At 32.5% G+C, this 134129-nt stretch overlaps 4 protein-coding genes and 1 long non-coding RNA gene across 6 annotated transcripts; 3 read left to right on the top strand and 2 right to left on the bottom strand.

Moving 5' to 3' along the window:
* The first annotated feature begins 6297 nt into the window (after positions 1–6297).
* On the top strand, positions 6298–7220 carry LOC134276659 (ras-related protein Rap1-like). The gene is made up of 3 exons (XM_062758930.1): positions 6298–6439; positions 6571–6744; positions 6874–7220. The coding sequence occupies exons 1-3, from the start codon at positions 6298–6300 to the stop codon at positions 7218–7220; spliced, it is 663 nt and encodes a 220-aa protein (XP_062614914.1).
* Positions 7221–35694: 28474 nt separating this feature from the next.
* LOC134276655 (exosome complex component RRP42-like) lies at positions 35695–41473 on the bottom strand. The gene is given in 11 exon segments (XM_062758926.1): positions 35695–35969; positions 36178–36272; positions 36274–36326; positions 38554–38650; positions 38869–38927; positions 39040–39160; positions 39266–39336; positions 39450–39615; positions 39832–39926; positions 41083–41184; positions 41350–41473. Coding segments are annotated over 10 exon segments (873 nt in total). The 5' UTR covers positions 41407–41473; the 3' UTR covers positions 35695–35969; positions 36178–36220.
* A 243-nt stretch (positions 41474–41716) lies between these two features.
* LOC134276670 (palmitoyltransferase ZDHHC3-like) lies at positions 41717–55891 on the top strand. Its single transcript, XM_062758944.1, has 7 exons — positions 41717–41840; positions 44477–44825; positions 45188–45312; positions 46477–46573; positions 46855–46936; positions 48977–49107; positions 53556–55891. Exons 1-7 carry the CDS (start codon positions 41818–41820, stop codon positions 53709–53711), a joined length of 963 nt encoding a protein of 320 aa, XP_062614928.1. The 5' UTR covers positions 41717–41817; the 3' UTR covers positions 53712–55891.
* Positions 55892–62196: 6305 nt separating this feature from the next.
* LOC134276668 (probable G-protein coupled receptor CG31760) lies at positions 62197–111362 on the bottom strand. The gene is made up of 14 exons (XM_062758942.1): positions 111195–111362; positions 108639–109335; positions 77398–77581; positions 72583–72706; positions 72168–72317; positions 71857–72057; positions 71471–71539; positions 71045–71154; positions 69939–70084; positions 69617–69685; positions 68071–68209; positions 67375–67486; positions 65563–65766; positions 62197–62735 (listed from the first exon to the last, which is right to left on the bottom strand). Exons 2-14 carry the CDS (start codon positions 109285–109287, stop codon positions 62526–62528), a joined length of 2367 nt encoding a protein of 788 aa, XP_062614926.1. The 5' UTR covers positions 109288–109335; positions 111195–111362; the 3' UTR covers positions 62197–62525.
* LOC134276669 (uncharacterized) lies at positions 88108–90931 on the top strand. Of its 2 annotated transcripts, none has more exons than XR_009994095.1 (3): positions 88108–88224; positions 88660–88768; positions 90245–90931. It is a non-coding gene; the product is annotated as an uncharacterized LOC134276669 (long non-coding RNA). The 2 variants fall into 2 exon arrangements; XR_009994094.1 differs by having other exon boundaries at positions 88108–88168; positions 90245–90930.
* Positions 111363–134129: the final 22767 nt, after the last annotated feature.

Genomic DNA, 134129 nt, shown 5'->3' with positions numbered 1-134129 from the left:
CATAAGGAAAAATTCTTTTATTTTTTTCTGAGTAATTTACTTGTATACTGTCTCAATGGACATCGTCAGAGTCTTCTACAAAATTAAGTGAAATCGTTAATTTCAGATGATTCTATCGCTAGTAATAAACAATGAAGAAAGACTCTTTTTTTCTTTTCTTTTTTTTTTTTTATATTTTCATTTCACCGTAACTTTAAAAGAATGATGTTTTATGAACAATAATTTAAATTTAAATTTTTCTTTAGTCGTTCAAACACAGTTAAAGTTCTAGCAAAACAAAAACCCAAAAAGTGGCCATGCTATGTTTTATGTGAGCATTCCTGTCTTGATATTTGCCTCGATATTGCCTCGGTCTCACCCATAGGTCGACAACTTTCATTTCAAAGTGCCGAGCGCTTGACAAAAGAAAAAAAATTATCGACCAAGGTCAGTCTTGGCCAGGCCTGGGGGTCATAAAACTTAGACGAGCTCGCTTTTGATCTCAGTCTCACTTTTTCCAAAGGAATTAATAATGGAAAAGTGAGACTGAGATCAAAAGTGAGCTCGTCTAAGTTTTTTGGCCCCCAGGCCAGAGCTCACGACCTTCCGAACACGGAACGAGCACTTTACCAAACCAGCTTCTGTGACGGTTACGTATATTTTAAACGAATTTTAATGAGCCTAATTTGCCAATGATTCATTTATTTAGTTAGATATTTTCTTTAAGCTTTGAGCCTTAATATTTCTATTAATTATTATTGTCATTTAAAATTAATTTCTCTTTCTTTAACATTAATAATATTATAATAAGCTTATATAAGTATATAAAAGCTTACAAGGCAAAATCTCATATGCACATGTAAAAGCTGATAAGTTATACAAACTCAAATAAAAGAAAAACAAGGGGAAAACTTTTTTAGAAGTAAAAATCGAAGTTTTTAAAAGCTTTTGGGAGTTAAATTTGTTAAATGATTGACTATACCATTACAATTAACTGAAATCTATTTTCAGTTGTTGTTTAGTGCTCAGTTGTAACAAACATCCTTATAATCACCCTCGCTCGCGTACTGTAAGTACACAGCTCATTGAGCTAGGTCACAAAATTCCTTTATGGAATTCTCGTACCAATGATCCTTCTTGATATAAAGTTTAATTGTTTTGTTTTAACACGTTTGTTATTCATTGAACAAACATTGAATTACCGTGTATTTTCCTATTTTATAAAAAATTCTCATTCACTGAAAGAAATGCATCAACATATTCACGATGTTATGGTATTTTTGTTAAAAAGTTACTAGTGTATCATTTATTTTTCTTTGGACATAGGTTTCACAATGTATTCAGTTTGTTCTGGTTTAGTCTGTTTCGTTATAAGAGCTAAATTTTGAAATGGGAAATTGTTGTTCCACATTGTATTCTGATACTAGACTGTCTTATTTGATTTGACATGAAGGCAGACTAGGGTCATGAACATAAAGGTAACACGGTTTGTAACGCTGAAATGTTACAATGTTACATTTTTTTTACAAAACATTATTTAATACCATTTCACTGTTTCATGCTCTTGACTTGTTTTTATATTCCTATGAAGTAGAATTTATATAAAAACTCTAATGAAATCTCTAAGGCTTTCAATTCCATTTTTGATATTTAGCCGATTTATCGATTGATAAAATGTGTATTCATATTTAAACTCAATAAATCACAGTGATTTAAAATTGAAAGGAAATACAGGGTCTACCACGTGCATATCCACATCATACTTGGATATTTTACTGAATATCTATGCTAATATGGAATTAAATGAACAACAACACTTAACACATTGTATCTGGGAACGACTTCATATATATACACTTACTCAAAAGTTAAGGACCAGCACTCTTTTGCGAAAATCTTTAAACATTTCATAAAAACTCAAACGTATCCAATTAAATATTATAATTTTCGTTTTAAAATCTTAGTAGATCTAAACTTTTCTTAGTTAATGCATGTTTCGAAATTATCTGATAATTAATTAGTTTTATGCAATTGATAATTTTCCAAAGAAAGGAATTCAAGTCAAAAAATGTAGAATTTAAAGTTTCACTTTAATTTGTTGTTGACAAAAAATGCTGACAATTAGCATGTTTAACTTTATTGGCATTTGAAGAGTCATCAATGTTCAACATTTTATAAGCATGGATATTTAATAATGTGTATATCCACCACGACTTTTGTACAGTTCTTTCACACGCCTTCTCCTACTGTGGACAAGTCGTCGTAGACGGTTTTGGGGGAACTGTCTCCATTCCTGAATTAAAGAGTCTTTCAATTCTTGTACGTTTTCATATCTTGGGGTCCTCTGATTAATTTTACGACCAAGATAATCCCAAACATGTTCAATTGGATTCATATCTGGGGACATGGCGGGCCAAGGCAGGGTTTCAATGGCTTCTTGGCGAAGATAGTCTTGAATTATTCGGGCTCTATGAGGTCTAGCGTTGTCATCCATTAGTACAGGTCGACTTGCAAATGAGTACTAGTGATCATCGAAATGAGGCACAACTAATGGGCTTAGTATGTTGTCCCTGTACTTTTTAGTAGTAAAGGTGCCATCAATAATGTGCAGTTCCAGTTTAAATTGCAAAGAGAAGCATCCCCATACTGTTATATCGCCTCCATCAAAGGCCTTCGTTCCCAATACATGTTGTTATTTGAATGCAGAATTTGGATGTCTCCATACCCGAACCCTGCCGTCTACCGGGTGAAGCAAGAACCGGCTTTCGTCTGACCAATGTATTCTCTGCCATGATCGAATGTTCCACCTCCTATGCTGTTTTGCCCATTGTAATCTTGCTTCTTTGTGTCTCTGGGATAAGAGTGGACGTTTAATTGGCCGACATGATCGCATCCATTCTTTGTTTAGCCTCCTGTTAACCGTGCTTCTACTGATTCGAGCTTGGGTGTTCCACTTGCTTCTCAGTGTGTTTGCTGTGTCAAAAGAACTCCGTTTAGCAAGACGTTTTAGAAGTCTATCTTCTCTTTCTGTGGTCTTTCGGGGTCTTCCAGATCTTGTAGCTTCATCCACACACCCAGTTCTTCTCCAGCGCTGTACCAGACGCAAAATAACAGTGTGACTGACATTAAAGTGATCACCAACCCTCCTGTACGTCATTCCAGTTCTAACCATTTCAATAGCCTGCCAACGTTCAGCATCCGATAGATTCCGACGAGGCATGGTTGCACAAAACTTGTAACTTTGTCTCCCTATCGGTAAAGCTCATGCGAACATTGATGTGAATACAATTGAAAACTGGATTGTTCGAACACGCATTGATAGCCTTGAAGAAACCGGTTTTACAAATATTTAAACAGAGCTATCCAGGTAGCACAAAAACAAATGATAAATAAGCGTATGATTGACCAGTAAATCTGAATTTATTCAATCAAAATATTTTTTTTTACTTTCAATTATCACATAAAAGTCAGTGGTCCTTAACTTTTGAGTAAGTGTATATTTTTCCATCGCCACTTCTCAACATTTATGGAGTTTTGTTCAACAATAACCTGCACATGGTGTTTATCTCTGATTCGATACTCCAATGCATGTTCTAATTATATCAAATTAAAACAGTAACAGGCTATTACCAAAGAAATTGATGTTACACGAGTCAAGCTATTTCGATAACAGTCAGCATTTCGAAAAATTGAATTGTCATCATAATGAACACTTATTTGCAAATAAAACTTACAAGCATTATTAGATCGCATCTAGAATGCCATATTTCCGACCTATTTTATGCCTTTGTTTTTATACGATTTTGACGCATTATAATTCCGTTTACCTGATCATAACAGAGTGCTCACCGTGCGTATGATCCATTGACATGGATGCGTACCCCTTCTAGTGGTTGTAGTATTAACCGTACTAACTTTGGCTTCTCCAGTTAACAAATAATTTCATTCCACAGTACTTGTAATACATTGAGTGTATACTGGAGTACATACCGAAATTTTTTTTTTTTTAACTAGGTTTAAGTAACCATACTGAAAAGTTACCGTTGTCGTATTTACGTGTAAAAATACAGATATATTTAAAAGTATTTTTGAGAACACCTAATATAATATAGTTTATTAACCTTGCATAGTGCAACATTGTATAGATGTATATCACGCTTACCAATGCAGTTTGTCACTTACTTCCCATATTTTGAATAATATGATAACATTAATTTTATGAAATTACACCGGTAAACAAAGTATTTTAATCACCTTTTGTTTTATGAATAATAAAAGAAAATATATATGAATTCATTAAAATTGAAAACAAATAAGGAAAAATATGTCTCATGTGAGTACGGTTTCCCGACCTCTTTGCGGGTGTACAATAACTTTGAGGCCGAACAGCAGTGGAGGGAAATAGGAGTGGATTAACACTGTCTGATGTGTGTTTTTGCTGGTCATTGACATACATAGCAAAAGCAGTACAGTTGCTTAATTTAAAAAAGTCTGTCTTGTTGTGTTTTGCTGGTCATTGACATAAATAGCAAAAGCGGTACAGTTGTTTAGTTAGTTTGTCTCGCTCCCTGATCTCAAACTCATTTGATTTCCTTCATCCGATGAAACTTTCTTCTTCTTTTTTTTTTGACTCGCTTTAAAAATTGGTCGTATACTCAGATCAAGCTGTTAAGTAGCGATTTAAACCATGAGGTGTTATTGAAAAAATATTACTGTCCAATTCTTGTCCCCCGCTTTCGCAAAAGCGAGGGAACATTAAATCTCATCCATCTGTCAGTCTGTAAGTCTGTCATTCCGTCCCAAAAAATTAACCTTGGTCATACCTTTTTATTGAGAAGAAATATGACTTTCATACTACAGAGCAGCAATGGGGAAGGCACCAAATACACGATGAACATTTCAATTTATTCATGTCACTTGCCAATATTATTTCCTATGTTATTATTATGACAAATGTACTAACTGTATTAACTTTACTAACACTGGGAATACTGGTAATTTGTTAGAACTCATTTTGATCCTTTTGTGTGAAACAATAAATCATATTTAAATGAAATAAATAAGAGGTGTTTCATCAGTGATTTTGAGCCATATAATGAGGTTTTACATTACATGTTTACTGAATACGAAGCAGGCATGTAAAAAATATTTGCCTTGAAACATGCAATAGGACAAATTGTATGATTAGTTTTATCGGTATATGTCTCAGACGGGCATAACTGTATTTGTCAGGGAAAAAAAACGAGTAACTAAATAATGACTACTCTTATAGTCTGAAACGCATGAATATTGGGGTCATAATGTTTTTAACAGGGTGAAACAAAGGGGATATTATATGTTTATTTTCAATTTTTGGATCTTTTTAAAAATATAGGATAAAATGAACTTGTCACCCTAAGGAAATGATCTAAAACTAGAGTTACTGTGAGCAATGAGCTCACTAAATGATACCCCCCGCCTCCCATATGAATATATTGGCAGTATCCATGTTTTGCTCTGGAAAATCCAAAATATATGTCAGATCAAAAAGTAAAATAGGAGGTGCACAATGGCAATATGTAATAAAGATTCTGTGAAAGTTTCATTAAATTTCCTTCAGTGGTATGAGAGGAGTTGCGGATAAGAGATGGGTACCCAAAAGCGTAACAGACGGACGGACGGACGGACAGACGGAAGGACGGACGGACAGACGGACGGACGGACGGACAGACGTACAGACGGACGGAAATACCGATTACTATATACCCTCCCGCTTTTCAAGCGGGGGGTATAAATATTATGCATAAAAAGAATATTTTCTTAATCATCATTTTTTCATTGGAAGAAATTTGTTTTCACCGAATCTTCATACGTCACTATACACTTTCTACGACCTATATTAAGATAATGAGTTTTTATTTCACATTTTATTTGATAGAATCTTCAAAGCAGAGTAAAATTTACTCATATTTGTATACATGAGCTAGAAGAACAAGATATTGATAATATGTATGAAGTATATTTTTAGCCCTAAACGTTGCATTATAGATAAAACGTTTACTTGTTTAATAGCAGATCTATCTAAATGTTTACGTAATTATTTATAACCAATCAGATCCTTCAATTCTTACTTGATAGATTGTCTTTTACTGTTTCCTGTCTATGATACGTTAACATTGCTTAACCACTTGTATTTCTTATCCGTAAAAGGTAATCTACGTAGGATGTAAATTAACATGTAACTTTGAATGACATTAGAAAATTTATTTCAAATGAGATATAAATGAAAATTTTTAAAATCCAAAACATTATTGTAAAATTCCTCTTGATTGAAATAAAATGAGGCAACTACGTATTGTATTTCTTGGAGCAGAGCGGGTAGGGAAAACGAGTATTATTAAACAATTCCTGTACGGATCTTTCCAAGAAGCAACCGAGCCAACTCTTGAAAACTGTTACAACGAAACTGTTTGCCTCCCTAGTAAGTATAGATAATGCTTTGAATAATTTTCTCATAGAAAATGAAATTATTTTAAAGTTTTTTTTAGTTTTGTGTTCCCAATTTGATATTTAAAAAATCATATTTTTTCATCGTCTTTATAATTTCTGCAGACGGCTTATTTCAACAAGTTCAAATCATCGATACTTCAGGCAGCAATGAGTTTCCCGCCATGCAAGACCTTAATATTAGGAATGGAGACGATTTTGTCGTGGTGTATGCAGTAGATGACCCCCAGTCATTTCATCAGGCCCACTCACTTATTAAAAAAGTCAAAGACATTAAAGGTAAAAATTAATATATCTGATCGAATTAAACTGTGACAAACAAAAAATTGTTTTCTTATTTCATGCTAATGAAACAGTTATTTTTTAGTCAGTACAAATTTTGACTTAATTATTTTATGAACATTTCAGGAAAAGACTTCAGCAGGATAATTCTTGTGGGAAACAAGATAGACAAAACGAATTCTAGAAAAGTAACTACTGAAGAAGTTCTGAAGAAATCAGTAACCGAGGAAATGCTCTGCTTTACTGAAACAAGTGCTAAACTGAACTGTAACATTAGATGCCTTTTCCAAATTATTTTAAGGAACTACGTGAAGTCAGATGATTTATATTTTAAGAAGAAAACCAGAAAAATATCGAAATGTAAAGTTAAGAGCTTTTCGGGTTCCTGTGTTAAAGCTAGGAAAACCTCAGTGCAAAGTCTTGTATACTCACTTTATACCAAAAATAATTATATAAATGTTTGTCCAGCTTAATGTTATTTAGATGTAATTTTTTCGGTAGATAAAATTATTTTTATGAAATATAATACAAATAATTTGTAAATTTGCATACAACTTAAACACTTAGATAAAAGTTTATTACTTGCACTTTTTTGATTGTTTTTATGTTAAATTTTTCATTATTCAGAAGTGTTTTCCTTGTGACAAAACCTTTCTTTGGGTACCACCAAATTTCACGCCTTGACCTTGGAGTTTAACCCATTTTTAAAAAATCCTTTGCTGTCACTTTTGAAAAGTTAGTACTAAGGATATTTCATAGTTTATCCCTTGTGATGCATGTAGGACCTTCCTTTTGATACCAACATTTTTGACTTTTTATGCCCCCCTTCGAAGAAGGGAGAGCATATTGCTTTGCTGCTGTATGTCGGTCGGTCGGTCTGTCGGTCCACTTAGTTTCCGTTCATTTTCTTTACAACCGTTGCACATATTGAAATGAAATTTGGTATACAGATATATCAGATTAATATCTAGGTCAAGTTCTGTTTTGGGTACGATCGCGCCATTTTTTACAGAGTCATGCCCCTTGGACTTTGATAAATTCCAATTATTTGCAGTTTCCGTTCATTTTCTTAGCAAGGTTGCACTTACTAAAATGAAATTTAGTATTCAGATTTAACAGATGACTATCTAGGTCAAGTTCTGTTTTGGGTACAATCGCATCATTTTTGACAGAGTTTTGCCCGTTGGACTTGAAAAAATTCCAATTATTTGCAGTTTCCGTTCATTTCCTTCACAGCTGTTGCAAATACTTATGGAATGCCATATACGACAGGCAACTGCTTACTGCCAACTGCTGACTGCTTACTGCCAACTGTCAGCTGCTTACTGCTAACTGCCACACATATTTGAATAAATTTTATATTTGTATTGATATTTATATGAATTTTCACAAAAAGGGGAAAAAAAGGCACGGATCCACGATATTTTTTCCAAGGGGGTCACCTGGTAAAATTGAATTGAATGAAATGACCAATATGTTTTATCTTATGTATATTCAAAATATGCGGTTGATAAAGTACATTGTTAATTTTTTTTTATTTGTTTTCCCATTTGAAATAAGTAATAAAATGACTATTTTCTGCTTTTAATCTTTAAAGAAGCCCCCCCCCCCTTCCCCCGGGGACAACAAAACCTTTGAAGAGAGAATATTAATAAAAAAGATTTGTCGTTTCGCAGAGAAAGATGTTTTGAAAATAAATTTCCGTTTTCCTATAGTTAAAAATTTCCTCAAATTAAGGATGTATATCTCTGTGTGTTATAATGCAGGCACGTAGCATCGTTTTTGAAAGTGGGGGGGGGGGGGGGGGGGGGCTGGCCCCCCAAAAAAATTTTTTTTTTTTAAAACCAAAAAAAAAAAAAAAAAAAAAAAAAAAAAATAGCCCAAACTCGAAAATCCTATTTCTTAAGGGGGGGGGGGGGGGGGGGGGGGGTTAGGTAGCTTACTTTATTTTAAGGCCAACTACCTTTCACTTACATTTTTTTCCACACAATACTACATATCCTTGATATCATTATACTATGGTAAGAAGTGGGGTGGGGCAACCATCCTTTCAATATACAGTAACGGTAATGTTGGGGGAAAAAAGTGGGGGGGGCAGGCCCCCCCTGCTCCCCCCCCCCTGTTGCTACGTCCCTGTAATGTTTCACATGCATAGAGCGGGGGGGGGGGCATTTAAAAATTGTTCAGTAATACGTTAAATAAACTAAACGAACTATCGGTATAACTGACCTTGGACCCTCCACTTAGAAAACGCCGATCAAACATTTATATCTGTTTGTTTGTACAAATAAAATATGTTTTACATGCATAGATCTAGAGAGAGGGGTCCAGAACACCCATCTGAAATTTGTAAAGTTATTTAATGCACAAACTAAACCAACTAAAAGTTATTTAATTATAAAATAAATCAACTAAAAGGGACCTTAGAACCCCCCCCTCCCCAACCGAAAATGTGGATTCGTGTTAAGTTGTTATGAAAAATGTCATACCCATGAAGGTATGACGCATAAGAACCCCCTCTCCCCGGCCGAAATAAATTTTCACATTTAGGAAAGCTATTTACGTATTTTTTCTTGTCAAGAAATTTCTGGGTTGGATTTTTTTTTACCAGAGTAACCCCTTTGGAAAAAATGTCCTATAGATCCGTGCCTTTTTTTTAAATTTACATAAATATCAATATGAAAATAAAATTTATTCAAATGTGTGTGGCAGTTGGCAGTAAGCAGCTGACAGTTGGCAGTAAGCAGTCAGCAGTTGGCAGTAAGCAGTTGGCTGTCGTATATGGCATTCCATAAATACTAGTACTGAAATGAAATCTAGTATAAAGAATTATCAGATGAATATCTAGGTTAAGTTCTGTTCTGGATACGATCGCACCATTTTTGACAAAGTTAAGCCCTTTTGGACTTAGAAAAATTCCAATTTTGAGGGAGGGGGGCTTAAGTGTTTTTCAAACATCTCTTGTTTAAATTTCGTAGCAAAATTAAACACATCTTGGTTTGTATGAATTCTGATGTCGATTATAAGTTGATGTATATTGTGTTAATATTCATTAATTGACTGAATTTACAATTAATTAACAATATGTATATAATTTACACAACCCACTATTCATATGGAGCAATAATTTCATTAAACTTAATAATTTATATATTTGTGTTAATGATTAATTTCCTTTTATTGATAAAAAAAAAAAAATTCCACGATTAAGGCGTACGTGATATGGAAGATGTAATTCTATTGTTAATTAAGGTGTTCCGTTTCCAACGGAAGACCTGCTACTGATTCTGTTGGTAAAGATTATTATTCTTTTTTTCTTCTTCTTCCTACATGTAGACGCCAACTTTGAGGCCTCATATCTCGCTAATTTCTCAAAGGATTTCGCTCAAATTTTCAGAGAACTGTTTAATAAAGGTTAAATTAGATATCATGCATTGTGTAAAATTTTGACAACATCGAACGTGAATGTATACATGTATGTAACTTCATCTTTGCATATAATTTTTGCTAGTTTAAAGCGGTTCCTTGGTGTAGTGGTATGTCTCTCGCTTTGACTTCCGGTTTAGTTTTTGCAGAGTGAGCACGAGGAAATTTCGCTTGCGGAAAATTACCTATAGTGTTATCTGTAAGTGGTGAACCCCTACCATTTGTCTTTTGACAGAAGGTGGACTGTATATATGTTCGTATTTTGTGTGTATATATTTTTCAATTTCATTAGTTTTTGAACATTTCGTGTAAAACAAGTGAAGGATGGCAGCCACGTCCAGTGGCGGCCATCTTGGCGGATCAAACAATATTTCTGTATCCAGCAAGTACAGTAGAGAACATTCCTTAATTGTAGATGTCAAGGATAATTCTCTGATTAAACCTACAGATATAATCAAATTTGTACATGACAAATGTGGAATTGGAACTTTGTATGCTTGTGTACCCAAATCTGGGAATCTCTACTAAATCACGTTAGATGGGAATGCACCAACACAGTATTTACTAGTACTTGAAGGTGTCAAAGTGGGCGACAAAATATTTGAATGTCATGAGGTCGTACAAAGTTCAATTGTGGTCAGTTTCTTGCACATCCCAGCATATATTGAGGATGAAGAAATTGAACAAACATTGAGGTCACTGAACGTTGAAATATTATCATCAGTTAATCGTAGATATTATCCAGGGACAAAAATAGCAGACGGAAAACGTTATGTACGAGTTAATTTGCTGTCACACATGACCTCTTTTCCTTATACGGTGAGGTTTAGAAAGGAATACTACAGGTGTATACACAATGGATACCCCCGTACTATTGTTATTGTGATTTAAATTCAAGCCACGTGGTTTAGGTTGACCTATAATTCAAAGGATATACACCCATTCTCAATATAAGGGCACAAATGCCTCTCTGATTTTTTTAAAAAATGAAGTTCAAGAAAACAATTTTTCTATCAATTACCTTTGAAAGAAAGTATCTGAAGATTTTGTTTCCAGATTTTTTTTCATCAAATTATAATACATGGAATAATGACAAGACGATAAAGCAGAGGGTGATTTTATTCAGAAATGTAGCTTGAAATGTACGTTACTCTTTCTTCAATGTCCAAAAAGATATATATAAAAAAATGTAGTCATTAAAATCACAATTGGAATAGCTCATCTTAACTCCAGCACATCCTACCAACTCTGTCAGCAACATATTTTCTCAGCATACGAACGTGCGTTTGATTTTTCCTTTCAAAAAACAATGGTTACTTTTTGATCCAGATGTATAAAAACATTTTTTAAATACATGCTTTAAATTCTTCTCTCTGTTTTGTTTAGAGCGATCAGTTTTGGAATCTTGTCATTTTCTATAGATACTGGAACCTAACTTGTACATGTAGTAAAATTCTATTTTGTAGTTACTGTCTTTTTTAACATATATCCATGCCGATTTAGAAAACTACGTAATTGTAACGTACATTTCAAGATATATTCCTGTTCAATAAAAAGCTTAAAATTCATCTAAAAATTCATCGTTTTGTTTCAGTTTATTAAAAAAAGATTCTCTATGTAATCACATTGTGTTATATGTCGCAATCACAACTATAAAGACACGATTGCCTCAGAATATGAGTAGGTAACGTACATTTCAAGCTTTTAATAATATGTAAATTAATAATAAGAAAATTTTGAAAAAAAAGCAATTATTGACATAAAAATCATTTAATGAAGCGTTTTAAGGCAGTAATATAAGAAATCATAATGTAACAAACAAGGTTATTTGTCATCTACTACATGAATGTCACGTCACTTCGGTAACGTTCATTTCACATATTATTGGAGAGTCTCCACCACCTCAGTTCATTACCATTCTTTTGTGCTGTTTCGCTGAAATTGACACCGATCGTAGCTTAGTTACATCTACCTGTGTGCAAGGGTACAGACAAAAAATGTAAGAGTCAGACGTATTTTGCTATGATCTAACAAATGCTCGTGTTTGGCCATTGAAACTTAACATAAATCTATTCCGAATATATCCATCGACAGTTTGTTAACAATTTCATTTAGTATGTTGCAACATCGTTTTTCAAAACAAAAACATACGTGCTATTCAGCAGATCTGGAAAAATATAACCCAAAATGCAATGATTCAAACAAAACTGAGTATTGTGTGCCTTTCAGTATTTGAAATGTACGTGACCGTCTTGTGTTCTGGGTTTAGGTCTATTTGTTTCTTTTTTTTCTATTTTTTGTTTCTTTTTTTTTACCAATTATAAGCCTATGCATATCTTGTTTTAAATTATCAACAACAATTAAATTAATATTGACGAAAAGTCGCATATTAAAAGTTAACAAACTGCAAAAAGGTTGCCAAAGGTGAATTTAAGGCACTTTGAAATAAATTTTCTAGCATGTGGTAACAGTCTAAAACATTTGCGAGGATTAGGGGTGCATTTACTTGGATTTATGTGGCCAGTTGTCAAATGGATTGTAACGATAATTTTGTTTCGCTCGTGTAAACGCAATTCATTGACTAAATTAAAAAAAATGTAGGTTAGAAATACGCAAAATGTACGTTACCATACGTAACGTACATTTCAAATATAAAAATCAATTCTCTTCCACAAGCGTACGTTAGACACGCAATATATTGATACTATTTGAATTTGCATATCATAAGAAATGCATCATACAGGTTTCGTATTCAGAAAATATATACCAGGTATCAAAATTATATTACATATAATTGACCTTAATATATTTTTTTTCCTCAGCAGAAAAGTTTCTTTTCATTAATTTTGGGATTTAGCCGACCTACAACCTTTGAAACTTTCCTTTGTGTACATATTCGAGTGTATGAAAGTATGAGAATACATGAAAATTCGTGCGAGATTCACTTAATTCGAATTTCATGGTAACGTACATTTCAGTCACGTACATTTCAAATGATCACTTTTCATGTAAAAAATAATTTTTAATTGTGTTAAGCAAAACGTCTTTGCCAGTTTACAGGATACAAGGGGTTGCTTATTCAGAGTCGTCTCATATTTTCTACTTAATATATATTCTTAATGGAAGAATATAGGTAACGTACATTTCTTTCTTATCTCTACGATTGAAAATGTCTTTCATTCCGTAAACATATTTATAAAAGTTGCTCAAATTGTTCAATTTCATGTTACATTATCTAAGTAGGAGTAATTAATCTATTGAAATTTCAAATTTAGCCCATCAGTAAATAAAGGAGAACAAAACTATCAGGTGTATAATCTTTGTGTTTGCTTGTAATGTGGTTGAAATAGAATTAAGCGACAGGGACATTGCACAATAAAAATTATTTATAATCACAAAGAAAATGTATTTATTGTTATGAAAAGAAATATATATGATACAAGGTTTAAATTATCAGAAAATTTTTACTTAAGAATCAAAACTATATATTACACAGAGGGGATTAAGAATAATATTTGCCTCGGCGACAGTAACGTACATTTCAAATAGGCTACTATATTTGAATTTGCAACTCCTTAAATACCATTTCAGATCGATAATTATATGAATTCTTATTCATTGTTATATGACTATTTATAATGTTGATTTAGAAATTACATCAGAGGTATTTCTTTTAAATGAAAATGAGGCGACATCATTTGAGCCCTTATATTGAGAATGGGTGTATAGTGTAGAACCGGTTTTATAAACAACATTGGCAGCAAACAGGAAATTGTTATAGACTGTTTCTTTTGAAAAAAATGTCCTGCGAAATATGTGTTTCAAGACCTTTCTGAAAGACTTTCACGATTTTCAACAGAAAAGGGTGGCTAATGGGGGAGGGGTTAAAATAACAATATATCTTATCACAATTTACGGCGAAAATTATAACTCACTAGCGGCCGATACGCTATTAAAAAAATGTGTAATATCATCTACACTGACAAACCTTTGTTTGCCTTAAATGGTTATTGTTATTAATGCGCACAAAGGATCTTACCACCAGCAACTGACCAATCGTTGAATTGCAACGTTTATGCCAAAAACTTGTTTACATTTTATTTCGAACACGTGTCTCAGGACAATCTATGTTCGTGTCAATGAAGCGCAAACTAAAAAAAATGTTCTTATGAACAGAATACAAAGATTAGAAACTAAAAAAGATGTTACTGGCATTTTTAATATTTTGTTAACTAGCAAAAATATGTTTAATAAAATGTAGTTTGTGTCAAGTTCAATTCAATTCAAAAGAACACCAGCGCTTCAAGGGTATTGAAAACGAGCAGCATCTCATGTTTTTAAAGGGACAATTTTTTTTTACATAACTATACCCGTGATCTCGTGTTGACGCAAATCGCTTTGCAGTATGGCTTTGAGAAACCTAGACTTCCACCGTTTAATTAACAAAATTAATGAATTGTTTGTCATTGTGAGCATGGAAATAATAGAATTTAAAAAAAAATATGCTTTTCATTTACGAGATGGATGGAAAAATGGTCTTTGTGTCGTTCCGATCGCCATACAATCTTCCTTTTCTTTCAAGCGTAGAATTCCTGCAGTATTTGTAGTAACCCATAATGCAATTCTCATTCAGCTGATTGGTCAGTTAAAGTCATGTTGGTGCCTCATTTGCTAATCTGACGCCAAAAAATATAGTCCCTGTTCTCATGCAAAAACAATTGTTCAAAGAGAAATTTTAATTCATGAGAGTCACTACAGAAAATGTATCATAGAGAATACTTATTTAAGTTTGAATGAATTCAAGAGAGATCAGTTGAAGTACATTTCTACAGAATTATAGGGTGGTGAAAACTGAAACGCAACATAACTTTTCTGTTTACCATGTCTCCACGTGCTAGTCACTTCCTAGCCACATTTCCGTGAATAATTTACCCTATCTCGCTGTAGTCTCGCTAACTCTCGCCAGAGCCACTGTCAGAGTTACTCTAAACTCATCGGGTTCAATAATTTGCAGAACACCGAAAAATATAAGGTTCCGAATATATTAGTAGGGGTGGGACAGGTTAAAGTGTGTTTGCTGTGCTATTCGTGTGACCATTTATTCAGGTCATGTCCTCAATTTTGTTTGCTTCAAGTGTACACAGCAAGGACATTATGCAAGAGTCTGCAAAACTGCCATTATGCGATAAATGTGGGGGATGGGAACACAATTGTCATTGTGACAATGATTCAGAGGATGACGATAACGACGAATGCCAAAGATCAGAGACAGAGGTCAATGAAGAGGATGAAAGCAGTGAACAAATAAACATTGACTCTGAAAGGGCACAAGACGGGATTCATGTTGATGACGAAACAGAGGAGAGACCAGAAAAAGGAGAAGAGAACAATAAAGAGAATGAAATTGAACAACCGGGCCAGAATGAAAAAAATGGAGGATAATGGGGATATAGAAATAGACTCAAGATTCTGTCCCAGCTGATGTCCCTGTTGATGGCAGTCAAACAGAAGAAGAGGAAACGGGAGACAATTCGGAGTCCGACACGGAAATCGTGGTGAACACGGCCAATGGGAAAAAGAAAAGGAAAAAGCAAAATAATGCCCTGTTCACACGAGTTTAATTCGCAGTAAATTAATGCGAAGTAAACTAATGCGAATCAAATTAATGCGAATTAAATTGCGTTCACACGACAGCTAATGCGAAGTAAACTAATGCGAATTAAAAATTTTTCTTCTACAGTCAGGCGTCAGTAAGTCTATTATGACGTCATTTGTAAATCACGTCATGAATGCAGAGCCATTCTTTGATACATCATGTAGTGGCTACAGGTATTCATTGATTTTATTGATTAACATACTTTCCCTCAATTTTTGAACCAAATATAGCACAAATACCTATATATAGCCACCAACACGTGTCCTGTGACTTAATTCTGGCCTTAGACATGCGTCAAAATTTAATTCGAATTAGCTTCGCTTAGCGTTCACACGGCGCTAATGCGAAGTAATTTAATGCACAGTAAATTAATTCGAAATAAATTAATTCGCATTAAATTCTCCGTGTGAACGCTAAGCGAAGCTAATTCGCAGTAAACTTACGTTTAATTCGAATTAAACTCTCCGTGTGAACAGGGCATAAGAAGAAGAGTAAAGCAAAGAAAAATAAATAGCAATGGAGTCTATTGGAGATGATACTTCCTTTCTTTTTCATTCTAATGGTTTTGATCACCTCCTGGAACTGTAATGGGTTACGAAATATAGATAAAATGAAAAATGTTGTCAAATTATTTGAAAAAAAAAAAAATTCGACATTATTGCATTGCAAGAAACTCATTGGGACGATGACTTAGTTCAAAACTACAAACATATATGGAACGGAAAAATTATTTACAGTAATTTTGTTACGCCAGCAAGAGGTGTTGCTTTTTTTTAATAAAGAATAATATCAATTCGTATGTAGATTTTCTTCAAAGTTTTAATAGAAGATTTTTACATGTTAGATATAAAGAAAATGATGAAATTTTTGACATCATCAATATATATGCACCAAATGATATTAAAGAAAGGACGATGTTTTTTCAAAGAATTTTGAAAGTTATCCCTGTTACACAAAATCTTATGATTATGGGAGATTTTAATAAAACACTTAGCGAAGCTGATAGATGTGGAAAAACAAATCATAAATATGACCAGAGTTATAAAGCATTAATAGAAATAATGAATAAATTTCATGTTATTGATATATGGAGAAAAAGAAACGAAAGAGAACTTGTATTTTCATGGAAACGTATTATTGAAGAGAATCTTGTACAAAGCAGAATTGATTATATATTTTCTCTCTAACGATCTACGTATTTTTTTAAAGAATATTATGTATTCAAATACATCTTTTAGTGATCATTCAATGGTAGTTTTATACTTTAGTACTGATGTGTGTGAAAGAGGCCCAGGTGTATGGATACATAATAATTCCTTATTGTCGGATAATACATACAAAAAATAATAGAGATCATTGAACAGGAAAAGTGTTGTCAGTTATATAATAATTCATTATTAGTGTGGTGGGATAATCTAAAATATAAGAGAAAGAAATTTGCACAATGTTATAGCAAAACGAAAATAAAAGAAAAGAACAGAGAATTTTATAGAATTCAAAATGCTTTACAGAGAATGTCCCAAAATATTGCAAATGGTAGTAACACTGATATAGAAAAATATGAAGCATTAAAAATGGATTTGGTAGAATTAGAAAATGAAAAATGTAGAGGAGCTATTTTGAGGTCTAAAGCTCAATGGGCAAATGAGTCAGATAGATGCACAAAGTATTTTTTGATGAATTTCGAAAAAGAAGAGACAAGAGTCTAATACAGTTAAAGAATTGATTGATGAGGAGGGGATAATTAAGAATGACACTGATTCTATTTTAGATTTACAGTATCAATTTTATTTTAAACTATATTCTTCAATAACAATTGAAAGTAAGGACAAGCTTTTATCTTTTGTTGACAAAAAACTTAATGAAACAGATGTTGACATGTGTGAACAGGCTATTGACTGTGATGAAATAGATAAGGCTGTAAAAGGAATGTCAAATAACAAAAGTCCAGGTTCATATGGGTTAACTGTTGAATTTTACAAAATGTTTTTACCACAACTGTTGCCTACTTTATATAAAATTTATCAAGAGATAGAAATGCAAGGCCATTTGTCACATTCTATGAAGATGGGTATTATTACACTGATATATAAGAAAAAAGGTGACAAACGATGTTTAAAAAATTTGGAGACCAATTAGCCTACTTAATGTTGACTATAAGATAATAGCGAGAGTGATGGCCAATAGGTTAAAATTTGTATTGCCAAACATTGTATCGGAAAATCAAACTTGTTGTGTTATTAAGGTCTTCCGTTTCCAACGGAAGACCTTCTACTGATTCTGAAGATTAAGATTATTCTTATTATTCTTTTTTTTGTTTTCTTCCTAGACGCCAACTTTGAGGCCTCATATCTCACTCAATTCTCAATGGATTTTGCTCAAATTTTCAGACATTATAGACGGTAATAAACTCTATCAGAATGCTGTCGATAATTTCAAAAAGTCACTTCCGGTTTTGAGTTATTTCCCTTTAAACGAAAAATTATAGGCTTTCATTTCCAGACAAAGGCTCAGAGACCACTAGAGCTGGAGCAGAAATTTTACTGGTTTTAGATAACAGAAGGATTGAAGTTGTGCACATCTGTTTTTGTTTTTCGATTTCTCTATTCAAAATGGCGTTATACAGGGGTCAAAAAATAGAACGCCTAAAAGAGCGAAAATTTACACATGTTTTCCTTTTTATCTTGAAAACTAAAAATATTTTGTTAAGACATGTTGAACAAAAGTTGTGAATAAATGCAAGGGCTTTCATATCATACTATTCAAAAGGGGCTGGCCTCTATGATTAGGGATTTAGGGAGCTTGAAATTTTTTGCTTTATAACTCAAAAACGGTAAATGTTTCGATTTGGATTATACGAACAAAATTGTTCTTTGACACCTTTTTAATCTGATGAAAATGTTTTGTGTTCGATTATACCGGGGGTATTGCGTAATACGTAGTTGAAAGCAGGCCAGGTAAACAGGTAGCGTTTTTCATTCGGAAAGGAAATCAGACCTCTTCATGTGTATAATTTACACAAACTTCCTATCAGTAATAAACCCTATGGTATTTAATGTTAATTTTCTTCTAAATAGGGCTTTATACGTGCTTTACGGTTCACTATTAAATTATTTATAACGATTAGTCATTCTTTTTTATTTATTATCAATTAGTTTTACAGTGAACACGTCTTCATAAACGGAATATATTAAATCTATCTTTCTACATTGATTATTATAACAATTATAAGTTATTTTAACTTTATGCATCGAATAATTCACGATCATTAGTTGTATACATTTGGCGATCTCCAAGATCGCCTAGATGTTTGTAACAGTTATGTAATCCAACACCCGAATCCCACGCTGTCGATCGAGGTCACTAGTGTACCAGCCACCTGTCGTAAACAATGCAAGTGTCTGTGATCGTGTTTAAAATCCATTGTGTACAAAGACCTATCAATTTATAGAAAATCATGTTTTTAATTTATCGAATCAATAAGAATACTTCACCGATCTTTCATTTAATCGTAATTCGAAACACTGGTGCATAAATCATTTTGAATTGTGATCGCTTTCTTTGGCCTGTTCACGCAAAAATTATTTCTCTATTCCGTGTTAATGTATTTTATTTAAATTGTAATTGAAAAGGGGCTTCGGCAAATAATTATAATTAGTGATGGAAGTCTTGTGATACGTAATGTACTATTATGTACGTTTTATTTTTACCATCACACGTTAAAAAAATACTTTAAAATATACTATTATTCACGTATTTTAAAAAACAGTTTACATCCAGCTTTGTCGCTTTGTGTCTAAAATTTTGTAGCCGAGTCCTCATTTACAAGCACGTGTCCGCAGATAGCAGCGGGTATGTCGATTTGAATATCAGTTGTGTACTCCGATAGTTACAAATGGAAAGTTGGGTTTGAAATCATCATGATCATGTCGACTCCTTTCATATCATTCAATTTCACTCTATTTCAGCTTGTTTTAATCAATCGTAATCGCTTGTGCATTTATTCATTTCAAGTTTTATGCTTTTTGATACCGGTAGCCGAAAAAAAACACGAGCTAGGTTTACACCATTTTTCCCTGTATTTATCGAAGTGGTAATTGTTTTATGAATCTTAAACTACATGAACGCATGCATGATAATTGTAAGTGGAGTTAAGGTTTCTAATTTACAGGGGGAAATCCAACATGAAATTAAGCACTTTTGAGTTTGCAGTTATTTGCTACTAGACTTAAAATGATATTGTACAGAATGGTATACTATTTCGTCCAATAAACAGAATATTTTATATGCCTGTACATGTACAATGTCAGTACGAATTTAATTGATGCAAAGCATCAAATTGGCTGCAAAGCAAAAAAATTCTTTCACATGCAGGAAAGCACGTCTAGATATTCAAAGTTGAAATAGTTTTTCAATTCTATCTCAGGCTGTTTTCAAAGGAAAATAAAAAATAATTTTACCGCATTTGCTCATAAATAGATTTATCGATGTTAAAAAAAATCATGTTCATTGATGTATAAGAAGAATTTATTGTCATCAAAATGAAGGTGTAGGCCTGTCCGAGCCTCGATACCCTGGATCTTGATTACGTGATAATGCTCATGGTTTCTGCAGAGCAGGTTATGCTGCAAACCGCAGTGCAAAATTTAAAAAAAAATATCTTCATGATCTTTGTGTCAATTGTAGATGTAGAGCAAATTCAAAACAATTTTTACTAGAAGTTGAAAAACTCCTCATTTTTTTTTTATTCACCATGCACTTTAACCACATCATCATTATCCGGAAAATCAAGAGATTTCTTTTCAAATCTTACACACTCTCAGGCTGGGGAGTATCTGATGTAAACTCTTTTTATGTGACCATAAATTATCGATGATCATGAGATATTAATGACAATGAAATTGAAATATATTTCAACATTTAATATTAAGTTTAAAGGTACTTGGACACAGATTTGAAGTTAATATTTTCTCATTTTTTCTGTATAATATCACGAAATCACGCATTCTCAATTTATAGTCTCAATTCGCTTTAAATAATGTACCGCGTTTTAAGTAATATAATATTTCAAATAAATTTTATTTTCTGCCACTCATATGAACCATTGTTGGTTGTTGATTCAAATGCAACAATTGTTTGTTGTAGTTTGAATGACTGTCTTAGGAGAAAATCACATTTTATAGCAGAAATCGATATTTACGTTACTGTCGCCGATCATCGTGTAGTTTTTATTTTAAACCAAAAAGAAGTTTTAAATCATTTACATATCTTTTTCTTAGTAAGATTGTCCTACATTTGAGTTATATTTTCTGAATATCACACCCTTCACACATAAGCGTGTCACAATTTTTTAAAAGTTTTAATATATTTATCAAATTTTGATGTCACCGCAGAATTATTACTTTTCTATTTGGAAATTCAAAAGGACTGGAAGGATTGATAAACTGACTCAATAGGATTAAGTTGTAACTTTTTAACATCATGAACACCTCTTCTATTGCATGGAATGGTAAAAAGGACACTCTTTATCTGTATCTATGAACAATAGCCCCCCTTTTCTTATAAGTCCAATGGTTAAAAAATTCAACGATATTTACGTGTTAGTATTTATTCACAAATTAAGTAAGAGAACTACACTGTTCCCTATGGGTCAAATTGCCTTACACTCAAGCACTAGAATATGCCTTTAATTAACAGTGGAATAATTGAACAATGGCATTAAAAGTTACGATAAATCTCAGAAAGATATTTACGTTACCGATATTTACGTGACCCATATTTACGTTACCATGTTTTAAAGTAAATAAGTATTAATTTCCAAAGCTGTTTGAACAGATTTGCGAGTGAATCTTTAAGATGTAAATACTATGAACATGAAGAAATATACACTGTTTCTTAAAATGTCATATTTTTCTGTAACAAGAGTGCAGAAATGCAAACTGAAGTGCACATGCAAAGGTGAACATTTTTCACTCAATATCTTGTGCATCCGTGTGCTTTGAAAATTGAACTGACATAATATTATTCACAAGTAGAATTGTGGTTTAATGATTGAATCTTTCCATTTTGAGCAATTGGTTAATATTGCATATATATAGTTTCAAGTGTAATGCACGTTATCATTCGGAACGTAAATCTGAAACAAAACTTTCTTCAAGTCTGTATTTTGCTGTTTGTTTGAAATGATAGTGTATCGTCAACTTAAAAAAATGGTTATATACACCTGAATTGTATACCAAGCTTAACATTTTGAAGGAAAAAAAAATCATTTTTGTAGGAAATGTAATTCCAGAAAATAGACGCTGCGTTGCATGCAGTGTGTGTGTGTGTGTGGGGGGGGGGGGGTTCTACATCGGGTAAAAAAAGAGGGTGTTTGGTGTCAAGAAACTGGTTGAAAATGAATCCATTTCCATTTTTGTTGCTTTGCAAGAAATACAAATATTAACATGTATAAAATTGTGCACCTAATTTTCCCATTGGAATTGCTTAGACATATAACGTATGCATCTATGCTTTAATGGTACTGAAAATTCAATTTACGTTATATGAACATAGAATGTATATTGCTCTATAGAGCACATGTGATATGCAACTTAATTATTGACAAACCTTTTAAGGGTGATGGGCGATCTTTGTTTAATCTGTGAGATTTGACGATAAGTTTTCACAAACAATTAAACATTTCAGACATGTAGCAACAGAGGGGGGGGGAGCAGCCCCCCCCCCCCCCCCCCCCCCCACTTTTTTCTCCAACCTTACTTCAACTATAGTAAATGTTCAGTGAAAGGCTTATGGCTTATTGCCCCCCACCCCCTCTAATAGTGATGTACGGAAAATGTAGTGTAATAACTGGTACTGAAAGTAGTTGGCACTGAAAAAAGTTCGCCTCCCCTCCCCCTCTAGGATTTTCGACTTTGTGCAAGTTTTCTCACCCCTCCCTTTTTTTTGCCGTGTCAACTTTTCAGGTAAGTAAAAAAATTCTCGGGCGGCCCCCCCCCCACTTTAAAAAACGATGCTACGTGGCTGCCTTTGAAATAATCAACAGATTAAATGGTGGAAGTGGGGGGTTATGAATTACATGAGTCCTCTATAGATAAATCATAACTTGAATTTTCAACCCTTTGTAAAGAGCGTATATATAGATAAGAAAATTCATAAAATTCAATAATTTGAAATAATATAATCATTTTTCCCCGAATATACTTTTATTTTTGTATGATATCTATGTGCGATATTTACGTGATATTTAACAAACACTTCGTAATCAGGTAATGGCGAAATATTTAACCTTTTTATATTCTAAATAATGTGCGTTTCTCTGAGCAGATTAATAAGAATCAATTAATGTAGCATTTTAGGGAATATTGTCATTATTAAGCTTATCATCGGATGTGATAAAACTTGCTAAAATAAAAAGAAAATAATTTCATTTAAATGAAAATTACATCCGTTTTATTTTTACTAATAATTGAATCAAAGATTCTACACCCCTTTTACAAATGTGCTTAAACGGTTTCATAAATGTTTATAGTTAACAAAATTTGATGTGTATTATATTGATTTTGTATTTTTAAAAAAATTCTTTCGTTTCCAAATATGGCTTTTCAACATCACATAAATATCTTGGTTAAAAATTTGCCCTCCAGCCGCTTTTATTTCGAAGGAGGCCAACAAAACAAAGCATGAAGTATGTAAATCAAACTGCGATTTTTAATAAATATACACTCTCATGTTTCAAATGACGTATAAAAGTGTTAATTTCAGTTCACTAAATTTTTTGACTTTTCCCAAGATCGAATTGGTACTATAAATTGAGAATGCGTGATTTATATATTTTAATAGTATTTCACACAAAAATTAATTAAAAATCTCATTTCATTTAAAAGTTATTAAAACTTTAATTTTTTTGGCGGGTTTGATTGACACATCCTTGCGCTTTCACAAATTTTAACTTTATTCTTAATCCTTAGGAAAAGTGGCAATTTTGATGTGTTTTAATGAGAAATATTAAAACTTTTATCAAGAAAAATAATTTTATTCAGAGAAGAAATGTTAGAAAGCAAAACACCTTCACAAGTATCGACATTCCGAACTAAGAGATGCGTACAGAGTTTAGCAAATCGAGCACACTCGTGTTATGTACACAGTTTTTGTAAACAGGGCTCGAGTTCTGTTATTGTTTATATTTAGAATTCACCGGGTGCGTTCAATCGTCACAGTCTGCTTACCACAACTGCACGGACTGACAATATATTGTGTGTTTGTTTTGCTTTCGAACGTGTCTACTCTGAATTTTCTGGATTATAGTATTAATATTTTTTATTTATACAAAACGAGATTGCCACTTTTCCTAAGGATTAAGAATAAAGTTAAATTTGTGAGAGTGCAAGGATATGTCAATCAAACCCGCCGAAAAATTTGAAATTTCAATATCTTTTAAACGAAATAAGATTTTTAATTAATTTTTGTGTGAAATGCTATTAAAATATATAAGTCGTAATATTATAGAGAAAATAATAACTTCAAATCTGTGTCCAAGTACCTTTAAGCAAGTTTTTAATATATTTTACGTATGATTTTTCCTTGTTATAATTTACGAATTATTTTATTGAAGTAATAAAAAAAACGTCTCATTTCCCCATGTGCACTCTCTAACTCAATCACATAAAGATTGGCCGCTATCGCAGCCGATAATAATTACATGTTTTATATGTATGGACTTTTACATAGAAGAGCGGCTAAACATATACATCCAGAGCTTTCAGAATACGATTTTACAAAATTAGAAAATTCGTTATTGCCTATTTATCATAAAATATAAATTAAATTCTCCTTAATTATTGAATTCCTATGTATTTAACTAGGTACTTAAATTATCGATACGCTCTGATATTTGGTTGTATAATGATTACAATGTATATAAACGTCCATCTGGTCAGTCATTGTTGCTTGACGACGTCTTGTTTTCTCCTCTCACATTGGTAGCGCGTATGAACAGCGGTATGAACACAAGCTTGTAAACAAAATAAACGGCAATTCACAAAAAAGGAAAACCAGAAGAAAAAAAGTGTCTGTGTAGGTGAAAAACACAACTCATTAATTTGTTTTTGAACGACCCCGTACGTTTTTTTCTTTCTCCCATGCATTTCGACTATACGGAAAAAAGATCACTAGAACCTTTGGATATATTAAAAGAAAGGTGTTGGACCTTCAAACGGCACTGTATCCGAAGAGCTATTATACAGCCTATCAAATATATCACGGCGTCAATAAAAGAATTATTTAGATATTTCAAAAAATATCTAAATAATTCATTCTAAGAAAAGCCACGCAGCTGTATACAGACATTCCAAAATAATGTTTCATTGACCGACAGGTTGTTAAATTCCTCTCATCACTATAAGTACCCCATCCCTTGAAATGAATACAATGTCTTCCTTCTAAGCAGAGAATGACAGTCGGTTGATTTGTTTTTGTACATGCATATATACATGTAGTTTAGGGGTTGAATTCCGAGACTGAAAGTTACGACCTATTTTTATGTAAACCAATAATCATACATGACACGTAATGCCCTGCCATGAATATGGTCAAGGCATTTGGTGTTTGTCGGACGTCTTCCATCCTTCCTACTTTCTGTCCTTCCTTCTCTCCTTCTGTCACACTTTGCCTTTAGCTCAGTTCAAAGCTCAGTTTCAAACAAACTATCCAAGATATTTTTATCAATCTTTATATACTGACAGAAATTAATTAGAGTTATGCAATTGCATTAAGATTTTTTTAAACTTGACTTTATATACATGTATATACCTCACTTTTCTTAAATTAGTGTTTAGCTCAGTTTTAAACATACCATTCAAAATGGTGTTATCAAACTTCACATGTTGATGCATACTGATGAGAGCTATTTAATGGCATTACCATTTTTGAACTTGGCCTTTCTTTTGACCTTGACCTAACTCTTTTTATCTCAATTTTAGCTCTAACGAGAGTTAGTTATTGCTTAGCACAAGGTCATTTGGAAAGATCAAGGTCACACGTACTAGTATTCCTTTACAGTCTTTTTCCTAGCGAAACATTGTAAGTTGCTTCTCTTACAAGGTTTTTTACTTGTATATCTTTAGTATGTGGCTTTTGACCTCGACTCAAGGTTACGTCTTCTAGTCCGTAGCTCCAACGGAAGACCTATTCGTTGCTTTGCAACGAGCTCGGCTCTAGTTGGTAAAGATATTGCTGATACGCTGATTAGTATAAGAGATATTATAGATATGGTGTGAAATGGATAACTTAGAAGGATATGTAATTAAAATAGATCAAGAAAAGGCTTTTGACAGAGTAAGTCATGTTTATTTACTCGATGTTTTGAAAGTTTTTGGATTTGGACCAATTTTTAGAAAATGGATTAGTATATTTTATACAGATATTTACAGCAGTGTGAAGAGTAATGGATTTTTAACCAAATATTTTCTGATTAAAAACTCTATGAGAAAAGGTTGTCCTATTTCTGCATTATTGTATGTATTGTCATCAGAACCTTTAAGTTGTTTTATAAAAAGTAATGCAAGCATTGTAGGAATTCCTATACCAATGTCTAATGAACGTGCATTGATGTTTCAACATGGTGATGACACAACTCTGGCAACGTGTGAGATGAAATCTATTTTTGAAATTTTGAAAATGTTTGATTTATATGGAAAAGCTTCTGGTGCAAAAATTAACAAACAAAAATCTGAAATAATGGGTATTGGAACTGCAAAGTTATTAGAGCATGAAAAAGATTTACTATGTATTTCAGAAACAAATGTGATGAAAATTTTAGGCATATATTTTGGAAAGAGCAAACAGGAATGTGAAAACCTAAATTGGAGAGATAAAGTGCAGAAAATAAAACAATTATTAAATTTTTGGAGATTAAGAAAGTTAACAATTCAAGGAAGAGCAGTAGTTATAAATACATTATTTATGTCAAAATTGTGGTATTTTTTGAGTGTAATATCAATGCCTAAATGGGCTATAGAAAGTATTCAAAGGGAATGTACAAATTTTTTATGGAATTATGGTAAACATTTAGTCTCCTACAAAACAATAATTGGAGAAAAAAGAGAAGGTAGTTTGAATGTTATTGATATATATGTTAAAATGTTAGCCTTCAGACTGAAGACTTTAGCAAAATATATATGCAATGAAAAATACTTTTTATGGAAGTTAACAGGTAGATATTTTTTGTCAAAAATTTGTAGTTTGAGAGCCGGGTTTGAATTATTTTTATTAAGATTTGATAAGAAAGATCTTCAGTTTCTCCCTCAGTGTTATGAGGAGATGATGGATGCATGGTATGCAATAGAAGATAGTATAGAATACAAGAAAGATAATAATGATATTTATGATTATTGTTTATTTTGTAATCCACAAATTGTTACAAATAGTAAGATGTTGAAATGGGATCATTTTATAAGATCAGGTATTTCGCATGTAAAAGACATTACTTATGAGGTTATACCTGGTTTTCTACCTGTTTCTTGTATTATAGAAATTATTCAAGAGGAGAATCCTGATATAGATGTCAAAACTATCAAAAAAAATTATATATGTTTGAAATCAGTTATTCCAGATGAATGGAGAAAATATGTTTGTGAAACTGAATATACAAGAAATAATTTTGTGCCTGATTTTTGTATCAAATTCAAAGATTAAAATATTGTATTCAATTCCTGTACTGTACGGATATTTTATAGATTACTTATTGCAAAGCTCTTTTTACACCCTGTTTCAAATCAATTCTGGTGTAATAAATTTCAAATGGTTGATCAAAATGACATAAAACAAAGATGGTTGATTTTATGGGAACCATTTAAACCGCCAGACATTATTGAAATAGACTTTAAAGTCTATCATAATATTATTTTTACGAATGAAAAATTATTTAAAATTGGGAAGATAGAGTCTAAAGTTTGAGCTGTTTGTGAATCAGGTACTGAGGATATGTTTCATCTTTTTTTAGAATGTAAAGAACTCCAAGATTTTAAGAAGAATTTTGTTATTTATCATCTAGAAAAGTTCTTGAAAGACTGTGAAAATAGTGTATATAATACCTTGAATTTTGAAAATATATTTCTAAATGGTTTTACAATGAAACTCAAGTTAATTTTTTCTTTCTGAATTTTTTTCTTTCAATGTGTAGAATTTCAATCTACAAAAGAAGACAAATATATTCACAAATTGGCAAACTTATTGATGTTACAAAATTGTGCAAATATATATTAAGACATTATATTTCATATTATTTTCATTATTTGTGCATTGATGAAAACAGAAAACGAATATTTTATAAAAAGTTTTTGAACAGAAATCATATTGTGAAAGCATACTTTTATTTATTTTTTTAAACAAACTTATGTGATTTTTATTTCCCATTTTAATATTGTTGTAACTTAATTGTTATAAGTGTATACAAATGAATATGAATATATCAATAAAAGAGAAAAAAAAGTCTCTCGCTTCACATGTGAGAGAACCCCGGTTCGCATCCCGGGCGATCTAATTTTTTTTTCGAAATACTTTTTTTTTAACCAAATGATAGTATTCATGTGAAATGAAAAATTTATGAGGTCTGGCTTGTACAAACTCAAAATCATCATTACAGTGTGATAAATATTCCCTATAAAAAAAAATCTTCTATACACATAATAAAGAATAAATAATCAAACCTTTATATCCATTGGCATATTTTATTTGCTTCAGTATACATGTATACATTTAATAATTATACAAATTCAGTCAAGGGGTATCCGCCCCCCCCCCCCCCCCCCCCCCCCGTCCCCCAACTGCGCATGGTTTACTTTTTCCCTAAGCGGGGGACAGAAATTCTCTGAATTAGCTTGTTTCATATATTGCTTGTTTCCCCCGTATACACAAAACTAACTATTAAGCCAACTGACTTTCATTTTTTAAAAAAATCTTTAGTAAAGTCTAAATATTTCTTCACTTTCGAAGTGGATAGCAGCATTTCTATCCATGTCCAACTTCGAATTCTAACATACGTTAATTAGCTAAATAATTTTAAATAATTTTTTTAGAATACTTAAACGATGTTCAATGGAAATAATCATTTAAGCCATCCATGATTGACCATTCATTTGATTAATGACAATATTTATTACATAAATGAGCACCTAGTTGCTTCTTGGCTTCGTGGTTTAAGTGACAAATAAGTGTTCCTAATTTTTTCATAACTATACGAAAGTTCTAGGAACATAAAATTGTATGAAATATGGAGATAACAAAGAGTATTCAATCTCAAAAGTCCATTGATACAATACAAATCTGGAGACGGGATCAGGCGCCACGGAGGAGCACTTACTAGCTTCCCTCGCCGACCGGTTACACCTGCCGCACGCTCCCTTCCACGATCGGGCAAAATCCGCATACTGTCCAATGTGTGTACAGAGCATTTAAATTTGTTCTAGTAACAATTAGCATAAAAACAGTCGGTCTGCATTCAATCATTGACATATTTTATTGCTTACAATATATACAATTAAGAACAAGCTAATTCAGAGAATCTGTGTCCCCCGCTTAGGGAAAAAGTAAACCATGCGCAGTTCGGGGGGAGGGGGGATGGAGTCGGATCCCCCTGACTGAATTTGTAGAATTATTAAATGTATACAATAATGTATACTGAAGCAAATAAAATATGCCAATATGGATATAAAGATTTGATTGCTTACTAGTATTATTTATTAAGTGTATAGAAGATTCTTTTTATATGGAATATTTATCACACTGTAATGATGATTTTATGAGTTTGTACAAGCAAGACTTCATAAATTTTTCATTTCATATGCTGAATACTATCATTTATTTAAAAAAAGTATTTTGGAAAAAAAAAAGAAAATGGATCGTCCATGACTCGAACCCGAGACCTCTGAAGCGAGAGACATACCACTAGACCACGGTACCGCTTTTAACTAGCTGAAATTATTTATGCAAACACGAAGTCACATACATGTATATTCACGTTCGATATTGTCAAAATTTTACACAATGCATGGTGTCTAATTTAGCCTTTATTAAACAGTTCTTATTAGATGTAATAAGAATATAAAGTCCGCCGAGAACCAGTATTATACGTAATAACTCTCCTCATGCCCCTGTGCATAAAATAGCGACATGTAATACAATAATACAATAAATAAACTAATAAAACAAACGGGGTGGGACACTTTGAGAGGGGTGAGAGAGGCCCTAGGGAGTTTTGGTATAAAATTACATTGCAAAAGCTCAAAATCTTCTTGAAATATCGCCCGGAAAGGATAGTGTTACACACAGACAGAATGTATAAATTTACGACCTTGAACTTTGACCTTTTGACCTCAAAATCAATAGGGGTCTTCATTAGGCCACAGGGAGTTGTTGTGTAAAATTTAATTGCAAAAGCTCAAAGGGTTCTCGAGATATTGCGCGGAAAGGAAAGTGTTATAACAGACAGAATTTGCGAATTTATGACCTTGACCTTTTGATCTCAAAATCAATAGGGTTCTTCTTTAGTCCATAGGGAGTTGCTATGCAAAATTTCATTGCGAAAGCTGAAAGGGTTCTCGAGATATCGCGTGGAAACGAAAGCGTTACAGACAGACAGAAATACCCCCCACTTTTCAAGCGGGGGACAATAAACCCCAAGCTATATATATTACTAGTATTCATAAATATATTGAAAGGAAAAAGAAACGCATAAAAATACAATATGAGAAAATTTTTTGACTATGTGGCCGAAAATTATGAAAATTGGTCAGATGTGTATTTTTGTCCCCCGCTTGAAAAGTGGGGGATATTAATTTGGGTCTGTCCGTCCGTCCGTTCGTCTTTCTGTCTGTCTGTAACGCTTTCGTTTCCACACGATATCCCGAGAACCCTTTGAGCTTTTGCAAGGAAATTTTGCACAGCAACTCCCTATGGACTAAAGAAGATTGCTATAGATTTTGAGGTCAAAAGGTCAAAGGTCAAGGTCATAAATTCGCAAATTCTGTCTGTTATAACACTTTTGTTTCCGCGCGATATCTCGAGAACCCTTTGAGCTTTTGCAATGAAATTTTACATAGCAACTCCCTGTGACCTAGGGAAGACTTCTGTAGATTTTGAGGTCAAAAGGTCAAAGTTCAAGGTCGTAAATTTGTACATTCTGTCTGTTTGTATCACTATCCTTTCCGGGCGATATTTCAAGAAGATTTAGAGCTTTTGCAATGTAATTTTATACCAAAACTCCCTAGGGCCTCTCTCACCCCTCTCAAAGTGTCCCGCCCCGTTTGTTTTATTATAGTATTTATTGTATTACATGTCGCTATTTTTAGCACAGGGGCATGAGGAGAGTTATTACGTATTAAAACAGGTTTTCGGCGGACTTTATATTCTTATTACATCTATTAGAACTGTTTAATAAAGGTTAACGAACGAGGGCGCTTTTGATTGGCATTCGGCAGGAATCTGGGCGTAATTGAAAAGTGAAAATTTTATCGACGTGTCACATGAAATTTCAAACATTTTTTTTATTTATCGGGTTCCTGTGCAACAGGAAAGGAAAATATTTTCCCGAAATTGAGCTTTGGTTTGCTAAAAAATAACTTGAAAATTGGCCAGATCAGACATTCTGTACAAAATGGTACCTTTTTAAACAAGTTTTTCTAAAATTTTTCTATCTCTGGGTCTTCTCTCCATGATTTTGTAACGTTATTTGTGTGTATTTTAATTCAAAGAAACGAATACACTTTTTTTAAAAAATGGAGAGAAGACCCAGAGACCACGAAAAATGAACTTTTCCCCAAAAAATCCAAGTGGGTGAAAGTGGTGCTTCTTTGTCCTTTTAAAAGCATCAGTATATGAGTAGCGGTGATAGCTCAGTTAGTTGGACTACTTGTTCAGTGCACTGTAGGTGAAAAGTTTTTGGTTCGAGCATGGCATCGGGCGTTAATATTTTTTCATGCAAACAACCATTTATTTTGTCAGTTTCGTTTTATATACTGATGTATTAAAATTTTGAATTAGATAAATTTTGGTTCAGTTTGGTTCTCGAGCGAAATCAATTCTAATCTTTTATTCTATGATGTACACGTACACGTATCATGCATCTATGCATTAAATATTTTAGGTGTTTATTTTTGTTAAACATTACTATGTTATAGTATCCCCCAGGAAAACGGGCATAAATGTTTCAATTTCACAAGGTCTTTCAAACTAAATGAAAAAAAACTTATGGATGTGTTTGTAAAATCTGACCAGCTATGTTCAGCCAACCAAATCATGGACATTTAAACCATAAATGATTCGTACAAATGATTCCTGCAGATCACACGCCAAATGCGCCCATCTTCTTAGACACCATGCATTGTGTAAAATTTTGACAATATCGAACGTGAATATATACATATATGGACTTCATGTTTGCATATAATTTACGCAAGTTTAAAGCGGTTCCGTGGTGTAGTGGTATGTCTCTCGCTTGACATGTGAGAGGACCAGGGTTCGAGTCCTGGACGATCCATTTCCTCTTTTTCCGTAATACTTTTTTTTTATCTAAATGATAGTATTCAGTATGTGAAATGAAAAATTTATGAGGTCTGGCTTGTACAAACTCATAAAATCATCATTACAGTGTGATAAATATTCCGTATAAAAAGAATCTTCTATAAACGTAATAAAGAATAAGCAATCAAATCTTTATATCCATAATGGCATATTTTATTTGCTTCAGTATACATGTATACATTTAATAATTCTACAAATTCAGTCAGGGGGGTCCGACCCCCCCCCCCCTCCCCCTTCCCCCGAACTGCGCATGGTTTACTTTTTCCCTAAGCGGGGACAACAAATTCTCTGAATTAGCTTGTTGTTACTTTGCACTAAAATCACTGGTCAAAACTACTCAACCATGAAATGTATGGCGTCACGTAGGGAAAGTGAAAAAAAAGGCAAAAACACGTGCATATTGATGATGACAATTTTGTGGTTACATTTTATAGTGACAAGCGATGCATTAGAGTAATAGACATCGTTTTTGCATATTTGCAGTCAGTATAAATTTCTTGCAATCATGGTATGGCTGACGGAAGTAACATTGGGTCCAGTAATTGAATTGCGAAAGTGAATAAAAAGGCAACGCCATGTTGCTGTGCAGTTTGTTTTAAATTTTTCAACCAAAAAAGTTTTTTTTTCGGTTGTCAGAGAGTAACTTAAGGACGTTCGATCCTGAGATTTTGAGCGTAATTTGGTCAGGTCCTTTATTTATAAAATTCTGCATCATTTTTAAGTTCTAACATTAAATCTGAATTCTACAGTGCAAATTTAACTATATTCAATGAAAAAACAGCGATTAAATTCCATTCAAGAAGAATTAAGATAGGGACTATATTTTGTGGCGGAAGATTTTTTAGACGAAAATGATCAGTTTTTCCATTTTGAACTATAAATTAATTTACAGTGTGATAAATCTGTTAATTTTGGATTCCTATTTTTCCATCCTGGTTGCACAAAAAGCTGTTTTTTGCAGTTAAATGTGTTACGCTGGTTCTGAAATATCTATTAAATTATTTCTTATTAATTCTATCAACAAAGTGTGACAAATATCGTAAATATATTCTGAAAATCCGGGAAAAAATTTAGCCAATTTTAACGTAAAATTGATACTTTTTTAGTAATATGAAAATTTAAATCATATACCCCTGCTTTTAATGTTCTTTTCTAAATATTCAAGATAAATTTGGCCTATTTGCGTAAAATCAGAAAAAAGTTTAAGACTTTAAAATAATTTTCTTGCTTATTAAATTTTCAATACCAGAAAAATAACTTTTTATTAGTGCATGAAGGTCAAATAATTGATTACGCGAAGCAATTTAAACTTTTTCTTAATCACAATTTTTAAGTGTCTTTTTTTTTTAAACAAACTTAGAGTTCATTTTGTTTCATGCTTTAATTGGATAAAAATATTGGAGGGAAAACGTCAAAAATATAATTTTTATCTGAATTTTAATTAAGCTATGTATGTAAAGACTAAAAATATACTTGGCAAAAAAAGTTTAAGACTTTAAATATCAGGATCGAACGTCGTTAAAAAGTTTCCAACCAACCATGGCGATGACGTTGGCGCGTAACAACGTCACATCAAGATAAGGGTTTTCATCATGCTACCTCGGTTATTGTCAAGGCATTATCACTGAAACCGATATTTATACAGTAGACTATCATAACCATATTTTCCACCCTAAAATTGACAGAAACTCTCTGCTCTAATTTGGTCCGCAAGCTTGGCAACTTAAAGGCGATTTTACTCCTACAAGCGCACGTACGCATCGTATGCGTAATGTTTTAGCATGCTCACACTGGAAAAATGTACGTGTTTGTCGAGACTTTCTTACAAACATTCACGTGTACTAAACCAGCTGGATTCTGTAAATTCTATCCTAAATCGAAAATTCGTGGGATTCGTTGGGCGGGGGGGGGGGGGGGGGTGTTGGCTTTGGTATAATACAGCTACTCACATCCATTAAGACTATTGTCGGAAGGGTTGAATAATAATCCTATGAGAAAGATAAATGCTCTGGTAAACTCAATGCACAGGAAAATCAAGGCTGTTACCGATGTGCAAGGGAGATGATGAGAATTTTTATTTTAATTTTCGGGGGGTATCGACATATCAATTTCAATAACTCAGGAATTATCTCTCAAAGTCACACAAGATTTTGGTAACTTGTTGATTAAAAATAAATTAAAATGTTTGATAACAATATAGGAAAACATTTTCGAAATAATAGTTTTCATTTAATTTAAAAGTTTACTATTCGTCTCTTTTTCCTTTCAGTATACATTTTTCAGATTAACAAGTGATTGTCTATATAAAGTGAAAGGTAACATTTATATTTAAGAAAATGTTAAAAATTTTTTCAATTATGCCATAACACACTGAAGAATCAGATACAATCACACAGGTACATGCATTTAGTTATAATTATGTTTGAAGCACAGTCACATACATGTACATCTTAGAAATGTCAAGAAATTAACCTCTTAAAGATTATTCCTCCTACATGTCTAAGGATCATGATTCTCAAACTTGGTGAGAGCTAATTGCTTTGTGTGTAATTAAATAAGTTAAAGGCTAAAATTTAAGTAGGGATTTGTATATACTTATCAGCTGAAAAGATCAAGAGATCGTGCAAATAAAGCGCATGTTTTCTATATCATGACAATTTCTCTATACTACAAAGTAGGATCTTTTTTATGCTTTTAATCTTATTCATTGTGCGGTTTTTTAGAATATGGGCCATAACTCAAGCCTTCCAGTTCCTTTATCAAGATTATCCTCTCTTTTCCTGGATAAAAGGAATAGATTTTTAAAATCAAATTTGTATACCTGAGCCAGAGAATAATGATTGTTTGCATATAAATGGTGTATATTTACAGCACAAAATGTAGCATTACAGATAAAATCTTGAATCGTCTACAGGTAGATATAAATTAATGCTTTTAAAAAAAAATACACGTGTCTCATCTTTTGTAAAACATTTAATCCCTTTATTTTAGATACCAAATCTTGTAAGTTGATGCATCTTGGGGCCTTAAAACATTTACTCTTGTTTATCAAATCAATTGTTAAATATTAATGCTATTTGCAGAAGATAAGGGTATATTGCGCCATAATTAAGGGAAGCTGATGATTGAAAAGATGAAGTTATCACATTTACAGATGCTGAGCTAAATATATACCAGTATATAATAACATGAGGAATGAAGTTATCAAATAAGTAATGAAAGATGTCAAATATTATATGCCCTGGCCAAACTTTTTCAAAATATCATAAGAAAATGGAATATTGGATTATTTTCAATTTATTCCATGATAAAATAATAAAAATAACAATTGATATAACATATTATTGCATCAACAAGCCCCTTCATTTACACAATTTGATGTTATACTACTTATATACACATGCATTATATAATATGCACTTATTATTGTCATGATTTGCCTGTTTCATCATATTCCACTTTCTGACTGCATTCTGAATAAGCAGCACACTTGTGTCCTTGAAAAGCTTTCTCCACCGTAGACCTTGAAGATCACTTTGTTAATGTTCAAAATCACTGTTACCTACATTGTATATTATAAACATATACATTTATTTATACCTGTACACCGTTAAATATATCAATACTGGTATTTTTTTTATGAAGGTAAGCTTTCACTTCCAAAATGGTTGACTGTATTAAAGTGTACTCAAATAAATGTTTTCTTGATATACATGTATGTTTTTACTTCGTAGAAAAATATTAAAAGTAAAAAAACAAATTACTGTTACCTGTGATGTTATATATCATCTCTATTCATACTTTTTCAGGCTTCTATTTCAGAAATCCAACAGGTTTTCTCTTGGAGCCCTGTCTTTCCTTCTTCTAAAAGTGATTCCATCAAGCTTTTATTTAGGAGTTCACCAACTCTTTTTCCTGTCTAAAATTCAAATCAAAAGACATACTGTAAATATAGGTTGTTAAGGAATAATGACTCTCTGCTCTAAATTTCACAAAATTTATTCAAACTTCCAAACACTGATTTTCATCAAGAGATATAGAATCAGATTCAAATGAAAAATATGAAGCACTGCTTTTTTTTCAGAAATAATTTTTATGTCAATTCATAATGAGAAGAAATTTAAATACAGAGAGAGAATAGGAACAGTAATAATTTATTATCACATGAAAAAATTAAAAAATATGAGATGTAAGATGTATACCAAAATAATATCTAGTGTCACACCTATCAAAATTATTGATATTTAATTTTAAAAAAATATAATCAAGTGCTGCTTTCTAAGTCAAAATATAACAATGTTATATGTGGTGGACTGGTTGGAAGAGAGAATACATTTGTGAGCAAAAGTTGTCTGTCTTATACTTTTTCTATTGAATAAAATATTATACCGCCTGTCCAATAAAAATTATATATTTGGTACTTGATACATTACTTAATGTTTAGAAATGATTTTATTAAATCTGTAAGGATTTTAAAACTGGATAGAATTTTTTTTTTGTCAAACAATTAAAAAATGTAAAAAAGTATTGACAAACAAAGTAGAAATTAATGCTTCCTTCATATGTTAGGTTTGCTTGAATTGACTACTTTTAGGCAGGGACCTATATACTAACAGGATAGGCAACTCCTTCATCGCCATGTTTATTTACCGGAAACATCACGCACAACACTACAAGTTTTTCAATTTACATTTATTCCCAGTAAACAGGATGTTTTCTGATTATTATCATTTATTCCTTTTATGTATTGGAATTGATTTATCAATAAGTTTTAAAACATAATAATAATATATAATTTAAGTATAGAGAAAACAAACTCCGAAATCGGCGATTTCTTGGAAATATGGCCGATCAGGGCATGTGCTGATTTTGAAGGATTCGTAATCACTGCTAGCATAAGGAATATAATCATTGCTAAAATCAAATCTTGAATAATTTTTTGATAGATTATTTAAGTTTTGATACGAAATATTTGATAGCATTAGAAATATAATTAATTAAAGTTGACTTACGAAATCCCGAGAGTTCAAGATATCCCAAGACTTGCAAGGGTTGCCTATCCTGTTAGTATATAGGTCCCTGTTTTAAGTTATTATAATTTAATTCTGGTTGTAATGCTGTATTTGATTAGATAAAAAATTTACTTCATAACGTATAAAATGGGTTGCCTACGTCACAATGACTTACGTCAAAAACGTATCAATCCGCCTGACGTTACATTCAAATTTTGTACAAACTGAAGTCATTTTGTCAGAACAATCATCTTTTTTTCTTACATCAAATGAATGAAAATTAAATTATAAGCAACGAATTTAATAGCTACCCATTTTATACGGTATAAACTGGGTTGGAACAGTTTACGCTTTTTTATAAACCACTTCGTGATTTATAAAGCGTAAACTGCCCCAACCCAGTTTATACCGTATAAAATGGGTAGCTATTAAATTTATTCCTTAAATCAAACTATAGTATTCAACTTAAAAAGTATATTGAGCAATATTAATTTTTTGATTAAAAATTATCTTCCTTATCAGATAGTGATTTCCTCTTAAGTCTATTTATTTTTGGCATATGTCTGGGAAAATATGCTTTATATCAATCCTTTTTTTTTTGTAAATTTTGCAATAGTACACTTTGCCAAAAAAACCCACAAATATTTGCTGGATAAACCTTTCAATTAATACGTTTTTGATAAAAATATTCTGGTTCCTAAGAGGCCTGTTCAACAGAGCAAACATTCGCAAGTAAACGCTTGTGTATACCTCCAATAGAAGTGTTCGCGAGCGCTTGTTCTGTTGAACAGGCCTCTGACTTTACAATTATCTAAGTTTCTTTTTTTTTTTAATGATACTTACAGTGTACATATGCATTATATTATGGAAGCAAAAGTCTCTGACTAGACTTTAAGTCTACTACTTTTTACTTGTAAGGACCTTGACTTGAAACCTTAGTAGCATATGACAAAAAAAATTGCCATATTTCCATTTCCTGAAAAAGTAGCTTTGGCAAGACTAGAAAAATCATCATTTCAGGACTTGGTACCTTCAGTAAACAACACAATGAGGTAATCATGGTTCAAGATGGCCGACTGACTTTTATTTTCCATTTCCTTTCTTTATTTATAGATATACCTGTATTATCATTACCTGCATCATATCCTCCACACTGGCGGGGTCTAGACTTCCACTCCCGTCTTTCCTCAGTCCTGTCACTGTCCCCTTCTCTGTCACACCCATTGTTAATCTACACGTAAATAGCGGGCAGAAATTTTCAATTAATATACTTAAAGGCTATATATATTTTTGGGTTAAATACTTTAATCTTGAAAAAGGTATTACAGAAAGATGGAATAAATGACAAACAAGCATAAGGACTGACAGACACAGACACAACAATATCAATACCTGTGTTTTGGCAAAGGGAGGGGACAAAAATAGAGAGATCATGAAAAGAATCCATACCTGGCTAAACAACAAGCTTCTTCCTTTAGACTGGCATCAACGATATGCGAGTGTCCAATCTGTAAACATCAATTTGACCTTTAATCAACAACTTATTAAACATCTGTTCAGCAACATATTGCAGTTGTCAAACAAAGCAGGTGCATGTTCAAGTATTCAATCTGAATTTACCTTACAAACTGTGACAATGCATGGAGATGATTGGATTTCAACCCTCTGTACATCATAAGGATCATCAGAAATATCCAGTTCCACCAGACCTTCATCTCTACTGACTGTCACTTTGGGAATTCTGGGGGAAAAAATAAACATTAAGAGGTAATTTTCGCAATTTTAATTAATATAGCTTAAATTTTAAAGAGGATTTGGATCAATGCTTCAAATTTAATATCTTTACTTTGTGTTGTAAAGGGCTGCCTTTACTGCAACTGATGCAACATCAAACAAGTTTCCTCCACATTCTAGCAACTGAAAGGATAGAAATTGCTTTACTATCAAACATGATAAGATATAAAACTTGTCATATTTGTATAAATAGGAAACACTACAAAACTGATTATGAGTAATTATAATGAACTTACAAGAACATCAACATATAAAACCCAGCACTGCTCCTCGGGAATGATGCACAATGCTTCCAAATCAAAGCAGCTAGGACAATCATAGGTTCTGGTCAGAATGTTCCCAATTTCCGCTGCCAATTCCTCGCCCCCTCTTCCTTCAAACACAGGGGTGGCATTAGCTGAACTGAAAAAACATTTGGAATATACAATGAACGTGTATATCCTGTTTCAAAAGAAACATCCATTGTTTGAAAATAATTTATAATTGCTTGTATAATTCTAAGCATATGTGTGAGAAAAGATATCTTAGAGTTCCTGATTTTTTTTTATTTATTGCTTTTTTAACATTTTGGTTAATGGTATTGGCTGCTTTTCCCCTCCCAAGAGGTCACAGTCTTACCAGTCAACAAAAAACTCCAGCCTCCCTTTATTTGGTTTATCTGGTGAAGGTTTATCAAGTTCAGCTTTAACTCCAGCAAGAATATCCGTATTTGCCTAAAATATAGTTTTATGAATGTAGTTTTTGCATGTCTCCTTATTCTAAATATAAGAATCCCTTTTTTGTTTTCTCTTCCCATGAACGATTTTGAATCTTTGATGCACTTTGAAATATTTCAACAGACAATTTACACAGACATTAATTGACATAAAAATTATTCCAGTCCAGTCCAATACGAAAATTTGTAATATTACGAAAAAACGTAAGATTACGAGAAAGCGTAATATTACAAGTTATCGTAATATAAAACTTATATTACAATTTTTCGTAATGTAGTTAAATTACGAATACGCGTAATATAGCAGATTGTAAGAGACTATATTACGAGTTTTCGTAATCCAAGACAAATTCAAGCATTGCAAGGAATTGAATGGTGGGTAGCAAAGTATGACGTCAGTAATATATCAGATTCCACGGCTACTGATAGCACGCGGTCAGTTTGGTCAGTTACGCCTCTCAGAAAGCATGGAAATTCAAGAAGAAAGTACCGCCAACGATGGGTGAGTGGACAATTTCTTTTATTATTCTTTTGTAGGAATTTTCCCAAGGATAAGACCAATTTTCCAGTAAATTTCAATATTCGCTTAAGCATGTCGCATTGGTCTATATCACCCGAACTCCCTACTTTTTTTGCGAAGTCTATCCTAAAAATCACACCCTCGTCTCATGATTCAACTGTTCGTACAATTCTTATTGAAATACACAGAATTCAAATGTCAGTAAGAGTCGTACAAGTTATCGCCTGTGGCATCTCGTAGTAAACGTCATACTTTGCTACCCGCCACTCAGTTTCTTGCAATGCTTGAATTTGTCTTGGATTACGAAAACTCGTAATATAGTCTCTTACATCTGCTATATTACGCGTATTCGTAATTTAACTACATTACGAAAAATTGTAATATAATTTTTATATTACGATAACTTGTAATATTACGCTTTCTCGTAATCTTACGTTTTTTCGTAATATTACGAATTTTCGTATTGGACTGGACTGTATTCTTTACCAATTCTTCATGTAAATTAAACAGTTTAAAAGGAACATAATAAAGTCAGCTTATATAATCTGTAATTCAATTCATAATGTTTTTTCATGTTTTACATAAAATTTCACTATATAGGATTTAATAAAACATTTACTATATAGAACCATACCAGCCTGACACGTGCAGATCCTGTTGTATTGGAGAGCAGTCCAGTTTCTAATTCAATGTGTCTGTAATCTTCACATCCCCTCCCATCTTCTCGACAGTTGTCCTTTCACACAAAGAAACCATTAAAAAATATAAGCTATGTAGATGTACATGTAGATAAATCTAGTGATTGTAACAGTCCTGTGAACTGTACATAGGACATAGTCCTTGAACATTTATGTATGCTTATTTACAAAACAACTACTAAAAGCGCATATACAATAATTACTTGTACGCCGTGTATAATATATATTTTCTCAGCATCGCTCAAGTCAATCTCTGCCATCTCGATTTTAACAAAATGTTTTTGAGAACTCGTGTTTCTCTGCAATATTTCAACAGGAAGTGTTAAATACGTCATCAAATTTTGTATATAAAGAATCGGTTTCAAATTAAGAGATTTTTGTTCCCGTTTAATTTTGGCAATGATAAGCATGAATTTAATAGCATATTGCAAGATAAGATGACAATTATAAAAAGAATTTAAAATAACTTAACTTATATTTTTAAAATAGGCCACAGAAATATTTGAAATTTTCATGCAGTGTGGTTAATTTTCCATTTTTATCCGAACAAAATATTGTGGATTCTTTGTAATTTTTATCGAAGGAGATGGTGGAAATGAAATATTGTGTTGATCCCAAACCTTGTTGCTAAACATCATTTAGATTATTTGGTTCATATATCAAAGACGATTATGAATGACGAAGATCAGTACAAGTAAGTGCAATTTTCTTACTTACTATTTGCTGCAAACAGATCAACGTATCAAAGCAAATGTCAGAATTTTCTCGAATCTGTAGGGCCTATCCGACAAGGCGACGGATCTATTACTCGAAGACTCTTAAACATTTTCCAAGCATTTCTTGGAACACAAAGATTAAATTTAAAAAAAAATCAGTAGACATGTCAGTTTCATGTTTCTGCTTAATAAAAAAAAGATAAAATTTAACAAAAATGCAAATAGTTTTTAGATATAACAACTGATAACATTTCGAAATATTCTGATATTCAGTCCATTTGGACATATGAGTGGCATATCAGCAGCTGATCAGCACTGTTCTTTATAAAATATACTCACAAGTGCTTGTGTTTCTTCTACATATATACCTAATTATGTTCCCCAAACGGAGTTTGGGAACATATTGTTTTTACTCGGTTTCTTATTATTATTATTTTTCTTCTCGGGAAAATTTTGTCCGCGAATGATCTTGTAAAGTACACATCCGATTAAGGGGAAACCTTTTTAGGGTAAGTAGGCATGTTACGTAGATTTGCGTGGTAACGAAGGTCATGTGTGTGTGTGGGTGCTTGCAAGAGCGCGCACGTGCAACACGTGAAATGACCAATATACTTGAAATTGCCGTAACTTTTACATTTTTCGATGTAATGCTTTGTTATTTAGAATATGTAGACATATTATAAATGTAGATAAGATGACATTGTCAACATGCCATTTTGTGTGCACGTGCTTGCAAGAGCGCGCACGAGAAACACGTGAAATGACCGATTTAATTGATATAGACGTAAATCTTCACTGTTTTGATGAAATGCTTTGAAACTCATAATATAAGGATATAGTAGTAGCATAGACAATATGACATGGGCAAAATAGCAAGATCTCACGCGCATGCACGTGCGCTTCGCTCTGATTGGCTGAAACTAAAGTCTCAATATCTTTCTTGGTTTTTGATGAAATCCTTTGAAATTTTGAACATAGCCATGCATTAGGATATCCTACAACATGATATATAGCAATTATCAAGAAAACACGTGCATGCACGTGTGCTGCAATCTGATTGGCTGAAACTTTAAATAGCTGTAACTCCCTTGGTTTTCAACCAAACAGGATGGGATTTGGAACATAGATAGATATAATAGACTTCTACAAGAAGGTATGGTCAACATGCACATCCATACACGTGCGTGTACGTGCGCTGCAATCTGATTGGCTGAAACTTTAAATAGCTATAACTCCTTTAATTTTCAAACAAACAGGATGAGATTTGGAACATTGATAGATATAATGGACTTCTACAAGAAGGTATGATCACCATGCACATCAAAACACGTGCGTGAACGTACGCTGCAATCTGATTGGCTGAAACTTTAATCAACTAGAACTCCCTTGGTTTTCAACAAAACGGGGTGGGATTTTTCACATAGATAGATGTAATTGACTTCTACAAGAGTATATTACCATGCTCATGTATGCACGTGCGTGCACGTGAAATGAAAAAACCAAAAATACACTTGAATGAGCCTATTTTTTAATACTTTTGATTAAATACTTTAATATTTAGTATATTAATATTTAAAGTATATAGATAGTGTAGACAAGATGATATGGTCATTACGCACGTACATTCATATGCGCACGCGTGCAATGCTAAAATTTGAATGAACTTGGTACCCTTCTGGGTAAACGTTGTTAAAGTCTCAAATGCATAAAGTTTGTCTTATTAAATGAAGCTAACAGGGAATATGGCACCAAAAGGGAGATGGGGAGCGTTTGGGGAACATCTGTAACGGTCCCCGTTACAATTAGCACTAGTTATCTTATAGTTATAGACCTATGCAAAATGGGAGTCTTGATAATGGCAACTGCGAAATCCAGTCAAAGGCTTTAAGCGCCCCCTAATAAAACCGTCCAGGTCAAAGCGTCCCATGATTTTGGTCAAGCATCCCCTGATTTTGGTCAAAGCGCCCCTTATAGAATTTTACAGTAAAATCCCCCCAAACCGCCACCAAATATTGGTCAAAGCGTCCCCTGATTTTAGTCAGTGTGCCCCGGCCCTGATTTTGGTCAAAGCGCCCCCTTACATTTTTTTTCTTAGAAAAAATCGTCTGGGAACCGTCCGTAAGCAATGGTCAAAACGTCCCCTATTTTGGTCAAAGTGTCCCCAGGTTTTGGTCAAGGCGCCCCCTAATATATTTTTACAAACATGTTACGGAATAAAACTGTTTTGTATTTATAATATTATCATTGTTTGGCAGTTACCTGAAAAAATTCTATAGGGGCGCTTTGACCAAAACTATTTGATGCTTTGACCATTTCTTGGGGACAGTAAGGATTTGTTTAAATAAAGATATTTTTTCTATAAAAATATGTTAGGGGCGCTTTGACCAAAATCAGGGGGCGCTTTGACTAAAATCAGGGGACACTTTGACCAATATTTGGGGGCGGTATTTTTTCTATAAAAATATTTTAGGGGGCGCTTTGACCAAAATCAGGGGACTGCTTTGACAAAAATTAGGGGATGCTTTGACAGGGATTTTTATTAGGGAGCGCTTTGACTGGCTCCCGCAACTGCTCATTTTTTTCAAATTGATCAATATTTTTTTCTTTTTTTTAGTAGGCCTGATGAAGAGGAACAAAAAGGACCTATCATTAAGACGCTGAAGTCACGACACAAAGGTCCAGTGGAAGATGGAGTGACCACTATAGATTTGGGGCCCTTATGTAGAAAGCTGGGTCTGGCATGGCTTATGACCAGCCCACATTTGTGGTGTGTTAAGGACATTTGTGGATGGGTGTGTGCCATTTTCACCTGGCTGCTCGTCCTTTATGCACTTTATGTTGTCAACTTTGTCATGCTGCTCCACAATCCTAATACAACCTGGAGTTTGGTTAATGGCATCATATTCCAATTTTTTTCCTTTTTGGCTGTTGCTTCTCATCTGAGATGTATGTTAACAGATCCTGTAAGTCTTTTTTTATTCTTTAGATAAGAAATGCCAATTTTACTTCTTTTTTTTAAACATTGCAGAACATTTATTTTTTGATGATTTTAATTAAGGTTACATAACAAATCAATGTACATGTGCTGGGAAAAAAATTGATGTAGACATATGAGTACAGATAAACAGATAAATGCTTCCTTGCATCCATTAAAAAAAATCTTAGTTACATCAGGCTTGATTAAGATGTAAACATGTCTTCTAGAATATGTAAAATGCATGTATATGAAGTATAGCCTGCAGTTGTTTTTGTTAATTCAATGGCATTTTAATTTTACTCTCATCTTTTGTATGAGATATAATTATTGGAAAATTTGTGTTGTTAGGGTGCCGTGCCAAAAGGAAATGCAACTCAAGAAAATATAAAGAGGATGGGTTTAGCTGATGGGCAGGTTGTATTTAAGTGTCCCAAATGTGTCTCCATAAAACCAGACAGAGCTCATCATTGCAGGTGAGTTTAATATTATAAGCAAAGAAAAAAGGAACAAAATTCATTGCATGATGGAAAATAATGTACATTAGGCCATAATAAAAATATTTCGGGCAAGTGAAACTATCAATGTACTTGTCTGATACCCCGCCTTGATTTTTTTTATTTCTGTTTTTTTAATCTTATATAAGTTTATAAACAACACAATAAATTAAACACTTGATTTCCGCCAAAAATGGGACATTGTTTTGACATTCAAAAGATGATAATTGCTGTAATACATGCATATATATATTTTAAACAAGGGTGATTTATTCAGAAAGATTGGTGACAATGTGAAGTTAATTGAACCTTTACTATATGACTTTCATAGTTTACAAAAATACATTATCTGTCTGACAACTTACATACGTTACAATCTTATTATAAAATAGATATTACAGAATAGTTTATTAACTCACTTTCAGAATATGAAAAAACAGCAGTTATTCTCCGTGTACGATGTATCTTGATTCAAAACATGGCAACTCTTCTTTTTAGCATGACCTCAATTTTTTAGCCCAGGAAAAAAATTAAATTTTCAGGGGGAAAAATAATAAGAAAATGATATTCCTGCAGTACTCTGTGTGTTTTCAGGATAGTAAATGAAAGGAAAGTGGTTTATATATTTACAAAATGTAGCATCACCGTCATATCACATTTTTTTTCCGGCAGTTAACTTCCAAATGGAAATTAATTTGTCACTCTTTAATATTTATGACAACAAACTGAGATACAGTTACTGGTATTTTCTTCTTTAAAAATTTTGGGCAACCAAGTTTAGCATTTGGACAAGTCAAAATTGTAGTTGACTGTTCACTTGCCCGAAGGACAAGTGAATATAAAAGTTAATGTCTATCCCTGCATGATGGAAAATAATGTACATTATAGCTATGTCACATAGTGAAAAGAAAATGAATTTTACTTAATGTTCATCTTACTGGTATAATGATATATACTGTATATTTAGTACCCCATATCTGAAATTCATTTGCATTGGATTTGCAAATATACCGGTAAGTACGTGATCAGTTAGTCATTAAGACTGAACAGAGCTTTCCATAAGCGATAATTAAGTGTCAGTAGTATTGGAATCTGTGTGCATACTTTTAAGCAGATTACATTAACTTATTCCTCAATTTTCAGTGTATGCCAAAGATGTGTGAAGAAGATGGATCATCACTGTCCCTGGGTCAATAACTGTGTCGGGGAAAGCAACCAAAAATTCTTTGTTTTATTCACAGTGAGTTTTTAAAAAAAAATTAGTATATCTTTTACTTTATTTTCAAAGTGCAGAAATTTGTACTTTACCTTTCCACGATGCATGAGAGAACATGTTGAAAAAAAGGAGACTTGTTGGCAATTGTATTGCAGTGCTTTATTCTAAATATTATCGAGATATAAATTTGGGAACCTGGACTATAGAGAATTGATAATCAACATAAGAGAAGAGAACCCTCATCCCCACCCTTTCAACCAAAAAATTATTTGTGTAAAAAGGTGTTTGTTTTTTTTTCTTTTCAGATGTATATATGTATTATATCATGTCATGCCCTGTATATGTCCATTCACCATTTTATAACCTGTGTTGGAAGAGAGTGGAAAAGTAAGTAGAAAACATACTTCATATAATTAATTACATTTTTAGCTCACCTGAGCCGAAGGCTCAAGTGAGCTTTTCTGATCAAAATTTGTCCGTTGTCTGTCGTTGTCATTGTCGTAGTCGTTGTCGTAAACTTTTCACATTTTCATCTTCTTCTCAAGAACCACTGGGCCAATTTCAACCAAACTTGCTACAAAGTATCCTTGGGTAAAGGGGATTCAAATTTGTTCAAATGAAGGGCCACGCCATTTTCCAAGGGGAGATAATTATGAATTAGAGAAAAATTAATGGCATTTTTAAAAAAATCTTCTTCACAAGAACCACTGGGCCAGGAAAGATGAAACTCATGTGGAATCATCCCCAGGTAGTGTAGATTCAAGTTTGTTCAAATCATGACCCCTGGGGCTAGGGTGGGGCCAAAATAGCCGACCAAAGTTTTACATATAGGAAAAATCTTTAAAAATCTTTTTCTCAAGAACCACTGGGACAGGAAAGATGAAACTCATGTGGAATCATCCTCAGGTAGTGTAGATTCAAGTTTATTCAAATCATGACCCCCGGGGGTAGGGTGGGGCCAAAATGGCCGATCAAAGTTTTACATAGGAATATATAGGAAAAATCTTTAAAAATCTTCTTCTCAAAAACCACTGGGCCAGGAAAGATGAAACTCATGTGGAATCATCCCCAGGTAGTGTAGATTCAAATTTGTTCAAATCATGACCCCTGGGGCTAGGGTGGGGGGCCAGGAAAGATGAAACTCATGTGGAATCATCCCCAGGTAGTGTAGATTCAAGTTTGTTCAAATCATTACCCCTGCGGCTAGGGTGGGGCCAAAATGGCCGACCAAAGTTTTACCTAGGAATATTATATAGGAAAAATCTTTAAAAATCTTCTTCTCAACAACCACTGGGCCAGGAAAGATGAAACTCATGTGGAATCATCCCCAGGTAGTGTAGATTCAAATTTGTTCAAATCATGACCCCGGGGCTAGGGTGGGGCCAAAATGGCCGACCAAAGTTTTACATAGGAATATATAGGAAAAATCTTTAAAAAATCTTTTTCTCAAGAACCACTGGGACAGGAAAGATGAAACTCATGTGAAATCATCCTCAGGTAGTGTAGATTCAAGTTTGTTCAAATCATGACCCCTGGGGCTAGGGTGGGGCCAAAATGGCCAACCAAAGTTTTACATAGGAATATATAGGAAAAATCTTTAAAAATCTTCTTCTCAAGAACCACTGGGCCAGGAAAGATGAAACTCATGTGGAATCATCCCCAGGTAGTGTAGATTCAAGTTTATTCAAATCATGACCCCCGGGGCTTGGTGGGGCCAAAATGGCCGACCAGAGTTTTACACAGGAATATTATATAGGAAAAATCTTTAAAAATCTTTTTCTCAAGAACCACTGGGCCAGGAAAGATGAAACTCACGTGGAATCATCCCCAGGTAGTGTAGATTCAAATTTGTTCAAATCATGACCCCGGGGCTAGGGTTGGGCCAAAATGGCCGACCAAAGTTTTACATAGGAATATATAGGAAAAATCTTTTAAAAATCTTTTTCTCAAGAACCACGGGGCCAGGAAAGATGAAACCCATGTGGAATCATCCTCAGGTAGTGTAGATTCAATTTTGTTCAAATCATGACCCCTGGGGCTAGGGTGGGGCCAAAATGGCCGACCAAAGTTTTACATAGGGATATATAGGTAAGGGAAACCTTTTAAAATCTTCTTTTCAAGTACTTCAAAGCCATGATCACTGATATTTTTCTATTTAAATGGAATCATCCTCTGGTAGTGTAGATTCTAGTTTGTTAAAAATTTTTAAGCCACCTGAGTAAACTTTCAGTTCTGATCTGATATGTGCTTTCTTCTAGCCGATGTGCTCAGTCCGTCTGTGGCCCCTGGGCCTCTTGTTAATCATTTTTAAATTGAAATTTAGGTGTAGAATTGAAGTTGAGAATAGCAGAAATGTATTTAATTCAGGAGACAAAGTAGGAGACATAAAAGTGACTTGAGAAAATATATATTTTTTTTAATTTTCAGCATGCTCAGGAGTTTCACCACCAGCTACAACAGTTTTTCTTATATTCCTCATTTTTGAAGCTCTGCTGTTTGGAATCTTCACAGCCATAATGTGTGGTACACAGGTGTCAGCCATTTGTTCGGATGAAACGGTAAGATTCCTAAAACTGGTTGTAACAAATGTATACTTGTAAAACATCATCTTACAATTGCATCTTTCCATTGAATGATTTCACTTGAAAGAATTTGAAAGTGGTGCCTGTTCCAAAAATCGTGAACTTCTTGGCCTCTGTATCATAAATTCTAGTCTTAGGGTGGTATTTAGTATTTTTTACTGAATACATGTATTGTTCATATAGGGGAAAATGCAGGAATGTTTTTCATCACATATAGGGGTGTTGTTGAAACTAACATGATTAAAAAAAGTTACTGAATACTAGACATTTTATTGACCTCTGACATCATATTTGTCTTACTTTAGGGCAACATATTTGTCTTGCTTTAGGGCAACATATCTTCATCTAGTATCCGTTTATTTTCAGTTTTATTTTGAACATTTATGGATTCTTAAAGGTTTGTGATAAACTCAGGTAACCATAAATGCCCATGGGCCTCTTATTATTTTTTTGGGGGGGGGATAGATGTCAAAATAAATTCTTATAGTCTTAGGTCTAAGTTTTTGGATGAGACTGATCATTTTTGACTGATTCAATTTAATTTTGAGTTTTATCACGCCTGCTAATCGATCAATTGCACAACCAGCAGTTGTGTATAACAATCAAAAGAGATCGATTTCCGGTTGTGCATTAGATGCGAATAATTCCAGTACACAGGTAGTAAATGGACCCGATTACAATATTTGATATTTTTATTAAAATATAAGAATGTGATTCCATGAGTAATTTATTTTTCTTTAATTTTACACTCTCATAAGACATAAATTGCAATGATTGTCGATTAGTGACGATATTTGATTTGAAGCAAGGGCTGGTAGAGCGAAAACGCTTATTGAAAATAGTATTCGCCGACTAAAATTCGTTTTCATCTCAACTAACCTTGAAAATTCAATGTCCACCATGAGTATGCTACAAGTGCATCCTATCCACCAAAATTGGGACTTCGATATTGTATAATTTGACAAATATTCGTAGAAAATAACATTGCTTATGCATGCGATAATTCAGTTGTGAGAGATCTCGGGTTATAAAAAGTTACGAAAGTATTACGCAATCTCCATAATACACCTCTTATACTATTATATTTTTGGTAATTATAAAATTTTAAATATTGGCTATAATATGAAGACGTTGCAGTGGCAGATCCAGCAATTTTTGAAAAAAGGGGGGTGTCCAGGTGTCCAACACTTATGCATATAGGCACTTCAAACCTGGCAACACTGAGTTTTCAACAGTTCTATGGGGGACTTTGACAAGCCAAAAACAAACAAACAAACAAATAAAACAAAAACACAAACAAGCAAGCAGTAGATATACATGTAGCTATAATTCGCTGGGATCTTCCAATGGTTTCCAAGTGAAACCTTGCATAGGACGTGTTGGTAGTCCACCCAGGGCTGGGATTGTGACGGTACTCGGAGGAAAGCATATTAAAAAACTTATTTATAGCGATCAGAAAACAGAGATTGAACAACATGTACAGTGTATTTATTTTATTCGAAATCTTTTTTTCAAAATATTAGACGTAATTAAATATCCATGTTACATAACTCTCTCTGCAAAAATTAAGGTGGGGGGGGGGGGGTCAAATACAAACCTTCTATATCCGCCAATGATGTTCAGTCATTTTTGCAATCACATTTAGACTTTTTCAGCAGCAGCGGCCGATCTCTTTTATAAGGAATGAAACGTTATTTTTCAATAGTTCTGTAAACTAATCTTAATTTTAAAAACTTGCTTTAAACTGAGCGTTTATGGTTGTTGTTTCAATTTCATTGTCATTTCTAATTGGATAATTAATAATATATGGTTATATAGAAAGAGTTTGTACAATAGGTACTCCCCAACCAGGGAGTGTTCAAGATATGAAAGGAAATCATCATGATTATCCGGATAATAATGAAGTGGTAAAAGTTGCAAGGTGAATAAAAAGTTTTTCAACAACACTGTAGTAAAAATTGTTTTGAATGTGCTACAGATGTGACAGCAAAGATTTTTTTTTTTTTTTACATTTTTTCCATCATACTACGCGCCTTGAGTAGCCTATTCTGCAGAAACCATGGGTATTATCACGTGTCAGACAAAGATCCATGCTGGGTTTCAGCATGTGGTTCATCTTGAGAGGTCTACATCTTCATTCATACATTCTTATCTTTCATCATTGACTTTTTTTTGTTGATTCATTGATGACTCATTGATGGTTTTGAAATTAAGAAAGTACTAGTAATTTTTGAAATTATAAACTTTGCGACCGATTTGATGCTTTGCATCAATTTTATTTGTAATGTTTAATAGTGGTATTTTTTATTGAACGATTATTTTTTTTTTAAAAAGTTTTCCCCTATGGTATACATGATGAATAAATGTAATTAATATTATTTGTGAGAAAAAAAAGTGTCCAACAAGTTTTGGGGGTGAATATAGGGGGGGGGGGGGGTGTCCTGTTTCACAAGCACCTGTAATGTGGTGTTTAATCTTATTTTTCCATCTCGAAATTTAATTCAGGATACCGAGATTCAAAACACCAGAAATACTTACCCCATGGCAAACACATATCATCGAGAGCCTGCCTCTTATTTTTTCAAAACATACTTTTTACTACAAAATATATATGAAATGAAAGTATGAAAAATTCGGTCTTTCCCTCCACTTTTGTTGCAGTACCGTCAAATAAAGGTAAGGTATGTTTGAGTTAAAACAATTTCGTACTGAAAGAAGTCGATATATATATATGTTGGGTTTTTTTTTTTTGTTTTTTTTTTTTTGCATACGGAATAGCCATATTAAAGATGCATTGGATAATTCACACAAAATTTATCATCTAAATAATACACACATAATTTTTTTTGTAATTATATTGATTGTAACTGAAACTTTAATCCCATCCCCTAACAGATCTACTTCAACAGTTTACTTATCTTATATATCTTTTTTTTTCTCACAAATTCAACTTATTTGCAAGAAAATCCTATAATTTTATTTTTTAAATTTTGCAAAACTACTTTATAATTATATACTGTTTAATCTTATTCATACAGTTTGAAACTTTTTGTCCTTCATCTCATGCATAACCCGAGATCTCTTTCACAACTGAATTATTGCATGCATAAGCAATGTTATTTTCTACGAATATTTGCCAAATTATACACATATCGAAGTCCCAATTTTGGTGGATAGGATGCACTTGTAGCATACTCATGGTGGACATTGAATTTTCCAGGTTAGTTGAGATTAAAACGAATTTTAGTCGGTGAATACTATTTTCCATTTATTTTCGCTTTATTGCTTCAAAACAAATATCGTCGCTAATCGACAATCACTGCATTTTATGAGAGTGTAAAATTAAAGAAAAATAAATTGCTCATGGAATCACATTCTTATATTTTAATAAAAATTTTATTGCCTGGGGGGGTCCATTTACTACCTGTGTACTAAATTATTATCAAATGCACAACCGGAAATCGATCTTTTTGATTGTTATACACAACTGCTGGTTGTGCAATTGATCGATTAGCAGGCGTGTTTATGATAGACAATGAATTGTATAGGAGTTCACAGGAATTAGGATTTAATTTTCTACCTTTATGACAAATATATCGTTTGCCAAAATTCAAAAAGAGTAATATTTTTACTATTAATTTATAGATAATTTAAACACTAGAAGAAGATTTATTGAATTTCACTTGGTGAACTAAAAACGATCAATTTTCACTAATCCAAAAAAGATTTTTATCCTTGTTCATGGGAAGTGTGTAAATATTGTATTCATCAAATTTCATTGCTTTTTCCCTGCAGCCTGTGTGTTAAGAAATTGTTTCAAGGACATGACCCATTATATTGTAGTGCAAACAAGTTACTTAATGTTATTCTGCAGTATTTTACCTCAGCATTTTAGCTCTAGTGAAAGAATACTTTAGAATTCCTAAATACAAGGGAGGAATAATTATTGCATAATCTTACGAGAAATACAAAATAAAATTACTTGCCTTCATCATTATGGTTCTAAAATCCATGTAAGATCTCTTGATGAACTGTCCACTCACTAATGATTGTTCTCAAGATTTGAAGTTAAGGAGCCATTCCTGAAGATAAGTACTCACATAAATTAAGAACACACGGATAGTAATATGTTGAGATGGCAGTTTTTAAAAACTATATGGAAATATACACTGCAGTACAAATCTGCAGCTTAAAAAAAACAAGCTTGTCTATAATTTCTTTCAAGTATTGACTTGACCTTTCCTATTAAGGTCAGATTTATTGATCATTTTGAAATATCCTTCAGCAAATTTTCTTCTTGATGGACATATTGATGCAATTATGGACACATGGGTTTTATCTGAGATTTGCTAATATTTCAGTTTACCCCCATTTAACATCACTAGACATAGCTGTTAATGCCTTTTATCACTTTTTCTTTCCAGGGAATTGAAAGTATAAAAAACGAGGCATCTCATCAGAAAAAAGGCTATTGGCTAAGCCTGAAGGCCACTTTTGGACACCCCTTTACATGGAAATGGTTTTCTCCCTTTAGCACACCCAAGTTTGCATATTCCACACCTCACCTGCACTGTGTTTAACTCAAGGAGGGGGCATATCAAATTGATCAAGATAATCTACAAAAATATGTTTTCTATGTCCTATTTTATTTTTTATATTTTTGTATTTTTTATTGTTATGGTTATATTTATGTTGCCATATTAGATGTATACCTATATACCACATTGACTCTAAATGAAATATTCCAGAATAATCTTGTTTTTATGTAAATTATCACCCAGAACTTTACTTTTTCATTTTGAATGCTGATGCAGTATTTGTATGCTACATATTATTTTTAAATTCTGTAAGGTTTTTATGCAGGTTGAGACAGAGGGACATGAAATCGTAGATACAGTTTTACAGTAGCAAAAAAAAAATTGTGCCTGATTACTGTGAAATCATTATTATTCATGGTGGGTCAGTTTCACAGGATTTAATGGTCATCCTTATACCTTGTACTCACAAAATTACACCCCCATGAATAAACATAAAATAAAAATCTTTTGAATATACAAGTTAACCAAGGAATTACATTCCCACAAAGAAGTAAAATTATGTTCCTGACTGACCCCCATGTACATGTATTAAATTATTTCACAGTAGTTAAAAAAATCTCATTTTAACCATATTGATGCAGTATTAAATATGATATGCACATTTAGTTACTTTTTCTTTACAACAAACGTTTTATAATCACCATGATATAATCAACAAAGGTGGCTACAATTTTTTCTGTCAGTTAAGGATATCTGCTCCTCAGCCAGGAACAGGAACTCTTAATACTCAATTTGAACAAGTCTCAAAATATTGTTGGAATTGATTTTTTTTTGTACAACAATTTTTTGTTACTTATGTCTTAAACTGATTCTAATGTTATTTGAAGTCTGAAAACCTGTCTTATAAAACATAGATAATTGAACCCCATAAAAGTACACCCCTCCCTTACGAAGTTCCTTTAATTTTACCTTAGGAAACAAAAGTTTATTGCCATGAAATTAGAAGTGCTCTGTGATATGTCACTGAATGTCAAAATTTAATACTATTTGTATGTGAATATTACAATTGAAGTTAAAAGAACAAATACTGGACAAGTGTATGAAGTATTGAGATTTTCTTTTACAGTAAAACATGGTAATTAAATAGCAAAGTTTATACATTTTTAATAATTGACACTTAAAGTGAAGTGTTTTCTTTCACTGTAGCTTTATTACTTGTTATGAACTTAAAGAATTTAAAAGCTATATTACTAGAGTTATCCTTGGCATTTCATTATATCAAAGCGTGTTTTAGTGAAGTTTTATAAATGCTAAAACACAGTGGTTTATAAGATTTCAATTAGAAAAATTCATAACTGGTGCTTTTATTACTTTTCTTGAAAAAAAAAATGAGATTTTGTTATTTTCCCTGTAAATAATTAAATCAATTTTACTTAAAATATGAATTCAAATAGTATGTAGAATGTATTTGATCTTTGAATATTTTGCATTGAAAATTGAAAGAAAAATGGGGGCAAAATGTTTAAACTGCTAAAGTATATTTTAAAAGCACTGGTCTTGCTCATTAAGTTTATTAATTCAAGTAGTGCTTTTCTTCAAGTACTGGTTACTGATCTTGATACGCACACACATTTAGCTCTGTATGATATGTATTACTATATTCCATATTTACATGTACTTAATCAATTTTACTTAACAATGGAAGGACAAAAGAAGTGATATATGAGGAACATAGCAGATCTATGCAGATCAACACTATCCAATGTTAAATCAAGTTACACTTTTTCGAAATCTGATGTTGTGATGAGTTGTATAATGAACACATTTCCTTTGTAATATACCAAAAGCACATTGTAGGTTTAAAATGTCGTAGTTAAGTGTAATGTGATCTGGGTTGGATTTTTTACTAATACTTGGTTTTCTTTATTAACATAAGTTGATATTAATTCTATGTTTTGTTTGCTTAACTGGATTAATGGTGTTTTGAGGAGAATAAAGAAAAAAATATAAACTGATCTGAGCTAGAGACTATCAAATATAAATACAGATATAATAATGTATAAAATCATTTGTTTATTGTGTTGCACACATCTTACGTAAGAAGTAATGTGTGTCTCGAATGGTTCCTTTTATATAGAAAAAAACTGCTGTCTCTGTTGATACGTTGAAGTTGATGTGATGATGTATTGTTAATTTATTGAATATAAATAAGGACTATTTAACAGCTTGAATTTTCTTTTTAATGTTCTTATGAGGGTAGATGTTTGGAAAGTGACAATAAAAAAGTATGGAAATCAAGTTCAAAAGAGCATTTAAATGGTAAATGTTCAGAAAGTTTTGGGCTCGTTTTTTGGACGTGACTGACAGAAATGGGTAGCAACTATTTCTTTGCCAAGCGCTCAGCACATTGAAGTTAATGTTATGGGTCAATTGGATGAGACCTTAAAACTGAGATGCTGTATGACAGCAGGTTTTGGCACGATAAAAATCTTTCACTGCTCACACCGGCTCTTAAAAACGTACAATCAATCAAATCAATTTTAAAACAATTACAAATCGGAAACAGAGTGAACATGGACGTTTATAAACACCAGAGGTGAAATCAGGTGCCATTGAGAAGTAAACATATCCTGTTAACCAGTCACACCCACCTTTTGCTCCATGTGATTGTGCAAATGGTAATGGAAAATGCTATGTGTAAAATCGGCCTAACAATTAGTATGAAAAACATCAATCAGCGTATGACTAAATGATGGCTTGTATTTGCTGCCAAAGTCATCATGACGACCATAGAACCTGGCAAATGATGACTTTTAACGAGATTTTTGATATTCTTTTATTTTTTTACTTGTTTGTCAATAACTTGCTTCGTTTTAGAAATTATTCTTACATACAATGTAGAGCATGCTCTTGCGTATCGAATCAACGTGGAGACATAAACCCAATATAGAGGTGATAAAGATATCTTGCTACATTCACGTACCTAGTATGGGAAGTTAGAGTCATCACACCATCTGTCTTGCTGTCTGACAAAAACTTAAGTGGAATGTATTGTGTCCCACAGTTGTGGTCCTGTTCATAAAACTTCAAACAATAGTAAACTTCAAAATTACACTAATGGGATTTTGATAAACGTATATGCCTTATAGTTAAGGCTGTATTAAAAATGAAAAAAAATATGTGATATTGTTTCTGAGCTTAACTCCATGGTACACATTTACACTAAATTGCAACAGGACATAAAATTCCAGTTATTGACTAAAAGTACCAATAGCTCTTTCAAAATGCTACATATACTCCTTTCCCAGGTTTAGTTTGAGGTTAAGAAAACTTACTTTAAATGTATATTGAAAACATTTAGCTAAATACATGGAATTCAAAACTTGTACAACTAAGAAAAAATGTTCAATAGCCTAATGCATCTTTTTTACTCTTTGCAGTATTAAAAACCATTGTCAGTAGAGACATATGGTTTGAGAAATGTCGGCTCCGACACAGCTTTTAAATAAGATTAGATCGTTTGAATTCCTAAATAAATGAAAATATATTTTATAAATTACGAAACTTCATAAAAATCCTGACAAAGATACATTGTGAGTTTTTCCGTAAAGTATCACAAATGTATAAACAGTAGGGAAGAAGAAACTTCCGCAGTACTGTGCAACAATGTATTCGAGAAGTGATGTAAATCAGATATGGATACTTAAAAATTCATATAGAAGAACTTCAAGAATTTTTTTTTTACAAAAATCAACAGTATAAAACTTAAGATTTTTCAACTTTATATACAACCATTCCCACAATAAAATAAAGTCCTTACTTTTTGACATCACTCTCAGCTACCTTTTCAATAACAAGAGGCCCACGGGCCTTATAGGTCACCTGAGTATCATGTAACAACTTTCGAACAATTGAATTTGGTTCTGTTTTAAACCAGAGGCCATGAAATTTACAATTTTGAAAGAGGCCCCATTGCTTATCATAATTATAAACTTAGCATGCTTACTCTATTTACTTAATACTCAGAGGTAGATCAGAGTAAAAAAAAGAGAAAATGCACTTCCACTTTATAACCAGTTCTGCACCCCACCCCAAAGGAACCACTGACCCTGGAGCCATGAAATTCAAAATTTTGGAAGAGGCACTCTTGCTCATCATAACTATGTACTAGTTAGTTTATTCAATATCCAGGAGCAGAGAAGAAGATTTTCAAAGAATTAATGCATTTTCACTATATAATCAACAGAGCCCCGCCCTAACACCAGAACCCCTGACCCTGGGGCCATAAAATTAACAGTTTTGGAAGAGGTACTCTTGCTCATCACAACTATGTACTTAGTTAGTTTGTTTAATACCCTGGAGCACAGAGGAAGATTTTCAAAGAATTAATGCATTTCACTGTATAATCAATAGAGCCCCTACTCTTACACCAGAACCCCTGACCCTTGGGCCATAAAATTAACAATTTTGGAAGAGGCACTCTTGCTCATCATAACTATGTACTTAGTTAGTTTGTTTAAATCCCAGGAGTAGAGAAGAAGATTTTCAAAGAATTAATGCATTTTCATTATATAATCAATAGAGCCCCGCCCTAACACCAGAACCCCTGACCCTGGGGCCATGCTTTTGGAAAAATTCATATATAACACTTACTTCAAAGAATTTTTTTTATAATCAAAATCAACACCAGTATAAAACTTTTGGTAAGATTTTTCTTCAAACAGTTTATATACATTAATTTTAGTGGTTTTGGCCATTCTCCACAATAAAATAAATTTTTGTCCATAGATGCTGTATATCAAATTTGGTTAAAATTGGTTAATGGTTTCAGAGAAAAAGCTCAAATGTTAACACACGGCTTCTTTTTCAATAAAAATAGAATGCATATATTTTAGCAAAATTATTTTGTTGAAAAACTTGCAGGTTGTACACACAAGTACTCTGAAGTTGATATCAAAGAGATATTCTGATTAACAATATCTACATAATATCCGAATTTATTCAAAATCTTATGCATATACGTGAACATTGGAAAACTCTTGCTGCAATTAACAATAGTTCTTTCAAATTCTATTCATTTGTCGACATATATCCCCGTGCGCTTGAAGTTAAAGATACCACAGAGTCTGATATTTCTCTTTAATATTTCGATATTTTACAAGAAAAAGACGTCAATGGTAATCTAACAACAAAGCTTTATGAGAAACATGGATGATTTTTACTTTCCAATAAGTTTTTCAACTTATTTTACTTATGCATCACCTGCATACAGGGTTTATATCTTTCATTTTATTCGATGATCACGACTACGGTTTGCCTATGAAAAATTTCGTAAACGAGGTAAATTATTGACATAGAAGTTGATGAAACAAGAATATAAACAGTTTCGTTTAAAGTCATCATTTCGTAAGTTCTATGGTCGACACAATATCCTTTACAGCGAATACAATTTACCAATAAGGCAAATGCTGACTGGACTTTTTCATTCGAATTCTACTTGTTAGGCCATTATTTACACACTAACTTGTCCATGAATTTCCCGGCCGTTATTTCCCGATCTTGACAAGGAGCACACGGCGGGTGTGACCTGTCGGCATGGGATGTTCACTCCTCCCTGGCCTCTGATCCAACCTCTGATGTTTTAGAGGTCCGTGTTGTTTTGCTCCTACTTTGTGTTGTTTAATGGACTTTTGAGCTTAAATACTGTTCGTATATTTCCATATATTCCATCTACTATATTTCAAACTTTTCTCATTCCTTTGGTGTGACGCAGCATTGGTTCATTTATGGATATGTATGTAGAGGTGAATGATCCTTTTGTGGACTTGTTTATGTCGGTGAAATGAAGCGCACATGCATATGTAATATCTTTATATATCATATCTTGTACCATACATGTACCTCAAATTGAAATCCACACCTTGTGATTATTACAAATATTCACTGACCATTGCTTCAACACTTTTAAATATAAAAAAAACTACAGTTCCTAGAAATACAAAATTTGTAACAAACTATTAATCCTCCTAAGAGATTATGTTCCTTTTAGAACACAAGAAGAAGTGCTTATACATGTACAGTGCATATTCTTCTTCTTCTTACAACTATAGTCATGCTGGGCAGGTTAATTTAGGTGGCGTGAATATACTGTTAGTACTTTATATTTCGATTTCATGATGTGATCAATCCATTGGGTTGCGTGATAATTTGCATAAACGCCGAAGGCATAAAATTATCACACAAGCCAATCGATTCATCATGAAATTGAAAAATCTGACAGTTATTCCTTATATTTTTATGCTTTGATTCCGCCAACCCACGTGCTCCAGGCCCTGCTTCTGTCTAGCTGTTTGTTCCGCCCTCCACGTGGTTTTTTTGGAACCGCGCCAATACATTGATGTGGAAATAAAGTACATTTACAATTTGTAATTTTATCTCGGACAAAGACATTGAAAATGTAAATATTGATTCCTAAACTTTATAAAAATCTGGTCAAAGAAAAACTGTCGGATACAACAAATGTTCCATTGGTCAAGATTCTTTCTTTACTCCTCAGAAGAATAATATCAGTTGTGTTGTAAAGGAGAAACTTCAGACGAACTGTGCTACAGCATATTCTAGAAGTGGTGTAAATCCTAAATGGAATCTCAAAGACCGTATTTCTTTCAAAAATCAATAAAATCAAAACGTCCGACCAACTTTATACAACTATTCCTCACGATTAATAGAAGTCTAGGCTTTAATTATAATATCACAGGAAACTTTATCTTTCATAGAAATAGGAAATTTTCTGAAAGGTGTTTTGAAAGGTCATTAACAAAATTAGTTTCAATTGTTAAATATCAATTTGATTCAACTTGACATTTAGAAACAAATACATCAATGACACTTTTGCAATTAACAATGAATATAGTACATCCCTTCATATTTCAACTCGAAAGATTATAATATATCACGAACATGAAATAAAAAATACCACAGTCTGCCAAATCAGTTTCCTATTTAGATAAGTTATATGACAAAAAAAGATCACTTAATTCAGCTATTTTAGACGTTTTATCAATTTCACAATGTTCATTTTCATTCCTACATTGTATCCCAATGAACTAAAAAAGACACTAGACACATACACTATTTGATCCATATTTGACAGTTTTACTAGATAAACTCATCGATAGCAAAATGACAACTATAATTCATGATTAACATGATAGCTTTAAGTTAAGCTTTCTATTGTTAACTTCCCATATTTATGTGACAGTATACCGTTTTTACTTGGAGTTATGTTCCCAGTTGATTCGATATGCAAAAACATGTTAAATCTAACGCTTTCTAAAAGAGAAATTGTAAATTAATATTAACAAATAATGTTATGATACAATGATATAAACATTCTCTTTTAAAGTTAACATTTCCCATATCAAATTCAGTGTTCAAAACAATAACCTTATTTGCAAAATCAGTTCAGTCTTTCTTTGGACCCGTTGTTGACTAACATCTTTTAGAACTTGTTGAGCCATTATTTTCACACTGAATTGTGTTCGGGCTTAATTTTTGTTTACCCAGACATGACAAGAACCAAAAGGCCGGCGTGACCGGTCGGTAGGGGAATACTTTAATTACCTTTCCATGGTAGCTGATTCCACATCTGTTTTCAAAGGCTCATATTGACTTAACTAATTATTTGTTCGCCTAAATGGATTCTGATATAGAGCACTGCGTGTTCCTTATCTTTACAGTTTACTGTTAAAGATTTTTCGTGAATGTGTATAAATTTTGCAGAAAGATCTTTAACGGCCAAATATTTTTAACTGAAATTCTCCAAGGCAATCACATCATTAAAACCCTTTACAGACTGCAATCTATAAAGTTTCTCTATGAACGATATTTGCTCAAGTCCTCGCTCTTTTTTTCAAAAATATTAATTGACAATACTTTTTGACCTGAGAGAAATATCATATTTGTACAGTATATACGTACGTTTGATAATTTTGATTGCATATATGAAGAAAATCCTTACAATAATGATTTCAATTCAAGTTTATTTCCACTTCCATTTTGATTCTATACACAATAGATAAAACATTGTTAACAAAGCATACATCCAGAGACAATAGGCATTCACACAAAGTCTCCAATTCATACATAAACAAAGAGCCAAATTGTAGTTCGATGTTTCCCATCACATTCAATATTTTTTGAAATCTATTTTAAGCATATTGGCCCCTGTACTGTATACAGAATTACAGTTTTTTTTCACAAATTCTGCCAAATTATTCAACAACTATTAACCATTATCACGTGCAGTCAGAAACATGTGCAGGCATTACTTAATACTTTAGCCATTTATGGCACCATTCGATTGGATTGGCAAGAACAACATTATTATAACATGTAAATTAATTACAATTCAAAATTAACATTCATTTCCCTGATTCATGTAAACCTCGAACAATGAGATGAGAGTAAAATCATGTACAATACTAAAAAGCGACTATGAAAAAGATACCTTTCATTGAATAAAAAAACTTAAAGCAGATAAAGACATTGCAAATTCAGAAAATACAGTTCACAGGCATTTTTAAAACTTTTAAAACAATACATAAAAATTAAGATGGTTTTTATCTAACACTTTAAATAAGATTAATAAAACGTGAATGAAAATTTCTGTGAAAACGAAAAAAACATCATATAAGGCATAAAAAATTGTGCGAAAAAGTATGGTTTTCTTGTGAATTGAAACAGAATTTAAGATGAAAACAGTGAAACGATAACATTGTGTCGCTTGTGAACATTGAAAAAAGTAAGAACTAATAGAACAAGAAATTAAATCCACCATCCATTGGATTAATTTCGTCATAATGGCGAAGACTCTTTGAACAAGTCCAGATTGATAATGACTCGTTTGCCATTCAACAGAGGTGTGGAGGAGGGGGAGGATTTCGGAGATTCTTTCTGAGCCGCCTCCGTCATGGCCGATAGTTTGTGTTGTAAGTGACGGTTTCCTATCTTCATGTTTCGCTGTTTAAGTGTCTCTAACTGAGTGTAAAGACGTCTAAATTCCTCCTGTAAAAAAAAGAAAACACAAACTTATTTGTATAAATTTCTGTTTGTGATTTTCTATAAATATTTGGGATGATAATTGAATACAAAATTGCAGACCAGTTAACCACAAGACAACAGTTCTATTCGTATATGCACAGATAAAGAATAGAAGACTTCCCATGTCACGGTAAAAGCAGGTACGTAAAAGACCCCTCCTTCAAAGACCATAGGTGCCGAGTAGAGATCTAAATTTGCAGTCCCTCCACCAGCAATTTTTGTTTATTTGTTTTTTGTTTTAAGTTCCTCTCGAGAATAAATTTTTCACTCATATGGAGACGCCACCACTTGCTGGTGGAGAGCTGTAAATTTTGTCATCTACTCGGCACTCAGGCCATTGAGCAGTGAGGGATTTTTTTTCTTGCCAGCATCAACTGTCACATGGGACCTCGGTTTATATGGTCTCATCCGAAGGACCGGCCTCCACGTATCACAATGAACGTAAGTATCAACTCCTTACACAGCGACTCTAGAGCAGACGCTAGCTCTAGCCACTGCGCCACTCCAGCAGTTAGTGGTATATCAATACCAGTGAAAAATTCTCGAAGGGACAGTAAACAAAACGAACAAACATAATTAAATACCTTCACAATATTTCCATCATGATAGAATGTTATTATTTCTTTCTGTCCATGTGGTCTCCAAAAAAGTGTCAATTCTTTACATAATATTGAAATCCTTGAAGTGTCAAATGGGACGGGGTCTACACAAATAACTTAGATTTTATAATAAATGTTTGTAAGTTTACTTCATTTAATATTTTCCAGTTTGTTATTTTGACATCTGTTATCGCAAAAATTCATATGAAGTCAATTCTGCCAGAGTCAATCGAAAATAATAATTCCTGAAATCCTAATATTTAGACTGAAAAATAACACCGTTTCCCTGAGTATCTCAATTTTCTTTCTTTTTAAGAATATGAACCCAAATGGAAAAGAAATCTTACAAAATACTTGCAAAATATCTTCAAAACCCTATCAAATCATACTTTTATATTTTCTTGGTACGTTTTGAAAGTGTTACATTTAACGAAATATCAATGGAAGACTTCACAGGTTGGGGTGGCATGGTATTTTGTAAATGTTTCATTACAATGTTGGTGTTTTATTGTTTCTTTAATGTTTCATTTTGAAAGTATTTCGTTACACTAATGTCACTCTGCAGAATGAAATGTTAATTCAAAGCCTTGCATTTTGAAAGTATTTCGTTACACTGAAAAAAGTTTTACTACCCCCCCCCCCCCCCTCCCCCACGAAATAGGATTTTCGACTTCGGGCAACTTTTCCCTTTTTGTTTTTTTTTGTTTTTTTGTTTTTTGTTTTGCTTGTCAACTTTTTCAGGTAAGTAAAAAAAAATTTTTCTCTGCCTGGCCCTCCCCACTTTCAAAATCGATGCTACGCCACTGAATGTCTGCATCAAAGTAATATTTTGTTAGCATTTCATTTGATTAACAGAAATGTTTAGGGTTGAATTATCCAAGAGCAGTAAAAGCTTCCAAGAACAACTTATCTATTTACATCCTGTGTTAGACTAGTATTTGCGCCAATTTTCAAACCACCAGCACTAGGTCAGAGAGAAACAAAGAGATTGGTGAGGACATGCAAAATGTAAGTATATATATTTGATCCCTGATTGGAAAAAGCAAAATCAGGATGAATCTGGATATAAAAGAGGTATATACTTATTTATTGCATGACATAAAGTTCTTTTTTACTGGACTACAGTTATTAACCTTCAATCTGTGAATGTGGATGTGTATATGGCCTGTTTTTATAGGGTTATTTATTTTAAGATTGACCTTTAATCCATATACTAGCTTAGATCAGTTTTAAGCATTGGATTAAGTGATGAATTATAATACTTGAAAATTCTGTGAAAATGTATGTGATTGGAGAAGTGGCCAATGACTTGAGAATTATATCTCTTAAACCAAAGGACTGTAACTGCATAGAATGATATAAGAGAGTGAACTTCAAGTTGGTGTTTTTAAATGTTGGAATGGTGCGCTATTGTCTACTGAACAATAATGTCAATCCTGGAATTCAAAATACTGTGAAACAAGAACTGTATATGTTTCAAAATGAGACTGTGTTTAGATGTTTTCAAAGACTTGTGGATTTGTTAATTATGATTTTAAAAATACAAATGTAGTGGTTTATTGATGATATGTTACTTATGATTTGTTAGTAGTTTGTTAGAGTGTTTTGTTAGCCTCATTTGCATGTGATTTAATTGCTATACTAGCTATTGGAATACTGTCAAAACACAGTGTTTTGTAAGTAGTTTGTTAGAGTGTTTAGTAAGTAGTTTGTTAGAGTGTTTTCAAAGTAATTTGTTATAGTGTTTTGTTAGCTCATTTGCATGTTATTTGCTATACTATCGGAATACTTTCAAAACAGTGTTTTGTTAGTAGTTTGTTATAGTATTTTGTTTCCCCCTTTTTTCATTTGGGAAAGATGGCACAATATACATGTTGAGGTTGTCATGTCGATGACAAGACGATGAGATAGTGCGCAGTGACCTTGATGATTTATGTACACTGCGAAAACGCAAACAAAATGCGAATGAGCAATAGCAAAAGTTGCTTCACCTTCGAATCATTTAATAAATTCAAAATTTAGAACATAACGGCATCATTATCATTGTATTATAGCACCTTCGAACACGTTGTCATCGCATTGAAATTAAAACCACGAAAGTGAACATTTTTTATCTTTTGATATATGTTTATAGTGTTCAAGAGGCAATATAAAAATAAGCCTGCACAAATGTCCCTCAGTCCCTCACTTACTTGTATATCTTTTTCCAGCAGACTATCACATTCATTGTCTTCATGTCTGTCGGTATATGTGTAGCAGTTTACATTATTGGAATGGGCACTACCCATGTTTATCGATTGCTTGGCGTTGAACGTTGACTTGGAACTTTTGTTCAACATGGTAGTATGAGTACCATTACTTTCACCTTTTTCTCTGTATTTATAAACTAGATACATCTGAAAAATATTTTTGAATAAACATATAAAAAAGAAAATTGTAGAGATATAAATTTCTTATATATAGAACACGCACAAATTATTATACTGGAGATAATAAAATGCAATAAACTTGAATATTTTTTTCTATTTGATTTATGAGAATTATATGCAATAAAATATCTTAAATGAGCCAACAAAGATGGTAAAACTTCTGTTTGAAGATACTAATATATAAAGCTCAAATATTTTTAAATGGGAAGCACTTTTAGAATTCAAAAAATTTAGAATTTTGCAAAGATATTTTTAAAAATATTTGCAAATTTATCCAAAAATTTTTAAGCTATCAGCAACAAGAGGCCCAGGGGCCACAGCGCTCACCTGAGCACATCAGGCTTGAAATTTTCCAGGCGTTAATCATTTGAACAAACTAGAATCTACACTACCTGAGGAATTTATTAATATCACAAATCATAGCTTTGAAGTACTTGAAAAGAAGATTTTAAAAGGTTTCCCTATATATCCCTATGTAAAACTCCATTTTGGCCCCACCCTAGCCCTGGGGGTCATGATTTGAACAAAATTGAATCTTCACTACCAGAGGATGATTCAACATGAGTTTCAGCTTTCCTGTCCAAGTGGTTCTTGAGAAGAAATTTTTAAAAGATTTTTCCAATGTATTCCTATGAAAAACTAGGGTCGGCCATTTTGGCCCCAACCTTGCCCCGGGGGTCATGATTTGAACAAAGTTGAATCTACACTACGTGAGGATGATTACACATGAGTTTCATCTTTCTTGGTCCAGTGGTTCTGGAGAAGAAGATTTTTCCTATATATTCCTATGTAAAACTTGGGTCGGCCATTTTGGCCCCACCCTAGCCCCGGGGGTCATGATTTGAACAAACTTGAATCCACACTACCTGATGATGATTCCACATGAGTTTCATCTTTCCTGGCCCAGTGGTACTGGAGAAGAAGATTTTTAAAGATTTTTCTTATATATTCCTATGTAAAACTTGGGTCGGCCATTTTGGCCCCACCCTTGCCCTGGGGGGTCATGATTTGAACAAACTTGAATCTACACTACCTGAGGATGCTTCCACATGAGTTTCATCTTTCCTGGCCCAGCGGTTCTGGAGAAGAAGATTTTTTAAAAATGCCATAAATTTTTCACAAATTCATAATTATCTCCCCTTGGAAGGGGGCATGGCCCTTCATTTGAACAAACTTTTCCCCTTCACCCAAGGATACTTTGTGCCAAGTTTGGTTGAAATTGGCCCAGTGGTTCTTGAGAAGAAGATGAAAATGTGAAAAGTTTACGCCGACGCCGACGACGCCGACAACGACGACGACGACGACAGACAACGGACACATTTTGATCAGAAAAGCTCACTTGAGCCTTCGGCTCAGGTGAGCTAAAAATACTAGGATACGAAATTTTGTATACAAAATTCCAGGAATTTTTGGTAGACAAAGTAGTCATCGTTCTTCATTGCATTCTTTTACACAAATTCGTATTGCAGAAGAGAAGAGGCATGGTCTACTGTGTACAATGTAATCGATATATCGACATATGAAGTTAATTAAACACTAATCTCGACGAAATTAATAACATAATTTTGGTCTTACCTTACTCCCAAACAAAAATGTGAGAGTGACTGTCGTCGTTAATTGTGTGTGGATGAAGATGACTAAATACATTAAATCAGGGTTGGCAGGAAAGGGATCCTGCAGAAAAATCCTAAAAAAAATATTTTTATATTGTACATTTTTTTCTTTGGATTTTACAGAAATGCTATGTGAACAATGCAAATTAACACTCAATGTTGCCAGTTGTTGCGCAAAAAAAATGTAATATTCAACTTTTATGAAAATGAAACAAATTTTAATTCTATGGGGGAATTCTTGTCTTGATTCTGCCTAAATGACATATTTAAAATATGATAGCTATATGCCTTACATAATTATATTGATGTAAGAAATATTAAAAATATGGTTATTTTTCCTTCCTCCTCATATTTAAATCCTCATATTTACAATTTAAAATGGAAATCTAGCAGCGGAACAGCTGCATATAAAAATATTTCCTTTTTTGCCTCTTAAAATTAATACAAAACAATGAAGAGTTGGAATTTTTTTTATCAATTAATGAATTTTTTATAGGAACTTAACTTAAATATCAAATACATTTAGACAAACTTTAATCTTGTTAGCTTTTAAAACTTTTAAAAGTTTTCAGTCAGTACAGATTTTATCCAAAATAGCAGTTCTAAAAAAAAGTCACTGCAATATCTTTAGAGTTTAAGAGAAGACTCAAATCCTTACATAGAAACATTAAGAAATAGTGAGAGCAGGGTCTCGTTGTATATGGCCCAACTGATGAATCTGCTCTCGTTGAACTCTGACGGTGCCTTTCTCACCACGATACACAATCGAACACCCCATAAAAGGAAAAGTAACTCCGCTGCAAGACAGTTAAAAATGTACAATACTCTGTATTCTTTGCTGAACAGCATTCTGTTCAACTAAATCATAATTCTCCTAAAAGGCTAAAGCACTTAGTTGGATAATTAATCTTATGGAGCAAAGAATAATTTCTTAACAATTATCATAGAAAAGATATTAGATAAGATATATATTGTTGTTTCCTTTTGAAATGTTTCGGCATTAATACAAATAAGACAGTGCTAGAATTTTATGATGGCACTTAAGCACTCCGCATGGTAAAGGAAATGCAATTATCTATCTCTTTAGTGTAATTTATTATCGTAGCATATTTCCTCTGTATGATAAAAAATCACTTAAGAAACGTTTTGGTTTTTGTTTTATAATCTTAATATATTTGCTTTCGGCTATTGATTATGAATCATATTGTGAACTGGTTATTACAAAACATTGACAAGCATGTGATCTTCCTCTGTATAGGTCAATATTCTAAAGATTAAGAACTATATGTTCATCTATATGTTCATCTAAGATGGAACACATTATGAATGATTTTAAGAGGCAAATTTGCCTACTAGGAATGATTTCCAAATATAATACAGCTTAATTTGGATGAAAAGAAATAGATGGCATGTACATGCTTAGACAACTGCCATTCAAATGGAAGATGTCATACTTTGGAATAAATCCCTGTCATAGTTTAGTTTGATAAATACAATTTAAAAAATTACTAGTAGCTGAAAAAAAAATAAATTTTGAACATTTACTAAATAATATCATATATACTTGAACGAAGAGGAAATCTAGTGACTTGCGTGGACAATTCAACCAGTAACAATTTTGATACAAGTTATACGGTATAAAGTATGAACTTGACATCTCAAAGTATCGATTTAAAATAAATGTCTGAAAGGTAATGAGAAATTCCAGCCATTTACAACTTTTTATTGGTGTAGAAGTGTATTTAAAGCTAAGATGCAAATCATTACAACAAAACCCTTTCGCGGTCAGCTTTTTAACTACTTTGACTTGGAATCCCTTTTCAGTTTTATTTCTCATTACAATCAGTTTGCATTGATCCGTTAATGCAAACAAAACACAAGCTTAAGATGAATTTGACATGTTGAGTGCATGTAAATCTAAAAAGCTCAGTATTCTCCGACATGTTCATTTGATGTTCATGTAAATTTATGTTCGCGTTTTAATACACAGAACTACCATTCAATCTATCTGTACAATTTGCTGCAACATACTCTCCACATAAAACAAGTTTAAAAGCATGGTATTTGTCTATATAAGACTTTCATATTTTAGAGCAAGATTTAAAAAAATGATAATCATGTGTCTTGTGACGTCATATCAATTATAAACAAATAGGAAATATTCTCGTTTAGTATAATTATGGTAATAGATTATTAATTCATACCTATAGCGGCGGAATGGTCCCACCAGTCTGAAGAACACTGATAAGTTTTTAAGCCGTTTACATGCTTTCCTGCAGAAAATCAATGCATTATGTATGATAACTTTATTCAAATACAAGTATTATAAAACATAAAAGTACAACTGATATCGTTCTCTTCTTCCATGCAATATTGTCACAGAAAACAATGTTCTCCGTTTTAAAACAAGTAAACGCGCTTTATTGTCATGAAGAGTATTTTTATATAAATATGAGATATTAGATTTATGTAAAAGTAAAGGGACGGAGTCGTCTTTTATTCTTAGAATTTTAAGCATTTGTTTACCTTCTACAACTCTTGGAGTTCCTGCAATGGTTCTTGCAGTTAAATAAGCAGCACAAACCAACGTGATTAACAATAACCTTTTTATGAGGTCTCCATCTGAAATTTTCACTCTTTGTGCTGACCGTACTCTGAATACAACAGATATCCTGTACAAAGAAATACTCAGAAATGATACATATAAATCAAGAAATTCCAAATTATTCTGATTTATTTTAATTATTACTAGTATCCTACTGTGTCTTGCTTAGACTTGAGCATACAAAAAAATAAAATGATTGATGACATAAGATTTTCTGAATCATCTTTATCATTGTATCATATAATAAACAGGTGTAGATAAAAGAACAATAGCTATCTCTTAATGAAATACAAACAAAACATTTGTAAACATGGTATAAAGGGACCCCTGAAAATTCAAAAGATGTGATCAGGTGCCGGGGGGGGGGGGGGGGAGTCGACAAGTTATCCACTATGAGCATTATGTAATCAGGTAAACAGAATAATTTATTTTTTAATAGAATTATTTTTCAAATTTAGTTTTTAAAAAAAAGCCTAAAAATAATTTAAAAAACAACCAAATGACAGAGTATTTGCTAACAAGGTCATTATTATTACCATAGAAGTAACAAAACTATAATGTTTTTAATAATATAGAATTCCAATATCCATAAGCTTTACGTTATTTAAAAAAAATCATGATTTCAGGATATTTCAAAAAAGAAATCACAAAGAAATAACAAGTTATATGTAAATTAGTGGAATAAGCAATATCAAAGGTGATTGTTTTTTAAGGTGGTTAAGTACATATACAGTAATGAAACTTTTCTTTATTAGAGATCTTTTGCTAGAAAAAGTGCAATTTGCATTGTCGAAGTTCAGTAGAATGTACGTGATAGCTACGCTTAAAAAATTTCACTGATTGCAGACGTTTGATTTCAGCAGACGACAGCACCAATTCAAAACCATATTGAATTTCCACTCAATATTCCTCTCCCTCCTGTTTGATTATAACTAAGAGGCATCTCTCTCTCCCTTTTTGAGAGACAAAAATAAATTCTATGACAAAGGTTAGGGAGCTTCATTTAGAAGAAAAAATAGTCAGTTACCTCCATGTTTTTAATAATAGCGCTCCATAGGAGATGGAGAATCCTATTTCACGGAACCAGAAACGGAGAATGCACGTGACGACGCTTGCCTCGAAGTATCCTACAATTAACTGTAAAATAATAGACTTTAATACTATATGAACAGCAAAAAATCTACAAATCGGCCAACGGCCAAAGATATTCTGGGTTTCTTGGAGACTAATTGCATTTTATTTTTGGATAGAACTCTGTAGGTTACAATCTATTCCTGATAAACAGTTTCATTTTTTTTTTTTCGTGATACCAAAAGTTACCCATTCATATGTCTGTTCTCTAAGGAAATATTAAAAAGATATTGAATTAAAAGACCAACAGATTTGTTTGGATAAGTCTCGTACTCGTAATGTTACAAATTGAATGCATGTAAATCATAAACAGATAACCTACCGGACAATATAAAAAGAATGCACCAAGAAGAATTATTCGCATCAAAACTGGACTTGCTGCTTTCAGAACCTACAATAAAAATATTTGTCACATTGAAAAGAATTTTGAAAAATTCAGTCTATAGCAGTTCCCTCATATTTATATATTTTTAATTAACTGAGAGCCAGACTTTAACAAAGTTTTGCTTGAACTATGGGTTAATTTTTTAAGAAGATGTATTACCCGTTTAATGGCCATGTGCAAGAATTACTTTATCTTTTACAATTTAGTAGATTTTATAACAACATATGCATTGCTCTTGTCAGTACGTTTTGTTACTAAAAATATGCATACAGAAGTTACTTACTTTCCAAATATCAATTATTAAATTACTAATTCTTTATAACCTTGACATCCCTGTATTGGACGGTGAACCAGACTAGAAGTGGAATGCCACAAAGGATGAGAATGGAAATAGCCAAGAGAATACTGCGCATGATCCAGTTAAGTGTGAGCACGCATGGACTGGGGTCATCACAGGTTATACATCCGGGCTCACACATAAAGCATTGAAAAGCATACAGGTCATCATATTTGTTCTCGACACCCTACAAAATTGATAAAATATTATGGACTTCTTTCTTTTGCTGGCTTTAAAGTTGTTTTACTCTATTGAATGTACAATGAAAAAAAAATACATTGAAATCCTCTTTGTTACCTTCATTTTCTTTTCATATTCGTTCTCTATTTCTGATCCATTAAAGTATTTCTCTAGATGGTCCTGATCATAGAACGGAAAATAGAACCCGTCTTTGCAGACACACTTGTACGATCCTCTTTTGAATCCCAAGCCACGTAATGGCTCACACTACAAAATATCAACTGATTACTTAATAATCATCTTGTGTCTCCCTATTTAATTAATATCATTTTAGATCTATCAGAATTTAGATTAACTGAATGTTTTATCATAACCTTATTACTAGAAGGTTGAGTATATACTCAAACTGGCAAATATGTTATAGATTTTTCAGTTCATCTCCACTTGGTCTTATCCATTAGACTTATAAAAGATATTTTTGGCACTTCATTTACCGGTATTTTAACTTAATGGCAACCAAAAAGCCTGTTACCTTAGTTGTTTCTGGTTTACATCTTGCAGATCCTGCAAAAACATTGGGTTCTGTAGCGTCCTCAGGTTGAGGACATTGGTCGATGTCTACCTTGTCAAGGGCGATATCTATTCCGCTAGTTCCTCTAGGTAAAGACATAAATTATTCATATTTACTCAGGCAAACTTTTTTTTTCTTCTTACATATTATAAAAATAATATTATGCACCAGTTTTAAGCAGACCTTTTCGTATTCACAAGAAGCAGAATTTATTCAAATTCAAGACTTATACATGAAAAGAAGAAAAAAAACTTGCTATGGTCTTCAACTCAACATTTAGATGTATCATATTATCAATAAAAATAGTTATTTTCTATTATAAGTCGACACGATATATCTCACTGAGCTTGAAACAAAAAATGCAGATTAGGAAACTATGGTCTCTCAAAACATAAGTTATGTACTTCAGATTTATTTTATTTTAAAAACAATTGAATACTTTCTTTGATTGTTTATAAAGTTACATGTATCATATAATATATAATCGTTGCAACATTCAAGCTTGCAACATTTTTTGGCAATTATTGCAACTGATATTTCCTGCATAAAAAAAGAAAGACAGTTTATGTTTATATTCATAACCAATTCGTACAAACTGGGTGATGAAGTATTTATGTATAATTGGTACATGCGTGACCTTTTAATGAAGAGCCTACTTTAGAAAAAATAAAACAAATGACCCAAACCGGTCTGAGCTTGTTTATTGTTGATGGGGGTGATAAGGATAATGGATTTTTTAAGAAATAAAGGAGAAAAATATTTAGTGATTGTTAATATTGATTAGTAAAAGACCATTAGAGTCTATCAGAAGGATGAATTACCACTTCCAATCCAATTCTGGGAAAAATTAATACAAAACGGTTTTGAAGCGTGCTGTCTAGACATACATGTATGAGCATAAGCCATCTCAAGGAGGAAAACAGGAGATAAATAAGTGAATAACAACTAAACAGCAATGTTTTAATTAAAAAAAAACTTACTAAATTAATTACTACTAGTAGTAATTAATCCGTTAATACTAGTATTTTACATTTTTTCCTCAATTTTGACGGAACATTTTGCTTTAACAAATGATAACATGCAGATTATCAGGATATTTGTTTTGATTGTTAGACTTGGCTGGACAGAGGTTAATATATTCCTTTTAGTGAGGCCAATTTGAAACCGAATTCATAAACTCCTTTACTCTTCAGGGCGTGCGGGGTTGGAAGCTGTCATGAAGAAATTTAATGTAGTGGATTCCTGATTCTGGGTCCTTCCCATTATAAATCTTTCTATTTTTTTGCAAAAAAATGCTTTCTAGACTCCTCCAAAAATTAAACTGTCTCCCCGAATGCGAATTTGAACAACAATACCACTAATATTTAAGAAAATTGCATATAAATCTGTCTCTGTGCCCTTGCAATTCTTTGCTGTTGTCAGACATTCGCTTTTTTGTCAAGTACATCTTATGGTAAATTTTGTTTTGAGGGTTTTAAGCAATAGATTCAAGTTTCATTATCATTATTTCTGTTTGAATTTCAAACAAACGTGGATAACTACAATTACTGATATTTTAAAGTAATTGTTTAGACATTCGTTCATGCACTCATCGTTTTCACTCATTTTTTAAAATATAGGATGACTTTCGAGTACTTAGCATTTTTAGCGTCAAACGTTTCTCAAAAACAGTGTAAACTACTCCCGATATGATGTCTATCAAATTTGCTAGGTGTCTTAAAGTCAATCATACATCATCAAATATTATTTGTTGAAATCTGGCAAACAGTACATACGTTGTTTTATTTTGTGTTGGCAAGGACGGTACTCATTAATGATTTTTGAGGCCCATTAAACATGTATAATTTTTTATCATTGAAATCCACCTCCTCCTTTGTCTATAAAACAGGCATTGGTTGCTGTAAATTTCACATATTTCAGTGAATATTTCTTTGGGATTTTTAACAAGTTTTACAGCAGCTTTAATGAAGCTTTAAGTTTCACTCTAGTTTACTGATTCTTTACCATTCATTTATAATGCAGTGTCTCGAATAGCCCTTGTTTTCCAGCTTCTCAATGAAACTGTGTGATAAAAAGTGGTCACAGAAACTTTCATAAATTCATTAAAGATGCGATAATGAGAGAAAGTCAAGCTTAATGTCATATGATACATGTATCTTGTATCGCATGTCATACAGTTCAGGACATTATTTATTGAACAACCCTCGTAATTTGCAACAGCACACTTTGATGAACAAAAATAACTCTAGCAGTTAATTTCGTTTTTGTCAAGAATTATATTCAGTTTTATCGATAAGGTGCTGGGCAAACTAAACACTAACTAATTTGAGACAATTTAAACAGCATATTAATTCCTCGGTAAACCCACATCAATCAATTTCGATGACAATCCGAGATGAAAATGAACTTCTTTATTTTCAACAAGTCTGGTGTCTATGAAGTTGCTCTATTATTTGTGAGCACTAATCCCGAGGTGTTACGAATATCGATTCTCGAATTTATGACAGAAAATTCTCTCATTTACTTGACAGGAAGAGAGAAATCGTGATAAATTCAAAGAAACTCCGAGAGTAGAATTGAAACAATTATTTGAGAGAAAATGAAAGCAATAAAAATGAGCGAGAAACAGCATCAATTTCTTCTTCCTAAACTTAATCTGACTTAAATTTAAAGACGAACACATATAAAATGACTTTCTGATAGGGAATCCCTTGTCAGAGAGGATCGCTTATAGAGAGAAGTGACATCCGGGTAACGTTTGTTCAATTAGAAGGCTCGTGGAATGATTGATAGACGCAATTTTATCTTCAGCTAAATTCAGTCATCAATAAAAATAATTCTTGCAAGTCAAACTTGGATATTTTTAAAATAAAATCTATTGTTGATCAGTCGTATTTTTAAAGTAATTTTGAAATGGGGTACAAAGATTATGATATGGGATTGAAATTTTTCATGAGAAATTTGTCGAGAACCTTTTACTTTGATAAAACTTTGCATTAAAAAATTCCTTTTATTGGAATTTAAAAACACCATTTCAGATCCAAGATTGAGAGAGAGAAGTTTGAACTCTTCTCTAGATTTTGTGTTGATTTTCAAGCATATAGCGCATGACAATAGTATTAGAAACTTTTCATATTCTACTTTCTTTTTAAGAATATAAATAGACAATCCCAACATTAGAACTTTGAGGATTACGTTACCAGAAAATAGGCCGGTAAATAGCACAAAATAAACTAGTTTTATAACAATTTTATAGCCTGAAGTTCGAATTAAATGTATTTGCTTACAACCCTCAACATTTCTTTCTGAAGAGAAAAACAAAATCTCCATAAAGTATAACAAGTCCTATTAAATTGTGTTATTAGCTCAATCATTTTCATTGTAAACGACAGGATTGCATCCATCTACCGATGGTTCCTGACTAATAAAACTCATAGAGATGTGCTTTTTCCTGTCAACAACCAAAGACTCTAATTAAACGCTTTTCTACGTAGGACAAACCTTAGTGATTTCAAGATTTTTCAGGAAATAACGTGACAATTATAAAACAAATTGTTGACCTTAAAGATTATTGGACTGTGAAGTTACTTTTACAACTTGTTCAAATGCTAGGAATTGTACTGTAACATCCATATCAAAAAAGAAACTTGACATTAAAGAACTCCTACATATACATGTACTAGTTGCATAATTCAGTGACAATGATAAAATCGATGGATTTGGACGATACAAATAGCCATGGACTGATTTCTCCTTAAGGCCATCAGACCCCAGCAGAACCATTAACATTCAATGTTTTCCTGCTTTTTTTTTAATTTCATATCTGACTCCCTTTAATGATATCAATGATAACAGAGATGTTCTCTGATGTATGCTGTAGAAACTGTCGTGGTTTTAAAAAATAATTGCATTACCCTGCCTTAAATATCGGGATGCGGTTACAATTTGTAAATTTTTATATAAAAGACTGCTCTTTTGTAGAGAGCTTTCATATCTTACTTGTCATTTTCTAGGAGCGTTTTATGTAATAGAAGAACTAAGAAACCGAAAATAAAAACTTTGACAGGCAATATAAAATATGGAAAAGAAAAAAAAGAGAAAAGAAAATTCAACGATTTGACAAGAAAAGTGGAGAGAATTAGAATGGCCTTTCAATGAAAATTCCCGTACAATATAAAATTACAGAAAAAAGATGGCCCCCCCCGCCCTTGCCAATTGAAAATACTCCATAACCACCCATACCCTCAAAACGAAGCTACAATTTAAATGTGTTTCAAGAAAAAGTACATCGAGATGGAAAAACCTAATTTTTCAGTGTAGGATAAAATATATGGATATAACGAACAGTATTCAAGCTCAAAAGTCCATAAAAATTTCAAAATACGAGCAGAGCAAATACGGACCTCAAAACATCAGAGAAGGGATCAGGTGCCATGGAGAAGTGAGCATCCCCTGCTGACCGGTCACGCCCGCAATAGTTTATCTCATTTTAGAAATTGTTCATACGTAGAGTATGCTCTTGCGTATTGAATCAGCTGAGAGATATAAACTCAGTATGCAGGTGATGAAGGTATATTGCTACATAAGTGAGGGAAGTTGACTAATGAAAAGTTAAAGACATCAGTTTATCATAGAGCATGCATGGTTGTTAGATTACCATTAACGTCTTTTTCAATTAAATTATCCAAATATGAAACAGGATATATATAAAAATAATAAAAATAGAATCTTATAATGTTATCATCAAAATATTTTGTTTCTATTATCTGCACTTACTTGAATTTAAATGTCCCATTTTTGTACCCAAAGAAAGGGACGGTATAGGTCATCATCCAAATGTCGCCACCTCCGCAGTCAAAGTATGGCTTGCTCCAATGACCATTTTCATACGTCACAGTGATGACACTGTCGTTAATGACGTCGCCATGCATACTCTGGTTATATCTTGGCTGCGCTGTTCCTAACAAAATAAATGAAAAACTATATTTACCATTTCTGAAATGTAACTTTAGACCCATGAAGGTGAATAACATTTGTATTTATGAAATCAAACACCACAGTTTCAAAATTTTCGTTTTGGAGATGTACGTAAAACAAACATTCTCATATTAACTTAAGTGAGAAAGAATCAAAATACTCTTTATTATCTATCATCATTGATGAAATGTTTAAAGTAATTTAAGTTATTATTAATTAATTTAGATATTATAAAAAAATTATTTCATAATAATGAGTGTTGTGTTAAAGATACTTCGTTGAATATCAGAAACATGAAAAAATTGAAATAAAAGTAGTACATAATGTATGACAGACTGGCAAAAAACTTATAAACAATTGATAAACAATATTTCTTGACCTAATTTACTTTTCCTTGGATGCTCAATTTATTCCTGACAATAAATTAAAGTGATTTTCATACTTTACTTGATAATTAAATTTCTCCTGAACTCAGTCAGGAGTTGTCAAATCTACAGCTTTTAAATACTATATCATTGTATGATTAAGTATTAATATTAGATGATTTAAAGATTAAGTTTTAAACAAACATTGACTTGGTTATCTATTTCCCATCCTAATAACATTATAAAGGGACTCTTTTCTTGGAAAATTATTTTCGAATTCATTCCTGTATCCCAAATGTTTATGAAGAATAACATTTTTACCAGTACGGTACCGGTAATTATAGATAATAATACAGTTTTTCCATTCAATTCATGCATTTAAGCAAGTCTGAAATTAGAATCCTGACAAAAAAGCCGTAATCAATACTTTAGTACATCAAGAGTAAACTTGTAGTCCAGAGTCTTTAACAATTCTCGAACATTTTACAGTCTTCAAAGAAACTAAATAAAAAAATGACTTGTAAATCCTTCCCATCTGGCATAATTTTTATATCGAATTGACTTTTAATATGCAAAATTATGCAAATATATCTTGGCATTTGATATATAAGATTATTTTCTAGTCCTTTCAATGGCCAAAATTTTGTTGCATAATAATTTTACTAGTCAGTCCATTTCTCAGGATACAAATGCGTGATAGTTTTGTAGTATTTTGTGTACATATATGTCTTTTGATTTATTGTCATTTACTGAAGGAGTGTTAGATTTTTTGTACCTGTCACATCATTTTTTGTGCAATGTCTTTTTATGAGTTTTTATATGCTATTATGTATTGTGAAGTTCTTATGATTTGTACTCCTTAATAAATGACCACTTTTATTCTTTATATGGTAGTTGATTCTTCTTCTTATACGGAAGTTGGGCAGGCAGGCATAAAAGATTATTTAAAGAAAAACGATGAAGGACAAATTGCATATATATTAAAGCCATTTCAAGCATTTAATTTGTCAGTTTTAAATATTATAAAATCTTCAAAAAGCCAAACTGAGTTTGAATTAAAATATCTATATTGGATTCAAAAACTTCATTAAAAAAGCCTTACGAAAAACAACAGGATCTCGAAATTGTTTCACAAGGTTTTCTGTAGATAACAGTGAAAATATGAACTTTTTAAATGATTAGCAGACCTATTTCTGTATTCCTACGAAGCAAAATCTAATGCGTGAAAAGAAGAAAACACTTGCTGTGGTCTTTAACTCGACATTTAGATATGTCGACGACGTATTGTCAATTAACAAATGGTAATTTCCATTCCTATGGCTATACGATATATACTGGTGAGCTTAAGATAAAAGATACCACAGAGTCTGACACATTTATTTCATATTTGGATATTTTACTTGAAAGTGACGTTAATTGTGTAATCTAACAACTAAGCTATATGATGAATGTGATGACTTTAACTTTTCTATCGTCAACTTCGCTTACTTATGCAGCAATATACCCTCGTCACCTGCATACGGAGTTTATATATCTCAGTTGATTCGATACGCAAGAACATGCTCTAGAGCATTTCTAAAACGAGGTAAATTATTGACAATCAAGTTGATGAAACAAGAATATCAGCAGTCTCGTTTAAAGTCATCACATCATCACTTCGTAAGTATTATGGTCGATACACTTTTCAGCAAATACAATTTATCATTGAGTCAAATGCTGACTGAGGTTTTTCCTACTAATTGTTAGTCAATTATCTTAAACTGAATTGACGACGGATTTTCCATTATTTCTCGATCATGACAAAGAGCACACGGTGAGTGTGACTGGTCGCAGGGGATGCTCATTCCTCCATTGCCCCTGATCCCACCTCTGATGTTTTAGAGGTCCGTGCTTGCTCTGCTCCTATATATATTTTGTATTATTTTATGGACTTTGATCTTGAATACCGTTCGTTATCCTCATATATTTCATTACAGCTGTTAAGAACAAACTTTAGCGGTGATATGCTATGACAAATTCGAAAAGTTATTCTAATCCATTTTTTAATCCAAAAAGAAATTTCAAAACCATTTAAAAAGCAGTATAGAAAAAAAAGTGCAGAATTCTGAATCATTGTTTCATATTGATCGTTAGACCTTTGTGTATTTATACTAAATTTGACAATAAAATGTTTTATCTTCCTGCTGAATGTGAAGAGGTGTGACCGGGTAACAGGAGATGCTTACACCTTGGCACCTGATCCCACCTCTTTAATGGGTCTGCGTTTATACCCTGTTCCCAGATTTGTATTGTTCGAATTTTTCCGAGATTGGCCACTGTTCGTTATCTGTACCCTTTTTTATTTCATCAAACTGAATATTTCGTTTCAAGTTAACATTACATTCCTTTCCACGATTCCATAATATAATAATTTGAATGCATCGCCAAATATGCAAAAATATAAATTCTACTGGCATATTTATCCCACTTGTTATAATTATCACCATTATAAAAGATATATTCGTTGGATTTGATCGGTTATTTGTAAGTACGATAACAAAAATCCTTGATATGGCATTATACAAATTATGTCATTGAAAATACGTCACATATTTCATTTAAACTGGAGTTATTAACTATTTAAATAGAATAGACTCTGAATAGAGTTCAACTCCCTACCGGAAGAAGAAGAAACTATGTCGTTTTACAATAGGAAGTCGTGACCAACACTCATTATACTCCATGTAAACAGGAGATTTCAATTCTCTTCAATTTTTAATCTTAAACAACTTCCGTAATAGGATGCATTAATGTCCTCGATGTAACAGTGACCTACATTAGTCATCCTAACTAGCATTTTATATAAGATCTATTGGAAGACAGGGAACTTAAGGAACTTCTCCAGCTTTTTTTTCTTCGAAGCTCAGAGAGTCCATTCGATATTCCAGATTTGAAATGCGAGATGCTAGATTAAAACATTAAACTCAGAGGGTCAATATGTTAATTTACCAATTAAAAGAACGATATTCTAGATTTAAGTACTCATCTTTGCTAAAATCAGAGCATCAAGAATTTGAAGCATATCATTGTAAGTAACGGGTCATTTGATTCAACAATAATGCAATTAAAATGTCCTTTGTATCAAAATATAATTAACGGTGTTTTAAAAAAGAAACTGCTGTAATTTTTGTTATTCAAATAATAAAGTTTACTTTTTTAATCGTCAACTTTTCTTAATTATGTAGTAATATACCTTCATCTCCTGCATACAGAATTTATATCTCTCAGTTGATTCGATAAGCAAGAGCATGCTCTATGCATGTACAATTTTTAAAACAAGGTAAATTTTTGACAAACAAGTTGATGAAACAAGAATATTAGCAGTTTCATTTAAGTCATAATTACGGAAATTATGGTCGATAGAATAACCTCGTCAGCAAATACAATTTATCATTAAAACAAATGCTGATTAATGCTTTTCATACTAATTGTTAGTACATTATTCAAAAATACTGAATTGACCACGGATTTATCCGTTATTTCCCGATCATGACAAGGGGCTCAGAGCGAGTGTGACCGGTTGGCAGGGGATGCTCACTTCTCCATGGCACCTGATCCCATCTCTGGTGTTTTGGAGTTCTGTGTTTACTCCGCTCCTTTTTTGTATTGTTTATGGATTTTTAGCTTGAGTACTGTTCGTTATTTCCATATATTTCATGTTACAGCGATCGTAGAAAGAACATTAACCCCAACTCCACCCCACCTCCCGCCGAGCAGGATTTAGGAAGAGCGGTTAAAAAATCATCGAGACAGCGACACAGATAAGTAAATATTCTCTATATATGTTTTTAATATCACAATCGTCATAAGCTTTGAATTCTCAACTGTTCAGCTTTGACGTCAAAGACTACGGCACTGTTAACTGAAAGACAGAGGCAAAGGAAATATTTTAAAAAATGTAATAAACAGAAATTTCAATACTTTATAGTAGGATATGAAATTAATTTCACTTTAATGCAGGATTTTCTTTATACTTTCACTGTGTTTTGCACTTATGAAAATATGTTTTACAATCCAGTCAAATTCGTGAAATGATTAAGTGAAGCAAAGGTTCCCAAGTGAACCTTAAGTCACAAGGACCGAAAGTCAATTTCTTAAGTAGGGGATGCTCAAACGTACACGCTAAATGTATTTATATATACACATATGATTTTTTTGGTAGTCTTGTTATCAATTAGAAAGAATTATTTAGAAAGAAATATAATTTTTTTTAATGATCATGAAATATAAATTCCGAAGTCAGTTTCACATCAGCACGAAATTTGAAAATATGTCTTCTTGTTTAGAGTTATGGAAGTTAATCATCTACAATAAATCGTCAGAGAAATATATTTCTAGACTTTGTAGATGGAATACAGTGCAAGAAACATATTGAGCGCATCTAAGACTCTTAAAAAACCGTAAAAGGCAAAAAAAATTCAATGTCATAAAAGTTGAATAGGTTTAAGAAAGTATGTAAGACCTCATTTTACTTCTAAATATTACAAAATAAAAAAAACAACTACTAGTACGATCAATAATTCACTGATCAATGAAAATAAAATAGAGATTCACTGTTGTTTCTCTTTTCGTGGCATATAATACGCGTAAGTGCATGCAATTGCATAAACCCATCCACCTATCAAGTTAAAAGGTCAAGCATTCTTTTTTAGTATCGAGATTGATAAAAAGCCTATAGAGTTTTCTTATATATCTAGAAAAGTAATTGGTAAATTCAATTTAGCAGTTTTAGGAAAATAAAGAAAATTGAAGAAACAAATTGTAAATTATAACTTTAAAAATTGAAAAAAGTAATTAACGTTTAATGGGATTTTAACAACTCAGATCGAAGTCGGGCACAAGTTCAATTTTGTGGAAAATATATGAGAATAAATATGTCAAAATCAGATTATAAAATTAAAAAAATATTCTGTTAAGAAAATAAATCATGATTAAGAAATAAAGCTGCAATTTTCAGAATGTTGTCCCCTGCTGAGCTGTTACATCTGTTATCATGATTATACTGCACTATACAAAACTATATTCAGCATTCAACCTAATGAGAGATTGTACTTGCAGTGCACTATATCCACCAGATGACTTGCAAAATTGTCATTTTCATACCGGTATTAGTGTCTCAGGTCCGCTAACGGACACAATTGGCACTAATATGAATTCCGACAGATTGTTGAAATACCTGACCCCACCCCCCTCCAAAAACACATAGATGTTATCAATCAAAAACTTAAGCTTCTTTTAACTTCGACTTCAGAATGTATACAGTCAGAATTATTTTAACAAAATAATTTTTCAATGGACCAATGACAAGGTACTAGTAAATAAATTTACGAGTTCCATTTTCATTGTAAAAACAGCTGTCTATGGTGCAAGGAACAATTGAATTGAAACAAAATGAGGTTCAACAGAAAAGTTGAGATTATTAAAGACACATGTGTAAGCAAGTTAAATAACTTCCAATAACTATGGGGAAAATCTTAAAATCTTAGACGTATTAAAAAAGGTATAATGATTGTAATTTTTATCAAATTATTGTGCACTTTTCTTCAAAATTATGTCTCGTTTAAGACCAAACCGGTCTACTTATAAATTGTTCTCATATGTAATTGAATTGAACGATTGAAAACTCTTGAAAAAAGTTAGTTGAGATAACAAATGACGGATGTAAACGGTCGACAAGAGATCGCTGCTTTATTCACCATTGCACCTGATCACACCCGTGATTTTTCTTTTTAAGACTGCCCCTTATTTGTAATGGGTGGACTTTTGCGCTCGATTTTTGTGCGTTATCTTAATATATTATACAGACAAAAAAGGACACTCAAAATAAATTTAAATTTTGATATTCAAAACTTTTCAGAATACAGTGCTTACAATAGAAAATGCGTGCCTACAATTTTTTTTTATGGAAGAGCACTTCAAATAATGATAACTGTAGTTGGCAAGTCTAGATTAAATCTGTCGTCGCCACAGACACTTTTTCCTGATTTTTCCAACCATTTCTTCGCCCTCTCTTTAGAGCTAGGTGCCTAATCTCACTACAGGCAATTTTCTCGTTTACCCTTTCTCCTTCGTAATGTGTCAAAATCTAAAGGTGAACCAATTTGGTATAACCCCTTTAGGAATCAACCTTTCTAATTTTCTCCACATTTAGTTCTGAGTTTCATATATTTATATGTTTTGGTTCTGTTAAGAACTTATTAGTTCGGTGACTAGCCAAGAATTCTAAACTTGCATTTTGTTTATGATTTCAAGTACGTCAAAAACATTTTACTATTTAAGCAATTGCCATTTAATTTAAAATGATGAATAAAATAAGGTTCTTTGGTAATTGTTTTTATAAATGGATTTCATTTTTCGTCATTTAAATAAATGACAAGATTTTTACACTTAACATGTCTTCTGTTATGAATTTTGGAAACAAACAGAGCTGCTATGTTGCCCTGGTCTGAGCAAAAACAATTGATTTAAAAAAATCTTCAGGACTTTTTCTCACTATACTGAAAAGTGATTATTTATGAAAATTTAGCCTCGTGCACATTTTTAAGTAATTAAGAATAAATGTAGCTGGCACCCAAGAAGAATACTTGAATGAATATTTTTTTTTTGTTAAATGTGTTAAATAAGTGCCTTAAGAAACATCAAATTTATACCTAGTATTTATCAGAATGAAAACAATACACAAATTATTCGAATAATTGAAAATCTAAATACACAACGTCGCCTCTTTAATCCAATGATTGGAATCACCCTGCAAGCAAGTCTAACGAACCTTTTTATATATTATAAGAGGTATAAATCAAAGCGTACTTAATCCCTATTGCTTGGTAATGCCACTTTAAATTTCAGACTACAAAGAAAAAGTCGTCAAAGCTAGAATTAATCGATGGAATCAATAATTTAAGAAGAAATTTAAAATCTTATTAGCAAATTGGATAGATCATTAAGTATCGGTAAATAACAAAGCGGTTTTTACAAGGATACATGCATGGCATAAGCATAAAGAGAAAAATAGAGGTCTATGCAAAAAAAATTTTTTAATTGATTCAAGAAATTGACTTTTTAAAAGGAAACAAAATTAATATCCCTATTTAAATTTCAAACACCAACTACTGAATGCAAGAATATAATGCTATATATATTCAGTCTGATACTATACGTTCAAAACTACTATGGTTCCAAAAAAGGAGAATTTTTTTTTCGTTAAATTGGAAGATACGAAGATAAAAAACAGTAATCAAAAGCCCATAAAACAACACAAAACACGAGCAGAGCAAACACGGACCTCCAAAACATCAGAGGTGGGATCAGGTGCCATGAAGCAGTGTTTTTCGTTAAAGCATTGTTCTTCGTCAAAAACTATCCGAAGTACGTTTCTCAAAAATATAACTGTCCACATTAAATCAGACCTGTTCATAAGGAATGCATTCTTCAGTGTTTTGGGGTTTTTATTTTATATATTTAACGCTAAGAACTAAATTTGGCACGTTGTCACCATTGAATGTCGCCTTTTGTCATCAAAAAATCTATGGTTAAGTTCCAGGGGAAAAGCAAAAGAACCTAAAATAGAAGCAAAAATATTCTTAGATTAATTTACAACTCCGGTATATCTAGCAACACTTCAGACAAAATCCTATTAGTGTTTCCTTTGTGGCGGTTTGTAGGCATCACTATTCTTTTTTTTCGTCACCTAATCTTCTTTAGATAGTGGACATGCTGTTGTGATCAATCGCAGAGGTCAAGGGATACGTCGTTTATCCCCCAAAGTCGTTGACACTCAATGGAAAGACGTCAATACTCCCATTATACTATGATCATATATTCGTATCCTTTAGGATTTTTTCTCTTGTTCTTACTTTATGTCCTTTATACGGTAATTTATTTCTTTTTGAATTCTTCATTATATTAAAGTAATACCTTACGGTAATCTTAAGTATCACTTACAATATTTTTTATTTGTTAACTAGTTTATCATTAACAAAAAACTATTGTGTTACATTGTAAAAAGCGACGACGTTCCATCAGTACTTATCACTTTTAAAAAACTCTTATTTTTATAATTTTTTGCTTCACACTTGTCGAGCGTTACGAAAGCATGCAAGTCGATGCTCTTCTTTGTGTTTAGAAGTTCTGATACTTAGAATAAATCAATCGACATGTTATTCAAAAGAACATGTTCATTATCCAAAATATCTTTTTTTTTGTCAATAAAGGGATTCCTATGGAAAGCCGTAGGGTACCCCCACATTATTATTATATTTTCCTATATATCTATACCAAAAATAATAATCTCATCCAAAACTCAAAAATCTTACATTATTATTATTTTCTGTAACAATTATAATCTTGTCTGTTAAATGTGTACACATTACTATCATTTTGCCCTACAATTATAATGATTCACTTCACATTAATCACAATAATAATCTTGCTCAGTCAATATGTAGACACATTATTATAATTTCTCGCCTCATGATTATAATCTTGTCAGTCCATGTTTAAATGTGTGCACATTATTATTATTTTGTCCTACAATTATAATGATCCAAACTTTACAATAATAATCTTGCCAGTCAATGTGGACACATTATTATAATTTTTCGCCTCATGATTATAATCTTGTCAGTCGATGTTTAATTTAAACATTATTTTTATTTCACCTCAAAATTATAATAATTATTCTTACTTTTAACAATTATAATCTTGTTTGCCCAAGCGAACACATTATTTTTATTTCGCTTCAATTTCATAACAATTTTATTCCACATCGATCATACAATTATAATCTGTCTTACTCCAACAATAATAATCGCGACCAAAAAAGTTGCAACATTATTATTATTTAGACGCTTGAAATCAAACGTTTGTGTGATTCTGATGTACAGCACAATTACATTTTTGGGAAAGATTATTATTATTTGGACGCTTGAAAAAGTAAACGTTTGTCTGCCGAAGACAATCACGTGGTTTAAGGCCATGTGCTTCCGTATCCAAAAGTGCCGAGTTCGGCGCCACTGAAAGGCAGGCGGTTTGTCGGTAAGTAAAGATGATTTTGTTATATTATAATGTACAAGTAAGTAAATTACATTCATTCGATAAAGGAAATGTCTCAGAAATCAGCTGTCAGTATGCTGTTATTGAACGACAGCTTCGGAAGAAACTAGTTCGAATTATCTCTGTACTTTTGTATAGGAGATTGAGATTGCATCAATGCAATGAATGCATTCCATTGCATTGTGATTTTATGTTCCATATGTAGATAAAGTGGCGTTTTTTAAATGATATAGTGTAGACCCCTATGTATTTACTTACAGATATTTTTTAGTTTACTAATTCAGCCTGTACTTAACAGTTTTGACTTGAATTTTCCCTGAAGTAAGTTATTTACATTGAGATCTGTTGTTATTTACATTGTGCCATTGAGACTTGGGTCAGTTGAGTCACCCATATTAGACTGTCTGCTCTATACAGTTGCAAAGTTAAGAGTTGATCCTTATGTCGTGGGTTCGAATCACACTGTGGGACATGGAGACCATGCAGTCCTTCATATAACATAAGATATTATTATACCTGATGTGGTGATGGCAGAAAACGGAAAACACAATGGTTAAATAACACGAGTTTGATTAGTGACCGCAGTGTACTATATACAATATCCAATATTGATGGAGAAAAGAAATGTCTGTACTCTGCACCCACAGAAAAAGTGACTGTGTGCGATGATAGGTACACGTCACAGCAGGTGTGTGACATATACCATGTGATCAGAGGTAGCAGGGCAATCCGTGGCTATAGCACTTCCAGGACTACTACATTCAGATAAAACGGTATGTCCTGTGTCACAGTAGGTGCTGGCACAAAAAAGGTCCCTCACTGCTCAATGGCCGTAATTGTCGAGTATAGAATAAATTTGAAGCTCTCCACCAGCAAATGGTGGCGTCTCCATATGAGTGAAAAATTCTTGAGAGAGACATTAAACAACATAAAAACGAACAAAAAACTTAAAGTTAAAAGTCTGACTTTTGATGAATTGTCTTGATTGGCTGATTTTATCTATGATTGGATAAAAACATTTTTTTATGAAGTAACTGTTATGTTGTAGATTTATGATTATGCACAATTTGAGGAAAGGAGCTGCTGTGGGATGGTACTGTAACAGAAAGTTCCAGGTAAAAGACAGCCTTTTTCATTTATTATAAATGGGTATGAACATGCACATTTACTAGTAAGTATGTTCACCTCTGGGTCAATCTAATTAAAGTTAAATGTTAGATCCACTTGCATACTTGCTACACTAACATAAAACAATATCCCATAGAGGGTTACGTCTAAGGTCAAATTCGGAACAAATGTTGTTCTATTCGCTTCAACAAATATACAATGATTTTGCAGGCGACAATTTGATTGGATGATAGAATCTGACCTCTGACAGTACCCTCTGCGAGATGTTAGTGTAGCAAGTATGCGAGCGGATCCAAGGCCTCTGGGTGTTTTTTAAAGTCACAGCTTTTAGGAGTTACAACATGTAGATAATAGATTCTAAATATAGGGTTATGGTTAATTATGAGAAGTTCTACATTTTTTACTCAATCATCAGTCACTATGAGAAATAAAAATTATGCTCTAGTTTTTAAAGATTTATTTGCACATTTAATTTCAGGAGCAACAAAGAGTCTCGATTTTTATAGGCATGCAGATTTTAAAGAAAGAAAACTGGGGTGTAAAGAAAGAAGAAGATTTTCCATCAAATAATGGTGGATGACACAAAGGTAAAGAGAACATTAATGGTTAGAAAGAATTCAGAAATTATTTAACACAGTGGCAGATTTTCTGATGCAGTTTGAAAATGCTATTCAAAATGTTCAGTGTATAAAATTTTATTAAAATATCATGATTATTTCTTTAAATTTTAAAGCTTAACACACATTTGAGAGAGGTCAAGATAAAAATGTTCATGCAGCTGAATAGCTCTTATCAATGTTTATAGTTTAAGCATATGAAGAGTAATCAAAGTCTCTTGAATATTTTCTTTAAAACTAAGCTTTACTCACTAATTTAAAGAAAGGTCAAGGTCAAAGGAAAGGTCAAGTAAAATAAGGATTATGAAGTTGACTAGATCCCATCAATATGCAGGGATTTATCAAGGCTGTTTTTACTACCGGTAAACGGTACCTTTCCCCTCTTGAAAAGAGTGAAAAATTCCCCTTTTTCAGATAGAAAATTCTCCGATTAAACAGAGAATACTTAAAACATCGTACTGAAATTTTCCGTTTTTGTCTGATTGAAGTTTAATAGCATATCCTAATTCATAATCCTAGTCATTCAAACGCTTTTAAAAGAGAGAGTAGATTATTCAAGCTTCTATTTGATATTGATTGGTAAACATGTGCCATGTCCATGATGTCAAAATATTACGTATGCGATTGCAGAGTTAAGAAAAGTGTAGATGAGTAAGATGGAGCTTAAATCACTATGAATCAAAGAATGGAGTAACAACAAAAACAATGTTAGTAGTGAAACATGAAAAACAGAATTGATTTGTCATTGTGATAGATATTGAGAGAAAAAAATTAAATAAAGTATACTGACCTGGTTTAAATTTTTTTTTATGTTATTTAATATTTTGTCTCAAAAGTGAAGATTTTGTGGCCTTTGTAAAGGTCTACAAATGACCCTCAGAAGCTCTAAGAATGCAGGATTTTGCTCCATTTATTTAAAAATTTTCCGTGGGGGGCATGCCCCCGGACCCCCCTAGAATACTCGCGCCTCCGGTGCTCAGATCGAGCCTGCGGCTCTCATTTTTCCCCTTTACATATGAAACGGTAGTAAAACAAAAAAGCTAGATAAATCCCTGATATGTATCTGCACATATATAAGGTTTGATAAAAATATCTGAAATAACTCTTGAAATTGAACTTAACATAAATTTAAGAAAATTGAGGTAAGAAATTCAGAAATAAGAAACTCTTATTAATAAAATGTATGTATCAGCATATGAAGTCCAAAGTTTGATGGAAGGACATGTAATTAAGTTTAAGTAAACCTCATTACAAATGTTTATGCTAAGGTGAGGCCACAACATTGGTTCATTTATCATTGAAAATAGGAACTTTTTTTTTTAATTTTGCGGAACACCAGGACCAATTGCAAGTGACCTAGGTGAGTATTGTGGCCCATGGGCCTATTGTTATGTGTTATTTAATTCATCATGAATCAGGTGGTATAATGATATTTTTATATTTCAGTTCTTCCTATGAATGATGTCATAACCCACTTTGAAAAAAGGTGGTTGGAGAGAAAAGGATCTGAAGAGAGAGAAAGAATTGTTTATATTCAAATGGATTTATAGACTGTTAGACCTTTTGCTATCACTTAATTCTGTACTATTAGTTCCACAACACTGAGCCTATAAGCTTTTGACTTGATGGTTTATCTAATTTGAGAGAGCATAGTCCAGTTTTTAGGCATTTCAAGATTAGCAATGCAGAATATGTACACATGTAATGGCAGATAAAAATCCAACACAAACAGGACACTGATAAGACTGGAATTTAGAGATATTTCATGTCTCTCTTGTGTGAATTGAAAAAAAAGTTTATGCCAGAAAAAATATAATAAAATAATAACTTGAATCTTGTTTTGTGCTTATATTTTTAAGCCCCCATAAATGAAGTTTCGGGGTATATAGTTTTTGTCGTGTCCGTCTAGCTGTTTCTCCGCAAAAACTTTAACCTTGCCCATACTTTTGATTTAGTGGAGCTATGACTTTCATATTTCACATATGTATTTCTTGTGTTAAGACCTTTCATTGAATACTATCAACTTTGACTTTTGACCTTGGAGATTTACATACTAATGAAAAAACTTTAACCTTGGCAATAACTTTTGAAGAGTAAGGGCTAGGGCTTTTATACTTCACATATGTAATTCTTGTAACAATACCAATGACCTTGAGCTTCTGACCTTGATCTGGGAGTTTAACCTACTTTTAAAATCTTTTTGACCTGAGCCATAACTTTTGAATGATTAGGGCTTCCCTACATGTGGAAAGACTCTTCACTGGATACCAATAACATTGACCGTTTGACCTTGATCTTGAAGATTTCTGTATACTTGTGGAAAAAAACTTTAGCCTGGCCATAACTTGGGAACAGATGGTGATAGGGCTTTCATGTTTCACAATTGTATTTCCAGTCAGGAGACCCTACTTTGGATACCAATATATTAAATTTGCATTTAGGAAAAGCTTAATCTTCACTTTGTTGCCATACGGGGGCATCAGTGTTTCACAAACACATCTTGTTTGGAAATCTACTTGCATGCAAGTTTTTTTTTTCAATACTAGATTTGAGTGGGAATTCCTTCTCAAGGTCAATTACACATATGTGAAGGTACTGCGTAACTCATTAAAAGTCATGTGTATACATATAATTTACAGATTACTGTATAATCCCTATTAACCGCCCCGGGCGCATAGAAAATTGCAAAAAGGGGGCGGTTAATTTGGTATTTTTTGAAATGAAATTTATTGTCTTTTTTAACCCTAAAAAATTCAAAGAACCACTAAAATGATGTTGAACTTTACTTTAAGTGAAGATAATCTACTCAAATTATGCTATATGATTAATTTTCCACCGAGAAATTGGATAATAGACAAGTTACATTTTCACTTTCTTTAAATTTTGGCAGACTTTAGATACGAATCACAGTACAGGGGGCCCTTAATTCACTGATAAATGAAAAAAGACCTAGGGGGCACTTATAGGGGCAGGGGCGGTTAATAGGGATTATACGGTATCAGACACAAATATGAAGCCCACTATTTTAAGTTCACATACAGTATATAGGCTATATAGTAGCTCCCATATTTTGAACATGTATTTCCTATGTTGGTGAACAGTATTTGGGTCTACAATTATCACATGTATAAGACAGAGCTCCAACTTTTCCAACATTCCTTCCATTACATGTTTGCCATTCAAGTCCAAAAGAACACCAGAAAAAAAATCATCACAATTTAATATCCATTTAATTTTAGAACATTCTATTTCTCCCACCACTGTCTTGAGTGGCAATATTTGGTCTTTATTTTCAATTTTCAGTAAATATTACAATTTAATAATGTACCTCTTGTCACTAAATGGGTAAGTCAATAACACATCATTACCAGACAACTTTAAATAAAACAAATGTGCAAATTACTTTCAGGAACCAGAAGTCTCTGTCGAGACTGTAGCTCTACTGGTTTGTAATTATAACAAAGGATGAGAAAAGAAGCCATTGCCATCAGATCAAAACTTTAGAAGGAGTAGCGTTTTAAAGGAATTTCACAGACATTTCTATTTTAAGAAACAATGGCAACACCATTCATCGTAATCAAAAACTGATGCACTAAATTACTAGTATGTATCACAGAGTAGTCAACTTGTGTGCCAAGTTATATTGAAATCAGACCAAAACTGTAGAAGGAGTAGCATTTTAAAGGAATTTCACAGAAATTTCTATTTTTAGTAACCATGGCAACACTGTTCATTGAAATCAAAAACCGATGCACTATTTTACGTATCTTAGTGTAGTCTACTTGTGTGCCAAGTTATATTAAAATCAGACCAAAACTGTAGGAGGAGTAGCGTTTTGAAAATTTTTTTACAGAAAGACAGACAGCTAGACAGACGGACAGACAGCTAGACGGACACCTTACTATTGCATAAGCTCTTCTGGTCTCTGACCAGTAGAGCTAAAAATAAACAAATCTAATTGCAAAATATTCAAATAGCAAATGCCTCAATATTTTGGTAAATGTATATACATATTGAACAAGAGGCTCTGACAGGGACCAACTGGTTCACCTGAGCACTGTGGCTAAGAAAAAAGCAAAAATCAGTTTTGTATTGAAAAACTCAGATGCATAAATAGCCCTGACCTACCCCTAAAAGGGAGCGGTATGATTTGACAAAATTGAACCTACACTAAATATGGATGCTTTTATATTTTTGACTGTGGCCTTTTTTCCTACAAGTTTGAAATTTCAGTGTGGCCCCAACTCTACACCCAAGGGGTCATGATTTGTACAAACTTGAATGATTCCATATGAGTATTCACCTTTCTTGGCCCAATGGTTAAATAGGGTATCAAATGTAACTATTTCAATAATGAAAATCAAAAATGCGTCACTTCAAATAAAGTGTTAAATATTGTTGAAAGGACAAAGATCATAGAACAACAGGAACAACACATGCAATCTTTCATCAAGAATTCTCTGAAATTTGCCAAGACTCTTCTTTCTTCTAAGTTATTCACATTGCAACTTTTTGTCCAGGCCAGCACACTCTTCTATCAAGATTTCTCTGATTTTTTTCACGGCGGTGTTTTCCTTATCTTCCAACTACAAGATTTTTCCATAGGTCTAAAACTTATGATGTGCTCAAAGTCTATCAGGATGAAATTCAAACTCCAACATCAAATTTATGGTTCCTGAACCCTGAAAAATAACATTAAAAACACAATAAGAATTTTTATAATTATCATTGACATGCATAATCATGGGAAAAATTGATAGGATGGAGAATTTTTATGCGCCCGGATCAATAGATCCAGGGCGTATATTGTTTTTGTTCTGTCTGTTTGTCTGTTTATCTGTTTGTCTGTCTGTTGTCAACTTTAACCTTCACCATAACTTACGAACCATGAGATAGAGACTTCATATTTGGAATGCATCCTGCACTAATAAAGTTCTCTCAAATGACATCAAGGTCAATGACCTTGTGACCTTGACCGAGACCTATATGCTAAATATAGCTTTCACAAATACATCTTGTTTTCATGATAAATATGACAAGTGGAGGGCACCCAATGTGACCGCAAACTGGGTTTTTCTTGTTTGAACAGACCTGGCATTAAATTCTGACATGAATTAAAAAAATGTCCATTTGCAAGTCATTTCCCTTTATCAAAAAAAAAACCTCCTTATTTCTCACAATATCCTTTGTAACTTGCATGAATTTCTAAAAAAATATTTAAACTTCTTTTGGCAATTTTATTATGCATCTTTATTTGCAAAGTATGGTGCAACAACCCCCCCCCCCCCCAAAAAAAATGAACATACACTAGGATATTTGCACAGAAATGATGACGGTCAAATAAAAGACCAATGGGTCACATTGCTCACCTTAGTTCTTTGACTTTCAGTATTGAAAAGTAATTATTCATACTTACTGGGCCCAAAATAATCCTAAGGGAAGGGGAAGCGGGCATGATTTGAACAAGCTTAAATCTACATCAATTGAGGATGCTTTCTATTTCTTTGACTAATCATGGCCTTAGAAGATTTCTAATGTTCTTTCCTTTGTATTCTTGTGTAAAACTAAAATTTCCATTGTGGCCCCACCCTAACCCTGGGGGTATGATAAACAGATGCCAGACACTATGTCTTCCTAGTCCGAAAAGTTTACTTGAGCCTTATGCTCTTTTCAAATGGAGAGTATAATTCACAGTAAATCAATGCAAAGTAAAATAATGCAAATTAAATTGCGTTCACACGACAGCTAAAGTGAAGTAAACTAAAGTGAATCAAAATTTTATTTCTACTTAGAGCTATCAGCAATGCTATTATGACGTCATTTGTTATTCACATCATGTGTGCCAAGCAGATTCAATTGACATAAAAATCAATGGCATAGTGTTTGTTATAAAATTTAGTGATTAATATAATTTTCCTTTCTTTTTCAACCAAAAATAGCACCGATACCTAAATCCAACTATTGACATGCGGCCTGTGACTTAATTCAGGCCTTACGCATGCAAAATTTAATTTGAATTAGCTTCGCTTAGCATTCACATGGAGCTAATGCAAAGTAATTTAAAGCACAGTAAATTAATTCAAATTAAACTTATTCGCATTAAATTCTCCATGTGAATGCTGTTCACATTTAATTTGCAGTAACTTACGTTTAATTGGAATTAAACTCTCCCTGTGAACAGGGCATTAGACTCAGGCAAGCTAAATTGCAAATAATTATTCATAAAGTAGATGACTGTCTGTTCTAAACATACCAATATATTTCTGGAGAATAAAAAAAATATAAATCTCAATGTAAAACTTTCCAAGTACCCGTTACATTTTCTTAACCCCCCTCCCCCTCGATAAATCTGCCACTGTAATAAATATATAATTTTAATTCTTTCTAACCATTATTTTTCTTTTCACCTCAGTGTGTCATCTGCAATTCTTGAAAATCTTTTTCTTTCTTTTCAACACTGCCTGTTTTCTTGCATGCCTCTTAAAATCAAGACTCTTTGTTGCTCCTAAAATTAAATGTACATGTGCAAATAATTCTTTAAAAGCTACAATATATTTTCAATTTCTCATGATGACTGATGATTGAACAAAAAATGTAGAATTTCAGAAATTCTGAAATGTTTCATATTTAGAAATTGTCAGTTGACTCTTTTAATGGCAGTGGCTTGAAATCATTGAGCAGGTGAGCTAAAAACAATTCCAACACAAGAATGATTCCTGAATGTGTTTAGTGTTTTATTGTGCAGTTTATTGGTAGTTAATTGAACACACCCAGTAAGTTGTAAAATTTAACACAATAACATCGCTCTTGATAACTAACATAGGGTCGCCCATATGGGTCGCCCATATGGAGCAGTGGTTAGAGCATTTGCTCTTAAAGCTGCAGAGAAAGGAGTTGATCCTTATGTTTTGGGTTCGAATCCCTCAGTGGGACGTAAAGACAGGTCATTTGGATGAAACCGTATATATACAGGTCCAGGAAATGAAAAATCCCATTGCCCGATGCCTGGGGCTAGTGAATTTTAGGAGTGGGCAAGTGAAATTTTATCAACCACTTGCCCAGGGGCAAGTGACATAAAAAATAGAATTTATTTGTAGGCAATAAATTTAAAGCTGGGCATAAGGGCTTGTATGATTTACTCAGCATTTGTCTTCCTCTTTTTTTTTGAAAAAATATCTATAAATACAGAATTAGTTTATGGTAGGGCAAGCAAAAATTCAGAAAGGGCAAGTCAATTTTGACCATGTACTTGCCCTTGGACTAGTGGCTTAAAAATCTATTTGTCAGCCCCTGAGGTCCCGTGTCAAAGTAGGTGCTGGCAAGAAAAAGATCCCTAGACTCACTGTTCAATGGCCCTGAGTGCTGAGTATTAGTCAAAACTTGCAGCTCTCCACTGCAATCTAATTAAAATTAGATCTTTGATCCGCTCCAGTTTGGAGCGGATCAAAGATCTAATTTTAATTAGATTGCTCTCCACTAATAATTGGTGGTGTCTCCATGAGTGAAAAAGTCTCGACAGGGACGTTAAACCATGCACAGATCTAGAGGGGGAGGGAGGACCCCCCACTGAATTTGCAAGGTTATTAAATTTATATACTAAAGCAAGAAAAAAGTTACCTTGGACCCCCCTCGGAAAACGCAGAACCCCCTGGTAAATGCAAATTTGTGTGTGTTAAATTAGTAAGAAAATTCAAAGGTTTGAAGCATTAGACTGTTAGAGCATTAGAATTAAGTCTTCGACTACCCACCCACCCAACACGAAATAGGTTTTTGAAGTTTGGGCGAGTTTACGTGCCCCCCCCCCGCAGTATTTGGATCCGTGCCTTAGTTAAACAACAAACATATGTGTTTGCTGCCAATGGCATGCATTGGTGCAATCTCAATCTCCTATACAAAAGTACAGAGATAATTCGAACTAGTTTCTTCCGAAGCTGTCGTTCAATAACAGCATACTGACAGCTGATTTCTGAGACATTTCCTTTATCGAATGAATGTAATTTACTTACTTGTACATTAATATAACAAAATCATCTTTACTTACCGACAAACCGCCTGCCTTTCACTAGCGCCGAACTCGGAACTCGGCACTGTTGGATACGGAAGCACATGGCCTTAAACCACGTGATTGTCTTCGGCAGACAAACGTTTACTTTTTCAAGCGTCCAAATAATAATAATCTTTCCCAAAAATGTAATTGTGCTGTACATCAGAATCACACAAACGTTTGATTTCAAGCGTCTAAATAATAATAATGTTGCAACTTTTTTGGTCGCGATTATTATTGTTGGAGTAAGACAGATTATAATTGTATGATCGATGTGGAATAAAATTGCTATGAAATTGAAGCGAAATAAAAATAATGTGTTCGCTTGGGCAAACAAGATTATAATTGTTAAAAGTAAGAATAATTATTATAATTTTGAGGTGAAATAAAAATAATGTTTAAATTAAACATCGACTGACAAGATTATAATCATGAGGCGAAAAATTATAATAATGTGTCCACATTGACTGGCAAGATTATTATTGTAAAGTTTGGATCATTATAATTGTAGGACAAAATAATAATAATGTGCACACATTTAAACATGGACTGACAAGATTATAATCATGAGGCGAGAAATTATAATAATGTGTCTACATATTGACTGAGCAAGATTATTATTGTGATTAATGTGAAGTGAATCATTATAATTGTAGGGCAAAATAATAATAATGTGTACACATTTAACAGACAAGATTATAATTGTTACAGAAAATAATAATAATGTAAGATTTTTGAGTTTTGGATGAGATTATTATTTTTGGTATAGATATATAGGAAAATATAATAATAATGTGGGGGTACCCTACGGCTTTCCATAGATTCCTTATTAAGGCTTAATAGAAGAATGTTATATTTTCTATTTATTGAATTTACAGTACAACTTCATATACATGTATCTATATTCTCGCTAGAAACACACACAGTTGTAGCAAAATGATTTTGGAGTCTGCCTTTTTGACATGAGCAATCCATTTTTTATCATCAACTACGTTGTAGTTATCATATTGCTATTATGATATTCATGATGACTTAAATATATGATCCATTTTGCAGAAATTACGAAATGAAAAGAATGTTGAATGCAAATTTTTCCGGAAAATAATACAAAATTAGAATTTTGATACTTAACAAATACTTTTTTGCTCTCAAATAAAAGTGTAAAAAAGAATCACTTTAAAAAAGATGATCGAGACAATGAAAATAAGTATTGTAGACTACTAAAAAGAACAAGACAAAAACCTAAGATATCACCTATCTAATACAGTCATTGATTGTGTCATGAAAAATTAACCTCCCTTAAACATTAGAGATATCGATCTATGCTTAAGTAAAATACTTCCTTGCTTTGGAGGCCCCTGTTGACATCCGTCGGTATCTGTGATAATCAAGGCATCGCTTGAAAGCAGACAATGGAAGCACAGGGATTGAGACACGAATACGTTTTTAAACGTCTCGAAGTATCTTTTAAAACGCAAATATTCGCATCCAAATGCTGTTTTTGTAGATAGACATTGTTGCTATGTTTAGAAGCTGTTTAGTCATGTTTATGCAGCGATTAAGTCTGTTCTAGAATCTCGGAGTAAGGAATTGATCCTTACGTCGCAGGTACGAATCTCACTATGAGAGGATACTGGTCCTTTGGATGAGACCGCATAAACCGAGGTCCCGTGTCGCAGTAGATGTTGGCACAAAAAGATCCCTAACTACTCAATGGCTCTGAGTGCCAAGTATAGGACATTTTGCAGCTCTCCACCGGCAAATGGTGGCGTCTCCATGTAAGTGAAAAATTCTCGAGAAGGACGTTAAAAAAAACCAAATACCCCCAAAAAGGGATGCATTGCCATCAATACTTGAAATATGACATTTTACCTTATTTCTTATTTTTCAATTTTGCCGACTTTTTGGTGTGCTTTTAGTTCAATTTCATATATGTAAGTTTAATGATTTTTTTTTTTTTGCTTCAACATGCAGAGAATTTGACACCTTTGTTAAAATTAGGAGCATGCTAGTATTTCCATTAAAAAATCACGCCCTTCGCTTTCCCACAATCATTTGTAGATTACAGGAGTTCATAACAGGACACTCACCACAATAATTGCCATTTATTCTTCATGCTTTGTTGTGAAATTGCCGGCAATATCAATAATTTTTCTTTAGATTAACCTTTTTGTATTATATATTCACACGTCGTTGTAAAATTTTAATGGTACATTTTTTTCAATATTTCCATCCACATATATATGCTTTTTATTATACTCGTAAATTAGATGTATTTGTACAATTTAAATGATTTGATAATCTGATGGGAAAAAAAGAAATTTAATCATATAAATCAAATAGGAATGTGTAAATAAAATAATAGACAATGCATCAAGCATGTGCAGTAAAGAAAGTATTCAAGTTCAAAGTCTATTTACTGTTGTGTGTTCCTTATAGTCCTTATAGTTATAAAAAACTGTTGATATCCTTGCTTCATTAACTTGTTGGTTAATAGCTTGCCTGGTATTTAAATTGATCGAACGAAGAGCATGCTTTTGCATATCGAATCAAAAGGGACACATAAACCCTTTAGGCAGGTGAGAAGGAGTTTATTCCTACATCATTAAGGTATTTGATGACCGATAAGTTTAAATCATCACTTTTATCATAAAGCTTACTGTTAGATTATCATTTATGTCTTTTTCTAGTAAAATATCTTAAACTGAAACAGATGTGTAAAATTCTGTGGTGTTTTTATTTCAAGTTCACTCGGATGTATCGATTCGATATATGAATAGAAGGAACTGTTGTTAATTGATCGATAAATATTTCAAATGTCAAACTGAAGGCAAAAACAATTGTTTGTTGTTTTTTTTATCTAGAATTTTTTGAAAACATAAAGCTTGATAAGAATAGAAAAATAGGTCTACTAAAACTGAATTCCAACATTTTGTTGTAAGAACTGATCTTCAAAAAATACATAAGTATTGTCAATAAGAAATTCTAGTATCTTTTTACTATCAATTTTAGAGTACTTATATACGCAATCAGAATTTTTTCACAAAATAATTTTACAAATGACCAATGACTTATATTTTTTCCTGTTTTTATTGAAGAAAAGTATCTGTCTATGGATTCAAAAAGCCTGGACCTGATTTTATCGTGGGGGAATAGTTGTTGTGTAAAGTGTTGAAAGTCGTACATTTTGATTTTATTGATTTTTACTTAATTTTATGTTTTCAAATTTTTTTTAAAGTTTCACTGAGGCTCTAAATATCAACATTATTAACCACTTCTTGAATATAATGTTGTACAGTACTCCTGAAGTTTCTCCCTATTTCAATTTAATGAGGAGTAAAGAAAGTCTTAGTACAATATTTACAAGAATCCGCAATGTATATTTGCGTCTTAAGATTTTTATGGAATCCAGTATATGTATGGTAGATTGTTATTCAAATTCACAGTATAAAATAAATGAAAAAAAATATTCAGTGTAACTTTAACGATATGCTCACCTGACTGTAAAACATATCTGTTAGTGGATATTTTTATAAATATGTTGAACAATTACACATATCATGTGAAACTAAGGCTGCATAACCATATAAAATGAATTTTAAGGACAGGAAATGACGATACTGTGGTTGGTTTAAATATATTTAAAGCTAAGATGGAAAATCCAAAATTCAAGTGTCTCAAACATTCTGATGAAAACACTATATGAATTCTCTATTCCCTTTTTTTTAAATTCCCAATTCTGTGTTCCCAGAAGAAGCAGGATTATGTAAATACAACACTTTCTTTGGAGGCTTTTGTCATTTATTTCTTCTCACCTGAAAGAAACTAACTCTTTTTCATTTTTTAAAATATTCTTAATAGTTAATCGTATTGAATATGTTAATTATGACGATTTCAAATGCATGGAGCGATGATACAAAAAAAAAACTTTGTTCGAATCTAATGTAGCTAGGCCAAATTCATTAAAAGTGGTTCAGTATAAGAATAAGGTATGTAAATGATGCTTACATGTATCTGAGTTTTAAAGAATTAAGACCAGGCTCTGAAGTCATAAAACTGAGATGAACTCAAATTTGATCGAAATCTCAGTTTTCCACTATTAATCCCTATTGAAAAAACTGAGACTGAAATCTTAAGTGCGCTCCGCTCAGTTTTTTTTTTTGGCACAGATCTGTCAACGAAAAAAGATTTAAGGAATACTCTTCATGAAAATATATTTACAATGAAAATTGTAAGAATAATTTCCCATATTCACCAAAGATATTCAATTTTTGTGTTATAAAACATTGTTTGTCACATGCACATGATAAATCAACTGAGAATACTGTAAATACTTTTTTAAAAAACAGGGAAAAAAACAATAAACTTATATGCAACATCTAGCATAAATATGTATTTTCTATAATTTATTGAACATGTACATATAATATGATTATTATTCCTTAAATCAAGTCATCAAACAATTAAGTCTGCATCTTCCCCGAATAAAACTTGAAACGTTTCATATTTTAGATATGTCAATATCAAAATACAGGCTTGAATATAGTGGTTCTGATTATAAATGGTAAACCATCATAGACATTAAGATCCATCAGAATTACAAAGATAGTAGTCTTTCAGCTTTAGGTATATAAACATGAGTTAAAAATCTCAATATTGCTTGAGAATTTTAAGTTGAAGTTCTAGACGCTGTTTTTCCTAAAACAGATATTCAAGAGCAATTGCAACCCAGACTTTTCAATTATAAACGAACTCCAACATATAATTTATAACAAATCTTTCAAACTATTCTTTTCCTTTTTCCATCTTTAGTCCTGCTTGACACATACTACTGCGGAACGTTAATGAAGTTGAAATGACGACTGGAGGTAACTTATTGGAAAGGCTAAAAATTAAGAAACCAAAAATCTTTCAAAAAGTAAAAAAGTCTTCATTTCTCTTATGAATCTCTTGAGTATGTTAAATAAAAATATGTGTATTTTTTGTACATTCACAAGGATATTTTTATCTTAAGAAGTAATTGAAATAGCTATTACAAAGATTTCCTCAGTACTTATGTAGTCGTTGGAGACGTTGTCTTCCAATGTTCTTTTGTATTTTAATGGCAAAGCACAAAGTTATCAGCTTTATTAGCGGACTTGTTTGTTTTATATATTTATGAAGGGGAATATCTACATGAGCAAAAAGAAATATTAATTTCATGAGCAAAAAGAAAAATGAAAATTCTTCTGTGGTCTGTAATTCGACATTTAGGTATATTGACAACGCTTCATCAGATCAAATTTCACTTTTTTCACTTTGCGACTTGTTATATCTCTGTTACAATAATAAAACTCCAAGGAGTACGTCGCGTATGTTTCATATATACGAGTACAGTCGAAAATGAACCAAACTTTTCGGGGAAAAATATATTCAGCTTTTCACTCATCAACCTGACCTTATTTTTCTTCCGTTATTACTGTTTTTACTCTTACTTTGTTCTGACAGAGCTTTCATTAATGTTGTTTAATGTCATCCTTTCGCAAATACATGAACATCTTATCTTTTTGATAACTTGTTTTGACTGGCATTTTTCAAACCTAGGTCATTGTTTCAAAAAGAAATTGATTACGTATTAATCCTTTGCCTGATAAATGCATGTATCACGGTTTGTGTGACCATTCGATAGGAGACACTTACTTTAGGCACCTGATCATATCTCTGATGTTTTAGAGGTCCGTTATTTTGTCGTATCTATATCACTGATCGTTATCTTCTAAGTTTTAATATATAAAATTTGGGTGCTGCTTATATTTCATCAACAAAAACATAAATGAAGATTAATGAATTCTGAGAGTGGACAAGAAATCAGAGCTCGGTTTATCAGAGGTTATGTAGGTATAATTAAATGTTTAGCTTCTCACTGGATGTGCAATGTTTGCATAATCGATGAAACCTAAATACAAGATGAGAAATATTAGACTGTAAATATACCTAGTGATTTATGGCTTTTTTAATTGAGTTGTTTGATATCAATGACCTTGTCAGCAAGGGTCCTTGATATTACTAGCATTAATATCTAACATGTACCAACTGCTAGGAGGTTCACGCTGGTCAGCTTGTAATTGTATGATGGATAGACCTTTGAGGTCTGTATCTCGTCATAAATAGACAGGAGGCAAACAGTACAGAAGATAGAATTTTTCCTCTCATGAAAACATCAATCTCCAGATATTGCATAGATATTACATGTGCCAACAGCTTTAGTAAGCACAAGAACAGGCATTTTTAAAAACAAAATTTGATAAGTGTGCTTTTGAAAAATGTTTTCTTTTCCATTCTCTGTAACAAAAAAAGAACCCTTTTAGATTTTGGTACACAAATTAAGTGATTATTACGAATGGAGATTTCTTTCATGAAATGTCAACATTAATCTTCCTATGAAGTATACATTAAGTTTGAGTGAAATAAATGTTACAACATCTTTCTTGCTGTTTTGTTGTCAGAAATACGCAAACGTAATTGCACTGCTAAATTTATTTTTCCTAAGACTGTGGCAGAGACTTACAATATAATTTCCTCTTCTTTTAAGTTTGATTTATTTTTAAAGTTCTAAGTTAGCTTGCAAAAACTGTTCGCTGCATATAAGTACAAATCAATTGACCTATTAAAAGAAAATTACTTAGCTAATAGGATCAGTTCATTGTCACTTTTCAGTGATAATATCAAAGAAAGTAATTTCTCCTTAAACAGATGATACTTTGAACGTCTTATTAATCCTTCCCGGGGACAATACAAGATCTGTGAACATTTTGACCCATTCTTTTGGTCATAACGAGAAATCATTATACCGTGGTGTGTATTATATCCCGAAAGGCTTCTTAAAAGCTTTTGGGAATTGAGGTTTTATCGTAAATATGCCTGTCACACAAGGTTTCAGACATGAAGAAATTGTATACATAGATTACAAAAAAAGCAAAGCCGAGGACGTTCTGTCTGATCCATTTTAGGTGCATCCTTGCCTGGAAGCATCGGGCTTGAATGAGAATTGCTACATAATTAATGATGCAATGAAAATAGACTTATTTATTTCATATATAAAATCTTGTAAGGATTGTTTCAAGTCATGAAGGAAAAACGCTTAATTAGTTTCGCTAAGCTCACATTAGATCGTAGAGTGCAAACACGCTGTAACATTTAACACCTAATGCAAAATCAATAAAGGAATATTTTTGTATCATGTTTATGCTTCATTCTTAATATTACAACAACAAGGAATGCTGGTGATCAGCAAGCAGCCATCTCTTCACAACCAAAACTAAGACAAACTACGCTTAATGGAGACGCCACAATTGTACAGGCATCTATAAATTACTTATTTTAAGAAATACAAAAAAAAAAAATCGATCGATACTTTGGATTCCATAAAATACAATGTTATTACTTCATGTTCATGTGTTTGTAAAAGTACTTTGTTACAAAAAACAATCTCATCGTACACAAAAATACATGTACTCTGCAGTTGATATCAAAATTGACTTCATTATGAATTTTTGAGCTTGAATTCTGTTCATGATCTCCATGAAAGATATGGAGATAACGAACAGTATTCAAGATCAAATGTCCATAAAACAATACAAAAAAAATAGGAGCAAAGTAAACAAGGACCTCCAAAAAATCAGAGGTGGAATCAGGTGTCATCAAAAGAAAGGAAAAAATGCCATCATATTTCATCAAAAATGATTCTTGAATTTCTTGATTGGTAATATCTATGTTGTTTTTGGAGACCAGGTCTTCCAACAATCTACTGAAATTCACATTGCGCATTGTTATGATGAAACCTACTTCTGTATTCATATGAAGCAGAATTTTTTCAAAGTCTAATTAGCGAAAAGAAAAAAAATCATTTGCTATGGTCTTTAACTCGACATTAAGATATATCGACGACGTTTTGTCAATTAACAATGGTTATCTCCATTCTTATGTCGACACAATATATCCCGGTGCGTTTGAATTAAAGATGATACCAAAGATTTTGACACATCTGTTTCATATATGAATATTTTACTGGGGAAATAATGGTAATCTTACAACCAAGCTTTATGATAAACGTGATGAATTTAACTTTTCAAATGTCAATTTCTCTTACTTATACAGCAATGTACCCTGGTTTACAGGAGTATATCTCTCAGTAGATTTGATACGCGAGAGCATGCTCTACGCATGAACATTTCTAAAAAGACGTTAATAACTGACAAACAAGTTGATGAAACTAGAATATCAGCAGGCATTCTGGTTTAAAGTTATCATTTAAACGTTCTATGGTCGATACAATGACCTTCTTAGAAAAAAAATCTATCATTAAATCTAATGCTGATTGACTTTTTAATACTTATCGTTTGGGCATTATTTACACACTGAATTGTCAACAGATTTGTTCGTTATTTCCCGATCACGATAAGGATCAAAAGATTTGTGTGTCGGTCGGCAGAGGATGTTCACCTCTGCATTGCACTTAATCTCCAATATCTGATATCTAGAAGGTCCGCGTTTGCTCTGTTCTTGATTTGCATTGTTTAAAGAGGCTGGGGGTGAACAAATTAACAACAAATTTTTATATAATACATATAGATATAAGTTAAATTTTTAGATATGATATCTTGAGCTGTCAACTATCATTTGACAAAGAAAAAAATCAAACATATTAGTTTTAATATTTGATCATTTTTGTGCATCTTTATATGGAGCTCTTCTTCTAAAGAAGATCGAAATAGTCTAAAAATGGTCACGACCACCCAGCCCCTTTAATGGACCTTTGGACTTGAATATTGTTCGTTATCCGAGCTTATCTCTACATATTTCATTCGTTATAACCATTTTTCTTGAAAGAATGCTGGCTGAAATGAAACAAAAAAAAAGAACCAAGCAAAAAGTATTAAAGATTCCTATACCAAGGTTTAAATATAAGTGACAAATTAAATTAATCATTGCAGTTAAGTCACTGAGTCATTTTCGTTGCTCCAGGTGCAGATAAATAGAAATAGCTGTCAAGTGAATAAAAGAGTATTTCATAATTGTTAGGGATTGTTACTGGCATATACACAACTTACAAGGTCTCTGAACTGAACAAAGCTTACGGTCAAATACAATAATCATTTTGAAGCGTAACATATTGTTACATTAATCATTTTATTAGATACTGTACTCATTTTTTCTCTGATCATTTTGCAGAGTGCTATTATATGGCAAGGCCATTGCCTGCCTTTGACGGTATTCATAACCATGCTGTTCCATGGAAGGATTATACCTACCATTTAGTAGGGCTTATAAAACAAGTTAACTGTGTGAATTTCAGCAACGTTACCTTTAATGGTAGCTTCAAAGACGTTGAGATTAGAAAATTTCCTGCTATAAAAGACAATTTGTTGTCTCCAGAATCAATTTCTTCATACAAGGATCGGTCGTTTCTCTCAATCAAAACACGTGATGAAATTAGATGATTGGAGCAATCAATAAATTTAATTGTACGGGTTTCAAAGTGCATAATTGTTTGAATTTCTTATAAGAATACATGGATGCAGTAGAGGTGACATTTTATTTGATTGATGGTGCTCAAATTATCTGACGTTTGTTTTCACCATAAGTTGATGTTAACACTTCGATGATAAACATGTATGAAATATGATGCATGAAGTAATGTTTAATAGTTGCTGCTTGGCGCGATTTAAGTTTTTGAATCAGTACAGTAATACAAGCATTGAAATGAAAACCTCTTTGATTAGCACATAGTAAAGGTTCCTTTACAGTTTACGCTTACAGTTTTTAATGGACTAAAATGATTTCATATTCAAGTTTTGCTGAGAGGGCTAAGAATTGAAAAAAACGCTATATATAGGAGTAAGATAAAAGTGTATTCGTTCTTTTAGTTGATATCGCATTATGGTTAATATCTAACGAGAATATATCAAACAAACTTTTCAAGTATGTTTTTAGTAGTATATAATGTATATCAAGTAACAGTTTTTGGGCACATTTTCTGATATTTCATAAGATCATCTCAATGACAAACATGGGCAAGCACCAAACGACATTTTTAATGACGAAGGTGGTTAGGAAACATGGGATTATGACTGGTACTTATATTAATTTTGCGCATATGCAGTAACGAACGGTTCTATCACATTCTTGACGTTTGATCTTGTACTTTTATGCATTTTTATGCAAAATACAATGTAGTTTTTTACTTTGAAAAAGCAGATTTCCTTCCAGACGATTTATTTGCGGAAACACGATTAATTAAGTTTAGTTACCAGTTGAAGTCTGAATATTCAAAGGATTGAATCCGTTTGATCTTGACAATGATTTCAATTTATTGGGGCTAATTAAGTTTCAATTTTACTCGCCAGGTCTAATATTTTCTGATTATTGTAGAAAGTGAGGACTCATTTCAATTTTAACTGCTTTACACAACCTTTACTACCAAGCACATAAATTCTCTGAAAATCCTATACTGGGCAGCCTCTTGAGCAAGTACAAAAATGAATATAAGTAAGAAAAGCTTCGATATAGAAGAAAACACAGTGCTCTGCTGTGTATTTGAAGAATCTAACGACAGAAAGAATAACCGATGGTGTTAATTTGAAGATAATATATATTTTTTAATTTTTCGAGAAATTAACAAAGAGATTTAAAAACCAAATTTTGGAGTGGAGGGGGTAGGGGAGGCTGAGATATTAATACAAGAGTGTTTTTTTTTTTAAATTTTTAGAGAGATTTACAGAGATTTTTAAACCAAATTTTGGAGTGGAGGGGGTAGGGGAGGCTGAGATATTAATACAAGAGTATTTTGTAAAGTTACATGTGATCATCCAAAACACAAAACTACCTAATTCATGAGACGGAACTGGTGGGCGTGTCCTTAGGAATTCGATTCTGGACTAACCTCGCCTGGTAAACTAACCAAACAAGTGGAATGAGGTGGGGGATGCCATTTCCTTAAAATTGTTAGATTATGTAACACATATATTTTTCACATGTAAATATTTTTATCCCCTGTAGCTGAAGTTGTAATAGGAAGTCAAATACATTATTTCTTAGATAACATCAATTGAAGTTTTTCAATCGTTTTCTGTCCATTGTACGGGGAGGAGGTCAAAAAAGATTGTGACAGTAAAGATTCTCTGGGACAAGAAAATTATCTACAAAATCCAGAAAAAATGTGAGGAATTCAGAAATATCAATACATTTACACTACTCTGTATTACTCCCATTTAAGTATGCTATCGCTGGCAAGGTGTTGGAGTAAAAATAGACCTCTTGACAGCAGTCAAATTGCATGGAACTAAAAGAGAGATAAACACCATGAATAATAATATCTTCACAGAAATACTGCCGATCCATAAGTTCGTACCGTACATGTGGATTATCTCGACTTAACTGGAATATTTGTCTTTAACCTTAGGCGAGATGATGATATAATTTAAAATTTTTGCAACTGTACTCTTTGATATGGATTTGGTTTTAAATAAAGAAAACACAGACTGACATGTTTTAAACAGCAATCAAATCTCCTCTATCCAACAAAATAATGTAAGTATAAATATAAAATAATGGTCAGGTACAATGTTTAATTACATTGTAAAAAAAAAAGTGCACCGTTACCATTCAAGAGTGAAATAGAAAAATTATGCCTGTTTACACATTGCAACAAAATAAACAATACATAAACATGTTTACATCTGTAAGTTGAGTATTTTGGCCTTTTTGTGAAGCTGTAGAGAGAGAGAGAGAGTAAAATTAAAAAGCATGCTTACTTACCATTCGTGAAATTGAAATTCTCTAGCTTTCCTGCATTGACTTTAGCGGAATAGAAGAACTCGGAAGTATTTCCTAAGTAGTCATACTCCACTGAAAGATCCTTAACATTAATTCTACCGTCCTCCATTCGGTAAGCATACGGACAGAATAGATAATAGTCCTTAAATTCCATGTAGTCATAGCAATTCCCAGCAGCGAAAATTTCATCATCCCCCTCAACAAAATTACGAACTTGAGTGAAAAAGAGGTATTCCGAATTCAGCACTTCCGGTTCTGCTTCTTTCCACAATCTTGTTAAAAGGTTTGCTCTGTTAACCGCTACTAAAGCCTGTTGTTTGAAGCGATTCTTTCCGTATTGCTTTATCACTCCTTCTCCTAAATCGTATTGCCCAGCCTTGCAATTTTCTTTATTTTGTTCAAATTGTGCCACGATTTTTAAAAATTCTGCCACGACGTCAATGTCGGAAGATATGGAGGTATTTGGGGTTTGTGGAACCGTCTTAGATATGTTTGAAAAGTTTATAAATGGTGGGGGTGATTCGGCACTGTAGTTAAACATAAATGAAACAACGAACGATAACGATGAGAAAAAATACAAGCAATGATAAACACTTCCAATACTGTGAAACTCTGAAAAAATCATTCTCATGGAATGTACATTACAGACAGGTAATCCACGAAATCCAAATGTGATTTTCTGAAAAATGAAAAGATGCTTTTTTACACATTTCAATTTCGTTTCAAAAATTGTTTGAAAATGAACACAACAGAAATCCGTTAACCAGTCTGATTATATAATATTTCGTAGCTATGCACGTTGCTTTTCACAGTAATTGTAAATAAGCTTGTTTAACAAGCATTCTAGGAATATTTCATAATCATATAGAACAACGAAACGATTGTTGAACACAATTTTTATTTGTGTTTGTAGTTGAGGTTTATAAAAAAATGAATGAAAAAATAACTATACATTTAATTTCTAACATATAATGGAACGACATTTTTGTCCAAAATTTATGATTCAGCAGTTTTTATTTTTTAAATCATGAAATTTAATCTCAACAAAAATTAATAATATCTAAAATCAATATAAGTTCCATTTCAACTTGTTCAGTTTGGTTCACCTTAAAAAACTACTGTACGAGTAATAGACTGGCATACCAAAAACTACGAGCGTTTGAAAAATAATCCGAAAAGTCGGACAGGTCTAATGCCAGACACAGAAGAAATCTGTTGTACTATCCAGTGTCATCGGTAGGGGACTATCACGGTCACAATGAAGAACAAGCAAAATAACGTTCGTCTTCCTTATTTTTCTTACTTTTAAAAACCTCTTCCCTAATTAAACCTTACTTACGATTCGCATAAAAGTACACAAAAGAATGCATATACATGATTATACGCTTTTTTCAGAGGATGAAAAAAAATCGGATTGACAGTACTAGATCAGAAAGGATAGAGACTTAGTGTATAAGTATGATTCGAACAGCTTACGCCGAAGAAGCGTCATTTATTAAATAAGATATTATGCAAGCTAAATTATCCGAAAGACACCGCGAGTTGAATATTATGTTTGTTGTCAAGTCAGGCAAGAGTAAAAAATATTGCTTTTTTGCACATTTCTGACAAACAGAGCAATCAATTATCAATATATCATGCTCCAATACGGCGGTCGGCACCAAATACCAATAAATCAGTTGTACCAGTACGGGACCGTCAATTAGGATATCAAAATAATCTCCGACAGAATATTAATCTTCTTTTGAAAATGAATATTTATATCAATCAATCGGGGTGTACGTCAAGATTTGAATGAAAAAATAAGGAAGGCACCGCAATTTCAATGAAATTATTCACAATTCTTAGATTTCATTTGAAGATCCTCTAGATTTTCTTTTTCTCAAAGATTCTCTTTGGAAAAGTTATGCCATTAATCTCAAGAGTTTTTGTTTAATAATTGGACCCTGAAAAAAAACATGTTCAATGTTCAAAACTTATTTCATTTTGATAAAGACACCTTGATGGCGAAGTACAGTTTTAAGTTTCTATCAACTTCTTCCTCAAAGATGAAGATAATTTGTTACTCAGCTAATTGTACATGTTTTCCCCTTAGTATTGTGGCTGTTTTCCCCTTCGAATTAATTTACCCAAAAGAACAATGCACAACAAAGCAAATTTTTATTTCGAGCAAAAATTTGGCCAAATTCTAGTGACACATTTCTCAATTTCAGTTTTTAATTATAATTTTTAAAAAAGAGATTTAATTACATACATTTACATGAACATATCAAAAGACAACAGAGATAAAAGTAAAGACATGAAAGTGTAGAGAATAATGAATAATTAAACACTGCAATCTATAGCATCACAGAGATTTGCTATTGATGGCTCTTGAAATTGATTTGAATTTGCAACCTCGAACTTAGCTTGTTCAATGAAATTCTTATTCAAAAAAAAATAACGTTTTCAGATTGATTTTATTTCTTAAAAATATTTATTTGAACTTGAGAATTTGGCATTTATAGTAATTCCTTTGAATTAATGGGAAAGACATACCTGAATTGATCAACCACATTGTCCAAGCGTCTAAGTCCTTCATATAAAAAATGCATTGAGACCTAATTCCAGAGCGCCGATTTCAGACGGAGAAAGTGCAAAAATGAATACTGAAGCATCGTTATTCTACAGTAATTGGGGAATGTTTTCGCGGTTTTAACAAGAAAAAATAGACAAATTGTAAGGCCCGCTCTTTCTAGCAACATTGGATGCAACAAAATGAATGGCAGGGATATGTCTGTAAGAGTTTTAGTGAGTAGTGCTAATCGATACACCTCTTCACCGGTCCCAAGCTGAAATTTCCGCTGTCTAAATATCCAACTATTACAAACCATTAAACACTGATTTCTCTTTCTCTACATATTATTATTTTATTGGAATTTTCCAAATCATTTTACGGCAAAAATTTATTTTTTATAGTGAGTATTTTAATTTTAGGCAAGTTGAATTGAATTATTTTATTCTCATTACCGTTCTTTTCAGACGGTGTTGAAGAGATATTTCTGAGGTAAGATCTTCAATTTGAAAATACTTAAAATTTAATTTTTCGATCCTATTCTTCCGGTAGAATTTGCAGTTTGTAAATAGATTCATTATATTTCTTGTAAGCTTTTTGTCTGTGTAAAATATTAAAGTGCTATAAATATTTATTAAACACACCCTTCCTCAATATCATTTTGAAAGCACCACCCACTTCCAAGCGAACTGCTTACTCCAGGGGAAAAAAACTACAGCATATTAAATTATTTAGTTTGCTATTAAATGCTTCGACAATTTGAAATTTCAAAATTTACATGATGTTATGCAGCAATGCCCCACACTAAATAAACCCTTAGACTTTTTTTTTTACTTTATTCATAGTTGTTATTTTTTTAATAAAAATGGAATTCGCAAGTTTATACTTACCTTGCATAGGTCTTTTGCACAATTGTTATAGTCATCTTTTTTTATTTAACTCACAAATATTGCGAAGTTGATATTTAAAAGATGCTTGAATTTCATATTGACAATATCTGTTTTGGGAGATCAAGATTTCCAACAATCTTTGCAACTCCCATGTTATTAGCAGACTTATTATGTACTCATATAAATCAGAATTTATTCAAAAACGTCTTCATAAAAGAAGTCTCTTTCTGTAGCCTTCAATCTGATATATAATAGGACTATTATTTTCACACTGAATTGTCTACGAATTTTTTTTCGACAGGGGATACTTACTCCTCCATGGCACCTGATCCCACATAAAATGGCCTTAGAAGCCCTTCTTTCATATCTGAACTTTACTATACCAAAGTACTAAAATTCTTATCTACGTACGTCAGATTAACAATTGAAAAAGCTTTTATTAGAAAATCATAGTATCAAAAATTTTCTTAAGCTAATCAAAGTACAAAGGTTATTACAGAAACTACCTACCTACCTAGTCCTTGTTATGCCCGTGGGCACATAGGGCAAGGACTAGATTTCTCCACTTCTCTCTATCTTTAGCAATTTTTTCTAACTCTCCCCACGTTAGCCTGTGGTCCCTCATTTCCTTCTCAACTGTCCTTCGCCAGGTGGTTTTTGGCCGACCAGGTTTCCTCTTCCCCTCTGGTGTCCATCTAAGGGCTACTTTGGTGATGTTGTCGGCTGGCTTCCTCAACACATGCCCTATCCATCGCCATCTCCGTTTTGTTAACAATGTTCGTATATTGTCTGTGTTGGCTTTCTCTTGTAGTTCCACATTTGTGATTTTGTTTGGCCAGAAAATCCTCATGATCTTTCTGAGGCAACCATTGTGGAAACTAGAGAGTTTGCATATGTCTCCTTCTGTCATTCTCCAGCATTCTGACCCATAGAGTAGGACAGACAGTACGCAGCTGTTATATATTCTTAATTTTGTCCTTCTACTTATGTCATTTGTTTTCCATATGCTCTTCAGGCTGATGAAGGCACCTCTAGCTTTACTTAGTCTGGCCTTTATATCTTTGTCTGCACCTCCATCCGATGTTACTATGCTACCAAGATAGGTAAATGTTGTTGAGTTGTTCAGGTCGTTTCCATTAACCTGTATTCTTGCTGGTTGTTTGGTGTTTAATGACATAACTTCTGTTTTCCTGGTATTGATTTTTAATCCAATTTTTTCTGCATTTCTCTGTAATTTTGTTGTTTTACTTTGCATATGCTTTTCCAGATGTGATAGTAGGGCCAAGTCATCTGCATAGTCTAGGTCTTCAAGATTGGTAAAGAGTGTCCATCTTATTCCTGTGTTATTTCCATTTAGGGTTGATTTCATTACCCAGTCAATTGCTAGAATAAATAGGATAGCTGACATAACACATCCCTGCCTCACGCCAGATTTTACTATGAAGCATGCTCTGATGAGCTGCCTATAGAGCAATTAAACTCCACGTAAAAAGCTTTTATCAGTTCTACTATCTTTGATGGTATTCCATAATGTCTTAAGATCTTCCATAGATTTTCCCTGTGGATACTGTCAAAGGCTTTTTCGAAATCTATAAAGTTTATTATAAGCTGTCTTTACCACTCTGCACATTGCTCTATAATATTTCGTATGGTAAACACCTGGTCGCAACAGCTTTTTCCTTTCCTAAAACCTGCTTGCTCTTGTCTTATTTTGGCATCTATTGCAGTTTTAATTCTGTCGATAATTATTCTGCTGAATATACTAGGTATTGATAGTAATGTGATGCCCCTCCAGTTATCGCAGTTGGTAAGATCTCCTTTCTTTGGCACTTTAATGATATTTCCTTTGGACCATGTCGTTGGTATTGTATTACTATTCCAGATCTTGGTGAATAATGAGTGTAAGATGTCTGCTGCAAGGTTTGGATCTGCTTTGAATAGCTCTGCTGGCATTTGGTCATTTCCAGGTGCTTTGTTGTTCTTAAGGGCTGTTATTGCTTTGAGTATTTCAGCTTTAGATGGTACCTCTGTTTCAATTTCTAAATCAGCTTCAGCTTCCGGTATGTGTGCCAGTTCTTTAGGTTCCAGTTCAACACTTCTTCAAAATGTTCTCTCCATCTTTCATCCTGTTCCCTTTCGGATGTAATGAGATTTCCTTGCTTGTCCTTCACAGGCATGTTTGTTTCTCTTTTCCTTCCACTCAACTTTTTTGTTATCTGATAGAGATCTCCCATTCTTTGTTCAGAAGCAGCTTTCTCAGCTTCTTTTGCTATGCCTGCTATAAAACTGTTACGATCTTTTTTTGTTGCTTTCTTCACATCTCTATTGCAGTTGGAATATTGTTCTCTTAATCTCTCTTTTACAGAAACTAATGAAAGTTAAAAAAATACAGACTGAACATAGTCTATCAAAATATTTAATTGTTTTCTATATTTATTTCTCAAATTATCAGTGTATAGTTACATGTAATCAAAGTACCGAAATTTACTTTAGCTAGCCAGGGTATCAAAGATTTTACAATCACAAACTATTAATAATCAATGTATCACAGTTTAAATATAGTAAATCAAAGAACAATAGTATTCTCTGAAGTGTTATATTTGTCAGCATTATGTCGAGTAAGCGTCAACTTTCAGATAGACCATTGTACATTATTGCCAATCAAGGTCAATTGTTGAGAATTGTGAAATATAGCTATATGTTATTTATTACTTTGTAAACTATGGTAAATGTTAATAAGAATTTTAAAAACAAACTGAATGAATTTTGGAATACACAACGTCAACGGAAACATTTGCATGCTGCATTAAACAAGCATTTGCGTATGATAACATATCCATAGGATCATCAGTCAACACTCAATGGTTACAATCCTATTTCTAGAAATGTAACTGATACTTTAAACTCTGTTATTCTTAACGAAGTATCATCAGTGTACCAAATCCGATGATTTTCATATTATTAGTCTCAAAATATCAATCTAAGTTTGATATATGTGCAGCGAATTTAAGGGTTCTCATTGAGATATTGGTTGGACAGCACTTGATATTCGGAACGACAACCCTTCTGGCAGATTCAAACCAATATGCCCCCTTTTAAAAAGGTGGAACTAAAATGTGTATATGGCATTCTTTAGTTTTATCAAATTCAATTTAGTGATGAATTTAGTGATGATGATATAACAACAATATAGATGAAAGTCTAATTACACAATAATGATCGGCAAAGCACACAGTGGCCTTCAAAATCATCAGAGGTGGTATTCTGTGCCATAGAGGAGTAAGCATGCCAACCAGTCACGCCCTCTTTGTTATGATCGAGAAAGAACGGGAAGAAACTTTAACAATTCAGTGTGTAAAATTAGTTTGAACAAGTCATTCAGTATTTGTCTCAAAGTTGTATTTGTTGACCAGATCAATGTATCGACCATAAAACTTGCGAAATGAAGACTTCATACGAGACTGTTGATAGAAATTTAAAGATAGCTCATACGTACATGTATTTGTAGTATGCTCTTATGTATCGAATTCAATGGGAAATAAAACCCCCACAAGCAGGTGATAATGGTATATTGGTACATGAGTAAGGGAAGTTGACAGTAGAACAGTTGAAGTCACATATTTATCATAAAGTTTTGTTGCAAGGTTACTATTATCATTTTTTTTTTTTTAAAAAGTATCCAAATATGAAACAGACGTGTCAGACTCTGGTGTGTGTGTGTTTTTTTTTTATTACAAAGTGACTCTGATATATTGGGTCGACATATGAATGAAACCATTGTTAATAGATGGTACATGTACGTCGTCGATATATCGAAAAAATGACGAGTTAAAAGCAACAGCGAGTGTTTTTTCTCATGCCGAAGATTTTTTTTAAATAAATTCTCTTTTAATAAATACAAAATTAAGTCTGCTGATAACAAGGTGAAATTAGTACTCATGGTTATTTCCAAAGATTGTTGGCAGACCTGATCTCAACAAAGATATAGATATTATCAATCAGGAATTTGAGCATTATTTAAAAATATCTGCTTCATTTAAATTGTGTGTACAATCAGAATGTTTTTAACAGAATGGTTTTGCAAATGATCAACGATAAGATGAATTTATCTGTATAAAGATTTTTATGAAGGTTTGGAATCCAGTTGTTGGGAATCTTTAAAATATTTGAAACTGACATGGTTTCCTTATAAAAGAGCTAGGCTTAAAATGTGTAAATGTGTGCAATATTTTAATATCTACAGTAAAAATTTTGCTTCATAATCAAAACTCTTTCAATGGTTAGTTTGATTTGAAATTTTGATTCATTTTATTCTCAGTTTATGGTCATTTGGTTTCACTGTAGTCTCGGAAGACTCCACAGATGACGTCAATAAAGACCTGAAGTATCCTTTTAATTCTTACTGCAGAGGATGAATGTGTACATTCAGAATGTTCTTTTCAATCATATTGAAGATGACTTTTCACAATATATGAATATATAAAATTTTAATTAAAGAAGTTGTCTGTGTTACAAAGAAAAAAATGATATCCAGAGAGCTGAAATCTGTGCTCTCCATGGGCCGTTTAACGTTGTGATCCCGCCATTTTTAAATTCTGGAACGCCACAGATAAAAAAATCAAGACACAGTTAGATTTTTGTCAATCAATTTAACTGACAGTTATGTAACTTATCGTTAAAAATTTAACAGCTAGTTTTGGCATTAACTTGAAGTTAATTTAACTATCGTTCGTGCAACCAAATCCAGAAAGATAAATGATCTCAAAATGAAGTTCCAAATTACGTACCGTTATTCAGTTTCTTGTGTAAAAGCTGTCATTCACTCTTATTAGGGCCTATTGTTTGGCCTGTACTCTTACTCTTAATCATCTAGTCCTGGATCTCACTGGACTTTACGCATGAATAAACACTTTTAAGTAGCTGCAAATGAATTTTTAACTAATCTTTACTCAAAGACCGTACACGTAGTGAAATAATGTATCACATAATGATATCGCTATCAAACTACTTATCTAAAAAAATATTTTTCATTCAAACGTTTTAGTTAGTTTAGTCAACAGAAATCGATGCAAATGAATTTTTAACTAATCTTTACTCAAAGACCGTACACGTAGTGAAATAATGTATTACATAATGATATCACTATCAAACTACTTATCTAAAAAAATATTTTTCATTCAAACGTTTTAGTTAGTTTAATGCCTGGATCAACAGAATATATTTGTTGATGATTGCAAATACTCCAGTATAGAGATTAACTTTAATCTTTAACAGAACTTTGCCTTTTATGAGTATTTTTGATGACTTATCTACTAATTTTATAAACCTGAGGATCGGACTACCTTAAAGGACGCCTTAGATGTTTTACTGTTGTAAACATAATTATTTGTTTAGAATCAGGGTAAAGCACTTAAAGACTTTCATGACAAGACAATACCCCCCCCCCCCATATTCTACAAATTATTGTTATACCTTTAAAAATGTGTTCCTATACAAATGAATACAACAAAAGTCTAACATTTCTAATATTTTGCTGAGCGGGCATAAAAAAATCGATGTTAGATCGCTGAGTGAGATGTTGGACCGGTCAATGAGGTGTTGGACCGCTTACGTCACAGAATGGGCGGAGCTTGATCTTATTTTCATTCGTTGATGTTCAACGTTGACGGATCTGAGGCCTGTTCAACAGAGCGATTGTTCGAGCGCTTGTCAAAATTCCTTACACCTCGAACAGAATTGTACAAATTACATGTATGTAAAAAAAATGAAATAAAATGAAAGGTATAACAAAACATTTACTGACTGAGTTCTCGGGCAAAACGCGTTTTAATTGTCGGACCCTGGAACGAAACTGTCTGCCTTCGGCCTGACGGACTCAGGCAGCCACTTTGGTTCTTGGGTCCGACAAAACGCATGTTTCCCTCGAACTCAGTCAACAAATGTATAATATTTGTGAATCAGTAAGTATACATGTAGGGGTTGGGACATTTTTTTTCACAACTCATGCATAAACTATTGTTTTGTTTTGTTGGCTTTACTCTGAATTTACTCGATATCTTTTATTGTTTTTATTATTGTTTTTTTCTCTAATTTGCCAGATAACAAATCTTATTTGTGTATTAACTAGTGATTTAGATGAGTTGTGTGTTGTTTTTTTCAATGAGTTAAGTGATTTCTTCGCGAATTAAGACGCGAAATGACCGCGAATGCTAGAACTTCGCGCATGTCATTTCAAATGATGGTTACCCTGTCTATAATCCAAGTTCGAAATATTAAATACATTGCATTCTTAGTCATTAATAGAACATCTCTTGTAGGAAAGTAAATAATCTAGACTTAAAAAATAAAACGTTGTACTTGCATTTTTGCAGCATTTCCATCCCTTAAGTAATCCATGTTCTGATATTTCCTTTATCCAATAAAAGAACCTATTGCTCTACATTTTACCAGTCATCTTATCACAAAATTTGCGGCACCACAATTCTCGAAAATTCCAAATAATTTTCCCATCAATGTCAAATGTTAAATTCAGGACTGTCTTTGTTTTGTTCTTTTACGATACTGGAATATATGTTTCGAGACTTAATATATATTTTTAATATATAATAAATATAAATTAAATGACAAATAATTAAACGTATTTTTTCTCTTGACGTATAGTTTGAAATAACGTCTTTCTGTGATATACTGGTATTGTTTTATTTTGAATGTTGTTTTGAGTCCCTCTCCAGAATTTTTCATTTAAATGGAGACACCACTTCTCGATGGTGTGCTGCAAGTTATATACTCGGCCCTCTCAGCCATTGAGCAGTAAAGGATCTTTTTCATGCGAACACTCACAGCGACACAGGACCATGGTTTTACGGTATCATCCGATGGACTGATCTCCACATCTCGCAGTGGAATCGCGACGTAAGGATCAATTCACTACTCCTAAACTCTAAAGCATTTTAAGCACGTTTTAACCACTATGTTACGCGGGCGACCTGTGAAATGTTGGAGTAAAAAAGATAATAGTGTTCTCGTCGCCCGCTTGTGCAGTGGTTAGAGCGTTTGCTCTTTAGTCGCAGAGTTATGAGTTGATCCTTACGTCGCGGGGTTCGAATCCTACTTCTAGACGTGGACATGGAGATCGGTCCTTTAAATAAAACAGTAAATAAATCGAGTCCCCGTGCTGGTACAAAAGAGGTCTTTTACTGCTTGAAGGCCAAAATCTTATACAATGTACTTATCAACTTTTAAACTTTATACACAACCATTCCCCTCGATGAATTAATGTCCAGGCCCTATGATATCATTGACAGCTGCATTTTCAATACAAATGGAACATAAATTTACTTACCTTGCCGTTGGTCATTTGCAAAATTATTTTGTTAAAAACATTCTGATTGTATACATAAGTTCTCTGAAGTTGACATCAAAAAGGTTCTTGAGTTTTTGATGACAATATCTACAGTATGTGGTTTTTGGAGACCAGGTCTTCCAACAATTTATTAACGACGGTATTAATAACGACATATTGTAATAAACAATGTAATTTCCCTTCCTATGTCGATACTATATACCTCAGTGAGCTTGAGGTAAAAGATACGACAGAGTCTGACACAATCATCAACTTCCCTTACATTTGCAGCAATAAACAACCATCACCTGCATACGGAGTTTATATATCTCAGTTGATTCGATACCCAAGAGCATGCTCTAAGTATGAACAATTTCTAAAACGAGGTAAAATTATTGATAAACAAGTTGATAAAACAAGAATATCAACTGTCTCGTTTAAGTCATCAATTCATAAGTTCTATGATCGATACAATGTCGTTGTCAGCAAATACAATTTATCATTGAGTCAAATGCTGACGACGTTTTTTAATACAATTTTTTGTCCATTATTTATAAACTGAATTGACAATGGATTTTTTCATTATTTCCCGAGCATGACAAGGAGCACACGGCAATTGTGACTAGTAGGCAGGGGATGCTCACTCCTCCATGGCAATTGATCCCACGTACTCTGATATTTTGAAGGTCCGTGTTTGCTCTGCTCCTATTTTGTATTGTTTTATGGACTTTTGATCTTGAATACAGTTTGTATATCCATATGTTTCATGCAAAACAGTACACTTTTTAAATACTTTAGTATTGAGACTTATTGGACGAGCTGCATTCTTCACTGAAAGACCGAGAAATAGAAAATTAATATCCAGAAAAAATTAGATAAATTATCAGGTATAATGTCTATATATTTAGTGATTTTAAAGAATTTGAGTAAATTTAAAATGGATTTAAGGATATAGTACTTCTGTTGTCAAAATTGAAGACAGTCTCGAAGAAATAAGACGCAAAAGGTAGTGTTTTGTAAAGGAAACTAAGGGTTTTCTTTTTTATGAATGTTTGGCAAAGTCGTACATTAAAACAGACTCAAATACAACTTGAGTCAATAGTTAAAGGAATTCAATATATCTTATAGCTGAGTAAAAATTCTTTAATGGTAGAAAATTGAGTAGCTTAATACAAGAGACAAAAAAGGGGAAAAAAACTAATAAAAGTAGATTGTCATCACAAAACTATTCAGGGTGTAAAACAACGCCTATTAGAATTCAAAAACTCATCCCTTACATCAAATTACAAATAACTTTAATACATTCTTCAATTAAAGCATTTCGTTTGTAAGATAGATAACAGCTCTTTTTAGAAAGAAAATCGATAGATGTGGTTTCTTTCTTATTTCTTATGGGAATTGGTTTAAAGCATTAAACTTTATAGCAAATTGTTTTCAGCAGTTCCATACTGATGCATGCATTTACAGAAATGAGCATATTTTTTCATACATAAAAACAAAGATTCTTAATGGCCGAGAATAGATATCATACATAATAATACACAAAAATATATTAAGAATCTTATTTCATCTAAAAGTTTTAAAACAAATTTTTAGACGGGTTTGATTGACACAAATTTTACTTTTATTCTTAATACTTAGGAAAAGTGACAAAAATTTGAAGTTTCAATAACTTTAAGATGAAATAAAATTTTTGATATATTTTTTTTGTGAAATGCTATTAAAATACATAAGTCGTGATATTATACAGAAAATATTAACTTCAAATCTGTGTCCATGCACGTTTAATTGTTAAATCGCTCTTTCTCTCTAGAAACTCCGATTTGATCTACTGAGAAAACAAATAAGTTGTATTAAAATGAAAATTATGGAGAAAAGTATTCAAGCTCAAAAGTTAAAGTACATCAAACAATAATTGGAGCAAAGCAAACAGGGACCTATGGGAAAACATCACAGTTGGGAAAAAGGGACTTACTGATGAATATTTTTGTCTTTCAGATGAACCTTTTATCTTCTAGTAGGATCGATTCCTTTTTTGCGATGGACTTGAATATCAGTGGTTTGGTCGACTGTTATATGGTTATGGTGATAATGCAAACTAAAAATATTCATGGACAAAGGGTAATATCTTAACACCTATATCATTAAAGATTACAGATATATCACTCTGTCTATGAAAGATTGATATAAAAAATATTGGGAGGATATTCCAATTAGAATAGGGTGCATTGAATAATAGTTAAACGATCATTAGTGTTACAACTCAATAAAATATTTTCACCAAAATCAAAAAGATACATAGTAGTGTTTTGCATTTCGTTGTTTATATAATAGACGTTTCAAACATATGCTTTTCTTCCAGGAATATGCTTTCTTTAAGCACAACATCGATTTGTTTCAGCTTAGTCCTTAAGAAAATTGAAATCGGCATTTGGAATCTAATTTCTAGGATGGCTGCGTCCAATTTACAAATCTCTTGAAGGCGCATCGAAAGAGTAATGCTTCTAGTAAGTTTGCCATGACCACCACTGTCACAACTACCAGAAAAAAGCAATAGAAGGTAATTAAATTTGTATAATTGTTTCATTATGTAACCACCAAGTAATGAATAAATAGATCAGAATATGTTTTCATCCCCGTATAGGCGATATGCGGTTATCTGCGTAACGTCACCTTTTTGAATCCCCTGAACTAGAATCCGTAACAAATAAGAATATTGAAAAATGTGCTGAAGTGGCTTCCGTTTTGAGTTAGCAACGTTACACTGAATTTTATATAAAGATACCAAAAATTAAACTGGCATTTGAAATCAAGCATTAACAAAGGGACTTATTAACTTGGTGAAAAAATGGCTGAAGTGAGAAATCAGTTTAATTGTATAAAAAAAATTGCTTAAATTCCTCTTAATAAAACTATAAAATTAATCCAAAAATGGTCATTCAAACAGCTTTAAGACCGTACCTTGATCAATTAGAAATAGTACTGTACACCTTATTCAGGAAGACACACGTTGTAACATTAAAAATTTGTAAAAAATAATACCAGGTATAAGGTTACTTTTTATATTCAAATAAAGAAAAAACTTATGGAAAACAGTATTTTAAGTCTTTTTCATATCAACAAAAAATCGTTTCACTTCTAGGTGAGTTCATTGACTCTTGATTTGACAAACGGAACCATACGTAAAGCATTACGCAATTAAAAAGAAAATTTTTCCCCAAGAAATGATTAAACAATATCCTGGGATTAGATTGAATTAAAGAGCATAAATTCTGCAAAAATTTGCGGTAAAGGAGTGGATCTTCAATAATGCAGATGTAGCATTTCCAATATTAGAAATATTGAAATTTCTAGAGGGGAAAAATATATTACACAATGAAATCGATTAAAATTAAGATCTGCTAGAGCAAAAGTACATAATAACATTGTATTCCAAATTAAAGTGCTGATTTCTTGAAGACCTAAGTGTTAAACAAAGATTTTTCACAAAGATTCAAATTCAGAAATACGCTTCAGTTATAAATAAATATAGAAGGATAAAACACTTTTAAAGTAACACTGCTGTTGCAAAGAGTATCGTAGTCACAGTTTCACAGCAAACACTAGTTGAAATTTGACTAGATAAAATCTAGAGAAAACCAGTAACACCAATATTTGTTTACTATTGTATTGTTGGCAAGGGTGAAGTGAGTTTTCATTGATATTAATATATATGCCATTCTCTTTTATGTTCAGAAATTTTAAATGAGTTTCATAGAACTTATTGCTTTATTTCTTATCCATTACAGGAAACTGTTGAGACTGTTGAGAGTTCTTTTTGCATATAAGATGTCCGTGTTCGTTCTTCTTCCTATTTTAACATAATAATTGTTTGTTATTTTCATTTTTCATGACTTGATAAAATGCGTGTGGCTTTCATGCTTACATGTAAGAGTTCTTGGAACTCTATGTAATATAAAAGTCTTAAAATGACATAGAATGTGCAAAATTCTTACTTAAGACGAGTATTTTTGTTTCCTGTAATGTCAATTTATTTTTGAATAGTCTACATCGACTAAAAACTTGAAAAAACTTCGAGCATACTCTTATGGAATAAAAATATAGAGGTAACCTACCTTTGATAGCAACACACATAAATACAATTTCAACAAACAAGAGGCCCAGAACACACCAGAGTTATTGGCTAGGAAAAAGCATACATCATATCAGAACTGAAAGTTTACAGAGGTGGGGGGTGGTGAAGGGGGCTTGAATTTTAACTCCCCAGGGGGTCATGATTTGAACAAACTACAATCTACACTACCTGAGGATGATTCCTTATAAATATCACTAAGCATGGCTTTGAAGTACTTGAAAAGAAGATTTTAAAAGGTTTCCCTATATATTCCCATGTAAAACTTTTATCGGCCATTTGGCCCTACCCTACCCCTGGGGGTCATGATTTGAACTACCTGGGGATGATTCCACTGGAGTTTCATCTTTCCTGTCTCAATGGTTCTTGAGAAGAAGATTTTTCCTATATATTCCTACGTAAAACTTTGATCGGCCATTTTGGCCCCACCCTACCCCTGCGGGTCATGATTTGAACAAATTTGAATCTACACTACCTGAGGATGATTCCACATGAGTTTCATCTTTCCTGGCCCAGTGGTTCTTGAGAAGAAGATTTTTTTAAAAAAAAACATTACTTTTTCTCTAATTCATAATTATCTCCCCTTGGAAAAGGGCGTGGCCCTTCATTTGAACAAACTTGAATCCCCTTTACCCAAGGATAATTTGTAGCAAGTTTGCTTGAAATTTGCCCAGTGGTTCTTGAGAAGAAGCTGAAAATGTGAGAAGTTTACAACGACAACGACGACGACAACGACGACGACGACAGACAACGGACAGATTTTGATCAGAAAAGCTCACTTTCGCCTTCGGCTCAGGTGAGCTAAAAAGCTAGATTCATCTAGTTTGTCGTACAAATTAGGTGTTAATTCGCTCTCATCGTCCGTTGTCTGTAAAATATCCAAATATGACACAGATTTGGCACACTTTAGTTTGTTGAATGGGTAGCTTATAATAACTGCTAAAACCTTGTCGATTTTTGTGAATGAGGAGTTGAAGGCCACAAGCGTTTCAATTCTTATCATGTCTTCAATTCTTCTTCTCCTTAATTCTTCTCCGTTATTTCCCGATCATGACAAGGAGCACACGGCGGGTGTGACCAGTCAGCAGGGGATGCTTACTCCTCCATGGATCCGACCTGATCCGACCTCTGAAATTTTGGAGGTTTCTGTTTGTTCTGCTGCTATTTTGTATTGTTTTATGAACTTCTGATCTTGAATACTGTTCGTTATCTCCATATGATTCATGTAAAACTTAATAAATAAATTATTCATCGGTATATTTAAAAGAGATCGGCGAATAAAGGATCAAAAACAGTGCTCACCGAATTTCCAAAAGTTTGTTAAAGGCGTGGTCTTTGAATACAACATAGGTGTTTTCATGAGGAAATCCAGCATCATTTTGATATAATCTCCAGAGTATTTGTATGCACAGAGAATCTTTTATTTTAATGATGACTTATCACAAGATATACACATTTCCGAGACCGTTCTTTATAAAATAAGCAGTTTATGATATCTAAAAGCCCAGTTCATAATTCATCACGAGGAAAGGATGTAAAAGACAAATGTTTTAATAAGTTGCTTTTCAAAACTTTTGAAAAAATCAACAGTTTGTCCAAATTAACAATAAAATTAATTTATATTCCAATTTATACTTTTCAAATAAATACTTATTTTAATTCTTTATTTGCTTAATACATACGTATTATCACATTTTTCTCACAAGTATAATTTAGAAAAACAGATTGATATGGCATGGCTCTTCTTAACAAGAAAAAACAGCGCCTAGTGTATATAATGAATTCACTTGGTATGGCGCGTCTATACATGAAATATAACAAACTTTGTAACACATTTATCCAATTTGTATTCGCCTGCAAGATATATCTGCGAATTTCGCAACCTTCTTCTCTTTGCTAACCTCCAAGTTTGCTTTGAATTGGTAGAGAATGATTCTTCAGTCACGAAATATAATCGTTATTGACTGATTTCAAACTGCCGAATCGCAAAAAAAGAAGACGCAAATAATAGTTGATTAAAGTAAACGGTGCACCTAAACGAAACTATATTTAAAGATAGGTTAAAATTTTTAGATTGAAGCTTTGATTAATTGTAAAGTAAGAAAATTAATTACTAAGTGCAATTGAACAAAATTGATATGAAATTACAAGTAATTTGTCTCATGTTTAAATTATTATCTGTTATTGATTAAAATGAGGTTTGTTTTCACATTGCTCCAATTACTTAAACATTTATTATTATTTACACTCAATTGTAATTTCTGTTTTTCATTAAATATTACCATCCATAATTTTTCATCAAGATTCCCAAGTTCAAATAAAGTAGCCAAGTATTAAAGAGAAAATTTCATTCGAAAACCTTGATTGACAGCCATACTATAAACATTACATTAAATATGTATCAGAATTTTTATTTACCTTTTATCACCTTTTTTTTTATAAAAACGTAACTATCATCTTGTTTAAAAGAAGGTTTTGAAATACTACGACCTATAATAATGCATAAACAAAACCTTTAACATGATGTTTTTGTCATTATGATTCTAGGGTCAAGGATTTTTTTTTTATTTCTTTGATGTTTGACTTTGTTAATGATACAGTAACTTTAATTATAGTGAATATCTGAAGATATACTTTGATATTTTTCTATAATTCCACAGTCTTTGATTGTTGTAAATTGTGTACTTATGTGCTTGTTTGTCCTTCGCCATGCATGAAAACTTTTTCTTTGTAAACTATTGAGGTATTGAAGCAACATCCGACATCTAATCATGAGATCTGAAATGTACATTACAATCCGTCTGTACATCAAACAGCCATATCTTCCAGGGAGGTTGTGAGTTGAATGGTCATTTTGTTTTAAGTCAAATGAAGTTAATGTTTACTTGCAATTTACCATGTAGACGATCAACCAAACACGAAAGTACGTCCCCTGGAACAAGTAAAATTTTGTTAACCCATTATAAGTTGATTTCTTTAGAAAACATCATTTCCAAAAATAAATTATTGTTGTTCCTTGTGATCGTTCTATAGGGATTGCTTACTATTACAAGGTACCCGATTCAAACTCTGACATTTCTAAGGGTTCATGTTTAATTTCCTGTCCACAAATTTGTAGTGTTTATAAAATTTTGAAGTGCATCACTGTTCGTTCTACTCGCCTTTTTAATTCAAGATATTAGCTGTTTATATTAGATATAAGCAGAAAAAAGCAGACAAACAATACGGTACCTGGTACATATTCGCAGGTTCTTTACATTTTCTTATTTTGAAAGACATTTAAATATGAAAAAAGACTTTTATTTTGGAAATGAACTTAAGTTAACATAGCCCTAGGTAATATAAGTCTGAATATCATACAACCTTGAAATTTAGCAATAAAAACTGCCTTCATTATCACAATCCAATCAGAGACAACGAAGCATGTTTCCTGAAATCAAAGGGAATATATAAATGTAATTTTACCATATTTTAACATGGCCATTACAGACACCTAATATCAACCGCAAAGAAATAAACTTTGTAATTATTATTTCCTGCCAACAGATAACAACAATTAGCAAAGCGACTGTGACTCATGATTATTCTGTGATAATTGCGAGCGAAACAATAACAGAACGGAAGTTCTATCCTTTTTTGCACCATCATACATTTTATCCAAAAAAAAAACGTATTCAACCTTAAATATTACATTCAAGTCAGGAGGAAAGCTCTGATTGGACGTCTACCGGAAACGTTTGACTTTTGGCGCTGACCCTCCACTATGGCTATAACTACATAAATCTCTTTAAGCAGAAAGGAAGAAGCCATTTAGCTTTCCCGTCTTCTGTCTCTTGGACTGTTTTATTTCGAGACAAAATTCCTATAGTAAGTCATAGATCATTGGAATCACGACATTTGTCCTCAAATGCCAATCCAGTAGGGAAAACCTACGAATCATATAAATTTCTATTCAATTGAGAGGAAAGGAAAGAGAAATGAACTTTCAAACACGCCACTGTGCATTATTCAATAATGATATGTTTCACTGAAGAGACACGCTTTTGGATGTACGATTCTTTTATATAGTTTTTAATACAGTTAGTAACAAATGCATGCAGTTTTGATGCTGTGATTAATTAAATCATTGACATTGAATATAACAGAAATTTTCATCATGAAAGCTTCAGAACAAAACATTAACTACATAAAATATAGACGTCGGTTTGTGCCATCCTCGAGAGGCATTAAGTTTTGCTTCTTCTGAAGAAGTTTTTACTTGATTTTGAAAACTATCTGTAAATTTGTGATTTGCTCTCTCTATTTTTAAAAGCAATTATTATCTAAGTCATATTGAACGCAGTATCAGATATATAATACAATACTATGCATCAGAATGTATATTTAGTTAAAAAAGGCATTTGGTTTAGGTGAGCTGGATATTGATGAACATAGCTCCGAATTTCATGGCAATTAATTTCGTGTTATGAAACATATGGAGATAACAAACAGTATTCAAGATCAAAAGTTCATAAAACAATACAAAACAGGAGCAGAACAAACACGGACCTCCAAAACATCAGAGGTGGGGTTAAGGGGCCATGGACGAGTGACCATCCCCTGCTGACCTGTCACACCCGCCGTGTGCTCCTTGTCATGATCGGGAAATAACGGAATGAACCGTCGTCAATTCAGTGTATAAATAATGGACTAACAATTTGTATGAACAATCGTCAGTCAGCATGTGACTCAATGATCAATTGTATTTGCTGACAGGGTCATTGTATCATCGACCATAAAATTTACCAAATTATTACTTTAAACGAGACTGCTGAAATTCTTGTTTCATCAACTTGTTTGTCAATAATTTACCACGTTTCAGAAATTGTTCGTACGTAGGGCATGCTCTTATGAATCAAATGAGATATATAAACTCCGTATGCAGGTGGTGAAAGTATATTACTGCATCAGTAAGAGAAGTTGACGATAGAAAAGTTTGTCATCACGTTAATCATAGAGCTTGTTTGTTAGATTACCATTAACGTTTTCTTTTTTCAAGTAAAATATTCAAATATGAGACAGATGTATCAGACTCTGTGGTACCTTTTGTCTTAAGCTCTCCGGGATATATCGTAACGACATAAGAATGGAAATTCCCATTGTAAATTGACAATACGTAGTCGATATATCTAAATGTCGAGTTGAAAGCTACAGCAAATATTTTCTTCTTTTCACGCATAAGATTTTGGACAAATTCTGCTTCATATGACTATAAAAAATAGGCCTCCTAATAACGGACGCAATTGGTACCCATGGGAATTCCAATAGATTGTTGGAAGACCTGGTCTCCAAAAACAACATAGATATTTTCAATCAGAAACTCGAGCATCGTTTTGATTTCAACTTCAAATTACTTGTGTGTACAATCAGAAATCAGAATATTTTGTAACAAAATAATTTTGCAAATGACCAGTGAAAAGGTAAGTAAATTTACGTGTTCCATTTATATTGAAATTGTGTTTCATCACTAAATTAGTAACATTATACCATTGGTGCTCTTATGTTGAACTTAACTTGCACCACAAAGAAAGACAAACGCTTCATAAATGCTTCGACATTTGATATCTCTATTTTAACAAAATATCCAGATGGCAGTTGTCTATCAGCTTATATCTGTTTATATCTGCCTATGATCTAAAGTTATTCTTTCAAGACTTCTATAACGTTTTTTGTTATATTTTCTCTGAAAATGCCTAAATGCCTTTTCATTACACCGCTATCTTTCATACCAGTAAGAATATTAATTGCTCTGAAGAAGAAACCTCAGAGGTATTTTACTATGACATATACAAGAAGTAATATATCTTAAAACATCACTTTAAAAAAAAATACAAAAAAACAATGACATTTAGAAAATTTGATAAAACATTTAAAACACTTTATAACCATTCATTACGATAAATTAAAGCCTGGGCTGTTCAACATCAGAATCAACCGTTTAATCTATTGCAATGGATATTTTGATTGGTAATCTAAAAATATTCTATGCAAAAATCATTCTTATTCTCACTGATTCTTCACACAAGTACTCTAAAGCTAAAAAAGTTACCGACTTCCACACTAACGATATACTGTTCGTCATCTCCATATGTTTCATTCATGTAGTTTTCGAGGATAAGCTTTTTGAATAATCTGTTGGAATTCCAACAAGCACAAAATGTGAAGTTGTTTTTAATTCTTATGAACGATATTTATTCAATACGAGAAGAAAAAAATTTTTTTTTCAATAAACGGTTTTCATTTTTTTATTCATACTAGTACATATGTATCCTCAAAAAATCCTAGTTAACTTGAAATTAAACAAAGAGACAACAGAGTCTTTCAAGTTGACTTTTTACTGAATATACTGAATTTTAAATGCTAACTAGAAACTTACAACTATAGCAATATGAAAAACTTAACATTCAAAACATACGAGTATAGTTTTATAAACATGACGGCAATCAGGTCAATTTTTTTTATACTTTTAGTTGTTATTATAATATAATAATATAAGCCTAATTATCTCTAGTTAAATTTTAGTCACAAATCCAGCTTTTTAAAAAATTATTTTTGGGAAAAGAAGAAGGCAGTGATCCCGATTGACCAACCTATCTCAGTCGATATTTTCTGCTCTTTTGTTTCTATCTTTAAATTATAATCATCACCTGAGTATATTTTCAGACGTTTCATTATGTTTTTTAACACATCCTCATATAAAATTTTAATGAATTATATTCTATTCCTATACTATTTAAAACGACTATGTCAGACGCAGACTCTTTTTAATAAAGAAAATGAATGTTACATTACCTCCGGCAAATTGCAATTATGTGGGCCTACAATTTCGATCATAAATGCAATTAAATCGTCAGACACTAATTCCTTCATATCAATTAACCGAAATTATTAACCAAAGAAGGAGAGATGTTGCACACAAAACAGAGGTAATAAAACAAGGTCATTTTCTTTCTAGGGTGTTTAATGTGCAGCTTGCGTAGGAAAAAAGTGCATTATGATAAAACAAAATTCTGCATGTCAAATATAACAGTTGACTGCAGGCAAGATAAACATTCTTATTTTAGACTTCTTGTGCATCAGTTAGAAAGGAATTGAATTAAAGTTCACTTTCAATGTTACTTCCTTGTTCTGGAGTTGTAACTGAGATACCATTCATTCTAACTATGTTAATTTTCTATTGCATTAAAACAAAGAGATTTAATTTGATATAATCTTTCAAATTACATATGTCGAGAAAGATCAGATGCAATTTAAAACAAGTTGAAGATAACGAACAGTTACAGCGATCAATCTCAAAAACACAATCACTATAAATCTGAAAAAAAAAGAAAAAAAAGACATAAAACACGGACTCCTCGGAATTTCAGAAGTGGCATCAGGTACCGGGGTAGGGAGGGGGGAGGGGGAGCAAGTAAGTGTCTCCTATTGGCCTATCACTGCTGTCTTAAGCTCATGCCTTGATCAGCAAGATGGAATAGCCCGTAGTGAAAATCGGTTTAATAATTGGTATAAAGCTAGCTCATACAATGCTTGATTGATATAATTTTCTAACAAGTAAAATTTACAATATGCTGACTTAAAACGAGGTTGTTGAAATCTCTGTAACCTGAATTTGTTTAATAGTAGCTTGCCATGGTTAAAGAATAGATCCTACTCAAAGCATTCTATAGAGTATCAAATAAGGTTAGAAACAATAACACGATATGTGGTTGATAGTTAATTTTTACTATCTAAGTTCCTGTGTAAGGAAAGCTGACAAAAACCCAAAGCCGTCTCGTTTGTTATAATTTTCAGTTATTGAGTGGCCCTTATCTTCTACAGTCAGTAAAACACCCCAAAATATTGCATCAAGGTGGCAGACACTGTAGTGTCACAGATATATATTTCGTCCACATATGAATGGAAGCAACTATTTTGAATTAAAAGAAATATTCTACGAAATGCAGTATCTGAATGTTGAGATCAATGCAAAAAAAAAATGGTTTCCTCTTTTCATATCAATGTTTTAGAATAAATTTCTCTTTATAAGAAAATGTTTTTTAAAAAAAACTTTTTCTCCCTATAGAATTTTTTTTAAAAAATGAGTCAATAAAGGATCAAATATTTTTGCTCAATGCATGCAAATCTTTTTCAGGTAGCTTTGTTTTTAATATCGACTAAGATTTATTTTTAATAATTATAAACCTTCAACTTTGAATAATAACATTTCTGGTACAGATAAAGTTTGAATACAAAGTTTTGAATTCTCTAGTCCATAAAAAATCTTTAAGTGACCTGATCATTTTCTGAAAGAATGTGGAAATTTCCAAAATAGGGATATTTTTATTCGTTGACAGAGAAGCCGTTGCTTAAATGAAATTGTCTTTAATACTAGTATTTGGCAACAAAAGGGAAATTTCTGCCTGTACAGTAATGGAAAATGTAAAACAAAGCTGAAAGCAAATAAGGGGCGATCAAAAAGTTCGCGAACAAATTGAATAACTTCCATAAAACAAATAAAATTAGGTGTCAGTGTTCATTATTTGTTAAAGTACCCCTCTCTATAATTTTAATGCATATCTGCCATCATTCTGCCCATGCGCCTATCACGTGATCCAGGCGGTCACGTTACATGCTCTGAAACAATCTGTTCATAAACGCTTAAATATTTTTCGAGTATTATATTTCTTACCACGCAAGTTGATTTTTAAAACAAGAAAAGTCCATATGTCAGAAATGACCAAAGATCGGAAATAGGATGGGTTGGATAAGGATATCCTTCATCACAGAGAACATGGTGACCATCACAACCCGAGTCCTCTGTCGTAGATACGTCGTTTATCCAATGTGGATATGGGGGCCTTCTTTTTATCATATTTAATATGTAAAAAGTCTAAATGAAACGATATTTTAGGGATTTGATAATAACATTATTGTTAAGAAATTCAACCATTTTTCGGGCTGTAACTTTGCAATCTTTCTTAACAAATTGCCTAACAAAGTCCATATCTCTTCCCAAGCTTGCTTTCGATGGGCTACAAAACAAACGTCATTTTTAACCATCTCCCTCCCTTCACTACAACAATCAATCCAATTTATAACTGAACGTCTGGAAAGTCTATTGTCTGCATAAACCTTGCACAAATTATTATAAAATACTTAAAAGGAACTTCCAAGTTGTACATTAAACTTTACACCGTTCGTTGCTCGAGTAAGAATGTGACAATCATTTTTCGTCACGAGTCAACTACACATTGACGTCATTTTCACACTGTGACGTCATTGTGACGTCACAGTGATGGAGAAAATTATTACTTTTCATATGCTATTTATAGAACATGTGCATGACTATAGGTGTGCCAAATTTCATTCTGATCTGAATCGTGATTTTGTAAATATAGATATAGTTCGCGAACTTTTTGATCACCTCTCGTATTGTAGTATTTCTATATAAACTATGTGATACTTTGATATTTGAATGTATATTTTGATGTAAATTCATTCCCATTTTATTAGACTTCACAGAACAGGGGTGTTATTACATCATAATGTTTATTTTTAAAAAATGCTAAAATTCCTGATTCTTTTATCTTATGGACATGATTAATTTTCGACCTGGACAAGTCAAGGGTTTTCAGATGTTCTGAAAATTCTTTATTTTATTAGAACTGTAAAAAAAACAACAACAAAAATATCAAATTTGATGTATTTTGCAGACAATAAAATGAAAATGTTGAAAAATAAGGTGTATCTCTTTTTTCATCAATCAGCGACAGATTCTATGGGAAAAACTATAACAATGCTAGAATAAAGAATCATAAGCCTTGGATGTCATCACACTAACAAACCGTCAAGATTCCCACGCGAAGCCGAGAATGATCTTTTTCTAATCTATATTAAAGACCTAGCTACAAGCGCTCGTATAATATTCCCACACGGACATAGTAACAAAGAGTGACTCAGTTTCTTGTACTTTTGAAATTTCTTGTTTTGAAATATTATTTTTAAAGGGATTAAAGAAAAATCTCTTAGGTTATGATTTTTTTTTCTATTTCAATATTTTTAATGGAAAAAAATGAATTCGGTGCTATAATTAAGTGTTATACCAGATCATACAAAGTCATTGACATCTACCAAAAGCTTACAACTCTTTAGCTGTTTAACTATTTTGGTGTTCTCATCGGAACTATTTGCTCTGTTTTGAATTCTCCAATTTCTATCTACGTTCATTTTATTTTTATTGATTGTTACTTTTATTAAGCTGATTTCGCTGCAGTTTATTTTCTCAGATTCATTATTTTGTGAAACCAAAGTAAATAACAAACTTGACTAAAATACAATTACGTTTACTCTATTCTTTGATGAACAGAACACAAAATGGTATGAATTTAGTTCATTTCTAAATAATTGAATAATTTTTTTTTTTCAATTATTTTGAATCACTATCGCGGCCTCTTCAAGAAACTGTATTTAAAGTAAAAAAAAATTCGGAAGCCTGTTATATAGCGTTCTTTCTAAAGAATTCAATTTATGAAGG

The sequence above is a fragment of the Saccostrea cucullata genome, unplaced genomic scaffold, assembly GCF_032062105.1.
Source record: "Saccostrea cucullata isolate Sc308-1 unplaced genomic scaffold, CSIRO_AGI_Scuc_v1 ctg291, whole genome shotgun sequence".
NCBI classification, from domain to species: domain Eukaryota; kingdom Metazoa; phylum Mollusca; class Bivalvia; order Ostreida; family Ostreidae; genus Saccostrea; species Saccostrea cuccullata.
The sequence above is the reverse complement of the archived record's forward strand: the minus strand, read 5'-3'. Positions and strand labels throughout refer to the sequence as shown.

Coding starts and splice junctions, on each gene's coding strand:
- LOC134276659 (XM_062758930.1), top strand. CDS start 6,298: ATGAGGCAACTACGTATTGTATTTCTTGGAGCAGAGCGGGTAGGGAAA. Junction 6,440..6,570: donor CGAAACTGTTTGCCTCCCTA/GTAAGTATAGAT, acceptor TAATTTCTGCAG/ACGGCTTATTTCAACAAGTT. Junction 6,745..6,873: donor AAAAGTCAAAGACATTAAAG/GTAAAAATTAAT, acceptor TGAACATTTCAG/GAAAAGACTTCAGCAGGATA.
- LOC134276670 (XM_062758944.1), top strand. CDS start 41,818: ATGAATGACGAAGATCAGTACAA. Junction 44,826..45,187: donor GATGTATGTTAACAGATCCT/GTAAGTCTTTTT, acceptor TTGTGTTGTTAG/GGTGCCGTGCCAAAAGGAAA. Junction 45,313..46,476: donor GACAGAGCTCATCATTGCAG/GTGAGTTTAATA, acceptor CTCAATTTTCAG/TGTATGCCAAAGATGTGTGA.
- LOC134276668 (XM_062758942.1), bottom strand. CDS start 109,287: ATGAGAATGATTTTTTCAGAGTTTCACAGTATTGGAAGTGTTTATCAT. Junction 72,707..77,397: donor AATGGGACATTTAAATTCAA/GTAAGTGCAGAT, acceptor GTCTTTACCTAG/AGGAACTAGCGGAATAGATA. Junction 65,767..67,374: donor CATTTTTGTTTGGGAGTAAG/GTAAGACCAAAA, acceptor AATATTTTTCAG/ATGTATCTAGTTTATAAATA.